At 41.3% G+C, this 144,179-nt stretch overlaps 5 protein-coding genes across 7 annotated transcripts; 3 read left to right on the top strand and 2 right to left on the bottom strand.

Moving 5' to 3' along the window:
• Positions 1–16,911: 16,911 nt before the first annotated feature.
• Positions 16,912–25,431, bottom strand: LOC306962408 (uncharacterized protein; the record flags this gene model as incomplete). Its single annotated transcript, XM_079555529.1, has 10 exons — positions 16,912–17,091; positions 17,717–17,806; positions 19,446–19,607; positions 20,428–20,667; positions 22,022–22,155; positions 22,366–22,705; positions 23,667–23,882; positions 24,627–24,814; positions 24,881–25,070; positions 25,393–25,431. The coding sequence occupies 10 exons, from the start codon at positions 25,429–25,431 to the stop codon at positions 16,912–16,914; spliced, it is 1,779 nt and encodes a 592-aa protein (XP_079411655.1).
• Positions 25,432–27,226: 1,795 nt separating this feature from the next.
• LOC306962026 (uncharacterized protein) lies at positions 27,227–34,618 on the top strand. The gene is made up of 8 exons (XM_079555046.1): positions 27,227–27,314; positions 28,042–28,160; positions 28,390–28,486; positions 28,900–29,056; positions 29,742–29,933; positions 33,498–33,623; positions 33,707–33,837; positions 34,377–34,618. Exons 1-8 carry the CDS (start codon positions 27,309–27,311, stop codon positions 34,599–34,601), a joined length of 1,053 nt encoding a protein of 350 aa, XP_079411172.1. The 5' UTR covers positions 27,227–27,308; the 3' UTR covers positions 34,602–34,618.
• A 741-nt stretch (positions 34,619–35,359) lies between these two features.
• On the bottom strand, positions 35,360–50,627 carry ace2 (angiotensin I converting enzyme 2). The gene is made up of 18 exons (XM_079555027.1): positions 50,384–50,627; positions 48,979–49,137; positions 48,509–48,602; positions 46,975–47,118; positions 44,918–45,033; positions 44,719–44,824; positions 43,406–43,503; positions 43,149–43,321; positions 40,638–40,864; positions 39,437–39,581; positions 38,874–38,972; positions 38,272–38,394; positions 37,922–38,100; positions 37,762–37,820; positions 37,529–37,629; positions 37,332–37,448; positions 36,948–37,142; positions 35,360–35,551 (listed from the first exon to the last, which is right to left on the bottom strand). Exons 1-18 carry the CDS (start codon positions 50,567–50,569, stop codon positions 35,443–35,445), a joined length of 2,430 nt encoding a protein of 809 aa, XP_079411153.1. The 5' UTR covers positions 50,570–50,627; the 3' UTR covers positions 35,360–35,442.
• Positions 50,628–65,915: 15,288 nt separating this feature from the next.
• Positions 65,916–125,633, top strand: nhsb (Nance-Horan syndrome b (congenital cataracts and dental anomalies)). Of its 3 annotated transcripts, XM_079555017.1 has the most exons (12): positions 65,917–66,588; positions 117,572–117,724; positions 117,804–117,937; positions 118,146–118,238; positions 118,331–118,363; positions 118,558–118,620; positions 118,926–119,112; positions 119,318–119,449; positions 119,637–119,792; positions 120,066–123,167; positions 123,298–123,421; positions 123,493–125,633. In XM_079555017.1, exons 1-12 carry the CDS (start codon positions 66,309–66,311, stop codon positions 124,133–124,135), a joined length of 5,100 nt encoding a protein of 1,699 aa, XP_079411143.1. In that variant the 5' UTR covers positions 65,917–66,308; the 3' UTR covers positions 124,136–125,633. The 3 variants fall into 3 exon arrangements, with proteins under 3 accessions (XP_079411145.1, XP_079411143.1, XP_079411144.1); XM_079555019.1 differs by lacking the exon at positions 119,637–119,792 and having other exon boundaries at positions 65,916–66,588; XM_079555018.1 differs by lacking the exon at positions 118,558–118,620.
• Positions 125,634–135,608: 9,975 nt separating this feature from the next.
• Positions 135,609–143,547, top strand: stard5 (StAR related lipid transfer domain containing 5). Its single transcript, XM_079555742.1, has 6 exons — positions 135,609–136,125; positions 137,166–137,215; positions 137,456–137,588; positions 139,015–139,132; positions 142,491–142,584; positions 142,709–143,547. The coding sequence occupies exons 1-6, from the start codon at positions 136,036–136,038 to the stop codon at positions 142,857–142,859; spliced, it is 636 nt and encodes a 211-aa protein (XP_079411868.1). The 5' UTR covers positions 135,609–136,035; the 3' UTR covers positions 142,860–143,547.
• Positions 143,548–144,179: the final 632 nt, after the last annotated feature.

Genomic DNA, 144,179 nt, shown 5'->3' with positions numbered 1-144,179 from the left:
ATAATCATAACAGACATTTTACTTACAGTTTAATAACATCATTTGGAGCTAATGCTAATTCTTTAGTAAAGGTTCTGAAATCTGTTATGCTCACAATTTCTGAAGGGAGCTCTTTCCTTTTTCTTAGTGCCTATGTATGAAAATGCAGACTGAGCAAATTAACTTTTACTACACTGGTAAACTAGGTAGATCCACATCCACAGGTTCTGAGCAAGTGTGCTGGATCGAAAAGCAAGAATAATAAAGAAATTACAAAAGATCAGCACATCTGTTTGCTCACCAGCATTTGTAATATTAGTTCACCACAGTGACGTTTCGGGCAAAAAGCTCTTCTTCAGACGCTAATATCAAAAAAGCTGGTGAGCAAACAGTTGTGAGGATCTTTCATAATTAATTAATCAAATACTGACCCAGAAAATATTGGGTTAATTAACTAGACTAGTAGAAACATCTCAATTTGAGCATAATAATCCAATTTTTTGTTGTTTTGACTAGTTAAGAAGTTCTTTGGCATTTGGCCTAGATTATTTCACTTGTTCTGAGATGTTTCTGACTCATTTCGATACATTTCGTCCTTATTTCAAGTAATTGTCTTTGCCAATGGGGTCAGAAAATTGGTCTTATCTCATTGGCAATTTTACTTTCTTATTTCAAGCGAGATTTACATTAGAACTGGTCTGAAATGTCCTCAAACAAGCAAAGTCAACTTGGTCCGATCAGGAAAAGTCTAAATGAGTGAAAACCGCTCAAAACAAGATACATTTAAGCCAATGCTTGATATTGACTTTTTGCAGTGTGGGTTCATGTATCATGTATTTACTGAAAGTGAACAGCCTTTAAACACTTTTTAGCAACTGATGTAAGAAACAGTGTCCAGTAAAAGTATTATAATGATCAAAGTCTATATAGAAATGGAAATATCGGCTTAATGTCAGTGTTTTCTGGCCAGTTCACACATTTCTGATTTTCAGTTCAAGGTTTTTTCACGCCTTGTTTTTGGGGACTCAAAGCTCAATAAATCAGATTTGAGAAAAAAACAGACTTCAAAATACTATCATAGGCCGTATACCTGATTTTGTTTTATTCACTTTGTTTGCTTTCATTGTAAAATGTGAATTGCTCGCTAGTTTTTGTGATCCATCGTTAAGCACTTTGTGATTTTATCTGTGAGAAGTGCTATATAAATAAAGTTTCTTCTTCTTCTCTCCAAACTCATCCCAATAAGTCACAGGGTAAAGTATAAAACCGCGTCACTTAACTTTTCAGCGTCACTGTCACAGTGATGTCAACAAAAAACAGCCTGCTAGTTTAAAAAGTATTTGTAAATATCTACTTTTACAATGTACCAAAGGAGAACAGAAAACAATAATAAAAAGCAACAACAACAAACAACAACAAAGTTTTTCCCGTCATGTTTGCATTTCCACAAACCTGAGTTTCTACTTTGACACAGTCTCCGTCACGGAACAGCGCTGCATGATGTGGCTCCACAGAAGCTGGGACATAGAAAGAACATAACGTTTAAATCTGCTTAAAAAAAAAATAGAATTAAAAAAACTGGGCACGTGTCATTCATGGAGGATTTTGGTGTGTAATAAAAACTCTTATCAATCAATCAATCAATCAAATTTTATTTATAGAGCCCTTTACAACACTCAAGGCGACCAAAGTGCTTTACAATAAAACCACATAAAATCCATTAAAAACATTCATACAACCAAATAATAAAACAGATCAAATGTACTAAAAGTGTCGCTGTGCTACTTAGTGTTAAAAGCCAGTCTGAATAAATGCGTCTTGAGCCTGGATTTAAAAAGGCCAAAGTCAGTGATGGTGCACATCAGGGGGCAGCTTATTCCAGAGTCTGGGTCCAGCTACTGAAAAGGACCGATCACCCCAGGGCTTGTACTTGGTCCTCAAGAGCTGGTTTGACGCCCTCAAGGATCAGCCCGAGTCACGAACAGTTAAAAGTTCAGACAAGTACAAAGGGGCAAGACCACTGAGGGCTTTAAAAACAAAAAGAATCGTAATAAAATCGGTCGCCACCACACACTATCAAGCAGTTATGATTGTACATTATATTTACATTAAGTACTTATTGGAGTAGGTTTGACTCACAACTGAAACATTGATCACTTTTTCTACTGTAAAAGCTTCATGAGAAATATGAAAAATGAATCAATGTCAGCCGTGTTCAGAGAGTATTCACACTTATATATATAATAAAATGGAGCTACAAGCATTTATTTCCACTGTCATGTATTCCGGAGAACTTGTCGATGTGTGTGAGAATGCTGCAGAAACCGTTGGGACAGGAAGCTGAGGCTGGATATGTGGCTGTGGTGTTTTGACCTGTTTGTGGTTTGTCATTTGATACACGGAACTCTTCTCCAATTGCATTCATTTTCATTTAGTTTCCTTTTAATATTTTTTTTTTTCCATCGTTTCAGTCAAACTCCCTAAATATTTTTTTTGTACACAGTATTTAAAAATACAAATCATCATGTTCATGTTTGTTCAAATCAAACATCTCACATTATACCATGGTCTGGGTGAATACTCGATTCTGATTGGCTGGAAGGTGTCCATTTAAAAGTAATAATGTACACCAGTTAAAAAACAGTTAAAGAGCCAATGGGGGAATAGATACAGGCGGCATCTCTGGAATCGCCCATATATGGTCATTTTTGAAAACAGTTAAGGGGGAAAACAATTTTGAAAAAATGTTAATTTCCTCTAATTATTCAAATCTACTGTAACAAATGCTGAATTATGAATATAGTTTTCTACTAAATAAAGATACAAAGACATGGGGAGGAGCAAAGTGGTTCAACAGCCCATAAATACATGAATAACGGAGAATGCTAACTTGATGCTACATGTTAGCATCGGGCTAATGCTAACGGTTAGCTAGCGCGTGCTACAACTGCCTTTTTTTCACTTCTACTGAACAATCTGTTGCGACAAAATATCCACATGGGCCAGATTTACACTGGACTTCATTTTTATGTGATAAATAAGTTCATATTCCACCAGAAAATGGCAAAAAAGAGTGGAAAATTGTGTTTCTCTAAAGATTCTATTTTCCCCCTCGGCGAAGCCACGCCCCCTTCTATGACGAGATGCCGTCTGTATCTATTGTCTGGAGTGATTGAAAAATGCTTTGTGTTACTTGTGTCATATGAAAACACAGCATATTCAAGTAAAGGACACAACAATCTGAAAAGGCCACGGCAGGTTTCAATTTTTTCTTGAGCTCTGAGAAGTAGACATGTATTTTTTTTTAATAATGAACACTGAGATTTGGCATTTCCGGTTGACCTCTGCAATTACTGCACATACATGACTTATGCACCTATCCCTTACACTTAAAAGATTTTATATAAAAGCATCATTTATGTCAGGCACATGAATTCTGAGAAATAGCTTGTTCAAGAATGTTTACTGGATGAGCTGCTTGGGTTTTTCTTTGCGCGAGTTCAGACTTTATAGCTCGCTCACATGCCTAAACTGTATACGTGGCAGTACGAGCGGTGGTGGTTAAATGGACATTTGGGTTCACAGGAACTTTCATTTGTTCACATTAGCTTCAGGTTTTACGCTACATTTCAACTCAATCACCTTCGGTTGTTCCTTCAGTTTGTTTGTTCAGGTTAGCTTGAGTTGCAACGTCCGTTCGTTTCGGTTACAGCGCGCAATATGAAATATCGGAAACTAGGGATGCACCGATACCACTTTTTCTAAAACCTATACGAGTACGAGTACTTGGATTTAAGTACTCGCCGATACCGAATACCGATACGAGTACAAGGCATTTTCTTCAACATTCTTACTTTTTTCACAGCAGATTGGTTTGTATTTAGTAAATTTACTCATTTACATTTCCTTAAGTAAAGTAGGCGACACATTTAAGAGCAGTTATATTAGAATTGTGCTGATGCCATTTATTTTTAATTTTTATTTTCATTCAATATAATTTATTTTTATTTTTATTGCACTGTCCATCATAGACAGAAAAGCCCATGTCCAAAAGCTCCCAATGCCTGTGCTTTATTCATTGATGTATTTTTATTTAACAATAGTATTGAGATGTTACTTAAATGGTCTCTTTTCGTCTTTACTTCAGCTCTTGTAGATTTTCTCGTGTGTTTGTAGTAACTTAGCGAGAAGCTACAGTGTTTTCATTGTTCTGCTGCAGCTCCTTTTGGCTCAATATAAACATGCTGTATGTCTTTAATTTGGATTTTCTGAGGATTTTTTAGTCGCTGGCTTAGTTTTTCAGATGAATAAACCCCTGGGCTTAAAACGGCGTCAGAATGGCCAAAACTGCGCTAGCCGCGAGTTAGCACCGTTAGCCTGTATGTTGTAAACACTGCAGACGCTGCAGCACTAACAACATTTAGCTCAGGTTAAATCTAGCACAGACTCTGATTTAGAGAGCGCAGTCTGTAATAAAGTCAGCTCTATGTGGATTATTGGATTTGCACTACAGAATTCTCCAGTTTGTTGCTTCTTCTCTCCTCAGCTGAGAGCTGCGCCTCGTAGGTGCGCCTCGTAGCTGCGCTTCGTAGGTGCGCTGGCCGCACGTCAAATGGTATCGGTTTCTGGTATCGGGACCTCATGAATGAGTACGAGTATGAGTACAAGCATGTGGTATCGGCCCGATACCCGATACTGGTATCGGTGCATCCCTATCGGAAACAATTAAGAAGCAAGACAGCAGAGGTTCGTTTGGACGGAGTATCACGTGGGGAGGGATAAACCACGAGGCCAGGTGCACTCCTACCATCACACACCCACATAAGCGCTGCAACGCTCAAATTAAACCTGTGTTAGTGGCTACACCAAAACTTAAGAATGAGTGGATGGACAAGGGATTTCCACCTGGACCCACAATGCACAACAACGACCTGGAACGACAGAGGAAGTGCCAGTGAACCAGGGTGGGCTTTTATACTATGGGGGCTGACGTCATCTGTAAAACCACTCTGACAATTAATAGAATCCCAAATGTTAGTGACAATATAATCAATAATGCCACATTTATAAAAGCTCTAAAATGCCAATAGGTCATGTGTAGCTTTAAATGTCCACTGTTTGTTAAAATAAGCTTTTCATATTTATTTACTTATCTGAATATTACTGTCAAATGCTGAAACAGGCAATTGTCTGGTAATTCTAATTATCAAATGTCTCCCCAGGAAATACAATTTTTATCCAAGTGCCACAATAATAATTACAATAAGCTTAGAAAAGGTGTACCTTGAAAAAAATGAAAAAAGAAATGTGTGTATTCAAATGTATAATTAAAAACAGTGTTTAGCCTCCAGCCTTTGCGATATGTTTTATTATATACTTTCACTCACAAGGACCACAACTTCGAATTAAAGTGAAACAGCTTTATTGAACAAGCAAGACAGCAAGACGAGCTCTCGGGCTTTCATCTCCACTAGCCTAAGAGATAGAAGGAGTGAAAAGTAGTGAAATAAGGGTGGAAGGAATATTGTTTATCAGGCAACCATGCACCATTAATACTGCCATAAACATATTTTCTCAGGGGGGTCCTTCTTCGAAATGATAACATGTGGGCCGCGACATTTAAGACTTTGGGAATGGCTGACCAGATGAATTAGAAGAGTAAAGGTGTTAATAAGGAGACATCCCCACCTCGAATTTAGTTTAATTTTTTCGTAACTGAGATTTGAGTTCATTATAAAATATACCAGTTGCAAAGTTGCCCATGTGTTCAGGCCACATAATACAAAAAACAATTCAGATTGCGGATGCGGAAGTGCTCCATCAAGTTTTAAACTTACCCCATCGAATGTACATGCCCAATCCCATCAGGAGAAAGTCTACACAGCAATGGGCAGCGCTGGTGCCACTGTCAAGGTAGCTGGGCCATGAAGCCTGTGAGAATGAATGGAAACTTATAGACTATGCATGTACGCTCAAGTGGCCGAAGCAGCCTGTCAGCCACAATAAAGAAACGGCCCATCAGCAGGACCACGGGGGGATCCACAAACCCAGTTTACTGTGATGCTACAATGTGGCGCCATGACATGCTGCAGGAAGGGACCCACAACACAATAATCAGGGCCAGGATAAAGGAGGAATTTTAAGTAAATATTGCAATGATATATACCCGTCTACCTGCAGAGAACTCAAGCACCATCACCAGGGTCAACATGATGCAGAAAAAGCATGTGAAGGTTTTATTTTAAAATGCTGAATAAAATGTTGCTGTGTGACAGGAAGTATGGGTCGGTGGTGAAGCAAAGACTGACCGCAGCTACCTCTAATGTTCAGAGGAGGTGGAGAGTATATAAAGAGAACGGCATCTGATGATTGTCATTTTTCCATCAACTCTCCAAAAGTCATTTAAGATGTTTCTGAAAGCGTTCATTTTGCTCATGGGCTTGTCAACAGGTAAGACCTTTATACTGTCTCGGCCTCCATTGCAAAGTCAACTTACCAAACCCGTATTATGTTACACACTAACTTTTCCAAGGCGTTATATTATATCGTTATAGTGACTTTATATTTTTATATGCGACCTGACCTACTGTATTTTTTTCCCCTCAGTATTTGGACTGAAATGCTACACTGGTCGATGTTCACTTAAACCAGAGGACAAATGTGATTTCACAATGGAAGAGTGTGACAAACAGATCTATGCTGAACAATGTGGTACTATCTCGGATAAAGGTGGGCGCACAAGATTTTTTCAGTCTGAAAAGATTGTGTGCAGAATGTGGGGTCCACAATGGTATTTAACGTGATTATAGAACGACGAGGGGGAGAATTATGAGCACAGCCACACTGCACAAGCCTGTCAAACAGCTAAAAGATGAAGCTATGATATAAAACACGATAGGCAGGCTTTCACAGTCTTTTGTCTCCCTGAAAACCAGTCTCTCTTAATAACCTTTACATATTATGTTTTCTATAGGATATATCGAGAAAGGCTGCGTACCTCAGCCTTGTAGATGGCCAGGTGGGTCCTGCTGTTGGGGGGACCTCTGTAACGGCGCCGTCCCGACTGGACCCAAGATTGTCCTGCTGCTGCTCACCACGGCCATCTTTACTCTGTTTGTCTAAAAGTATAAGTCTGGTTTATCTTCTCCAGTCTCAGTTATGAATAAAAACTCACTTTTGTGGTTACAGTCACGTGAAAATCAAACAAAACAAAAATCATCAAGGCTGATAATGCGTTTGTCATGTTTTTGTGCAAATAATTCAAAAGTTTTATTAATAGTAATACAATAAATATGAAAGAAATGTAAACAGTTGAGGAGTTCCTCGAGGTTCCATCTTTGTACCACTTTTCTGTGTTGTTATTGGGAAGTGCTTTGGTCAACTGTAGGTGTTTTAAATGTGCTATACAAACAAACTTAAATAGTGGCATTTTTTTTTTTTTTTTTGTAAATATGGTCAAAAATAAACAAAAGCAAAGAAACATGATGTGAAAGAAGAGAAAATATTGCACTCACTGACTTGAAGTGTCCCAGTTAAAACATAGATGACCGTGGTCCATCCTGAATGAGAAAAATAAATACATTTTATGAACATTTTAAAGAACAAGTTAATTTTGGACAGAGTTTTTTTTAGTCATGAAAATATAGTGATCCGATTGAACTATATTGATCTTTAATCCTGAAAATGACTGTGTCTGTCATATTAAAGTATAATCCAAAGAAAAGTTATATCATTTTTTGTATTTCCTGACTTTTACCTGAGTGGAAATATTCTCCAAGGGCAATATTAGACCTTTCTAATCCAATTGAAGCTCTGAGCTCTTGCAGTAAGAGCTCTGTCAGGTTCTCATCTAAATTGTGGATGCACTGAAGATCTTTTCTTTTTGTCTGATATACTGTTTCCATGTACATATACGTTCAATCGTGTTTTTCGTGTCCTTAATAAAGTCCTGAATGAATGAATGTACTGTCTGAACATGCACAACTCCACTGCTAAAACTAATACAACATAATATGAACTTTGTTTCTCTTGGCCAAGTAAACCTTCATATATGGTTTTCCAACATGTGTGATCAAACAGCGAACCACAGTTGAAAAAGAGCTATTAATGCCGACAGTAATACAATAAGGATTAATTATATTATTATCTTAATCAGTTAGATAAAGTCTGTTAAAGTCTAGCCTAGAAATACCCACAGTATTGATTGATTGGACTTTGTTTTCCTGAATAGTTGAGATTTTTGAACTACTACTAAGCTGAGAGATTTGTTTACTTCTACCACATATTGACTGTGGTATGGAAATAGGAGGGGAAAAAAACATTTGTGGTATTGTGCATCTGCAACAGGGAAATGCCATTTGACGTTAAACACCCCCACGCACTTGTGTCTTGTGTCTCTTGTGGCACAAGAGGGCGTACAGCATACAACATTTTACAAAATTGTGGGAATGAAGTTGGCAGAAGTGATTTGGCTAATCAAACATTTACATCCGGAAATGTCCAGCTGCCTCGATTTATCGGACTTCGTCTATGAAGTAAAATGAGTTCATGTTAATCATCTTATTTTGATTCTGCTGATCGTGTTAGCTGTCTGTCCATACGTGACATTTGTGTTTTTGTTTCCGTGAGAATGTTCAAAGTATACAACTCACTTTCAGGCCAGATCACAGCGAGGCTCACGCCGTCCCACTCAGACCGGGGGATCTGCAACGCCCTCAGCTCCTGGGACGTGGGGGCCGACATCTTGTGTCTTCTGGGGAGGTTCAGCCAAAACTGCAGACCCACCACAGGCTCCTCGGAGACGGGTACTCTGGCGTGGGCAACCCCCCGCCCCGCTGTCACCCACTGGGCACAACACAAAAAGATATAAGATAAGATAAGATAAACCTTTATTGATCTCACAAAGGAGAAATTCACTTGTTACAGTCGGCGTTCAAGACGATCACTCAGAGTTAATAAAGTGCAGCTGATACAGAGATTATTGCACATACAAGGCCAATGTCAGAGAAAACTTTCATTATTTAAGGTTGAGTTATTGTGTGCTCCACTACCTGCATCAACCTGAGCCTTTCATCATAGAAGGGCCTATATAAAGGGCCTATATCCTGGAAAATCAATTATGTACCTTCAACCTTAACCAAGTGACTTTACTCCAGCTCCGCTTTACCCAAATCTAAAAGTTTATAGCCCATAGGTCTTTTTGCCGCTATTTTCAAGATGCTTTTAGATTTGGATAATGCCAACCTGGAGAAAATGCTGTCAGTTTAGGCGAGGGTTAAAGCACTACAAAGTAACTTGTTTACCTTAATAAACCCTCCCCGTAGTCCCTCTGGGGGTAATACAAGGGTTAATGGGATGATTGGGGTCTTTCATCTCCCCCTGGTGTCTCTGGCCAGAAAACCACAACTCCCCTGCCTCCGGACCGGAGAAACCAATACACACTAATTCACCTTATTCCGCCCCGCCCACTTTTGCTTCTCTTTGCCTTGTCTCGGCACTTCCGTTGTCCGGACAGTTCGGTCGAGCGCGAATCGCGTTCATTTAAATGGAGAACGAGGGAAAATGTTCGCCGCTCAAATCTGATGTTTCATAGATTGATTTGTGTCCAATGTTCATTTGCACCAACATGTCAACACTGCACCGCTTCTCTGCGCGGCTTTGTTTTCGTGTAGTGACTGATTTTTTCTGGACTTGTCCAGTCCCATGTTAACTGATAGGAGAAAAGGGGCGGGCACGCAGGAACTTCCGGAATAAGGTGAACAGAATCACAAAGACGAGCTAACAGGCTAACGGGCAAAGCTAACTGTGGGCTAACGCCACTTAAACAGTATTTACAGGCAAGTTTGAGTGAAAAAGAAAAAATCTCCATTGAGTAATTGGATGTACAATATCCCTCTCTCCCTTTGTCTTTTCCATCAGCGTAGTATTTACTCTCACGGACAATTAATAAATTTAAAAAAAATTGCAACTTGCTACAACAACTGCAGTGGCGCCTATGGCCTCTAGGGGCATGAGTTGCTTATTACTGCTTTAAGAGTTTAAATGATATTGATGTTCACAATAACCCTGTTGTGGAGATTTTGTATCTCAGAGAAGTTTATATGAATGTCTAAAGAACACTATAATTTTATGGTTCTTTTTAGTGTTAATTTATATATTACATATTATTACATATTTTAATTTTAATTTAGTTAGTTTAGTCAGTTCTAATTCTAATTTAGTCGACTAAATTCAAGACAAATTTATTCGACTTTGCAATTATAATATTCATTATAATCATATTTAATCCTCTGTGTTCCTCTGCTTCATGGAGCTGCTCCCTCATGAACAAAGCTCAGAGCTGCTCCTTTGGCAGTAATTTAGTTTTAGTCCAATTTTAGTCTGCAAAAATATCACTTTGACTAAAATTAGGACTAAATATTTTAGTCGACGAAATGAACACTGGTCCTTTTGGGTACATACTGTATACATGTCAGGTGACTCCTCCGGCGACTGCCAAAACATGTAGCTATCATCATGTCTATCAAAAAATGTTCAAGAACCATAAAAAGCAATGAAAAGTTACTGCACTTTAAAAGCAGTGGGAACATGAACATGGTTGAGTGTTCTTTTTGTGGTGGGGAACTGAAACTGATGTTGGACTCATTTTTCGTGAGGCCTTGAAACCTTTGTGGTCAGTCAGAATCTAAAATGCACCAAAACCTCACGGGGAAACCTCACCGCGTTTTTCCAGTGTGTTTTAGAGCACACTGCCATCTTCAAACTAAACATGAAGTCAAAATGTTTCACCAATGTGAAACAAAAATATAGTGTGTGCATATAAAAGAAATCAGACCTTTGCCACAGGAAATATAAAGAATATTCTTCTGTGTCCAGGCTATTGGAAGCAGCCTGTTTGTATAGCTTTGGCATTTATTTAGCATGATGTTAAAGAAGACAGTCCAGAGAATGTACAACAAATTCAACACTCACATTAGCTCAAGGGGTTTTGTCCTCCTTCTGTATAATGTAAACTCATACATTTGTGGGAAAAAAACACTGTGTCTAATTATTGCATCAATTTCATGAACTTACAGGCTTGTTTTTCTTGCATTTCTGTGAAAGTGTCTCCGAAAAGTAAACCTTGCGAGTTGTGAATGTGCCTATATACTCGTCTCCTGTGAAAAATTGTGATCCTACAACTACAGGTAAGGAATCTAAATTAGTGGCTTCCTATTTCTCTTCCTCTTTTATGTGATCAAAAAACAGGTATAAGGCCTTTAAGATGGTCATTAACAACTCCTCACTCATTTGCCTGATGAACGAGTTCCATAACATCCTTTATGTCCTAATAAATTAACGGAATCTTTCCGTTAATGTACATTTTAATATGTATGTTAACAGGTGGCTCAGCCATTATTGCTTGAGCATAAACAATATTATTCAAATATCAACCTCTTAACCTCTGAGCATAACAGGAGACAAAAAATGGATTAAAAGTAATGAAACCTTTATTAATAAGCAACAAAAATTTGACGAAAAAGCACCATGTCTCCACCAGTGGTTGTAGCCGAAAGTGTGGTCTGGTCCGTGATATTAAAGACCATGACGGGCCATGACCTCTAGGGGCGCTGTGCACTGGTCTGAGTGGTCCCTGAAATGGTCTTAGGGCTGAATTAATGGTCCCTGTGTATTATGTGTGAGTCCTGAGTTGTCTCGATCAATATTTTTCGTTAATTTTCAGGAAAACCAAAGATTTTTTATATCAAAATCATATTATCATTATGTATGTTTGAGACATTGCTCTATATTCATTCAAACCTACTGAAATACACGAAATAGCAACATTTTTTATTGTACTCATTGGGACTGTCAACAATGTATACTGACATTCTGCCACACTTTAGAGAAGGGTTAATGCTCGATCAATTGCTCCGGAGGGACAGTCTGCGGCGAAAACGATATCATGACACAAATTAAGGTTAGAGCCAGAGGGAAATTTTCCTCCCCCTACATGTTCCAGCAATGTCCTAATGTGCAGAACGAGCCCCGACCTGTTCACCACAACTGCCTCTAAAATCCTGCACTGTCGCTCAAAACGGAGTTACTTCAGGTCCAAATTGCTGTCATGCACGAGCTTAATATAGAAGGTGCAGTTACACGCATGACCTGAGGTGGCAGTAGTGAGTATAAAAAGGCCAACTTGCATCTAGCCCCTTTAAGGTTAGGATTAGGGTTATTTGTATTTTTAGACAAACCAACTCTCGATCCAGCACTAACCTTAGAGAAATTGTGTGCTCGGTTAAGGCGGGGGGTTAAGAGGTAAAGTGGTTTTCTTTAGTGCTTTTTCTGGACACTCAAAGGCGCTTCACATTGCATCATCATTCACTGCTCCCTCGACAAGCTTATAGCCACAACTGCCCTGGGGAAGATTGACGGAAGCAAGGCTGCCAATCATCCCCTCACTCTTACCACCATCCGCTCACGCACATACATTCACACAGGTGAGTCTGCGCCAGTTAAAACTCATGGACGAAAGCAAACACTGCTCAGGTACTTTTTACATGGAGGGGTCAATCGCTCCGAAGAAGTAATTTCAGCAAAAGACAGTCCCGAATGTGCTCATGTGGTCAGTACTTGCACACCTCCAGGCTCCAAACGTCCTGTGTTTCCAAAGCAGTCTTCGTCGTTGGTTACCCACTCCCAGACGTACGGCTTTAACAATAAATACAGCGGTAATCCATTCAAAATAAGAACAGGTTCCTCTCCCCGTGTCTGGATGGGTTTCCTCTGGGTACTCCGGCACTGTTTATTACAGACATTATGAGCTTATATGGCTCCTGCCCCTGATGGTTGAGAGACACAGGCAGCACGGTCAGTGTACTTTTGGGTATTTGGATTTTCTTCATTGGAATGAAAATTAAAAATGGAAAAACAAGTCGTTTTTCAATTTTGGTTTGCAAATCAAAAAATGAAAAAAACAGCCATTCTTCAAGTGAATGAAACGTTTTAAAGAGGGGGTATTATGCTTTTTTCAGCCACATAGCACCAGTCTATAGGACACTACAATGATGACGAAACCTTCTGTTGGTCTGTCAATGCAGTAAATTAGAATAACTGCCTTGTATAAAATTGCTCTTTCAAAATGGCGTTAGCAAATGACTTGAAATAGGCCTCTGTCTCTTTAAGAACCTCTGACCCTTTCCGACACGCCCCCTCCACACGCTGTCTGTGGCATCACAACAACACTCCGCTCGTTGTCTCAAGTATTGAAACTACGATCGGTGCATTTTAATTTTTATTGTTGGAAAGGACCTACTGTTTATCACTTTGTGAACAATGGCCACACAGGATATTATTTGGAGACAAACCTTCCACACCGGACGCTTGGAAGGGGCTCTTGCCTGAAAAATAACTGCTGTTTGGAGGCTCTCTCTTTGTAACTGCCATGCCCTATGGATCTCTAAATATACCCCCATGGACGACACCAGGATCTGCAGGAGCCCATACGATTCAAAAGACGGACATTATCTGTGCAGGTGGACAATGTTTTTTCGAGGTTACCCGTTAGCTTGTTATAATCGACTACAGCTCATTGTTGATGAAAAGTCTGTAATAAACCACAAATGTGTAAAGCCAGGCTCATTGTGTGATCATCGTAAAGGCTGCTTCGAGTAGTTGCTGCTTTATTGACGTTATTTGTGCATAATATGCTGCCTGTTTTCAATGAATGTTGTGAAGGTGAAGGTTGTTAGCTTGTCGCGGCTAATAGTGCCTTAGCTCCGAGAGAAACCACTCGGCTACGACTCACTGTAGATGAAATGTGAGCAATAAACTACACAATCAACAAGCCAGGCTCCGTGTGTGATCATCATAAAGGCTGCTTCAAGCAGTTGCCTGTTTTAGTGACGTTTTCAATGCATAATATGCTTGTATTCAGTGAATTTTCCCGTTAGCTTGTCGCGGCTAGCTTGTTAGCTCCGGGAGAAAACCACTCGGCTATGACCCATTGTAGATGAAATGTGAGCAATAAACTTCCAATTCAACAAGCCAGGCTCCGTGTGTGATCATTGTTAAACGGTTCTTTATGTGTGTGGTGGTTTTATTGACTTTATTTGTGCATATTTCTCGTTTTCACGTGATGACTCGAGGTTTAGCTTAGCATTAGCTTTCTCCGGAGGCTCTGTGCATCATCAATGCCCTATATTCCCAGCGCAGAACCAGACACTGAAATAAGTGTTCTTGTCACCGGTTTTAATCCTGGGTGTTTAGGTAACAGAAACACTGATGTGTGTCTTTGTAAAAGTCTGCTGTGGCTCCGGTTCACAACACATGAAGCTAATCATCCATGATGACTCTGTTTACATCTTAGGGCTAGACACCGCGGGGAGGGGGTTCTGCTGAGGGGCAGTGGTTGGTTACTCGGCTGGTGACGAAAGGTCGGAGGCGTATCCTGGAGGTCGAGGGCGTTTCCTGAAGGAATCAGGCGTTTTATCCCTAAAATGGCCGCCATCAGAGTTTCTACAGATTACTCGAAAATACGTGAATGTGCCAAGGCAACACTTCAGGCATGGTTTTAATGAGGGAATGACTTAATAACATGATGTAAAGCTTGAAAAAGTCGATTTTGCATAATAGGCCCCCTTTAAAAGATAAAGCTGATTTTCATGTTTGCACTGTGTATTTAATAAACAAAATACAAATCGGAAGTTGTCATATTGTCGAGTTAAAGCTGTTGATGTTGACCACACTGGTTTAGTTCATTGACGGTTAGTCAAGAGCCTGATCTACTGAAGGACATTATCGTAGAGAGACAGTAGTCGTGCGTAAAACTGATTAGATCAATCATATTTTTTCGTGTCTCTCCAGCACTTTTCATTAGACCTTTCCTAACTTGAGATGAAAGTGAATGCGTTCCTGCCCTTGATTTGCTAATAGGCCATTGATGACAGAGAAAATCCTGCTCTCTTCGGTTCACACCAGTGCCTCACTGTGCACAAAGGAGACCCCAGACTCCGGCCTCGGGATGGCCTAAATGTGCCGATGCAGCGGCACACTTCGAGCCGCAGGCTGCCCATCACAAGGCAGATGTTTTTGCACAAACTGCACCTTCATATAAGAGGCGTTTATATTTAGCGCTCTTGGCGCACAAATATGACAACTTCCAGTTACATATTTTTTGTTTTCGTCTTAATTTGTTTTTTGTTTATTAAATATACAGTGCAAACATGAAAATCAGCTTCATCTTTAAAAACAACGTTTCATTCACTTGAACAATGGCTGTTTTTTTTTTTTTCATTTTTCGTTTATTGATTTGTAAACCAAAATTGAAAAACAACTTGTTTTTTCATTTTTTTATTTTCATTCCATTTAAGAAAATCCAAATACCCAAAAGTACACTGACCCAGCACGCTCCCGAAGTGCGCACTTCAGGGTAAACACACAGATGTTTGGCTTTTGACATATTGTTTTAAGATTGAGCTGAATTCCTTCAAACTGTAAAATAATGCTAAACATCACAGAATTCAGTAGTAATTTGTGCATCTATAATAAATGATAGGCATCCCCCAGCACTGGCAGATTACTACTTGATGAGCTGAAATAATGAATACTTTTAAACAAATGTATGTTTCCAGAATACGTGTTTCATTAGATCTTTGTTGAAGCATTATATCGGTCTTACTTCCTCTTTTTCTAGTATCCTGAAAACCTCAGATTTGGGAACTGGCACAAAGTCCCCATGACTACTTTAATGTTGATCATTTCAGAGCTGTAAAAGGTTACACGCAGCTGTGCCGGTCTGTGGCGTGTGTCCACAGCTGTGAGGTCATGTGACTCTGAGCAAACACAACTGCAGAGCGGCATGCTGGGAGTCCGTCTCGAGCCCTCGCATCCTCGCCGGGAGATGAGCTGCTTTTGCCAAGTCAAATATATCTCAGTCCGCACAATTGAATGACTTTAGAGGTCGTACATAATGCTGTGGCCTAAACTTTTAGGGGAAATAGGCTTTTGTTGGTGTCTCGGGTTTTAGAATTTAAAGCCACACTGCGTAACATATCGCCCAATGATTTGAGATTTGATTGTTAATTTAGTTCCTCTTATGTGACCTATATTAACCTGAAATGCTCCTCAGTGTGGCTTTGAGACAGTTAAAGTCATTCTACCCAATTTTGAGTGCACACAAAAGGCCATGAGCGGGCATGCACTGGACCGAAGCAGCAAAAAATAGTCTAAAAACAATTACCAGACTTGCTTTCCAGTGAAGGTGATCTGAGCGCCGACAAGTCAGTAGCCCACATTGAATCGAGAAACCGAAAAAAGAGGGAGGGCACATTTTATGACAGCATTTTGAGGTCTGGAGGCAGATACAAGCAGGCGTAGGAGTACTCTGGAATGATGAGTCATGATATGCTTTTGGTCTTGCAAAAGGAGAGACTTGTGGGAATTAAAAAAAAAAAAAAACTTTCCAAGATGGGGCCTGTTCATTCACTGTCAAGCCTGAAGACATGCAGCACGTGATATGAAAGAAAGCACAACTTTGTCCTCAGCGATTGGAGCGTTTTTTGTGAGCAGAATTTTGACAGGATTTGAGCAGCCTCTAGTGGTCAAGATGCATATTACAGTAAAGCAAGTATTTTTTAGATAAAAGAATTGTTTATAACATTTTTCAAATTTTATTTCAACAAGGAAAGGCTACAACAGTGCCCTGTAAAAATACATTAACAACAAAAATAAAATAATAATCAATATGCAGTTCAAACATGAGGTAAGAGCTGTAAAAATAAACGTCTGGTCATTTACTGCCTGCTGATTTACAAAGTACTTTTTTCCAACACCTGAAAGTGTGTTGCCCAAGGATACGATACCGTGATGTTAAGGTAGAAGTGATTGAGCCACTATGCGCATCTTCTTTTTCCGAGCATTGGGCAGTTCCTACAAATAAACCAGGACTGACTAAAGCCACAGCAGGCCGTGCATCTGCTGAATGTATTCCTCCGCTTTAGATCTGTCACTTTTCTCTGGATCAGAGTCACCGGTCGGGGCCTCGTTTTTCTGCAGTTGTCGCCGGATGTGTTTGGCGATTCTGTGACTCGCCGCTTGTCCCCCGGCCAGGTTCACGGCATGAGGCCCGATCTGCACAAACACAAGACAGGCTGGGATGATTGAGAATTTGAAATGTCAAATAGCACTACACACAAAGAATAATAACTTAGTCCCTATTTCCCAAGGTTCCGTTAGCATTAGTATAACGTGAAAAAATTAATGCGTACAACAGTGATCGAAAGACCTGTAAGTGTGTTGGAGTTTGGGCGAACTTAGGAAAACTTGGCCTCTCGTCTTTTGACCTGAAACTTTATAGAGTGACAGAGGTGGAATGTGAAGTCGTAGGTGCATTAGCTTTTCAGTGTCACATATTAAAGGTGTATTAACCTTTTATGCAAAAAAAGGTTGATATTAGTGCGTATTTGACCCAGCAGCTGTATGAGTGGTCAGCATGGCGCCCATACTTTCCATCACATTGGAAGGTTTTGGCTGCTGAAGGACCCTCTCACCAGAAAACCTTGAAAACAATTGATCCTGGAGCGTTAACCCTACAGCCACTGGGTCGCTACTAGGTCAAGTACGCACAAATATCAGTATAGAAATGATCTATCCACACAGTTGTACAGCATGGATCCATTTATTGTCCCATTGATGAAAACTTCCAATGAGTGTGAGGTGTCTGGGTCAGGGACACAAAGACAGAACAAAGACCAACCTGTAGTGCAGTGTACTGTCCCATCAGATAGAGAGGGCAGCCTTCAGCCCACTGCAGACTGTCTGTGATACACGGCCAACCATCCAGAACCTGCAAATGAGAAACATCATGAACTTCCAATGATCACCGATGATCACTGCCTTTGCTCTGCCCGAACCCGTCAGATCTGAGAAGCTAAGCAGGGAGAGGCCTGGCTGGTGCTTGGATGGGAGACCATTTGGGAACACCAAGAAGCCTCTGTGAATGTAGTGAGTGAGTGGTTGGTGGTGGTTGGAGGGCCTGATGGCACAGACTGGTTGCCTCACTTCCGTCAGTCTACCCCCGGGCAGCTGTGGCTACAATAGTTATTTACCACCACGTGTATGGAGTGAATGAATAATGACGGCAGTGTAACGCTTTGAGAATGTTGTTAATACAGGCTTGTAAAGCGCAATACAAGTGTAAGGCATTATTATTATTATTTTTAATAATACGACGGTGGCGCAGTTGGTAGAGCAGGAAGGTTGCGGGTGTGATTCCCTGCTCCTAAAGGTGCCACCTGTCATTATGTCCTTGGACAAGACCCACCTTGCCTTCAGTGTCTGTGTACTCTGGTGTATGAATGGGAGTGTGAATGGGTGACTTATTCTTTACTGTAAAGCGCTTTGGGCCCGACAAAGGTAGAAAAGCACTATATATACACTGCGTTCCAAATTATGACATTTTTCTAAGATTTTCTAAATAAGCATATTTTTTAAGTCCTTAACTGGTAGTGGATCATTTAAATGTGGTGGAAAAAAATTCCTAGTGAGAAAATGAGTATTTCTGAGCCACTGCAGCCGTTTCTGTTCATCAGCTTCAATTAACAGTTTAGGGGAGGCCCGGATAGAAGGTTTATGCACAACTGCAGCCTCTGGAGGGTCCTACACCTTGATGTTCGGGAGACTCCAGAGGCACCAGCAGCTTCAAATACCTGTATGCTGCTTTGTAGCATCTGTTCTCTTAATGTGATGTGTTTGTCTGGCAGAAACCGTCCATATTGTGCATTTATCTGCACAAACCGGAGTGTGTGTCTGAATCATCCACAAATCTCTTATCAGTATGATGATTACGCCTAATATTTCATGAAATATCGAAGGTTTTCATACCTAGACCAAGGCATTCAACTATTTCACGCTTTTCATCAGCAGAGAGACCCTTTTTCTTTCCCATATTGCTTAAAAAATGATGATCTGCATAATAAAGTGGAACATCCTTTTTCAGTAGTTTTTCCCTTAACTGGACTTAACCTGAACACTAATCATCCCAGGTCTCTGAGATTAATGTCTGTGATTCATAGAGCCCCAAGACACGATACCATCCATGAGTTTCATTATTATAAATTTTTTTTTTCACCTTTTTGACACAAAAATATAATTTGCATAATAATTTGGAACGCAGTGTAAGTTGAGTCCATTTACCTTTTTTTTTTTTTCAAGTTGACAATGTCGTCCTATATGACCAGGGTTGGGAGGTGTCGGCAACGAAACCTGCCCAAAACACCCAAAGCTCATGGTCTTTTTTGAAGGAATAAGCGAAATATTGCCTATACTTTACATGGAAAACAGCACAACCAAAACCCATGGGCATCTACGGAAAAGCTTTAAAACCTACTCAATTCCGATTTTTTTTTCTTACGTTTGAATTTGACACACAAAATATGAACAGAACAAATATTACATTAGATTTTGATTTAAATCCCTGTCCTGACCTGAATGGGGAACTCCTTCATGACCTCAGACAGCAGAGGGTCTTGTTTGATGTCCAGCTTGCAGCCGGTGGCGAGCCAGATCTTATCGCCGCTCCACTGCCCCCCGGTGGTGAGAGACAGGGACCACTCCTGACTCCTGTAGCACCACTTGGCCTCACTCACCTGGTGCGACAAATGCAATCATCTTATTAACGTGTACGCCTGTTTGCAAGCTAAACTATCAGCATGCTGGACAGGGGATCATCAGCATGTGGAGGGGACTAGCAGTGCCCCACACAAATGAATCTCAATTTCAAGATTATGCGGGAGTTACAAATAAATAACATACTAGAGAGAGAGGGGGGGGGGGGGGGGGGGGAGAGAGAGAGAGAGGGAGAGAGCAAGAGAGATAGTGCGAGATTGAGAGATAGAGAGCGAGAGAGAGAAAGAGAGATTGAAAGATAGAGAGCGAGGAAGCAAGATAGACAGTGAGAGAGATTGAGAGAGATTAAGAGAGATGAATAGATGAATAGATGAATAGATGATAGATAGAAAGGGGGGGAGAGAGATAGATAATATAAAACAAACATCAAACAGAACAAATAACAATGATAATAATAGCAATGGACTCTGCTACGTTAGTGCACAGATGCATGATGGTGGTCAGACGATTGCTTCTGTCAGACTCCCCTTACCTAAATAAAGCTCTTCTTCTTCACATGTTTTTGAATCGAACCCTATTTTACAATGATATAAACAAATTGCATTTATATATCTTCCTTTGCATCTCATATCTTTGCATGTATTAATGCTTAAATGATGCAACTGTTAGATCCACTGCTGACCAATTTTACATCATGGGATTTCCTAAACACTCTTATTCCACAGAAGGTTCTAATGTACCTGAACCCCATAAACCCCATAAGTATATGGACTTTTGAAACCTATCAAGCCCTGAAGGTGCTTTTATCTTTTAGTTTCCACAGCCTGGGCCCAGTCTTACCTCACAGTACGTCCTGACGTCCACCTGCCCCGCCCGTATGAACGGCTGGAGCAGGGAGTAGGCCTCAGGGGTGACCGCTCCTCCCTTTCTGGCCTGTCGGATCATCGCCAGGCGTCTGTGGAGGCTGCTCTCGCTGTAGAACTGCCGCAGAAAGGCCCGACCATCCATTTTAACGCCATGCTCCACGTGAGAGTACCGTCCCACCAGGCTCTCCACATCGCCCACGTCAAACTGCTTCAGCTGAAACGAAAACGAAAGGGATACAGTACAAAGCAGTGGTTCAGAAAACTTAAAAAAGTTAAACCAGGCCAGAGCTCAACAACAGGACTCAGTTCTGAACCTGGACTAATCTCAAAAAACAATGTGATATCAGTATGAGGCATTTGCCTGCAATGTTTTTGATATAAAAATGATTTCAAACTTACACATTTTTAAGGAAAAATATGTGCATTAAGTCTAATCACTCAGTATCAAGCTATCTATACTTGTGGTAAAAACAAGTATTACATGTATTAAAATCCCTCCTCAAGTAGCAAATTTCAGCAGAGAAAACAAGCGGAACACGGAAAATTGCTCTCCATACGATAAATAAAAGAATAAAAATCATAAAAACAAAGAAAAGACGTTTTGCTCCTCGTATCATTACGCCTCACAATATAGTGCCCCTTTTTATCTGCTTATAAAATCGACATGCTACATTTCTGTGTAAATATACTTCACATGAAAACACTTCACGTAACTTTATTTAAATAGGGAACACGTGGAAGAGCTTGGTAGCTTCTATCATGAGCTTTTTTGGAGCTATATGACATGTGGGAGAGGCTGCGTATGTGCTCCGTTTGCGTGACAGAGCGCAGGGAGAAAGACCAGACGGGGATATATTAACTCGACTAAGGTTAGGTAAGAACATATCTCAGTATGTAAAAACGGTGGCCTATTCCTTTAAGGAAAAATATGTGCATTATGTCTAATCACTCAGTATCAAGCTATCTATACGTGTGGTAAAAACAAGTATTACATGTATTAAAATCCCTCCTCAAGTAGCAGATTTCAGCAGAGAAAACAAGCGGCACACGGAAAATTGCTCTCCGTATGATAAATAAAAGAATAAAAATCATAAAAACAAAGAAAACTTGGCGTACTCAAGAAAGCTTAAAATGTTGATTAAAAAACAGATTGCTAAACTAAATATGTAAGTAACTTTAAGCCAATACATAATAATATAAAGTGGTCCATTATCTTAGCAAAAAAAAAAAGTTAAAAAGTTTTCTAATCAACACAGGTTTTAAGATGAATAAATATTTCATATAGTTTATATGGAAATATTTAATATCACTTTGTTGTTTTTAAGCCAGTTTAGGACAGATTTAATTTCTTTCGGGACTTTAATACATGTGAGAAAAGGCCATTTATAAGGCTACACACATCTGCAAACAAGAACAACTCGGTTAGCTTCTATTACCAACTTCTCCTTTTTCAAACAGTCAGTGAGCGAGTTAAACATAAGTACTTTGCGGCTCCGTGTTTAGCCTTTCATCATCTTGGCCCTGACAGTTCAGTTACTTTGTTTGGGATGCCCACTTCCTCTTCTTACCTGCAGGTACTTCCTCATGACCCAGGTGACGTGACTCGCCCCCTGCTGGAGGGCGATGGAAACGACGTGAGCGCTGGTCAGACCTCCTCCCACTACCATCACCCTCTGTCCCTGTGCGGACACGACGCTCTGGCCTAGGGAGGCGGGGAAGGAACCAAAGAATGGACTCAGAGGAAATTTAACCGACTATGATCGCACATTAAACATTATGATACAGTGGTTAAACATGGTATTTTACGCAACGTGTGAATTAAATAAATAGTATGAAAATAAAACAGAGGACTCCCGTTGGTGGCCCATACTGAACCCACTGAGCCACCCTACTTTACATTTCTAACATTCACCTTGCGTTTGAGAATCATCTGTCTGTTCTTGTCCCGTTTCCCGAAGCCTGTCCCGAGCCTGGGGCAGGCGGTGCATGAGCTGGACCGTGTGCTGCAGCGCCCCCTCTGGGTAGCTCTCCTCTATTGCGGCCACCCAGGACGGGACGTTGGCCATCTGGGCCCGGGTTGGCCCCGTTGCCATGACGACGCGGTGGGCCTTGAGTTCGGACCCGTCCTGGAGCCGGACGCGGAAGTGCTCGACCCTCCTCCGAGCTCCTCTGTCTGTCTGTTCTGGCATCACGGGGAGGATGGACTCGACTGTGCCCTTCAGCAACACAGAGTCCAGGTCGTAACGTTCTACCTGAAAGTCAACAGGAACCACATCAAAGAGCAGATTTGACCATTTTTAATATATTTTTTTAGAATTAAAGAGGATGTATCATGCACAAGAGACTTAAAAACATAATTTTAGGTACCTGACCATGACTGATGTTTTACTTTTCATAATAAAGACAAATCAACTCTGATCAAAAAGGTCAGAAATTCCAAGGCACCGCGGTGAAACGACTTTGGAGGAGGAGAATAGTTTTGACAGTTTTGAGTTTTCTAATGATGCTCTATTACCAAGGAAGTAGAGATGGTGGCTTTAGTTGTAGAAGAAGAAACCAGGGATAAATGAAGTGAATTATTTCAGGTATGTTTTTGACAAAAGGATGACTTTACAACTTAAATCTATAAAAGTTGATTTGGTTGATAAAAATGCTTAACAAAAACTCTCCTCCTGGATCTGGGGCTGCTGCAGTTGGTCAGGTCCAGCTTAAAGTGGCCAAAGATGGTTCTGATTATACAGAATGACCACTCTATATTCTGTCAGTGTTTGTTTTTTACTTCCCTGATCGTACAGACATATTCCAAGATGACTATGTCAGGAGTCGTGGGGCGCAAATTGCACAATAGGGGTTCAGGGAGCATGAGACGCCTTTCTAACACATGGATTCCAAACTTTAACGACATTGGGAATTAATGCAACTCTGGACTTAAATAAATCTTGTGACATTGCAATAGTTTATCGAAACAACAGCAAACCAATGCTTTGTTAGAAAATGTGAATTTTCTCACAAAAAACAAAAGCTTTATGACACCGACAACATGCTTGAGGGTTTTCTTTTTTATTCTAATTTTGAAAAATGTGGCACACAAGTACGTATCATACCTCTGTTAATGTTTTCATCAGTGAGTCGATGCAGATGCAGTTTCACACACCACACTCCCTCTTTGGTTAATTCAGCTCAGTGCAGAGAGACCTCAGACCAGACTTTGACCTGTCGTTTGAAGAAGTCCACGCTGAGTCTGGTCCCGGGCAGACTGAAGCACGCGCTCTTCTTCAGGGTGGTCGAAACGTTCAGGCGCCGCTGCTCCTTCTTCCCCAGGCGCATGTCGTTGAAATAGGCATTTTCGTCCAGGATATAGACCTGATCGGGCAGACTGTGGAGTTCAGAGGAACGACTCGATGCAGCCACAAAGTCCTGGAGGGCTTTCTGTGGAGACACGAAGACAAAGCATTTTAAAGCATTTGGGACAAGACATCAATTTGTGATTTCTTTTCCTTGTTTCTTATGAGGATCCATCCATCCATCCATCCATCCATCCATCCATCCATCCATCCATCCATCCATCCATCTTCTTCCACTTTTCCGTTGCCGGGCAAATCACATTGCACCAGCCCCCTATGGCTCCTTCTGCAGGTGGTGGGTCCACAGAAGGATGCCTCATGGTTCTAACCAAGACCTGTTGGTCTCTCATAAGAGGCTTCTGAACCGCTCTTTGTCTGACCCGTCACCTAGGACCATTCGGGCGCTCAAACCCCACCACCACGTTGAGGTGGCAGTTCAAGGAGGAGCATGAGGATGCAGCCTTATTAAAGTGCAAGGCTTTCACAGTCAACAGTACATCAAAATCAAATCAAGTTAAAGGGACTGCACAGAGTTTAAAATATTAAGTATTTTTCTCCCCCTACATGTTCCAGCCATGTCCTAAGTAGTATGAACCCAGACCTGTTCACCACAACTGCCTCTAAAATCCTGCACTGTCACTCAAAAAGTGGTTACTTCGGGTCGTCATGCACGAGCTTAATATAGAAGGTGCAGTTACAAGTATGACCTAAGGTGGCAGTAGTGAGTATAAAATCGCCAACTTGCATCTAGCCCCTTTAAGTAAGAAGTATGTAAATGTATATAGTTTCAAAACACATGACATATTGTTCCAATCGACCATTGTTTCACCTTGTTGAATGGGTCGGTGTGCACCAGAGTGTGAGAGCGGAGGTGAGGGATGTTCAGAGCCTCAAACTGTCCCTCCCACAGGGCAGCCCAGCGCCCGTACGAGTCCACCACCGAGAGCCTCATCTGGGGACAGAGCGGGGCGTCTGAGGGGTCTGCGGCAGCGGGGCATTGTGCCTCCACCAAACCCACTGTAGATACAAAACAAAGTGAATAACGTAACACTAACCAAATGGCCAACAGCTCCTTGAGTGTACCTGTGGCCGTCCTGCCCTTCCTCCTGCCTCTGCTCTTGTTTGTAGCTGGGACTTTGGGTGTCTCTACTCTCAGGGGTGACTCTGGAGCGCCTTGACCCGTTGGAGTAGCAGAAAATGGGCCAGATAACAGAGTGGACAGGGTCAGAGCATGTGGTCCCGCTCCGATTATCAATACATCTGCAATCATCGTCTGCAACAAGAGATAAAGAAAAATATCAAACACAAAGGGAATCACTCAAAACCAAGCTGGTAATTTAAAAAAAACACACACACACACAAATGACATATATACACAGAGAGAAGTGAAAGAAGAACTCACACACTAGGGGAGTATACAGTACAGTAGTGTGGTCAAAGTGCATGAGAAAAAAGGTGTTTCTGAGCATGAATAAATGTTTTATATTGTTCAGTGTCAGACTTCAACATAATGGTATCGGTATAAATAGGGAGGTATCAATGTTTTCAGAGCCAACTTCTTTTATGATTCCTTTTATCTGAATACAAAGACTTACCTTTGTGTCAGTCTCTTGAAACAGGTTTTCTCTGACCATTCCTCGTAGTGAACAAAAACAGAACTCAACCAGGGCACGGCATGAATTGAACTTAGGCTGTTGGACTCCAGTGAATCAAGACTGAGCCAGATCTCACAGACTGAACCGGGGCTGAATCAGACTGCGACTGTGCTGTACCTCTCTGTAACTCGACCAGGACACATTTGGCCAGACTTAAGTCCACTCCAGAGAGGCTGCAAATAGCCTTTGTACACGTGTGTGCTTTTATATTTAGTAACACCACTCACCCCAGTATCCAAACAGTTACAGACCATTCTTGTGGTCAGGAGAATGCACTGTGAATGACTTCTCTAGTATCATTTCTTCACACTAATGATACATTCCCTTAAAAATTGTGAAAAAATTGTGCCCCAATGTCCCAGATTTGATTCCTTGTGGGGCCTTTTGTGTGATTGCGTGATCTCACTGTGTCTGCTTCCTCCATCCATCCAAAACTTTCCCTACACAAAAGGGTAAATCCCCAGGTTCTTTCAAAGAGCACTTACCCCTGCGTTACCTCATGAGTGATTTCACCCGAGCAGTGAAAAGTGCACTTAAGTTGTCCGTTAAAATGGTGACACATGCCTGATTGTTTATTGTAAGCTGCGGTTTTTGGCCACAGAGGAAGTCATTTGCACTTCCCTATATCTGTTGCTCGGTGTTGAGTTCGATCCATGTGTTTGTTTAGTTTTCATTATTATTATTAAAAGAAACAAACAAATGACATTGAAATAAAACAGCCCAAACAGTGCAATCTGAATGAATATAAGATCACTCCTGATATCTGACACCGTGTCACCGCACAATCTCTTTATACATATTTTGCCAATGATAATGTTGAAATATCTGAAGGAATATCTGAATGTTCAAATAAATGATACTGGATCAGACCTGTGTGACATCAGTTGGAGGGCACCGCAAGGCTCGATACTTGGGCCGATATTGTTCATATTATACATGAACGACATTACAAGTACAAGTATTTTATTTGCTGATGACGCAAACTTATTTTACTCAGGAAAAGATATATAGGAGGGTTAGAACAGAAGTTGTAAATAATGAACTAAAAAAAATAAAACGTTGGTTTGATTTATAGATCAGTTCTTGATGTTTAAAAGCAAACTATAGAATATTCATTGACAAAAGAAAACTGGATAGACGGGATGGGCGTTCAAAGGATTCAAGAAACAAAATTCTTCTTAGGATTCTTCATTGATGGAAGTCAAATATAAATTATACAAGGGGGAAATTAGCTAAATCCACTGCGGTGTTACATCAAGTCAAGTTCTGTCTAAATCAATCTGCTTTACTCATATTGTAAAACACAACATTAACTTACGGTGTGGAAATTTGGGGCTCGACCTGTAAAGCTTCACCACAACCACTGTTCACAAAAAAAGGTATCTGAAAACAATATTAGATATAGAGATCTATCAAATCCACTACACAGCAAATGCAAGATGATGATACACTGAATTTGGATATTCGAACCTACATGACCCTTGTATGGCCATGCAGATTTGTTTTAAAGTGCCACGTGTTGCATGTTCAGTTTCACAGAATCTCTGACCCTGTAAGATCCAAATAGTGACTGCAGTTTGAATTACAGCAGTCATTTATGGGGATTTTTGGGCTACTGTAACAGCTCTTTCTGATCAGAGCATGTGTCGAAAGACGGGCAACATTTTGCAGATTTATGACGGGCAAAGCGTGCGGCGTTGTCCCACTCTCTGAGAACACTGTGTTTCCTATTTCACCCCAGACCGTTCCTCTTCTGTTAAGAGAAAAAGCAGAAGTTTGGGCAGATTCCAAGTTAAAGTGCACCAGCTCTGACTTTTCACCCTCACACTTTGGCTTAAAACACCTAACACAGCATCATGGAGGTAAGACTTAGCACTTTGTGAATGCATATGATTATTTGATCTTGTTTCAAAAGTTGTATTGAGTTGTGTAAAAATTCTGATAAAATACATACACACTTCGCTTAAAACATTTTTTTTTAAAACATTCATTCATGAAAGTTTTGTTGTTTTCAAAGAATGAAAATCATTTTAACAACATACCGACCTATGCTGTGAATATTATTGCTTGTAACTGTAAATATACTGTACATGTACTGTAATTTTACTGTACCTCAACTTATCGCAACTACAGCTATTGGACAATTGCTCATCTGTCTCACAGTTTGATATCCGTCGCTTTGTAGTTTTTAATGTGTGTATTATGCAACTTTTTATGCAAATAAAAAGTTAAATAAGAAGTTAATTATAATAATGTGCAATCGATGTTCAGTGACTAAACAGCTGTATGGGTGGTTTGCTCCATTTACATATCACTACTATGTAGCACTGATTCTTCTTCTACTTTTCACACTTTTTACCCCTATTTGACCTTCCATGTACCAAGCAGAGCCCGAACAGGACTACAATAGGATTAAAAAGGGTTTTAAATAGACCTAAATTAAGTCTAAACTGGGAATAAATCATGTCTAAACAAGAAAAACACCTCATTGAAATGCAATAGCAACAATAGCAAACTTACTTCAAACTTTCCTTCTGAAATGAAAGTTTGTAAGCTGCACTATCCATCTTAATTGAATAATGATTTCAGGATACAGAGGTGGATGGAGGCGTCCTGATTCTCCACCAGCTCAATGAAGGAAAGCATCAGTACGAGGTGAAGAGCGTCTTCAAACCCCAGAAGAAACCGGGAGAGAAATTCTTTGTTCGGTAAAAGTCTGAAGTGACGATGATAATAGCATGGAATCAAATTTGTTTGATAGATTCTGCTATATTGATATTTTATTTTCATGTAATTTATTTGTTCATTGATAACTCCAGTTTTGTGATGGAAAATAACAACTGCGTGAAAGCTGTAGGCGTGCATTATGAGTACGCCAAGCTGCAAGATGTGTTGAGTGGGTAACATCTGCAGGTGTCTATGGTGGTGTACTTTCAGTAGAGGAGACAAACTGAGGCTGGTAAATCAGACCGAGCTGCAGGACGTCCCGCCTGAGGATCTCGCCCAAATACTGTCCAAAGGAAACCCCCTGCTGGTGAGAGTTTGATTGAGTTATGGAATATGACCGCCGCTTCTAATCTGTGACTATGAAAGTGTCATCTCAAAGCGCCATACAATGGGCGCTTTTTTCGGCTTCCTGTTTCCCTTGTAGGGAAAAAGCTTCCTGTTCCACATTTAAACGTAAATATAAAAATAAAATAAGATGAGGAAAACTTAAATAAATGTCATCAAGTGTGTTTCATACAAATTAGTTCTGAAGGCGCTGTTATTTTAGTATTAAATTAATGTTAGCTTCAAGGCTAAAACACGTAACAGTTAGACGATAGAAGTCTCCTCCGGTGAAGTATTAACATCCAGAGTAAAGCTTTAGCATGGTTTAGGTCATTATTACAAGCATTTCTATCATTTGTTTTGTTATGGCAGATATATTTGATTCTTTTTGATTAGACGGTGCATAAGACGATGAGGAAGAAGGAGCCACCTGTGGTCACGGAGCCTCCAGGTGAGGACGTGATGGTCCCGTTTTCCAAAGAGGAGATGACTCTGCGCTTCCGTCCGGGGATGATCAGAAAGGGACAAGACAACCTCGAACCCACAGAGGGCGGTAAGAAAAAGCGCTCATCTTAAACACTTCATACTGTGAGGTTTTGTTGCCATGAGTCACATGCAGAGGTTTTTGTTTAGTAGACAGCATCCACACCACTAAGGTATTAGTGGGTAACTCAACTTTCACTGTCACTGTGGTCCCATTGATAATTACCTTTTCACCATTGGTCAATTCTAGAGGGTTTTTTTTCTTTTTCTTTTTAACTCTGACACAAAGTTTAAGCTCAAAAATGCACCAAACATTTACTGTATGCTCTCCTGTTCCTTTCCGAGAGTCTTTAAAGAGGAGGTATTATGCCTTTTGCAGGTATTTGGTTTTCAATTTTAAGCACATCTTTATCACCTTCTTCACCAACTGCTTGCACTTTGTTGGTTACAAAATGCAATATTTTTCTTAAACAGCTGAAGCTAAATATGCAGTAGTTTCGCTTCTTCATTTTCAAGCCATCTCACTAAGCCCCGCCCCCTCCCCTCCTCTTGCTGCCTTTGCTCGCAGCAGTGTCAATAAAGAGAGAAAGGAAGGTTGAGGTGAGGGAAGCCTTTTTTGAATACTTAGCACCTTAGAAGGTGAATTGTAACATGCCAAAAAACTTTACATAGTCTATTTTACATAATACCCCCTTTAATAGATTATTTTTAGGTATTTGTGTCAGAAATAACCCTTCCGCTTCATCTCCTGCCAGATGAAGATGACGTCTGCACAGAGGAGGAGGGCGAACAGACCGACTTCCTGGTGGTGTCCATGAAGAAGACCAGCATCTCTGTGATCGCGGGCCGGAGCTGTGGCCACCCCACAGGCCCGTGCGACGAGTGCAAGGCCCAGTGCGAGTACAACGAGGTCGTCGTGGTAACCGAGTCCAGTACCGTGACAGTAGGTTCGTCCACGTTTCCCACCAAAATAACCCACATATATTTGAACTTCGCAGGGGAACGTCGTAATGTGACATTTGTGGCATTGTGGTGGTTGAAATCTATTGCAATAAAAGCTGTCTTCTCCACTACATTTTAATAATGACTCCAAAGTATAAAAGTATACAGTTGTCTGTGTGCTTTATATCATTTAAACAGGGGGTATTATGCTTTTTTCAACCACATAGCACCAGTCTATATCACACTACAATGATGACGCAACCTTCTGTTGGTCTGTCAATGCAGTAAATTAAAACAACTTGTATAAAATTGCTCTTTCAAAATGGCAGCACTGAACGTCTTGAAATAGGCCCCTGTTTCTTTAAGACGCCCCCTGACCCTTTCCGACACGCCCCCTCCACACGCTGTCTGTGGCATCACAACACTCCGCTCGTTCTCTCCACAGTATTGAAACTACGATCGGTGCATTTTCATTTTTATTGTTGGAAAGGAGCTACCGTGCATCACTTTGTGAACAATGGCCACACAGGATATTATTTGGAGACGAACCTTCCACACCGGACGCTTGGAAGGGGCTCTTGCCTGAAAAATAACTGCTGTTTGGAGGCTATCTCGTCGCTCTTTGCACTGCCATGCCCTATGGATCTTTAACTATACCCCCATGGACTACACCAGGATCTTCAGGAGCCCATACAACTCAAAAGACGGACATTATCTGTGGTGGACAATGGTTCTGATTTGTTCAGAACCATTGGAAAAAGGTGGTTTCCCCTCTACAGGTCGTTTGGGTAATGACCGAAAGGACAAGATCGCGAATACAAGCGGCCGAAATGAGTTTCCTTCGCAGGGTGGCTGGGCGCACCCTTCGAGTTAGGGTGAGGAGCTCAGTTACCCGGGAGGAGCTCGGAGTAGAGTCGCTGCTCCTTCACGTCGAAAGGAGCCAGCTGAGGTGGCTCGGGCATCTGTTCCGGATGCCTCCTGGTCGCCTCCCGTGGGAGGTGTTCCAGGCATGTCCTAGTGGGACAAGGCCTCGTGGAAGACCCAGGACACGCTGGTAGGACTATGTCTCCGAGCTGGCCTGGTGTCGCCTCGGGGTCCCCCCAGAACAGCTGGAGGAGGTGTGTGTGGATCGGGAAGTTTGGGCATCTCTGCTGAGACTGCTGCCCCCGCGACCCGGCCCCGGATAAAGCGGAAGAAAATGGATGGATGGATGGATGGATGGATGGATTGTTCTAATCGACTACAGCTCATTGTTGATGAAAAGTCTGCAATAAACCACAAATGTGTAAAGCCAGGCTCATTGTGTGATCATCGTAAAGGCTGCTTCAAGTAGTTGGTTTAGTGACGTGATAAGTGCATAATAGGCTGCTTGTTTTCAATGAAACATAGCGGCTAACTGCTAATACTTGTTATCTTCGAGCGAAACCACTCGGCTACGACCCATTGTAGATGAAATGTGAGCAATAAACTTCCAAATCAACACGCCTGGCTCAGTGTGTGATCATTGTTAAACGGTTCTTTATGTGTGTGGTGGTTTTATTGACTTTATTCGTGCATATCTCTCGTTTTTACTTGATGACTCGAAATTTAGCTCAGCATTAGCTTTCTCCGGAGGCTCTGTGCATCATCAAGGCCCTAAGACATTCCCAGCGCAGAACCAGCCACTGAAATAAGTGTTCTTGTCACCAGTTTTAATCCTGGGTGTTCAACACATGAAGCTAAATCTTGATGACCATGATGATTCTGACTGTTTGCATCTTTGGGCTGGACATGCGGGGAGGGGGTTTTGCTGACGAGCAGTGGCTCGGCTGGTGACGAAAGCTCGGAGGCGTCTCCAGGAGGTGGAGGCTTTCAACTGTTGAGACGAGGTTCAGAAGATGACAAGCACAACGGTGATGTTTAGACAAGTGATATTCTGAACAGTCCCCTTCTTCATTTGTCACAGATGCCACCTCAATAGCTTGTATCTCTTCATCGTAGGCTATCTGTACTGTTATTCAAGTAATGCCACGATGCACTTAGTGCACCACTGCCAGCGACCCAAACACACAAACAGGATTAAGCAGCATAAGCATGACCAGGGCTGGACTGGAGTTTTCCCAGTGGGCCATTTACTTTTGGGCTGGTTTGGCCAGTCAGATCGAGATAAGGCCCGTGTCGGTCCACAATTAGCTGGAAAAGCCATTAGAATCTCTATCATTACATTGATGCAATTACACAATTCCTCCATTAGAGGGATGTGACGCTTTTTATACCCCTCTGGTGGCGCTTTCTTGAGTTATGGTTCCCAGATAATCTCGTAAAATGAGCAATGGGCCTCTGGGACATAACATTCATGCCCCTCACATTGCGAATATAAGAGGAAATAGTTTATTGTAACACCCTAGGGGAACCACAGAACCTTAGACCTCTATTTTTTATACATTTTAGACAAATGTTTGCAAAGAAGTGCATGCTGGGAGTTGTCAGGTGACTCTGTCTTGCCTCTCATTGTCAGTACGCGCAGTTTGGAAATCTTCTAGTTTCCATTGAAAGGATTTACAATGTTTGGCCTTTTTGGGACTTCTATTTTCACTCCACACCTCTCTAACTGTGTGGTGAGTTTTACCATTTCATCTTTAATCTACAAAGGGATCATTTGGTTGGTTTTGAGAAGTTTATTTGTGTTGCAGTCGAAAGAGGAACTTCTTGAACGGAACGCACATTTTAAGATTGTTAAGTAATTTTACAAAAGTTCCATCAAGTTGTAAATGACAAGATTAAAGTGTTGAGTGCTCTGAGGGGTTAGCTTGAATTCGGCAGAAACATAATGCAATTATTGTCCTTGATTTGTAGCTTATACTGTTTTAGTTCGAGCCAAGGGCTTATTGTTTTGCTCATCACCTCCACTATTGCATTGAATATGATTTGTTTTTTTAGAGGGCCGGTCTTGACCAAAAAGTCCTGGGCCGATTTTTTCTGCCAGTCCAGCCCTGGGCATGACTAAATGATATGTAAAGGCCTGGGAACGTGCACGTGGCAGCGTCCTGGGAAAAGAAAGTGCACACAGTTTCGAACTTGCTACAAGCTTGAGCTTGAATCACGGGACATCTGATTATCTGAGTGAGCTATTCCCACAACTACTGTATGGGGGAGACTGGGGTAAGATGAGTCACTTTGGCTTTGTGTAAAAACAGTATTTGCATCTTCAAAAATCGTCTGGAATATTTGGTTTTAAAGATGTCAGTCGTCAACAAAAAGTCGTCTTGTGGCTCATTTTACCCCCAGAGTAGGGAAGGTATGGTAAGTTGTACCGGGTCTAGGTTTAAATCGAACCACGAGATTTAATGGTGACAAAATGATGGAAACTTGAGGGCTCAGAGTACAGCCGTAGTTTATGTGTAAATAAAACTCTTCAATTCACCCTCTCTTGGAAGTGGAAAGTGAAGTCCAGTATAGCTGTCTGGACTTTAGATTAACAAAAGCAACACAACTCCAGGCATGATTGTAATGTGGGAACAAAACTGCAATATAGTTAACATCTCTAAAAAGCAATGTGAGCAGAATATCAGGCCTGCACTTTTTTTCAGTTTCCAGAGGAGGCGGCTCTTTGAAGCATCTGAAGTGCAAGGAGGCGCTGGTGGAGCACATGAGCAGCAGTTTGTACATGCGCAGCCTGTGCCAAGAGAAAGCGGTCTATGTCGCTGAGAATCCAGGTCTGTCCCATGGCATTTCCATTTCAAAAATGATTGCATGCATTATTTTACGCTGTTTCTTGCTTCTTGCGTGTTGTTTTCAGAGCGGATCACCATTTACTACTACAAATCAGATGCCAACACTAACGGTCTGCCCGTAGTGCTAAACTTCTCTGGGTCTGACTGTTTCCTCAAGTGCTGCAAGAACGGAGAGACGGTCCAGCTACAGGTTGAGGTAAAGCTTTTTTATGACAAATGACGTATCGCAGCTGATCTCCATGGTAACACAGGACAGGCAGCGCCATACTGGGGAATAACAGACAACTTTCCATGGATTTAATGTCGGCAGAAACTGATCCATATCTGTCTCTAAAAGTTTAAAATTACATACGAAAATTTGAAATCACATCATCCAAAGAACGATTGCTGATTTCAGAAAAGGTTAGATTTGTATGTCCACCGAACACTTAAAGCTGCATTATGCAACATTTTATGTGGAAAAAAACAGTTGATGCTTTTGTGTATTTGACCCAGTGGCTGTATTGTGGTCAGCATGGCACCTTTACTTTCCATCATACTGGTCTCTGCAACGCTCCAGGATCAATTGTTTTGTAGGTTTTCTGGTCAAATATGGACAAAGATCAACTCTTTTTCCACATAAAAAGTTGCACAAGGCACCTTTAATAGCATACACATTAGGTAAAACAAAATGCTTACTGACTTCTTTGTGCCTAACATCACCAAGGAAAAAAACGGACTTCTCAATTGTTACAGAGGTGTGATAAGCAGAACCTGAAGAGCATCTCGAGGAGTGACCAGCACGCCCTGGCCTTTGTGTTTTATATGAAGAGCGAGCACACCAGGAACACCACGTTCGAGTCGGCCCTGCACAGCGGCTGGTTCATCCAGGTCTCCAACTGCGAAGTGGAGATGGTGAAGACAGCCGAACCGCAAGAAGGGAAGTTCTTCTACATTATCATCCAGAAAGTCAAAGGCTAGGGGTTCATGACTGACAGGGGCCAAAAACAATCTTACGATGTATCAATAACGATTGATAGTTAAATGGCAGACTACTGATATGGATTTTTATTTGTTCACTATATTTTCTTGTTCAAATGCATTCTGAAAATTAACTTATGCTTTGAACCCAGTATGTAATCCGTGTATATAACACTCATTTTGCAGTGAAGTTGCATTAAAAGTTCAAAGGAGCGCATAGAGCTGCACTCTTCTGCCCTCTGCTGGTCCCTTAACCTTTTTCCTTTACTCCAACTGTCATTCACACCTGTTCGAATAGTCTTGTATTGCCTGGAACATTGAAAGGCCCGTTCCTTCCATGCCAGAAGCACCAATTAACAATGTATTATAGGCTTGTGTCGATTGTGTTATGTTATATGTACAATTAATTCCATTCATAACCATCATGTGATGCTTTTTTGTAAAACTTGTGACTTTGATGACACAAAAAAAAAAACATGCAGCTTTTAATGTAGGCTCAATAAAATGTATTTCTTTCTCCAGTTTGTTTGAAAAACTATTCTATATAATCTGTATCCTGTGTCGTACAACTAAAATATACACTTTAATAATTAAAATTAAATATTGCTTTCAGTACGACAAAGGTACGCTTTTTGAACTCCATATTTGCATATCTAACACTCACAGAAATACAGCAGTTCACTCTTGTCAACAATCTGGAATGGCACAAGTTATGAATAATTTACATTCAATTGTCTACATTTCTTTAGTATTTGGTTTCACTAAAAAGCACAGACAAAGAGGTCACAGTACGATATATCTTCTCTGTCGGTTTCTTTGATAGTCCACTGCAGTGACGTCTTTAAAATCCCGTTTGTTCGTCGTCACTGTCAAAAGCTTTGTTTGAGTGACCATCGAAGTTGTTGTCGTACGGGTTTTCTACAGCGACCTTGGCCTGCTCCTTAGACTTCCTAGAAAGAGATCAAATAGAGAGTCATTAGCCATTACACAATTGTAGTAATGCAATGCCAAGAAGAAGAAAAAAAGAGTTTGATGAATATGTGAATCTTAATTGTTATTCAATATTCAGTAAGTTGGCTATTTATGAAGATCTGTCTTATATATATATATATGGTTCTGTATGGAAAAGACAATGCCTCTAAAATACAAAGTCCAGGGCTGGTGAGGTGAGGCGTGGAGCTCCCCCCACAGGCAGCAGTGCTAACGACGTCTTAGCAAAACAAACTTTCACTTTGATCAAGCAGCAGCAGTTCAATAACACTTAATATCATAAAAAGTAGGAGTGTGACAATATATCGATTTCCCGATATATCGCGATATTTTGCGGGACGATGCGGTATTTTATTCCGATATCTATACTTTTGATGGTATCATGCATATTAATGAGTGACGTCATGCATATTAATGAGGCAGCCGTGCTCTACTGTTTTCAGTCAAATTTCAGTCAGGACAGCAGGGGGCAGCACTACAGTTTTAAAGCAGTACTAAGTAACGTGTTTACCTTAATAAATCCTTTCCGTAGTCCCTGTGGGGTTAATACAAGTGTTTATGGGATGATTGGAGGGTCTTTCATCTCCCCCTGGTGTCTCTGACCAGAAAACCATGTTTGCAACTTGACTGCCACCGGTCCGGAGAAAGCAATACACACTAATGGAATCGCGAAGAAGAAGCTAACAGGCTAACGGGCAAGGCTAGCTGCGGGCTAACGTCACCTTAAACAGTATTTACAGCAAAGTTTGAGTGAAAAAAAATATTTCCATTGTATAATTGGATGCACAGTAACCCTCTCCCCCTTCGCCTTTACTGTCAGCGTAGTATTTACTCTCCAAGACAATTAATGAGTTAAAAAATCGTAACTTGCTACGACACCTGCAGTTGCGCTTATGGCCTCTAGAGAGAAGAGTTACTTAGTACTGCTTTAAGCACTTGGACCAAACACTGTCACACAAATTAATTACTTTCCGTGATAGTTTTTATTAATTATAAATAAGATTAATTTGGGGTTGATTTATTCATTTTTAAAATAGGTCTGGGGTTTCTTGTTTATTTTTTTTATGTAAATGAAGTCAGTGACAGATCTATAGACCCATTTTTGGTGTGTAAGTCAGGGATCATTTATAAAAGGGGTACAAAGCCCATGAAAAGAAATGTAAATGATGAATAATATGTAGTGTGTTAAGATTAAGGTTATGTTTTGTTTTAAATCGTGATGTAATATATCGATTATTGCAGTATCGGCGTATCGTGAGATAATCGTTATTGTCAGCCACGTATCGCATATCGCATCAAATCGTGAGGTGCCCAGAGGTTCCCACTCCTGCTAAAAAGGTGGACAAAGACACTTACTGCTTGCGCTCCCTGATGCCCGAGATGACCAGGTAGACGCCGGTGAGGACTACGACTCCCATGACCACCCCGAACACGACGAGCCACACCTCCACGGGCTGCTCCGTGGGCGGGGCTAGAGTGGGAGGTACGCCCACAAACTCCAGGGTGCTGTCACTGAGCTTGAACGCATCGTTGATCCTTCCACGGGACAGTCTATGGCGAAAATCAAAAGAAAATGGTTAGTTATAGGAGAAATGACGCAGACAAGAGAAATATTTTAGAAATGGCGAAGGAGTTTGAGCAGTTTTCTTATAACTAGTGCTGTCAATCGAGGCAAACTAGGCCTAAATGAATGATACAACATAACAAAGTGTATGTGTACGATCATCATGAAGCATTTACCTGATGGCTGCCTCTACATCCTCTCTGGGGAAGAACTGGTTTGGTGCGTCTGGGTTTTTCACCACGATGTAGAAGGAGATCCTCGGAGTCTCTTCGTAGACTTGAACGTCGTCTGACCTGCACAAAGCGTCAAAACAAGTTCATGACGATGAATGTGCGGTTTCCAAAAGGGTTGAGACCTGTTAAGAAATACAGACGTGAGAGTGATGTTCATGTCCTTCTTGAGCAGGTAGTACTGTCTCACGGCGTAGGCGATGTTGGCTTGAAACAGGAACAGCTCGTTGTCGTTCCAGGGATACTGCAACACAAATACATCGTTACAACCACAGACATTGATGAATATAGTTGATGAAGTGTTTTCAATGTGCTTCAGCAACACATGTGAAAGGTTCTACACTAAGCATTATGTTAAAATGTAAAATAAACTTACAGCGTTGTCGCCCATTGCAGCTATTAAACTGATCCTCACTTTGATGGCATTGTCTGAAACTGTAAAGAAAGTTTTTTTATCTCCATGGCCTTCTCGGAGTCGTGACCCACATGTTGAAGACCCCTGTGCTAGAGTGAAACACTAAAGTCTACACACTCACAGGGGTAGATGGAGGGATTCCAGCCCACATATGTGCTCTGCTTCCTGTTTTCCTCTTTGAGCCACACGTACAGTTTCGCGAAATAGTCCAACAGCGGCTGAGCGTCCATCCGCGTGTGTCCTGAGATAGTTTCCAGCGCTCTGGTCCACGACTCGGACCGGCCCAACTCCAGCATGTTCCTACGACAAGAGCAAGAGTTATGAAATACTCATAACTTTTATCATATTAGCGGTGGGTAAATGAGACAAGAAAGGGTCATGGTTTATTGGTTTGAAGTAGAAAGAGTGACTATCTGGAACCCTGCAGCGGACGGAGATAATTATAGAAATTGAGTGTGTTTTGCTCTGTACCTGAGTTTGGTCCCGGCTTTAGTGGAGTTGGTGATGTCACAGGTGGACAGATCGCCCACATGCCCCGCCTCGTCACACAGCGCTTTCTGAAACTGGAACTGGTAAATCGTCCTGGTGAAGTATCTGAAACACAAATAACAAAATAGACAAAGCTCACATGAGGAACGTGGATGTCAACAGTAACTACAGCGGCGGTATTCGACATTTAGAAACCCATTTATCCTAATCTGCGTCAAAGTAAATAACTAAGTGTGACAATGAAAGGAACATTAAAGGTGCATCATTACTTTGTACGTGGAAAAAAAGAGTGATCTGTATTTGACCTTGTAGTGACCCAGCGGCTGTATGAGTCAGCGTGGCAATTCTACTTTCAATCACAGTGGTCTCTGGGACGCTATAGGATCAATTGTTTAGAAGGTTTTCACTCCCTCTCACCAGAAAACCTACAACACGATAGATCCTGGAGCGTTGTAGAGGCCAGCGTGATCAAAAGTCAATGTACAGCTGATGGGTCACTACAACATCAGTCCCAATATCAACTTTTTTTTCCGCAGAAAAAGTTGCATAATGCACCTTTAAAGCAACCCATGCTCTAGTGTTACCTGATGAAGGAGTAGTCTCCGGACACGTGGAACAGAGCGGGGGGGTCACAGTAGGTCTCGTCCCGAGGCACAGGCTCCACAACTCCCACCATCTCTCTCCTGCACAACACAAGGCATTGCATTTAGTTTATTAATGATAATAAAGCAATAGTCTAATATATCAATTTTCCAGATGTTGGTTTGTTTCATTGTGGTCTGTCAGAAATAAATAGTTCAGTGCTTTTTTTTTTCTTGCTTTTTTAACAAACCACTGTCTCAAAAGATGAGTATTGCAACACCAAAGTGATGCTTGCTGTTACATGTTTCACCACAAGAGGGAGCACATTGTATTCTAAAGGTTCATAAAACACAGCGCACATCCTCACAAGAGGTTTCTTTCTCTTTCTGGTTGGTCAAAAGCCTTGAAATCATCCCAACCTTTGTCTGCCAGCCAAACACTTAATCCGCTAATGTTTGGAGAAAATGATTTAAAATCCAGCCCATATATTTATTGTAAATTTGAATTTCCTTCACTCCTTCATACTGTATTTCCCTGAGCACAGTTTGCTTTTGAGATGACTTACTTCATGTCCCACCAGGTCTTCATCCACTGATCCTTGGGGATGTTGCCAGCAAACACCTGCCACCTCCACTCCTCCAGCTGGTATGTGAAGGGCAGCGTGGACACAATCGACAGCGCCTGCTTCAGGAGGAAGTTTATCTCCGTCTCTGATTCACAATAAAGGACAGACGAGTCACTTGAGTGGTTTTAGAGCTAGTAAGTATGTTATATAATTTTACCCAGAGATGGACCCACAGCAAAAATATAATGTAGTTTAGAAGCGTGTTCCATAGTAAATACTTCTACTAACACCACAAAAAATAATACAATTGTACAATAATACAAACACTATTGATAGAGTGCTTTCATTTTGGATAAATATACCCCAACCTCGGGGTGCCTGTAATAGGGAGCCCAGAGCTTTGTCTGGTCAGTGGGTCAGATCATGAGAGATATTATCACAAAATCTGTGTCACTGTCGCCACTACAGAGCGAGTGGTCTCATGATAGGAATATTGGGAGTTTGAAGTTTGTCTGTGTGTACACTGGTGTATGAATGAGAGTGTGAACGGGTGACTGGTTCCTTGCTGTAAAGCGCATTGAGTGCTTAATGTATGTGGAAAAACACTATGTAAGTTGAGACCATTTACCATTGACCAAATTAAATGGTAAACAATGCATCACCTGTAACTAAGGAATGAGTACATTCGCAGAAAACACTCAACATGTATTTGTTGAAAAAAAAAAAGCTGATTAGCCACCATTTTGTTGGTTTTATTGCATTTTTGGGGCCATGGTTTTGGACTGAGGGGCCAGTGGGGGTAAAAAAAAAAAAGTTGGGAATCATAACCTATGTCCATTGTCATTTTCTTTATTTTCCACAAGAGGGCGGTATGTAGCACGCTAGGAACTATGAAGTGTATTCAAAGCATTGACCTTATTTGCTGTCTGTATTTTAAAGCATGCTTCTCAGGCATTTTTCATATGTAATCATTATTTACCAACCAAGCCTTTAACAAAGGTTAACGAACCAACTTAGTAACTAACTTCATGATGAAACCCAAAAGTCTTCTTAACACGAGGATTGCAATGAGAAAAAGTTAGATTTTTTAGTTATTTTTTGCTGCAGTCTACACGTCAACATTCACCAAACTTAGTGTTTTGGTGTTTTCATTATCTAAAATAAAAGCAAGCAAAAAATAAAGCAGACGAGCATATGTTACCATTGTCATAAAGGAAATCGTGAGGCAGCAGGCCCAGACTCTGCAGGTGAGATGGAGTGGCCGCGGACAAGGACATGATCTCTCCCACTGCCTCGTGGAAGCCCTCGTTGGCCCCGTCCCGCAGAAGGTAGTTCAGGTTCCTATAGGCCATCTGGTACTGGTTGTGCCCCATCTCATGGTGCACTACCAAGAAGTCGTCCATGGTGATTTTGGTGCACATTTTAATTCTGGAAACATCACGAGAGACAAGTTTAAGAAAGGGTTTGTATTGTTATGTGAGGAAAAAATACATCAAACATGTTCAGTCTATTGTAACAAAAGTTCAGACAATTTGATGTAAGTATTTTATTATAAATGTATGTATGCCTTTTTATCAAGCAACAGTAATAACATCTGACATGAGGTTGTGAATGGCCAGGTAAGATCACACTGAGCAATCGAGGAACATTAAAAGCAGATAAAACACTGACGACATGCTGAGTTTGCAGTTTTTATCACCTGGAAACAGTGACTCATATGTGTCTAAATCATAGCGCACAGATAAGAGGAAGATAAAAATGTTTTTTAAGTCATTACTGTACTCTCTTTTGTGCAATAAATCCACATAATGCTGTACAAATAAACTCTGAAAGCTTCCTCTAGTCTTGTGATCGGTCTTTGAGGATGTCAATACGTTTACATGCAGTCAAAAACCCTTTCATAACCGGAATATTAATAAGCCTTCCGGAAACACACTTATTTTTGTTGCACTTTTATTGTTACTGCAATTACATATCTGTTCAATAAAATGCAACAGCTGAACATAACATTGTATATTATATCTATGGGCAATAGAAACTGATGACTTTATTAGTGTTGTGAAAGACATGAATATTGACGGTAGAAAGCATCAAGAGCACATTTGTGCCATGATGTTAGGGGATATCCCAATTGATGACAAAGATCATGAATACAGGAGTACCTCTGTCTGCTTGCGCATGTAAACAGGTTATTCCAAATGTTTCAGACACCGGAATATTGGCCGTAACCCGAATATTGACGGCATGTAAACGTAGTCAGTGTGGATGATAGCACCAGCCTCTGGCTAACCCTCATCTCTGCATCTAAACGTGAAAATCTCCCCCTTTGGTCTTCATCTGGGGTGACCATTTTCAATGAGTTTCAGGCCTTTGCCAAATATCACTGTTCTGATCATTGTTGGTAGTAGACATCATGATAGAAACTGAATCTTAAAGGAATAGGCCACCATTTTTACATACTGAGATATGCTCTTACCTCACTTTAGCCGAGTTAATATATCCCCGTCTGGTCTTTGTCCGTGCGCTCTGTCACGCAAACGGAGCACATACGCAGCCTCTCCCACATGTCACATAGTTCCAAAAAAGCTCACGATAGAAGCTACCAAGCTCTTCCACGTGTTCCCTATTTAAATAAAGTTACGTGAAGTGTTTTCATGCGAAGTATATTTACACAGAAATGTAACATGTCGATTTTATAAGCAGATAAAAAGGGGGACTATATTGTGAGGCGTAATGATACGAGGAGCAAAACGTCCGCGCAGTAACTCCTAAAGGTTATTGACGGAAGTGAGCGGGGGAAGTCTTTAGGAGTTACTGCGCGGACGTTTTGCTCCTCGTATCATACTTCGCATGAAAACACTTCACGTAACTTTATTTAAATAGGGAACACGTGGAAGAGCTTGGTAGCTTCTATCGTGAGCTTTTTTGGAGCTATATGACATGTGGTAGAGGCTGCATATGTGCTCCGTTTGCCTGGCAGAGCGCACGGACAAAGACCAGACGGGGATATATTAACTCAGCTAAAGTGAGGTAAGAGCATATCTCAGTGTGTAAAAACGGTGGCCTATTCCTTTAAGGCAGAGATTAGTGCATCCAACAAACAAGATTCCCAGTCATAATAGTGTGAAGTAATAGAGTGTACTCCATCCAGTGTAAGGAAGAGTACAGTGAGCAGTGCATAGAGGAAACGAGAAAGAAGGCATTTCACAGGGGGAGCACACACATCTCCATCTTAATGCCACTGACCAAACTTTTGATGGCACTGAGGTTACACCTATAGCTAGAGAGGAAAGATGATCGAGGTATAAAAGAGGCCATTGTCAAACAGCACAACCATTGAACTGGGAGCAGCAGGGCTTTGGTAATACTAATAGGACTTAACAACATTTAGCTTTGGCCGAGCCCATAACAAAGAAGTTAATCAAACTAATAGTGCAGGAGATGAAGTTATGGCTGTGAACTAAATGAGAAGACGTTTCTGAAGTCGAAAACATTTCAAAAATCCTTTCCTCTTAGCGGCAATCACCCTCGCATCCACAGTATCTTGCACTCTCCCTCCTCTCTCTGTACGTGTCCAAATCATCTCAATCTGGACGAGAATGAATGTATCCGTCATCTACCATGAGCTGTCGAGTTCATCCTCACCATAAACAAAGAGAACAAACTATGAACTAACTATGAACGAGCGAATGTGGCATATTGTGTCTGTTACCTGAAGTCCTCTCGGTTGCCCATGTCCCAGGCCGTGGGGTGACACACCACTTGCTTGTCGCCTAGTGGCTTCGTGAACATCGACTCGTTCCAGAAGTTGTCAAACATTTTGTACAAGCCCACAGACATGAAGAACGTCTCTGCCTCTTTGAAAAACTGCTCCGCAACCCATCCCTACACACACAATAACATGACATTTACTCAGCCATTGTCCGCCCCTTGCCATATTTCTTCATGCATACAGCGAAGACTTTGCACCTGCTCGACCATGGTTTCGGTGACGTCGATGTCTTCTTTCTCAGGGTAAGGGGTGCAGTGACGGTAGAGGTTGGTCCAAAATCTGCCCCACATGTCGCCTGTGAAAAGTCATCAAGTGAGCTGGTGTTTTCATATGCAGTAAACATCAACACATACAAATTAATCTTGTATTCACGTCATTTAGCGAGTAAATTAATTATGCATTTTTGTTTATGTCCATTAAAGCGCACAAGATCAGAGACGTAAAGAGCCGCATGTTGCTCTTGAGATGATTGTTGCAACTCCAAACTACTGTATAATGAGCAAATGTATTTGTACAGCTTTACAATTTCAGAGTTTATTGTACTACTTATTTAACTTCAATTTTGTCTCCGTCCAACCCTAAATAATAAACCAGTCATGTATTATTTCATCTCATGCATAAGATGCTTCTAGAGGCCATTTTTTTTTTTTTTTCGTAAACCTATTTATAAGGAACAGGCCACCGTTTTTCCTGAGATTTGTTCTTACCTGAGCTTAGACGAGTTGATGTGTACCTGTCTGGTCTTTGTGCGTGTCCTCAGTCACGCACAAAGACCACAGGTGTTGTTAGCCTTTAGCCTCTCCCTATATATTCCTATAGCTCCAAACGGGGGTGAAGTTAGAAGCGCCCAAGCTCTTCCACGGGCACGCCTACAGACCAGACAGGTACGCATCGACTCATCTAAACTCAGGTCAGAATATATCTCAAAATGGAAAAAACGTGACCTGTTCCTTTAAGTATTTTTGGTTTAAAACAGTGGAAAGTATTACTATAGATGTGTTGGATGTGTCCTGAGGTTGGAGCCAGGTGTGCTTTTAATACAGACAGGTGGGGGCGCTGTGGGTCAGTGGATGCTGCCTAATCTGTACCTTGTGTTACTGTGGAAACCTGTGGATTATTGTGGATTATGTGCAAAGGAAATGATCTCCAACACCCTCAGAAAAACCAAAATTAACCATATTTGTAAGTCTGGACATTCTTTTCACGACTCTTGAAGCACATGGCTTAAGCTAAGGCCCAGGGAGCTAAAGGGGCACTCATTTTGCCATTACAATAAGTCAATAACTGAGGTCATTAAGTTGAAAACTACGGTAGCTATTTAGTCAAAGAAGTTCTGCACATTGTTTGGAAGTGGAATATAATGGACTGCGACTAGGGAAGCATTTGTGGGAATGCTAAACCATTGGACAAAGACCTTTTTGGATAAGTGGACAGAAAATCCTTTTGAAATTGATTGACTCAAATAATGAACAAACAAGTATAGTTAAAATGTCCATTGTTTTTATCTTACCGAGCAGATGGGCGGGCAGGGGTCCCTGTGGGTCGATGTGACCAGGAAAGACCTTCATAAGTTTGGTTCTGACATAAGCGTGGAGCTCCTTGTATAGTGGCATGATCTGAAGAAACAAACCAAAATCATACAGTTGCAAATGGCCTTCATATCTGTATTCGTGCACCACACATTTCATTTAGCAGAGAAACATCTTGACCTGTTTGTTTATTTTGCGGACATCGTGCATCAGCTCTTCTCTGGTGTAGTGGTATGGATCTGTCTCCTCAATGGTCTCATAGTTGTATCTCCAGTACGCGCCATAGTCCTCAAAGCCTGATAGGTTGGGGAAAATATATATATATTTGTATATTCATGCTTTGTTATGAATGTGTATATTCCTCAAATACATACATCTGTGTATGATGTTCTTGTTTGTATTGATGAAGGGAGCATGTCATATTCAACAAATCAACAAAGATTCATTCACTTTACTTACAATATTACCTCTTTTTTTTTTCTTAAATCAGTATTAAGTAACGTGTTTACTTTAATAAATCCTTTCCGTAGTCCCTGTGGGGGTAATACAAGTGTTTATGGGATGATTGGTGGGTCTTTCATCTCCCCCGGTGTCTCTGGCCAGAAAACCATGCTATGCTAAGCTAACAGGCTAACAGGCAAAGCTAACTGCGGGCTAGCGTCACTTTAAACAGTATTTACAGCCAAGTTTGAGTGAAAAAATATATTTCCATTGTGTAATTGGATGTACAATATCTCTCCGTTCGCCTTTTCTGTCAGCGTAGTATTTACTCTCCAAGACAATTAATAAGTTAAAAAATCGCAACTTGCTACGACACCTGCAGTTGCGCCTATGGCCTCTAGGGGCAAGAGTTACTTAGTACTGCTTTAAATTAAGACTACTGTTAGAGACTTAAATGTTATGAATTATTTCAGCAACAATACAACAGTTTAGCAATGTCATTTTTTCCCAAAGCAATTTAGGCATTCAAGGAATTCATTTTGGCACAGTTCATTTAAGCATTTTTGCCATGTGGAGAACCTAAAAGAGACGCATTACATCATGCTTTCCATTTTTGTTTTTAAGTTGAGGGGTAATTCTTATGTGATCGCTTAACACATGTTGCACATGGTTAAGCTCCAGTGCTTGTAGTTAAGTTATTCCTGTTAGGACTCACTATGGGCCTTTGACGGGGGAAAGTGTGCAGGGGAGATTTGACTGACACGGCAACGTAGAGCTGTTTTAGATTCAGCTCAGGCATGTCCTTGGTCAGTGGGTGCAGGAAAAAGAAAACCTCCTACAGTAACCGGTATCAGGGTTATTATGGGTTGCTTACTGTTACTTACTTAAACTATCACTAAAGCACATAACAAGCCCAGGAACAACCACAGAATATAGTTACTCAGCGTGTTCTTATTGGAAACATTTGAACTACTATGGACCTGCAAATAGATCCTTGTGTAGAAAGTGCATGTGATAAAAGTGTTTTTTTTATTGTAGAGCCTCCTTCCTCTGTCTGCGTAAGTGCCACAGGACACACAGTAGCGTCATGCTATAAATGCATAATCTGAGGTCAAAGTTCAAGGGCTGGTTCACTGTTCAGGTCATTGGCGGCTTTACAGCTTTTAAACGGCCTGTAGCTTCTTAGAGATATAATGTAATTTGAGTCCATTTTACTTAAATACGTCTCCTTAGTAAACGCCGTTTGTGTTTCTAGACACTATCAGGACAGGGATTAAGACAGATTAATAAAAACTGTTAGTTCGTGTGAAATATTTGGTTATTCTGAGTTGAAGTGTGAGGATTTCATTAAAGTGATAGTACTGGAAGTCTAAATGTTTTACGAATGTTATAAAATGTGCAAAATCGACCACCTGGTTTTGCATTTTGATGTAAAGTAAGTAATTATTTACAATTTATTTTGTAAAGTCCCTCCTCTCCAGATCTCAGCATCTAATCAGAGTCTAGTATCCTCCCGCGTCGACCAATGATACAAGCGTTTCCTGTGAACTGGCCTGTCAGATCCAATCAGGAGACGAGGGGGAGGAGCTTGATCATTTACTTTTGAGAATTCTGTTCCTGCTCTCCTCATTTTGCAAACTAAGAAGGGCTTTCTGGTTAAAGAAGGGAGGAATTTGGTTGTTTACGTTCAAATTTCACTCTATCCCTTCTCTGCAAACTTACAGACTATCACTTAAAGTTGGGCAACATGGTAAATCGGTGGCTGATAGGCGTTCCGGTGTCCGCTTGTGTCTCACCGTTGAGTTTGGCCGCCTCGTTCTTCAGATCCACGTAGTCCTCATACAGAGGCCTCATCCTTTTGCCCACCTCCTGTCTCCAGCCCTCCCACACGTGCAGTCGCTCGTAATAGTCCTCACTGTTGAACATCACGTCCTCGAGTCCTGGAAGTGGAATTCACAACAAAGAATAGGACAACAGCTTTGTGTGAGTAACTGAAGGTCCACTCCGGGGCAAACTTGAGACAAAAAAACAATTTGAACTGCTTTATGCTTGAACGTGCTTTGTTTTTCCCTTTTCCTGAATTAAAAATAACAAACAAACAAAAAGATTACTTCTCAGCACAGTAATGACAAGAAACAGTCTCACAGGGTTGGGATTAAAACCATAAAATAAAGTTGGTGTGTGTCTTGTTTCTGTGTAATTGCCATGATCACGCTATTACACATGTAGGTGCATAAATATGAGGGGAAAATGCAAGTTTTCTGTTGCTTATAAAAATAAGGCCTTGTTTTTGAAAAAGTACCCCCAAATTTGGGGACAAAATCCCAGGTCCATGTTTAAATTCAAGGGATTTGTTGACATATTAGATACGTTGTCAGAGGGGATTTTAATTATTTATACATATTTATATATATTACAGTAGGCCTTGTATCAATTGTGCATGACAAATCTAAATTTCACGCTTTGCTTTTTTAAAGAAGAAAGCTCAATTAAGTAGAATTAGGAATTTGTTTTAGAAAAACCCTTGTTGAAAAAATAAATAAAAAAATAAATACTGAACTAAACGCGTAAAATCCAGACTGAAAAATTGGCATCTGTATTATTTAAAGGGACTAGATGGAAGTTGACGTTTTTATACTCGCTACTCCACCTCAGGTCTTGAGCGTAACTGCAGTATCTATATTAAGCTAAGCTCGTGCATGACGGCTCTTCGGACCCGAAGTAACACCTTTTTAAGTGACATTGCCGGATTTTAGAGGCAGTTGTTGTGAATGGGTCTGGGCTCATTCTAGACGCTCAGCATAGCGCCTTTACTTTCCACACAGTGGTCTCTATGACGCTTCAGGGTCAATTGTTTGGAAGGTTTTCATTTTTGATGAACCCTGTCACCAGAAAACCTTGGAAAACCTTCCAAACAATTGACCCTGGTAAAGACCACACGCAACTAAGTCACTACAAGGTCAAATACACACATATCAACTTTTTTTCCCACATAAAAAGTTGCATAAAGCACCTTTAAGTGCAGATTCTGTCCACACAATGTGAGAAATATGCAAAACGAGCCTTAAAGTAAAAATCCGTCAAAGTAATTCAGTTTCAATAACACCTTTGGGCTATTATTTGTTTCCAAGTGTTTTCAGCGCAGACTGGCCCAAAATCTGAGAATAGAAAATGATGACTTCTGTGTGCTGTGTGTCCTCCTAAACATGCTAATAACTAAATAAAGCGACACATTCGTGGGCTCTGTCCCTTCTCCGGGCGCAGCAGCAGCAGCGGTTGCATGTTGTGCCCTTGCGCGGCCCTCTCTGAGTGATTATGTTGAGAGCGTACCTGGCTCCAGCGTCTGGCAGTTATCAGGGTCGTCCTGCAGACACACGGTGGCGGTGCTGTAGATCGTGTTCATCTCGCTCATGACCTTCCCGAGCTGAAGAGAAGACACAGGACAGACACAACCGCAATATTAAACACTCGCCCCGGCCGACATGGACCAAAATAGCAACACAAAGCGGTAATAAAGGCAGTCGTAAACATGACCCACACGCATCAGTGGTTCGAAAATCAGACTGAAACTAAAGTTAATGGGGCAAAAAAAAGAGAAACAAAGATCTCACAGCCAAAGACACATGCCTGTGCCTTTGTTCACGTGCTAGAGGCTCCATGAAGCGGAGAATATGATTGAATAGGTTTGAAAACAAGAATATGTAAAAGTTGACTCATTATAGGCTTACATGCACAACAAATGCATAGATTAGTGTGGTAGTTTGACACTTATTGTTGAGTAAATCTAGCAGTCTCCTTACGTGCGCCTGCTTGTCCTCTGAGAGCACCCCGGCGCCTTTGTCCTGCAGAGAGATGAGCTGCAGCTTGATTTTTCTGTCTGTGATTTGGTCGAGCTTGAACGCCTCGGACTCCTTCGACATTTTACCGTAAAAGTCTCCCCAAATGGCACCTTGTTCGGACTGAGAGAAAAGTAAAGAGCATGAATAAACACATTCATATGAAATGGTTGTAGAAAATCATCTACAAAGAATTCGACACCAGTTCTAGGAGTTTTCTATACGTTACACTCGCCTCAGCGATTCACTGCAATCTATCAGCCAACACTTTATTGTGTCGCAGGTTACTGAACACCAGAGCAATCCTTGGATGGATGTTGTAAATGCACAGCTGAAAGGCCAGATCCAGCAATAAATATAAATTCAATGTTATTCTCACTATTTCCACAGTTCAAGAGAATTGTTGTTCTTGGAAAGTGTGATCAAATATTGAAAAGAGTAAAAAAAAAACCACTATAAATGAGCAAATGACAAAAAAATGATCAGCACAAAGCCATGTAAAGCCCAATCCATGAAATAAAAAATGTTTAGCTTTTTTTTGTGTGGAGTTTGCATGTTCTCCCATGTCTATTCCGGTTTCCCTACCACTGCTTGTGGTCGGAGGGAGTCTACCCCAGGGGCAGCTCTTGCTACAATAGCAGCTTACCCAGAAGAATGGAGTGAATGAATAATGACTACAGTGTAGTAAAGCTTTGAGAACTTTTTAACAAAGGCTTGTAAAGCACAAGTGTAAGCCATTATTAAATTATTATAAAAATCAACACATTCCAATAGATAGATTCACAAATAAATGGCGTATATGATTATTTATGACCTGCTGTATCAAATTTGATACATTTTCAGCACGGTTTTGCTCCACACTAAGAACATCCATCCTCAAAACATTCCTTTTGAAGTCTTTTAAAACTTACTCTAGGAGTTACTGCCCCTGGTGGATGGGCCACTGCATTACAAGTATCTGATTGAATACATCAGTTTTCTGAGAAAGAACTGATTATGTACAGGGCTCAGAAATCCCAAATATGATAGAAATGGCAATATAGGGTTTAAAGGTCTTTATTTTTACCAAGCCAACATGTTTTGACAAACGAATGGCCAGACTTTTTGACAAAACATTTAACTAGCATCTTGGACAACTTGTCAGAAACAGTAAATGAAGTGAAGCACTTGGGTATCTGTCTAATCTGTCTTTTACTCAGAAGCTGCACAGCTTTCAGCCAGAGCGCCCACCCAAACATGAGCATGTGTAAACTCCACACAAAAAGTCCCACAGACTTAGATAAATCTGAATTGGTATAGTTGTTTTAATTGTTGTTTTAATTTAATTGTTTTGAAAGAAGAAAAGCAGGGAGTGTGATTTGAGACTTACCACTTTGTCTGAGTTTTCCTGTGTTATGTCGGTGTTGTAGGCCCATGACGCCAGAGAGTAATTGTACATGAGCTGCGTGGCTTGTTCATCGAATCTGTCCAGAAACGCTTGGGCCTTTTGGTCCTCGGTCTGAGCAGAGGCAGAGCAGCACAGAGCTGCCAGCGTTAGAAGCGTTAGAAACAGCATTTCAGCTTTAGCAGGTCCATCCGCACACTGAAGAAAGATACAGTGTACAGTCTGAATGACCTTCGCCGATGACTTGGCCTTTGGACAGTCATAACTATGGGCGTGTCTGAGTTTTCATTTACAGACAGAGATACTGGGAGACGATCATGTCAACAAGTAAGCGCTATACAAAGTGATAAAACATTATTCTAAATGTGGACACTCAATGTAAACTAAATATTTGTTTATTGAACAAAAATCACCATTGTCCAATTTGAAAAAAAAAAAAAAAGGTCATACAAAGGCAAGCATAATTTTACTCAAGTAGAAGTAAAGGGTATATGGTGAAAATAATGCTTGAGTAAATGTTTTCAAAGTAAAAAGTGTGATTTATGTTTTAATGTTGACATAATCCAAGAAATGAGATACAAAATAATGTGAAGATTCCGATATTTCCAAAGAATACACTGAAGTAGATAAAAGGAATGTGTTTTAGGATAAAACACAATAAATGCATTTTGTTTTACCTGCTCCAGATTCTTTTTGTTTTGTACATGTGAGTAACTGTAACTCACTACTGCCTTTGAACAAGTGTATTCTTAGTTTTACAATCATTAATCAGTAACATTTACATTGTGCTTTGTAGGTTTGTTTGAGGTTTAAGTTGTTCATTATACATAAACGCAGCTGCAGTCGCCGTGGTCAGTTCTGCCACTGCTGCCTGGGGCAGATTTACAGAGGCATGTCTGCCAGTCTGGGTCAAAACCTCATTTGACCACAACTCAGTGCCACAAACACGAGATGGGACACATTTTTTACCCATATGCAATGTAAAAGGTATTGTACTATTATCTATTCACATACAAGATTATTATTCATGGATTATTAGCCTAGTAATAGGCCATGAATAATCATTTTACCCTAATCCTAACCTTAAACAGATTATGAATGCTTATTATTACCTTATTAACACCTTATTAATTAAGTTATACTGTATTAATCTCTGAAAAGAAATTAGTTCTCTGCATTTGACCCATCCTCAGTGTCCTCGCATGGGGCGACCTGTAGGAGCAGTGAGCTGCCAGCATGGGCCGGCGCTCAGGCCCCCATCTCCATGATGTGGAGCCAGGCTGGTGGTCAGAAACACCTGGTTGGAGGATTAACCTATAGCACATGTTTTTATAACCTACCACTAACCTACGCAGACATGCAAACTCCACACAGAAAGGCCCCGTTCAGGTGGGAATCGAACCCAGGACCTTCGAGCTGTGAGGCACCAGCGCTAACCGCTGTGCCACCGTGTCCACCATGTTTGTGAAGAAGCCTCTCAGAACAGACAGTCTTCTAAACTCAAACAGCCCAGTCCAGCTGACAACTTTGAAATCGTTCATGATTACTGCGTATTGTATAATATTTTGAGACATAAACATGGTATAGTATAAGAATAAATTCCCCCCATATACAGTATTCGACACTTTGAGATCAGTGATATTAAGTCTGTGACAAAAATAGCCAAAGATAGAAATAATAAAAAAGTACTAATAAATGAACAAGCTCAAAAACATAAATAAACTATAGATCAACTACAGTTTCAACATTTAGAACTGATAAATACATCTGCCGATTTGCCAGTAGCCGCATCAAGTCCTTTGTTGTTTTTTCAGTGATTTCCAAAGCAAACATGACCCATTGACAAGAAACACCTACAGAAACAGGAAGTGTAGCAGTTATCAGTGAACTGCAAGTCACGCATCATAAACGCAGGTGAAGTGATAACCAATCAGAGCCGGGCAAAGTTCACTGGCTTCATTTATTACAAACACACAACTATTTAATTATGTTTCAGAAGCACAACATCAGCAATAGAGAAATATTCATTATTCATAATATTATATATTTAATAGGGACTTTTGAAAAGTGGACACATTCAGCCAATTGTCAGAGCCAAGACTCAGAGGCGGCATCTTCACTGTAAACACGACAACAACGAGTCTCCACAGTTCCTCAGGACTTGTCAAAAAAAGGCCAAAGCTCAAACTTTAAAAATCTACAGAACACAAAACAGCATGGTTAAAAAATACAATGCCCCGCAGTTCTGTCATAGGACGAAACTCAATCTAGACACAACATTATACTTTGGAGACCGGCTTTAAGTTGTTTTCAGCCAGTCCCCATAAGATTCCATATTATCAACTTCTGGAGTCTCCCCGGCCACTAGGGGGTGGTATCACGAGAAATGACAACCTTCGGTCATGACGGCCAAAAAGAAGTAGAAGTGTCAGAAATGTGACAAGGTTTAATCCACCAAAGAGAGCGTTCCACAAATGAGGAATGACAGGACACCGGCTAAAAGTTATATAAGACAACGTTTATTTACAATTAATTAGGTCAGCCTAGATAAAAATGGATAAAATAGAAAATCCTTCTACTCTAAAAGTCCTAAAATGTGAATCGGCCTTTAACTGGAATCTAGGAGTAGGGGAAGCGCTTCTCCCATGCGGCTCCTTGTTGGGTGGGGGATCTGCGGCCGTTCCCCTGACGCTCCTTTGTCCGCGGCACCTCCACGACGATTCCTGCAGCTTGCAGACAGCGCCGTGGATTGAGACGCCTCTGGGCTTCGGTGTCAGTCGGCCTACTGTTGGTGGTGCGCTCCCGCTCGCTTCACCCGCCGGCCTCCCTGGGGTTCCAGGCCTGCGCAGAATTCCGTCCCGCAGTCCGCTCCGCGCCAGCACCGCACCCGATCGGCTGTGTGGTCCTCGGTCACCGTCGCGCTGTAGACGGGGAGAAAACGCTCAGGGTCCAGCACCAAACACAAAAAATCCCCCACGCACACACACACAAGTGCAATCGGGCCGCGTCCCTTTACTCAGCTATAGCGCGCGTTGAATCCCACTCTGGGGGTATGCGTCCCTCCGTCTCCCGCTCCTCTTGGATCACGGTCTGGTTCCTCTCGTGGCGGCCGGACTGCGGGGCTGTGGGGCGAGGAGAGCGCGCTCAGTCACCAGTACCCGCGTATAGATATCACACTACTCCCACAACAAATGGCCCAGCTGTGAACGTCCCTTTACTTAGCTGTAGCGCGCGTTGAATCCCACTCTGGGGGTATGCGTCCCTCCGTCTCCAGCTCCACTTGGATCCCGTCCCCGTTCCTTCCGTGGCAGCCGTGTTAGTAATAGCACGCGTCGTCGGCTCATCCGCGTCCTCGTCCGTGGTCCGTCTTCCCTTCTCCCCGTTTCCTCTTTCCTGTTCTTTTCTTCCTCCCCTAAGCTTCCTTCAGGTGAGTTTATATTCGGTGTCCAATGAGAGGTGGCCAATGGGTAAGTCAGGGGTTTACCTGGGGGCGTGTCTTGGAAGTCTGAGCGTCATTGGTTAAAGATGGCCTACACAGAATTCCTATCAAGTTGCTTAGTCCATGCATATACAAAAATCACAGCACTACAAAATAGCTCCACCACAGGAGCAGTAGGCGCCTATCCCCCAAAAGGACTACTCTGACACTCCCCCCCCCCTTATCATTGGTCGTCCCGGCCAATCACTCAACGAAAACGTGGAGGTGGGATACCGATGTTAGCCCGCTGTGACCGACGGGCAGGAGGCTCAGGTGGAGCAGCCGGCGGCCCTTCTGGTGGTACGAATGGTTCTGGTACTATAAGTTCAGCTGGATGGGAGACTACTAGCCCAGGGAGCCACCAGGTAGGAGGTGGAAGCTGGTTGGTTGGGGGCCTTTGGACCGGTTCCTCTGCTGGGGTTATCTGCAAAATAGTCAAAGGACACAATCGCAAGTTATTCCTGTGAATAGTGCGTGTGGGAGTGTCTTTACCCTCTGGTTTAACAAGGTAGACTGGGTGGTTGTCTTGGAGGCTCTTAATCACCACATATGGTTCTGGGCTCCATCGGGGTCCTAGTTTTCCTTTTGCTCTCCTTCGGAAATTTTTAATCAGCACACGTTCTCCGGGCAAAAGTAGTGGTAGGCGGGCCTTTCGGTTGTAGCGGGAAGCCTCATACTCTTTCCGGTCTTGAGCCTGTCTCTTGGATGCCTCATATGCCATATGAAGGGCTTTTTGATGTTGGTGTACCCAGCCCTCAAGAGAGTAGGTCTCCTTTGGCTGGTTCAAACCGACTACCCAATCCACAGGTAGCCTTGCATGCCTCCCAAACAATAAGTAATGGGGAGTAAATCCGGTCGCACTATGGACCGTGTTGTTATACCCCTGCATTAGGGCTGGCAGTTGGTTTGGCCACTGAGCCTGTTGGGAGTCTGTCAGAGAGTTCAACAGTTGCAGTAGAGTCTGGTTAAAGCGCTCACAGGCTCCATTGCCTTGGGGGTGGTAGGCAGTTGTTCGGCCCTTGGTGCACCCATAAATCTGGCATAGTTGTCTCATCAGCGTGGACTCGAAGGCGCCTCCTCGGTCAGTCAAGATCCTTTCCGGACAGCCAAAGGTCAGTATAAAGTTGTTATATATGGCTCGGGCAGTGGTCTCCGCTGACTGGTCTCTAGTAGGCACAGCTACAGCATATTTGGAGAACAGGTCAGTCAGAACAAGGATATTCGGGTACCTATCCTCTGGTCTTCCCAGGGAGAGGTAATCAATACCAACCACTTCGAACGGGTAGGATGTATTGATGGGCATCAATGGAGCCTTCCCGTCCGGCCCAGCTTTGCTGCACACGCACTGAGGGCACTCCCCAGTCCACTTTTTGATGTCTTGGGTCATACCAGGCCAGAAGCAGCGTTGGCGCATGATAGTAACTGTCCGATCACCACTTGGGTGGCCCATCTCTCCATGATAGGTCCTCCACAGGTCCATGGTCTCCTCTTTTGGGACGAGAACCTGGAATACAGAGGGTTGGGAGTCTGCCCCCCCCCACAGTCTCCCCAGGACACCCTCGCGAGCCACAATCTTCTCCCATTCCTTTAGCAAGCCTTTCATATAAGCAGACATCGAAACGCATACCTCTGGCTGCGGTGCCCCTTGTTTTTTCCACATTTGGATCTGAACCAGATCAGCATCCTTGGCCTGCCGTTGCTCCCATCCATCTCCTTCTGGTACGATCACCTGGTCGACTCGTCCCACGCTGTCAACGGGCCTTCGGTCTGCCAGCCTGGACAAAGCATCTGCGTTTTTATTCTGTAGCCCTGGGCGGTATTTAATGGTGTAGTTAAAATTGGCAAGTTGAGCTACCCATCTCTGTTCAACGGCCCCCAACCGCGCGGTCTCCAGGTGTACCAGTGGGTTATTATCCGTGTACACTGTAAAGTCCACTCCAAAGAGGTAGTCTTTAAACTTTTCTGTGACTGCCCACTTTAGGGCTAAGAGTTCCAACTTAAAGGAACTGTAGTTCTGGTCATTTCTTTCAGTGGGCTGTAAGCTCCTACTGGCGTACGCTATGACCCTCTCCTTGCCATTCTGAACTTGTGCCAAGACTGCGCCCAGACCATCAAAACTAGCATCTGTGTAGAGCTTAAAAGGTTGGGTGAAATCAGCGTATCCCAGCACGGGTGTGTCCAATAATGCCGCCTTGAGCTGTTCAAACGCATGTTGGCAATCAGGCGACCAGCCCACTGGTGTAGATTTCCTATCGTTCGCAGTGTTGTGGGTGAGGTCATTTAAAGGCCTAGCGATCTTTGAGAAGCCCGGGATAAAGCGGCGATAGTAGCCTGCGAACCCAAGGAAGGATTTTACCTGTCTGGCAGTTTGTGGGACAGGCCACTCTCTCACTGCTGCGGTCTTCGACGGGTCCGTAGCAACACCCTGCTCACTTATCACGTGACCCAAGTACTTCACTTGCCTCTGGAAGAGGTTGCACTTCTTGGGTTGAAGTTTCAGTCCATGCCCCTCGAGCCTGCGGAAGACCTCCTCCAAATGCTGTACATGACTGTCGAAGTCTGCGGAAAAAACCACAACATCATCAAGGTAAATTAGCAATGAGTCATTTACCATGTTGCCCAGACAGCGCTGCATCAGCCTTTGGAATGTTGCAGGAGCGTTGCATAGACCAAAAGGCATTCGTTCGAATTCATAGAGTCCAAAGGGGGTTGTAAACGCCGTCTTCTCACGGTCCACTGGGTCTACTTCCACCTGCCAATACCCACTAGCCAGATCTAGAGTAGAGTAGTACTTGGCTGCTTTCAGCCCGGTCAAGGATTCTTCTATTCGTGGCAGGGGGTAGGCGTCTTTGTGGGTCAGGGCGTTCAGTTTTCTGTAATCGACGCAGAACCTCCAGCTCCCGTCTTTCTTCTTCACCAACACAATTGGTGCTTCACTACATTTGTACGGCCAAAGTCCTCCGAGTGCTGTGAAAACACCCCCTTCCATCTAGTTAGCAATGCAGTCATCTTTTGTTGTTGTTCTGGGGTCAAACCATCCCCCTGTAAGGACAACACTGTGTGAAATTCATCATTCGGAAGCTCTGAAACCCCAACGCGCCTCACGGCCACCTCTACAACGTCTGGCTCCACTTGATTGAGGACCAGTTCTTGCTTACCCTGGACATCCTCGGCCCCCACTTCGGTTATCCTGGCTAGTGGTTGGCGCTGTGGGACTTCAACCGGATAAGGGTTTGGGTTACACACCCTGCAGGGGACCTGTCCACCCTTCAAAGTGGCTAAAGTCCGCCCCACGCACCACTCGGTATCGCTGTCGGACAGGGGTTCAACAATTACCGTGCAAGGCGTACCTGGGGGGTTGGTGGATGCTTGGGTCCAGACGACCATCTCAGAGTATGGAGGGATGACTACTGGAGACTGCCGAGGTAGTTTGGAGATCCCTTCAAAAGTAGGACGGGGCCGGCTGGTATAGACTCGCTGGCACTGGGTGAATGCCTGGGTCCAGCTTCTTCCCTCGGCAGAGGGAATAGTGGTCCGAAAAGCCGCCATCCCCGGGTGGCTCCCCTGTGTCAAAGCAGTCCAAACAGGCTCAATAATGTTCATGCCTAATATCCCCTTTCCAGGCCCCAAACATTCATCATCAACAATAATAACCCCCTTTTTAGCTACTTCTATATTGCCTACTACACAATCAACAATGGCGTAACCAATATATGGTATCTTAAGACCATTGGCCGCTCGTAGGTTCAACCAGGGTATTTGTTCAGCACTGGTCACCCCTGTGTCACTCATGTGCTTCCGAAACAGGCTTTGGCTCAACATAGTAACTTGGGAGCCTGTATCCAACACAAAAGGAATAACAGCACCATTGATCTTAACAGTGACATCTGGGCACTCACCCACTAGTGCAGACTTGGATACAGGTCCAGACTGGGATGTGCCCTGAGATGTGGGCTCCTGATCTATAGCAACCGCCCCCACAACTTGGCCCTCAGCTGTAGGGGTTTCTAAAAATCCTGAGGTTGGGGCTGGCGTTGGGGACACCAGCGTCTAATGTGGCCGGCTACACCACAACCCAGACAAATGGGCCGGCCTTGTTCAGTCCATTGGTAGGTCGTGTCCCTCGGTTGTGGTCTGGAGCGAGCATTAGGTGTGGCAGCTGATGGGGAGCTGCCTGGAGAGAGCTGGGCCTTAATCTCACTAATTAACGATGATGATAAAGTCTTTAATTGTTCTTGGATCTCTTTTTTTATTTCGCCCAACAGTTCAGTTTTTAGTTCGACTTGGATTTGGTTCTTAACTAGCTCCAGGTTGGGCTCTATTCGGCTCCATGATGGGTGTGAAGCGACCCGGCGTGTAAACGTAGTCTCATCCTCGTCATTAAGCTCTTGCTCCAATGCCCGTGCCTCCTTACAGGCAGCTCTAAAGGACATTCGTGCATCGCGCCGTATTTGTCTACTCAGCTCCTGTTTAACACGCCCTTTCTGCAGTCCCACCATAAACTGGTCAAACAACAGATCATCCTCGTCCCCTGCACCTTCAGCATCCTGCTCTTGCCATCTGTTGTGCTGCTCCCGCAATCGCAAAACAAAAGCACTCACAGGTTCATCTGGCTGTTGTTTGCAATTAAAAAAACTAGCTCGTAGCTGAGCTTTTGTAGGGGCCTTTGCATATTGCATCTGTAAGAAATCCAGAATTTTCTTTTGAGTGTCAATTTCGTCGGGACTCAAGAGCAGCAACTCCCGTTTTGCCTCTCCCTCTACTGCTGCCAACACAAAGTCTGCTTGCTGCTGCGCTCCCAGGCCTTGGGCTCTCAGCATCATCTCCACCTGAGCCCTCCATTCTATAAATTTGGCAGCGTCACCGCTGAATTTTGGGACCCATGCCGCGCCCATAAACCAGGGCATGACAAAATGTGTGGTCATCGCAGAGTTTGTACTATTCTGTCCACCTGTCATCTCTCAAATGTGGAAACTGGTGGATCCTGCCGACAACGCCAAATATGTCAGAAATGTGACAAGGTTTAATCCACCAAAGAGAGCGTTCCACAAATGAGGAATGACAGGACACCGGCTAAAAGTTATATAAGACAACGTTTATTTACAATTAATTAGGTCAGCCTAGATAAAAATGGATAAAATAGAAAATCCTTCTACTCTAAAAGTCCTAAAATGTGAATCGGCCTTTAACTGGAATCTAGGAGTAGGGGAAGCGCTTCTCCCATGCGGCTCCTTGTTGGGTGGGGGATCTGCGGCCGTTCCCCTGACGCTCCTTTGTCCGCGGCACCTCCACGACGATTCCTGCAGCTTGCAGACAGCGCCGTGGATTGAGACGCCTCTGGGCTTCGGTGTCAGTCGGCCTACTGTTGGTGGTGCGCTCCCGCTCGCTTCACCCGCCGGCCTCCCTGGGGTTCCAGGCCTGCGCAGAATTCCGTCCCGCAGTCCGCTCCGCGCCAGCACCGCACCCGATCGGCTGTGTGGTCCTCGGTCACCGTCGCGCTGTAGACGGGGAGAAAACGCTCAGGGTCCAGCACCAAACACAAAAAATCCCCCACGCACACACACACAAGTGCAATCGGGCCGCGTCCCTTTACTCAGCTATAGCGCGCGTTGAATCCCACTCTGGGGGTATGCGTCCCTCCGTCTCCCGCTCCTCTTGGATCACGGTCTGGTTCCTCTCGTGGCGGCCGGACTGCGGGGCTGTGGGGCGAGGAGAGCGCGCTCAGTCACCAGTACCCGCGTATAGATATCACACTACTCCCACAACAAATGGCCCAGCTGTGAACGTCCCTTTACTTAGCTGTAGCGCGCGTTGAATCCCACTCTGGGGGTATGCGTCCCTCCGTCTCCAGCTCCACTTGGATCCCGTCCCCGTTCCTTCCGTGGCAGCCGTGTTAGTAATAGCACGCGTCGTCGGCTCATCCGCGTCCTCGTCCGTGGTCCGTCTTCCCTTCTCCCCGTTTCCTCTTTCCTGTTCTTTTCTTCCTCCCCTAAGCTTCCTTCAGGTGAGTTTATATTCGGTGTCCAATGAGAGGTGGCCAATGGGTAAGTCAGGGGTTTACCTGGGGGCGTGTCTTGGAAGTCTGAGCGTCATTGGTTAAAGATGGCCTACACAGAATTCCTATCAAGTTGCTTAGTCCATGCATATACAAAAATCACAGCACTACAAAATAGCTCCACCACAGGAGCAGTAGGCGCCTATCCCCCAAAAGGACTACTCTGACAGAAGCGCTTCATTTGTATTCACCTTGGATTGTGCCCGCCCCTTTTCTCCTATCAGTTAACATGGGACTGGAGAAGTCCAGATTAAATCAGTTACTACACGAAAACAAAGCCGTTTTTCGGCCGAGATGAGAAACGTTGTAGTCTTGACATGTTGGTGCAAGTGAACATTGGCCATTTTACACAAATCAATCCACCTTTCCCAGACTGGGGCTCCATACCTTTCATGGGGTCAACTGTTAGATCTCCATGCAGTTAATGAACTAGAGCTTCAGCAGCATTTGTCCAATTCGAGCGTCCTTACCCAGGGGAAGGGGAAGTGACATCACCATCAGCTGTTTTTCTTCTTCTTTAAAGTTATTGGTGGAGTGCAGGCCAAACAGAAGCGCATGTCGCCCCCTACTGGACAGTGTCCAACAACAACATAGTGTCCAAACAAAGACATTTAAGGAGACAAAAGAATCCAAATGATCCAAACATTTCCCTTTAGTGTTATTTTATCTCAACAGCTGTTTCATAAAGCTACAGTATGTAAATTAGCCACGTGGCTTAAGTTTCTACTAAATGAAAGCAAAAGCACATACTTCCTTCATGTAATCCGTTTACTGAGGCGGCTCTTTAACACAATCACATGTGACTGAGCTGTGGTGACGACATGTATTTTGTCACTTTTATAAAGTTTGGCTTGTGCAGAATCTTATTTTTTCATTTACTTTTTTATTAGTAAATGTGCACCTGTCAATCAACAGTGGTTGCGTATGAATCAGTCGAGGGTGGGGGCGAGGGGGGTGGGGGCTTGGCGCAGTGGCTTACGGGATGGTACATAGCTCCTAATCGCCGGTAAGGGACCACCAGAGGTCCCTATGCTAAAGTGGCTATGAGAGTTAGCATCGAGGCTTCTTTCCCTAACTGCTTCCTAACTGACAGACCAATTGGGACTTATAATGGCGGACGCTGACGCACATCCGGTTTGGCGTAAGAGCTCTTACCAATTTACTGGTTACGGACGCAGCCATGGTCATAAAGCGCTTTACATGAGACACTTTTATATTCACTCCATACTCAAAGAGGTGCAATGCTTCCAATCCCATTGGTTCTGCCATATGTGTAACAGCCTGACTATCAGCAATGCATTCATACTATTATTTTAATTTCACACATTTGCATATAATCATACTAGGGCAAAGGAAGACAGGTGATCCTCAGCATGTGACTCATCTTCAGTGTTGCAACCTGTCAGAAGAAGCGGAGACCCATCGTCTAAACTTGTTTGGCCAGGAGTACTGGCCTCCGTATCATGACACAGAGGCCCAATGCAATATGAATTATGATACAATAGCATCAAAATCATGATTTTTGCCATACTCAACAAACTGCAGTATTTTACCCCATTGCTCTGAAATGTATAAATTAAATATAAATCAGTCTGACATTGAGAAAAACATTTTGAAAAGCGCAAATAGCAAAAGCATTTTAAAAGTCTGGGCTCTTTTGTTCAAACCAATCAGCACCAAATCAGGTATTAACAAATCCATCTTTAAGTCAAAAACATTTGTAAATTATTTTATTCTAAAACTGAGTTCATCATTAAAAATATTGTGATACATGGTTTCTGATACGACACACGTATCACAACGGACATAACATATTGTGTTATGTGTATGTCCTCGGTCAACATGGATACACAGGAGACACAATACTTCACACAGAATATTTAGGCCAAAAGTCTTTTGTTTTTTTGCCATGTAACAAACAACGCTTTGTTGCGAATACAAACAAATCTCAACTCCAAATACACTCTGTATAGTAACTTTCTCACCCTTCTGCATCCACACAGTACAACCACAGTGAACCAGCCGGACACAACATGACACAACTGGCTGACGTTTTGTGATTCATCCAAATTCCTTCTGCAGAACCAAAGTTTTTGACAGGCTTCTCACCAGGCTGCAAAGTGAGCGGACGCTTAATCATCCACAATATTCTCACCACATATGTTTCTTCTGTGTATTACTGTACACACTGATAATAATAATGGCTCACACTTGAATTGCCCTTTACAAGCCTGGATTACCAATTTTCTCAAAGCGCTACTGTCATTATTAGCTGGTAACTTTTTATTCCTGCTTCAGTAAAATTACTTGAGCGTAATCTCACTCTTGCAAGTACTTTGGCCCACTGCCTGCTACAGAAAAAACCTAAACTTCTCCAAGACTATTCAAGTGAGACACTGTAGAGTAAACATTCTTCCAGATTCTAACCTTTCATGCGTCTGCCGCCTATATAATTTGTCCAGTTGTTTTTGGCAGCTGTGCGGGCGCCCTGATTGGTCACTGTCAGTCTGTGGAGCTGGAGATTCGCTGCAGCAGCAGATCTTCAGCCCAGCCGGGTCTCTATACAGGTCTGTATAGAGCCAGTGCCTGCGGCTATCGGCTAATCACTGTGAATGAGGCACACACAACAGAGGAGTTAGTCCGGCCAAAGCCCACATTCAGCAGAATCCTGCTCCCCTGACTCGGTACAGGTGGACTTTACATACAGAGAGCGCAGGCTGGGGTTTGTGGGGGATGTAGGACGACTTCAGGGGTGCATTGAAACATTATTTTATTTGACTTTTTTAGACAAGGGGGAAAAGATGTCAATACAGTAGTGATGTTTTACTGACTGGAAGACAATAGAAATATTATAGCCTATCTATATTCAAGTTTTTATGCTGTGGTTTAAGTCACTTTTAAGGCTTATGTAGAAAAATCTGACTTGTTACATTTTACTTATTGTTTTAACCTGTTACCTGCCACCTTAGAGTTAGGGTGCATATCCAAATCTCAAAGCATATTGACTTGAGATCTTGCTGCCTATAGAGTTCAGGAATGTGACGTCATATCGCTAAGCATTATTATAGCAGCCATTGTAAACTAATGGAGATTTTAAAAGTTAAAATACTGGCGTTATTGTTCACATTAAAACACTTGGAGACCACAGTGTGTTAGATGTATTTACCAGCAGTATCTCAGCAGCTAACGGAGCTGTTCCACTGGTTTTTTCTCCACTTTTTATACTGTTTTTAGCTAATGTTAGTCGATGGAAATGTATGCTAACAGCTGCAAAGATGGCGGATCTCCATGGTAACTGTGGACATTCCCGAACTCTATGTGCCAGTGTGATACCTCATTTGAAAGCCAAGACCTTCTAGTGTCTTACGCTAAGTGTAAGTGAAACACAACTTACATCACATTTGCCGTTCCTAACCCTAACCCCCTGAAGACGGCAGGTAACAGGTTAAATAAATCATTTGTTGAACTAGGCCTATAGAGTTAGGGAATGTGACGTCATATCACTAAGCATCATGGGATTAGCAGCAATTGTAAACCAATGGAGATTTTAAAAGTTAAAATACTGGAGTTATTGTTCACATTAAAACACTTGGAGACCACAGTGTGTTAGATGTATTTACCAGCAGTAACTCAGTAGTTAATGGAGTTGTTCCATGGCTTTTTTCTCCATTTTTTATACTGTTTTTAGCTAATGTTAGTCTAAGGAAATGTATGCTAACAGCTGCAAAGATGGCGGATCTCCATGGTAACAGTGGAATTTCCCGAACTCTATCTTATTTAAGTGTTCAAGAGGTCTGGTCAAAGTGATTTTTTACGAAATATTTTCTAATTCCGGTATTTCTCTCTGAAAATATCTTAAAATAAAAGTTACTGATGGGCCTACTGACATGTGAGGAGAAAGCAGCACATTCAGACTTATCTTGACTGGGCTCGTGCAGCCTGCACAGCACAGCGCACCAACAGGTGATTTGAAATGAAAATAAGATCATTATGGAGCTTGGTTTTGAATGTTTTTTTTGTTTTTTGAATCACTCTGTTGCTCATCCTCTCCGCTGCGCGCAGGTTCACGTCTCCAGGTTTTCCTCCGCTCGTCTCATCGCTGTCTGAGCGCGGTTCAGGCCGAGAACCCAAATCCGTCAAGCCACAGAGGACACGCAACAGCAGCACCGGAAATCACTTAAGGAACATTACAAAATAAAAGCATGGGGTGGAAAAACAAAGTCCAATTTGCTTATATTTGGCATATATGCAGGGGCGGACTGGCCATATGTCCATTCTGGAAGAGCACAGAAGGGCCACTGGCTCTAGGGCCACCGGTCCCGCCTCAACCGAGCTTTACCCAAATCTAAAAGCTACAAAGAAAAGCATCAAAATAGTGAGAAAAAGAGGATGAAAAGTCAACAAAAATGTGAGAAAAATACAACAAAAAATGATTTAAAAAAACAACAAAAATATGACAAAAATGCGGCGACGCGACGAAAAGTTTCCGTCACTTTTGTAGGTCTTAGCTTTCAAATGAGGCGTTACATTGTTGCTCTCCAGTCGTGAAGCTTTTAGATTTGGGTAAAGCCCAGTATAAAAAAAAAAACATGAATCTAAAAGGAATTCCGTGGAGTATGGTGCACCACAAGGTTCAATTTTGGGACCATTATTATTTATTATTTATATTAATGATTTTGCCTCTGTTTCTACGACCACCTTTCCCGCTCTTTTTGCTGATGATGCCAATCAAAAAAATAATAATAAAAAGCCGAACTGGGGAAAATGCACTCGTTATTGTTAGGGCGGGGGGTAAAAGGTTAAAATATGTGTTTGTGGAAGTGTCACAATTACGCTTATTTGGGCCAGGCTAGTCAGAGTGCAGGGCTGTTTTTCAGTCCCAGTCCGCCCCTGCATATATGACAAGCCGCATCAAATTGCTATTGTTATTCTTTTTAACTGGTGCACGCACGGACTCCGGACTCGCACTTATGGCACTTTAAAATGTTGGCAATAATCTCAATATTGCAATTAGAATTTTTCAATCATATTGTTAGTTAATTCAGCCTTAGATACAGATCTTGATGAGAGACTACTTGGACACCTTTCTAGTTATGCTTTACTGAGAGGGAAAAAGGGAACAGGAAGTTAAAATGTATTCATTGAGTCATAAATGTGGCTTATTTGACCACCAGAAAAGTAGAAACCAAAGTAAACATGTGACATGATCCCTAAGCCTATTGAATGCCTTTGATTTTCATCGATATTCAGGGGCGGACTGGCCATATGTCCATTCTGGAAGAGCACAGAAGGGCCACTGGCTCTAGGGCCACCGGTCCCGCCTCAACCGAGCTTTACCCAAATCTAAAAGCAAAAAAGAAAAGCATCAAAATAGCGAGAAAAAGGGGATGAAACAAAGCAAAAATATGCCGGAAAAGCAACAAAAAAGTGACAAAAAATGTGATGAAAAGGCAACAAAAACATGAGAAAAACACGGACACACTAGATACAAAAAAAAAAAAAAAAATGACAAAAATGTGACGACGTGACAAAAAGTTACCATCACTTTTGTAGGTCTTAGCTTTCAAATGAGGCATTGCATTGTTGCTCTCCAGTCAAGAAGCTTTTAGATTTGGGTAAAGCCCGGTATAAAAAAATATGAATCTAAAAGGAATGTATGGTGTTCCACAAGGTTCAATTTTGGGACCATTATTATTTATTATTTATATTAATGACCACCTTTCCAGTTCTTTATGCTGATGATACCAATCAAAAAAAAAAAAAGCCGAACTGGGGACAATGCACTCGGTTAAGGCGGTTGGTAAGAGGTTGAAATATGGATTTGTGGAAGTCACAATTACGCTAATTTGGGCCAGGCTTGTCATAGTCCAGGGCTGTTTTTCAGTCCCAGTCCGCCCCTGTCGATATTTGGAAACACTGTGGTTAAATCCTTCGGTGCACTTTGCCTCGACGCTGCTTTACGCCCTTATTGTGACAGGCCTGACCACTGCTTCCGGTCTGCTCTGGCTGCTTTAACGCCGCGCGGAGACGAGCCTGGATCGCAGACTGAACACGCATCCTCACGCCACTGACCTGCGCTTCGCCGCGTCCTGCATGTGTGTGCATGAGTGCGCGTGTGTGTGAGAGGGAGTGTGAATGAAAACCCACAGATAGATCAAAACGAGACCAAACGGAGAGAACCGGGAGCAACAGCGGCGGGTTTGGCGTCACCGGGGATGGAGGATCTCAAGGAGAAGATGGGAACTTTGGATTGACGCCCGTGGACGAGAGCATCAGCGCGTTTTTCTGGTGGATTTACGCATTTGGATGTTGTCTCTTTCGCCCTTTGCAGTTTTCTCAGGCGTTGGGACTTCACACCCGGTTTATCTTTGGACAAAATGCCTTTCGCCAAGCGGATTGTGGAGCCGCAGCTTCTGTGCAGGCACCAGATCCCCGACGACGAAGGCGTGCTTTTCGAGGACCTGTGTGCCATCAGTAACGTGGTGCTATCGCGGACCTTGCGACAGTTGTCCGACTTGGCCCGACACGCCTGCTCTTTATTCCAGGAGCTGGAGAACGACATCGTCAGCACCAACCAAAGGGTCTGGGCGCTCCACAGCAAAATAGGCCAAATACAGCAGTCTGCCAGTGCCCTCGACCCCAAAAAGGAGGCAGTGCGTAAGTAGGACCTTGACTAACACGAGCCCGATGCGTCCCCCGTGCGCCCATGCACCTGTCATGTGATGTCCAGCATCATTCATATTCTACATGTGTTCCTCGTGTGGCGGCGACGCCGTGTCAGAATCCCCTCTGTGCCCCCCCATAGTCAAGCGCGCGCGTACAAATCGGCACCTTTTTTTCTTTTTTTTTTTACCCCACCACCACCTAGCGCAAAACGGCTCTCAATCGGGTCTAGACTCAGATGTTGAGCGTCGAAATGGAGCGATGGGGAGATGAGGGGGGGGGTGGATGGTCGGCTGGGGATGTTGCGTGCTCTGCTCTTGTGTGTACGGGCAGAGCAGGAGCGGTGGAGGGGCGTGTGTTGCCGCTGCATTAGCATCACCAGTCTTTGGTTTTACTGCGGGAGTATAAGCCCTCACCTGGCAACAGCCCATTTCTGAGTCCAAACAAGAGAGAAACCTTTCAATAACATCACATTCAAAAGGGGGATTGTCTTTAACGCTCTCAAAGGGATGCTGGGGGTGGCTGTGGAGGCGCGTTTGGTTTCTTTTCCCTTTTTTTTCTCCCCCCTTCTTTTTTTTTTTTCTTTTTATTGCGCTTGCACTTATTCTCGTGCGCAAAGGAAGAAAAAACCCACCCTTTCCACATGCAGAAGCGCCAACACAGCATTAATAATGAACACAGCTGTCCGTGTTGCAGTCTCCAGCAGGTCCACATCGCTGCGTGCTCGTGATGTGGACTCCCCTTTTTCCGTACGAGGGGGAAATAGGGAACGGCAGACAGAGTGGCAACACCAGCGCCTTCCACGTATTATTTATGTCCTCTGCAGAGGGGCTTTTAACGCGCGCATTTCACCTGATTTGCGTGGCTGCTGCTGCTGCTGCTGCTGTGGGGTGTTCAACGAGGTGCCATTTCTCTGAGCGTGTTAACTCAGGGCCTGGAGCTTATGGATGTAGAAAAATCAAAAATAGGCCTGTGTGTTGTAAAGTTGTCCTATATCCAATAAGAAAACGTTATTGGAATATGCTGGCGATACAAGAGATGAATCCATGTGGGACGAAAACTGGATCATGTGTTTGGAAGTGAAGGTGATTTTTCAGAGGAATCAAAAAAATGAGCCTGTAATTTGAAGTCAGTGTAGATCTAACCGGCTTTACACCAGACAAACCCCGGAGAAACAAAAGGGAAGAGCAGGAGCAACGTCAACATCAAGAGCAAAATCAGTCCAAAAATCGATCAAAATTTAAGCAGCACTATTCGACACAATCACGTTCATTGGAATGTCGAACACAAACCAACAAAATGTCGTTTTTTTTGTGATGTTTGTTTATCTTTTTGGTCTAAGGTATCCAAAGTATTGGATTGGGAAACACTTCAACAAAAGACATCCTACAGAAAGAATAGTCCCCCCTCTTTGTCTTTGCCGAACACAACACACAGACAAGCAAAATATTGTCAACAATGACCAGATAAAATGCGGTGGGAATGATGCGATGAGTCTCAGTAGAATACGACCTGAGTTTTGACAGTGATTCATTTATTATATTGTTGTCTATTGTTTAGATGACACACTATGTTGCCATGTTTAACGCATTTGGGCTGCTGCTGTTTCATTCATCTGGCGGCTCTGCCTAATGACACACGGTTTGTTTCTTTCACATTGCTTTCACTCATTCTTTTCACTTACAAATGCATCGTGTTTATTTGTAACTATGGGAAGTCGGTGGTGAGTCTTGTGGCAAAAGTAATAACTGTGTGAACCCGATTGTAGTGTTTGTGGTTAAAGCCTGTGCTCCAGTCGGTTCGTTCTGTTGTGAGATGTTTTCTGGTTCAAGTTGTTGGCGCAGAACGGCGGCCACACCTCTGTCGGACTCGGAGGAAAGCAGATTCTCATGTCAGAGCGACAGCCTGAGGAGTGATACTCAATCTCGCCCATAAAGTGCAGAAACCAAACGCATTTTCTCCAGTTCGGCTTCACCCAAATCTAAAAGCTTCCCAACTGGAGCTGACAGCCTATAGGCCAGCGTAACGTCTCACTTGGAGGCTAAGAACTACAAAACTGAGCTGAGATTGTTCCTTGCCTTTGCTTTTTTTGGAAACTTTTTCGACGCTTTTGGGTTGCGTTTTCATCCTCGTTCACGTTCCGATTTTCATCGCTATTTGTGATTTTCATCGCTATTTGTGTCTTTCTTTACAAGAAGCCTTTTGATTTGGGTAAAGCCGAACTGGAGGAAATGTGCCCGGTTAAGGCGGGGGTTAAGAGGTTAACCCCTTAACTCCCACCTGAACCCAGCACATTTTCTCCAGTTTGGCTTTACCCCAGTCCAAAACCTTCTGGGAAAAAAGCTGTGGAAATAGCAACAAAACTGAGACAAAAACAATGATGGAAATGTGACAAAAAAGTGAGAAAACATTGACAAAAAAAGTGACGAAGAATTGATGAAAAAGTGGCAAAAATGTCACAAGAAATTGACAAAAAATGGACGAAAAATGACAAAAATGTGACAAAAAATGACAAAAATTTGATAAAAAATTGTCGAAAAAATGACAAAAATGCAACAAAAAACGACAAAAATGTGACAAAAAACGATAAAAAATGTGACAAAATGTTACAAAAAAAAATACAAAAATATGATAAAAATGTGACCAAAAAATTACAAAAATGTCAAGCTCTTTCTCTTATACAGTAGTTTCTCAAATCACAGATCAATTTCCCACTCGGCCAATCAACAGCGAAGTCTTTCAATCCTGCGCTCCTTCTCACACCTCACTAAAACTTTTGCGCCCCGTATTGACAACTCCCCGCGCCCCTTTGTTGATCCGAATGCATTCCACTGTAGGACGTGTAAACTGACCCACATGCGGCCGGTGTGTATGAATGTCTGAATGGCGCACTGTCCCCGTCACTAATGAACTGGAGATTCCTACTTTATCGTCCGGCCGCTATTTTAGAGGCAGACACTGGCCGTATTTAGAAACAGTGAGAGCCCGGGTCTAAAAAGGCCCTGTGGTATTTTAATGGGGCGTACCACAAAGTGATGTGTGCGGGTTAAGCGGTCAGTGCAACAGCAGTGCGATACGGGCTGCGATTTGCTGAGAGTAAACTTTGGGTGTCGCGCTCGATAACAAGTTGATTTTCGAAAAAAGGAAGGGACCAATGGTCAGTGTGTTTGGTGAAAGGATGTTGAGGCGAAGGACAAGCTTTGTGGAGTTTGGTGTGAGAGAAGAGGCTCCTTGTGTTTCTGAATGAACTATTAGCTACACTTGCAAATTATATGTAAGCCTTCAGGAAACCTTTACTTGGTTTTTCTTACTGTGCTCGACATTTAGACATCTTTTATTCAACCTGGATAGACTCAAACAGACAAAAGCAGCGATTAGGAAGATTTATTGACATGCGATCATGGTAGACATCGATGTATGAAAGTCAGTATGGATGAACAGCTTGGAGTTAGGGATGTCTTACCCCGGAGCCTGGACACTGGTGGTGGTATGGAAGACTCGTGAAGAGGCAGCAGGTAAAAGCCGTGGACGGAAGAGGCGGAGATGGGGTGGAGGTGGGTCGCAGCACAGCAGGGAAGCGAACGAACCATGATTGCTGGGGCTTAAAAGCGGGACCGAGGGCGATGATTGGCTGCTACCTTAGGTGCGGCTCTTACGCTGATGGCTGAGGTGGAGGTGTGGCCCTCTCGGAAGCGACCACAGGCTTGCGGTTGGTGATGCTGAAATAGGTCTACCAGGTTGAATTAACGCCTTATTCTTTTCTGTTTTATAACTTCAGGAGTCAACTAAATAACATGCATTCAAGAGTGTGTGTTCGGAGTCTTGATTATTTAGGTGAGATAGGTAGAGTTGACAGATGAAATGAATGACATGATGAGATGAAACGACATCACTGAGCGATATGTCAAAAAGTAATAAAAATACCACTTTACAGAACAAATATGGCTTTTACAAATACGGTTTGTTTGTAAGATTTCAACATAAACCTCAGCTTAACTGAATGCTTTCCCCTCCAGAAGCATCGAACGCCGTATAGTTTCCATTGTGCTCCTCGAAGTCCAAACTCCACTCATAGTAATGACCTGTTTCTGCAACAATCGACCAAACAATGATCAAAACGCACGACTCTGATCTCACTTCTGTAAATGTCCTCCTTCTCTTACCAGGACATTTTGGTTTAACTGTGCTGCAAATTAATTTAGGAGTAAATGATTTTCTTTCTTGCTTGCTTTATCAGTCCTGCAAGTCAGCATTTCCAAACCAGGGGTGCGGGTATTTAAGCACTTAGCGGGGGGTAATTGGAATGATTTCAAATTAAAAGAGGAAGTGAAACTGAGTAGAATTTCAACACTAATTTCAAAGGTTAAACGTTTCAAAGGTTTGTTTTTCAGTAAAAGGTTTGATTTGGAGAGTAATTTCACTTCATGTTGAACTCAACAGACTATTAAATACTAAGTAATCTTAGTTTAGTTGGTCACTTTGTAATAATACTGGCAAAAAGGGTGGACCCGGAGTATAAATGCGAGACTAAAAAGCTGTAAATCACCGCTTTGCTGGTTGCAGTGCCCAAAACTTCCAAGACTATGTTACATTTAGAATTTTCTCAGTGTCAAAAGCTTTAGCCCTCGGAGACCGATCACACGTTCCGACGGTTTTCCCAGACAGACAGGCTAACAGTACGTGGGTGACTTCAACACTCCTCTGCACGCCAGGGCCAGGGCCCTTGGACGCGCACCAAACTTTTGATATATTTTTACTCAGGTTTGCAGACGGCCGTTTGCTCCAGCATGTTGTGGAAGGAGATACCTCGGTGTGTGCAAACACGCAGTGATTTGATTGGCCGGTCGGAGTAGCTCAGTTCCTGGGGGAGTGTTGGGAGACTCTGGCCCGTCAATATGCTGAAGTGTGGGACTGCTCAGATGGCACTGTGAGTCTCTGCATCTGCTGCGCTAGTCCAAAACAAAGTCATGTCTTGGCGAATAGGCTGCGAAATGCTAGCTGCTTGGACAAAACGTAACGTAGTATTCACGCATGTGTTTCTTTTAAAGGTAAAAATCTATCTGGCTTTGAGTTTTACATTAATTGATTATTAGTCTTATATAGCAAAATACAAGATGAAAATGGGCACAAAAACAGCGTCCAATGTCAACAACACCGTATTTTATAAAAGGTTACTGTGTTATCACTGGATTTCTAATGTTGGCCTTGAATTATCCCCACACTAGTCATTACTGTGGTTTTAGTGGTAAAAATAGATGCTAAGTGTTGGCTGTGTGACAGTATAGTTCGTCATAATTAGTAAAATGCAAGGCTGGTATTATTCAGGTAACCTATTATCCTGTGCAACAAATGTACTATCTTGTCTCCATTGGGAAAATGCATGTGTCTGATATCGTAGTATGCCTAAAATGTTAATGGTCATGGACTGAATCTTGCTTCAAAAGATAAATATCAAAACCACTCACCACTGCAATAGGAATTGTTGAAGCCCAGTAAAGAGGAAGCTGCAAAATGTTTTCGTAAAGAGCTTGTTCTGCTCTGTCTTTTGTGGTGGATTTGACTTTGCATGTGGATTTGAATGTTGATCGTGCTCGGCCTGTGGCAGTGGGGTGCTCCGTCTCTTTATAGTCTGCATAGTAACAGCGCGGGGCCACGTGTGCTGCACCTTTTAGCTGAGTCAATCCCTCCGCTCTGTGTGTAATACATGGAGCATGTGACCACACAGAGACCAGGACTGGACCAGGACTCCAGGACTTGGCCGAATCCAGACCAGGGACTTGAAGTGGACAATGGACATACATTACAAGACCGGCCCAGAGCGAGGGATGGGTCAATGCAAAATAAGGGACTGAGATGGTATTAGGGAGGAAAGGAGCACAGAGAGGATGAGGACCAGACAAGGACTAGAGCAGGACTAAAAGGGCATTACAGAATATGACTAAGACTAGAGATCTGCATCCTTTTAGAACTGAAGCTCGAAGTCTTCCGGAAACAAGCAAACAAAAAAGGATTTGCAAAGAGCACCAACTGATTTTAAGTATTAAAGGGCGTATTATACAAACCCGACATTTTTACCATGTTACAATGTTGTTCTCTCATCAAAAACATACCTGGAGCTGTGTTTCAACTCACTCGCACATTTTTCAGTAATCTTTGAATCTTTCCTATATGCTTTCCTCACGTCTCCATCTCTTGCTGAGCTTAATCCTTGCATTTTTGAAACAGCTGCACAGCGAAGGGGGGCAATAGGAGTGGGGTGGGAGGGGCTTACAGTGAGATCATGACAATCAGGAAGTGAAACTCCTGGATATTTTGTTTAGCTCAATATTGCATTTTTGAACAACGTGTGAATTAGGGATTACGATTTTACCCTTACAGGCCACCGTTATTCCATATTGAGATATGTTCTTACCTGAGCTTAGACGAGCTGACACGTACCTGTCTGGTCTGTGTGCGTGTCCGTGGAAGAGCTTGTTCGCTTCTAACTTCACCCCGTTTGGAGCTATAGGGATATACTGGGAGAGGCCAAATGCTAACAACGTCTTTGGTCTTTTTGCGTGACTGAGGGCACACAGTTCTTTATACTGTGATATGTTCTTACCTGAGCTTAGACGAGTTGATTCGTACCTGTCTGGTCTTTGTGCCTGTGGAAGAGCGCGGTAGCTTCCAACTTCACCCCCGTTTGGAGCTATAGGAATACACTGGAAGAGTCCAAAAGCAAACAACATCTTGGGTTGTTTTGCGTGACTGAGGGCACACACAAAGACCAGACAGGTACACATCAACTCGTCTAAAGTCAGGTAAGAGCATATTTCAGCATGTAACAACGGTGGCCTGTTCCTTTAAGTTTACCGTGGATTGAACCATGTAAATAAGGATTTTATCAGACTTAACTACTTTTTTCCAAAAATAGCCAAAGACCTGCAAGAGCGGAGCCAAAATTGCAGATGCCTGTACTAGAAAAAACAAAACCAAGGCCATGTGAAATGAGGGATTAAGGCAAAATTGTGGACTTGGAAGAGGACTAGGGACTATCAAGATCCAGGATCTGGAACTGAGACAAGAGAGGGCATGAAGATATCAGGTCTAGACCAGGACAAGGGCTATGATTTGACCCCAAAAAAGACAAAGCATAATAAAGTAAACCTTCCCTTACAAATCAATGATCTAAAAGCAGGGATTTACATTTTATACAACATATTGAATGATTGCAATTGTGTAAAGCAGCTCACCTGCCACACCCAAATAAGAAAATGAGAAAGAAGATAAGGAATTATGCATCGGCTACTCAGCTGGGTAGGTAGCTTTGACCAAACCTGACTCAAGATCTGGCTGAAATGTGAGATGAGTTAAAGTCAGACGGAGGAGTATGTAAATGCTTTAAATGACCAATATGAAAATGAGCTTTTATGCTATAGTGTGCAGTGCATTGTTATCGTCCGTGCTGTCCGCGATGTCCTGCTCGCTGCCCCCACTGGCCTACTTTCCCTCCGCTGCAGAGGAGACTTATTTAATGTTTAATGCACTTTGATTTCCAGCAGACACTGGAGGAGCGGAGCGCAGAGCGGCGATAACGCAGTCAATGTGTGAGACTGGCCAGATAAGACAATATCAGCACATGTTGAAGATGGAGATAGGGCGAGACGTGGACAGCTATTGAGCGCTCACCAGCACTGGGCAAGAATGTGCAACATCGGACGACAAAAATGTGTAGAACGCTTCTATATGTGCTGGATTTGTGAGGAACACAGGGCGGATTCAGAGGTGCATCAGAAAACGCCACATGGTTGTGTTCACCATAACATCTCACTAGATCTATGACAGAAAAGCTAATGTCTTTTCTGTAAGAGCAAAGGAACCAAGGAGATATATTTTTCTTTTTACTTTAATATCAAAAAGTGGTGGCTTTATTCAATCACAAAGCCACCAGATTAGTACGGTAGGTTTGTGGGCCCAATCCCTGACATAAAATGAAGAGGAAAAAAAAAATCACGATGTATCACATAACTTTGGCATTCCTTTTATACAGACCTCGGCCCAAACAAAACAAATGCTCTCCTTCAGTGTCATTTAACACACGACAATCCTCCATTTTCTTATCCAAACTCCATAACTAGTTGCTGTTTCTGCCAGAGAAACGGTGGTAAACATGACAATTAAAAAGTTGCGTGACAATTATTGAGATTTTGATTAATCTCTTAAAACAGGGGTGTCCAAACTTTTTTTCCTGTGGGGCCGCATACTGAAGCGTACACAGGGTGAAGGGCCATAGATCGGTGGTTGGTGCCGCAAAACCTTTGACTAGCAGAGGTTTAAATTGTGCCCCACACCTTTATTTCTGCTCAAAACCTTCATGCCAGCTCTGTCTCACAGTAAAAGGTTAGTTGTTCAGTTAGAATTGTGTAGATTTATTACATTTCAAATAAAAAGGACATATATCCCGATTCAGCAAATAGGCAGAGGGCCACCAAAAATTGGTCTGAGGGCCGCATTTGGCCCCCGGGCCGCACTTTGGACACACCTGTCTTAGTCAGTTTGAAAAGCTTTGATTAAAACTTGAAAAAACTTGAAAAAGCGTTGAAATTGCCACGAAAGAGTGCCGGAAATGGAACAAGAACACAAGAAAAAAGCGACGCAAAAGGAACCAAAACGCAACAATAAAAACTAACAAAAGAGCGACAAAAACATGCCAGAAGAGCGACAATAACACAATAATAAAGTGGGGAAAAAAACGAAAGAGAGACACTTAAAAAATGTGCCAAAAATGCAGCGACAACACACCAAAAAAGTCACGATTAGTTTTGTAGGTCTTAGCTTTCAAATGAGGCGTTACTCTGGCCTATAGGCTCCAGTCGTGAAGCTTTTAGATTTGGGTATAGCTGAACTGGAGAAAATGCCCAGGCCCACTAAAGCAGCTCCTGTACCACCAACAGTACCCGTGTATGAACTCCTGTTTGGAAGTGTCTGCTGTATGGAGTCTCACCCGGCCATTAGTGCTCGTTCTTCAGATGGAAGCCCCATGCAGCGTCGATTTTGTTTGTAGTTCACAGGAAGCTGACGGCACCGAGACGCCATGTTACTACAGTCAGATCAAAAACAACAGGAGCAGAGAGGATCATGGGAAGTAAGGAGCATTACACAGAAAGTGCTTGGACTTATTTGGTGAAGTACACGGTGGTTTTCTTGATATTGATGATACTTTATTATCATCGATATCGTTATTATGTTATTACAACAAGCAAACAAGCAAAACAAATGACCATTTTATTTATTTATTTTGGCCTCTCACCTCAAGTGGCTTTGTCAGCAACTAAAGTTTCAAAGTTTGTTAGCCCGTTCAATGTCTTTTCCCTATAGCCGTTAGCCTTTCGCCATCAAACATTGCTAATTATGACTTTTCCAGATGTTGTCAACCCAGCATTTAGGTGAGGTCAAAACTTAGCTAGAAACAATGAATCAATGTAAAGATCTTTTTGAAGATTTTGAAGATTTTACTTTAGATTAGCGCATAAAAGTGGCCTCTGAGCTAAATGCCAAATTATATTCCGTTAAGTTTCAGCTTTTTTGTGGGATCGGATACACATCCAATGGACACGAAACATCATGATACGATATGTTAATGATGAAGAAACCACATGAATATGAACGCCACTCGCCACACTTTTACATAGGGCCTGACTTCTCCATTCATTTGTATGGGATTTTAACAGGTAGGAACAGACTCAGATACTGTAGCTCAAGGCCTATCTATGATTCCTATGGGTTTACCAGCACTAATTTCGGGTCTTTTTCCAGGCTTTTGACAGCAATGCACCCTGGGAATCCTCCAGTCTATACAGTATAGCTCATCGGTCTCTGGTAGGCTTTGGTAGGCTGCCCTGATACGATCCATAGTGACGGCTACAGGGCTAATTAGGGCCCTGCTGTCCTCGCCTCTCACCAGCCGCTGCACAATTGGATTAATTCATGTGATCTGTAATGCTCTGCTTCAGACCCGGAATGTGACCAGCAACCACAATCTTCTGTAACATATATATAGGAGTCAACAAATGATACGGATTCTTCTTCTTCCGTTTATAACCGTTGGGTAACAATAAAAAAACTCCTGACAAGATTGAATTCTATACATAGCGATGAGACGGCAAATAAACTTTCATCCACAAAGAATTTGATCCAACACTCGTAGCACGTGCGTATTGTTGAAACCGGACTGATATAATTGGACTGCAGTAGCCCAATTAGCCTGGCTGTAGCTTAGCGCGAGCTAAGGTTCTTACGCGGGCAATCTGTTTCTCAGAGCAGCTCAAGCCTTTAAAAGAGCAACAGAATACCTCTCCATCTGTCGCCGCGTTGCACACAGAGGTTACTGACACTGTGCTATAGCTTGCTTAGGGTCCATAATCCCTATCTGACTTCTTTAATCTCTGCTCTCCATATTCCTTTTGCTCACACGCAGCATTATTGATGACGCCGGCTTCATGTCTTTGTTTTGCCTGTTGAGTTTAAGTGCAGCAGCGTCAAAACCTCAAGAGGTGACTCTGGATAAGTGTTTCTCAATCCGTGGTACCGTGTGACCGAGTTTAGGCCAGGTTTAATCGTGGATAAGGAGCGGTTTTAATCCTGACTTAGTCCTAAATGAGACCTGATTTAGTTCTGGTTGGAGGTTCAAAGATAATACGGCAAAATGCACAGCCTGACAAAGGGAAAAGAGCATCTGCAATGTCAGAAGATACAGTGTCACATTCATTTTTCACTAACATCTCACGTTGATGATGGGAGAGTGTGACCACTGCGTAAACTGTTCTCCAGCACATCCCAAAGATTCTCAGTGGGGTTAAGCTCTGGACTCTTTGGCGGCCAATCCACGTGTAAAAAATGATGTCTCACGCTCACTGGAACACTCCAATGAGAGTCCAGTGAAGGCTGGCATTGTCATCTTGGAATATGCCCGTGCCATCAGGGACGAAGGAGTCCATTGAAAGAATTGTTGCAATAACCCCTGATCAGAACAGTTAGTTCAGTTCAGTTCAGTTCAGTTTATTATGAATATACAGTAAAAAACATTTAAATATTTGTTTAAGGAATAATGCATATTCATAAATGGGACACCCTTGAAGCAACAGTTAGCTTATATATGGGGCCCAAGATAAGACACAATATTAAGAAACACAAACATACATTAATACATTAGTAACCTTGGAAACATTACTTTTGGTACCTACTTCCTACCTAACCTAACTAACCTAACCTACTCTAAACTAAAACTACCGTACCTTACTTTTACTACCTTAGGAATGTATCAATTAAAAAGGGTACACACTATATGCTCACACACATTGGAACATACTACCATCAGACACAAGCTACTTCAGTATTTTTTTAAATTTATTTATTTATAATTAAATCCAGGTGGCGGTTCATCAAGATCCCCAACATCCATAGTGAAGATAAATATGTTTTATCAAGAACCACAGAAGCAGCGTCCATGTGAGGAGAAAACAATAGTAAAGTAAAGAATGTCACTTATGCCACTAATCCGTTTTCATCCACTGAAGAATTCCATGTTTAGCTTTTCCACAATGTTTTGTATTAGTGAAAATAGACTTCACAGTAGTAGTAGTTGTTTTAAATCGACAAACTAGGGGAACATTGTATTTGAATCTACATTACTATGGGACGCATTTAGCTCCCGTCCCAGTAATTATCAGTTCGTTTGTAATAATTACAGTGAACTACTCCAAGTGAACAGGGAAATCCTCTGAACACGTCACTGTTCTCCTGAGACACACTCTCCTCAGATGATTCCAGATTAACATCACTACATGCGGAAGCCACAAGCCACTGTTACAACTTCCACACTGTGTTTTTTAAATTGGCTCACAGTATCCCAGTGAGAAAAAAGACGTTGCTGTTGTTTGCCAGAGACTCCTGCCTCGATGACCTGTGCTAGATGCTGGACATGTGGGCGCGAGTTTTGGATGCAGATCACCCTGAAGGAGGGGAGCTCAGATATTTACTGAATCCTGTTGTTTTCTACATCCTTTTTAGTCGAAAACTAAGGGATAAGCGGTTGAATGAAGCACTGGTTACTGGTTACATTAAACCAATGGTAGTTCAGGATTCAGGTCTTTTCTGTTTAATGATCTACTAGTCTATTGATCCTGTAGCCTTTTATTGATTGGAAGTGTGAACTCACAGATGGCGTTCAAGAACAATTTGGAATTGAAATAATTGAGATTGAAATAATGAAAAAAAAGGCAATTTATTTATAGGTTGCGATCACAACACTGAGGACGGAAGGCAGGGCATGTCCGACTCAATGGGAGTTGTTTTGCAAAAAGATCTTCAAACATAAAATCTATAAAGGTTTCCCCTGATCATTATTTAGAAGTGATTAGAAGGATTCACGAACCTGCCACACTCAAGTCCTTTCATCGGACTAACATCAAGCACTTCGTTTTGAGCATGTCTCCACATCTGGACACCTTTGAGACATTCATTCGACCTCAGTTCATATGTGCTGAAGACGCTGAACTTTGTGACAGGTTTTGTTTCATGTGGAAAGGTCCAGCTGTTACAGAGATGCTAGCCATAAACCAAGTCGAGGATTCAGCATTTTGGCAGTTACCATAGTTACCACAATAGATTTCTTAATTTTTACAATGATGTGAAGCTGCACATAGAAGTTTGAAATGTGTTGTGTTCATGTGACATTCATCCGTATGGTTTATTATCAAGTGCGACACTCCCAGTTGGTCTTTTTATAGCCCTCTGGTGTTTGTCACAGTCAGTCTCTCCTCTCTCTCATTCACACCTCGGTCTGATAAATGTGGACCTGTGGAGCTGGGATGAGCGCCTGGGTTTGCACTGGGACATTTGATTTCCTCATGCGCTCCAGCTCAGTGTCGTTTCGGATTCTGATATAAATATATGCATTATAAATATATTAAACACATACTGTACTCTATGTGCCTATACAGGGTTATTTCTAATGAAGCAGAGCCCCATCCTGCCCCTGCTTCTCTCCCCTCTTCATTTTCCCCTCACTTTCTCTCTCTCTGTCTCTGACAGTGTGTGATCTGTCAGAGGTCTTTGATCCACGGGTCCACGCTGAGTTAGCCGCGGATTACTGAAGTTAGCTCAGTTTGTCTTCATGTTCAAGCTTACTACTCATTAATATGCATGAGCGCAGGGCAGAGCGCTCATTATTTATTGCACAACAACATTTTATACATTAAAAAAGAAAACATATGATGTCATGAATATTAATGAGAATCCTGGCACTATTCAGTACCTTTAAGAAGCATAAATAGTCCTGCATTAGTCCTGCTTGTTGCTTGACTTGGTTTACAAACAGTTTAGGGCGGATTTGGTCTTGGCACACAGACAGACAAATATTGTATTATTTGGTGTGGAAAGTTTGATGCTGGTTATTGTAAAGCTGAGATACTACAGTAAGACCCTGACTGACAGCGCAGCAGATACAGTAGTCATTTTTTTCACTGCAATACTTCAGTTGATGAAACAAGTATGACATTTGGCATATACTGTATTTTCTCCATGAGCCAATTTTTGAAAATGGCGGGTGTTTTTATTTAATTTATTTTTTTATCATAGTTTTGTCTGTCATTTGTTTACACATTTGCTTGTCATGTCTTAAAGAGCATACTATAAACAAAGATGGAGTCCAATATGACCCCCCCCCCAAACCTTAAAAATGCGTTTCGGGATTCTGTTTATTTAATGTAATACTGTCTGAAACTATCAGGATACATATGCCTATGCACAATTTAGGTGTTGGTTTAATACATGCATACTTGTGTTCATGTATATTTATACTCTTTTTAAAGAGTGAATGTCACTGCACAACCAGGGCACACCGGAGTAGGGCTGAAACAACTAATCGATTAATCGACAATTAAACGATTATTGAAATAGTTGTCAGCTATTTTAGTAATCGATTAATCGTTTTCTAGTAAACACAGACTTAAAAAGAGCAAAAATTACATGAACATTTTTTATTTTTGATGGAAACCCACTTTGTTTTTCAAGTTAGGGTCTGTAGAGTTTTGTACATTGAACATTTCATAGATATCTGTCTGTGTCTCATCCAATTAATAAAGCAGAACTGGCACTACAAAAACACTTTACAACACAGTTTAAGTTTACTCCATCAACATGTCCTCAAGAGATGCCACTTTAGCTTTATGTGATTCAAAATAAATGAAAAAATCCAATTTTCATACACCATTCACAGCCAAGCGATTAATCGATTAATCGTAAAAATAATCGGTAGATTAATCGATTACCAAAATAATCGTTAGTTGCAGCCCTACACCGGAGACTTCACTGCTGTGTAACTCAGCACAGGGTTCAGTGACAGCTAACCAGCTAAACTAATGCTGTACCGAGCTTTACTTTCCGTAAAATAGTCGACTAGTACTAATTGTAGTTTAGTGTCGCAAATGCTGTCCAATAGCCCAATATCAATTAGTTGGTAGAAAACAGTTCTAAGATCTAGTTAGACGCCTGAGTTGAGGGAAAGCCGAGCCAAGGGGCTATACTACAGTAAATGACTTGCTCATGTTCTTACCCGGATCACACAGGACTTAAATGGCACTGGGTGAATGATCGGGCGAGGTGGAGGATAACCGAACCTATCGTATACATCACTGTGAACATGGGACTATTATTTTTCATCTTGGAATTTTTTTGTGGACACGCAGATTTTTTGACAGAGAGGGTTTAAGTGACACTTCGACAACATTTCAAGTAACTTTCTCCTTATCTGCGGCACTGTGAGTGGGTAAAGATCCGTTTAAGTGCGGAATAAATGTCTTGACGTTATGGGTCTGCTCTGTTCTTTTGATGTAATGTACTTTTGAAGCAGAGGTAGGATCAACAATAGAACTTATTAATGTCATTTTGAAGGTCCCCGAGTCTTAAAGATGCACTTGGTAAGGTGCAGCAGAGCACACTGTCACAACGTGTGCAAATATTTAAGTACGTTCACCTAAATTGACTGGAAATTAAAATTGTGTTCTTCCAACTGCTACTACTTCTACTACTGATGACCATCACTGCGGATGACTTTTTCCCCCCCCTGGATCACATAGCCCAGAGTATAGCAGTTCGGACCAGTACAAGTTACCGGACTGAATCCATGACGCAAATCCAAACGGGATGAAATAAACACGTAGAAATGTTGGTTTCTTTTAAGACGGTTTGAAACAGATCTTTTGAGATTTTACGTAACAGGAGAATCGCAGCCCGACTATTTATAGACCAAAGCGACGGAACCTAAATACATAATATTAAAGATGACAGTCGTATGCCTCATGCCATAAGAGTACTCATGCAGAGGGACTTGGCAGCCGCTCGGAGTTGAATTCAATCTTAAATTTAGATGAATGAATGCAAGAGAACAGTTTAACCTAGTTGGGTTTTCTACAGTGCGTTACGTAATAATGCTATATATAAAATGGCAGATGGTGAAAGCCCTGAGCTGATTCCTGGCATTGTGTTGTTCGCGCGTCCCATGGAATAATCAGGTGAAAGAGGAAAGACTAATGTAAGAAGAGTTGCATTTAGGGCTGATAATTGATTTCACAGTGTATCAATCAAGGTTTTTTTTTTGTGGTTTTGTAATTGGCATTGGATTTTAGGATTATCCCTCGATTTATTACTGCCTTACTTTCAAAGACAATGCATCAATTTGGCTTACAGTTTGCTATCTTTCTTTTTTATTATTAAAATGGGTTGTATTTCTAGCCTAGTCGAGGGGAAACCTCTGATGAGAATTGATTTTTTTTCACTCTTTTTAACCATTTCTGGCGGATCGTAAACATATTTATCACACACCAATAAAGCCAAGCCAAATTTGAGTCCATAGCGATGGTTTTTCACAGCAAATTGTTCAGTCGAAGCAAAAAACGGCACCCGTTGCTAATGTTACCATGTGTACATTGTGTAGCATGTGTAGCTTCCTGGTTCGCATTGTCCGTTTTCATTGGCCGTTGAACCACTTTGCTCCTCTCCATGTCTCTGTATCTTTATTTAGTAGAAAAACATATTCAGAGTTTTTACACTTCTTTGTTTTCCCTCTCTTGCAGCCATAGGTTTAATATGAAAAGCCGAGGTTCTACTTATATAGTAAAAGCGGGGTATATTGCAAAATCAACTTTTTTTTTAGAGCTTTTTACCATGTTGCAATGTTGATCTCTCAACAAAAACATGGAGTTGTGTTTCGACCCACTCGCGCATCTTTGTGTCATCTTTGAATCATCTTTGAATCATTTTTCAGTCATCTTTGAGTCATCTTTGAATCATCTTTGAATCATCTTTAATCATCTTTGAATCATCTTTGAAAATGAGCTGAGTTTTCGAGAGCAGGTCTCTCTAAACTCTTTCAAATCTAAATTAAAAAATGTGTACAAAGCCGTGATGGTTGCAGTTGTTTCACCTAAGATGTGTTTTATATTTTGTATTATATTTGATGTAAACTGTTTTATGATGTGTTGCTGCCTCTCGGCCAGGTCACTAAAAGAGATTATAAATCTCAATGAGTTTTCACCTGGTTAAATAAATAAAAAAATAAAAAAATCTTTTGTGGGTACTGCTGAGGCGCAGCACCCCCCCAAAAAAATCTCCTCCTGACAACCTTTGTACCAAGGAAATGCTCTCCTCACGTCTTGATCTCTTACTAAGCGCTGTATTCATTTTATTTTATTCTTTCCTTATTGGGGGGGGAGGAGCTTTTAAAGAGATCTCTTGAAGAAACAGGAAGTGAAAGGACTCAATGTTCTGTTCCGGCTGTTTTAGATCAATAAGGCAAAAGTGTCAGATGGTGATAAAGACGTGTTTCAGAAATGATTTCCGAATACCTGCAAAATGTGCAACACCCCCTCTTTAAAATACACCGACTAAGCAATCAATTTTGGTAATCCTAATGAAAACTTCATCGCTCTAATGCTTTTTGTTTTAACTGTTCTGATCCACACCTTTACGAGATGGGTCTGCTCACCGTCCCGCTGCTTCATGGTCGGACACAGTGTGCGTTCCTTTGTCCCGTCAGTGGGCAGCAGACTCAGACAGTATGGGATTAAATGGCTTTGCACAGGTCAGCTGACTCCTGATGTCACTGTCCCACGGCTGATGCAACAAGGTGTACACACTTTTCTTCAATACCTACAACCCCCCCCTCCTCCAGTGTCCTTTTGTCATTAATTTACCTTTCAAGCCTCTTCCGCCGATGCATCGTCTGACTCAAAATAGTCCAATTAAGACAAAACAACATGTAGATTCGCCCAGGTGGAGTTATTTATAATGCAGTGACAATATGGGACTGAATACATTAGCGCCGCAGCCTTTGTTCTGCCTGGCTCCTGGGACGAGGATACAAAAACAATGCGTGTTTGCGGTAAAACATGGGATATTTTGGAGAAAGGAAGAGACGTTCCCTTAAATAGAAAATAGTGCTTAGTAATTTTGAAATGAGATAAGAAAAAAACAACAATTAGAAATTTGATCAAAGCTTTCAAAGGTTACATCATTTCAGATCATTTTTTATTAGTGATAGCAATCTCGCGATCCAAGATTTTTGCATTGTTGTTACTTTTCCATTGTTTTTTTGTCACATTTTTGTTGCTTTTTCATCACGTTTTTTTTGTTTCCTGTTTTTGCTGCTTTTTGTTGTCTGTTTTGTTGCTTTTTCATCACTTTTTTGTCGCTCTTTGTCGCTTTCTTTCTGCGTTTTCATCCTCATTTACGTCTCATTTTTTACGCTTCTTTTCAAGAATATTTAGATTTGGGTTTGAAGAAAATGTGCTCAATTAAAGTGATAGTCTGGAAGTGTTAATGTTTTACAAATTTTATAAAATTTTGCATTTTGATGTAAACTAAGTAATAATATATAGATTATGTTTTGTAAAGTCCCTCTTTCCAGGATCTCAGTAACTAATCAGGGTCTATATCCTCCTACGTTGACCAATGAGACAAGCGTGTCCTGTGAACCAGCCTGTCAGGTCCAATCAGGAGGGAGGGGGAGGAGCTTGATCGTTTACTTTGAAAATTCAGTTCCTGCTCTCCTCATCTTGCAAATTAAGAAGGGCTTTCTGGTTAAAGGGGGATTTGATTGTTTATGTTCAAACAATCAAATATGTTGCAAACTTACATCACTTTAAGGCGGGGGTTAAGAGGTAAAAGAAAATTACACACAAAAAATAAAATAAAAATACAACAACACTAGTACTAAAAATTAATGAATTTTATAGAGTGTTTTCTAGAGACTCAAAGACGTACGTGCTCAAAGGTTATGACACTTGCTGAACCGACTCTCCTCCAAAGTTTTCAATTTCAAGTAAAAGTGAATAAAGAAAAAAAGTGAGGACAAACATGTAGACATTTTCCTTTAGGGCTGGGAAATTAATAGAAAATTGAATCGACATCGCAATCCCGACTTCAATCGACAACTAATCGATAACTAAAAAAGTTGTGAACTATTTCAGTAATCGATTAATCGTTTTCTAGCAAACACAGACTAAAATAGAGCAAAAAAGACATGACAATTATGTATTTCGGATGAAAACCTACTTTGTTTTTAACGTTAGGGTCTGTAGTGTTTTGTACATCATAAATTTCATTAATATCTGTCTTTGTCTCGTCCAATCAGAAAGCAGAATTAGAACAAAGAGCCTCCTACAAACGTTTACTTTTAGTTTACTCCATCAACATGTCCTCAAGCGGCGCCACTTTAGCTTATGTGATAAAAAAAATAAAGAAATACAATTTCCATGCACCTTTCACAGCCTAGCGATAAATCGATTAATCGTAAAAATAATCAGTAGATTAATCGATTACCAAAATAATCGTTAGTTGCAGCCCTAGTCTCTACAATCGTAAGGTTTACTGCCTTTTCTTTGGCAGAGTCAGCTCAGAGTTTTGCAGTTTGGATGAGATTTGTGTGCGTTAAATGATACTAGAGGGAAACATTAATCTCAGTTCATCACTCAGAGATCGAACAAAATGAAAAAAAAAAAAAATGTGATTTTTAGCTGCATTAGATAATGTGCAAACTATTCCATTTGAAATGTGAAAATCTGCAAATCGAAACAAGGACGCAGTTTCGGTAGTGCAATATTCTCTAAAGTCTCATGTAACCGGTTGACCCTGTAATTATAGCATGTCCTGAATTCCCCCCCCTCCAGCAGCACGTTTTTAACAACACTGTGTCTGTTTATTGTTTTTTTTTATTTGCTGTTCAAAACTGTACATCCATTTCCTACAGTGGTGAAATCAATGTTGAGTTCACTGACCTGGTTCAACCACAGAGTGACCTGAGTTGACTCTGAGAGCAGGAATACAATATTAATGTGCAGGCGATGAACTAGCGCAGTCAGATTTTGTTTTTTTTAAATAAAATAAAAAAATGCCCGGCTTGTTCGTATTCAGTAGACATCTATAATTAAAATGAATGATTAGCAATTCAGCATTTTAAATACACAACAGAATGAGTTTGAAAACAAGTCCTTTCTGTTTGAAAAAAGCTTTTGTTTCGTAAAGGTTGTCCCTGGTCCGCTCTCTGCTATTGCGGAAGAAAACATAGTAATGTATTTGGACATTCTGTGGTGTGTGTAATGAACTGTTATAAATTACAGCTCAAATATACTTTCAATATTATAATAATCAACAATGTCACAGTGAACGTGTGACAGAGCTAAACTGCTTTTACAATAAACTGAAGGGCAGGACAATTTTTTTTCCACTACTATTAATTTCTTAACCCCCACCTAAACCGAGCACGTTTTGCCCAGTTTGGCTTTACCCAAATCTAAAAGCTTCTTGAAAAAAAGTGTCAAAATAGCGACAAAAGTGAGATGAAAACAAGGATGACAATGCAACAAAAACACAGATAAATGACGAAACTGGGATGAAAAAGTGAGTGTCAAAAATGCGACAAAAGCACAAAAGAAAAGTGATGAAAAAGTGACAAAAATGCAACAAAGAAAGCCACAAAAGAGCAACAAAAAAGTGCCAAGAATGTATCCATTTAGATGACTTTTGTAGATTTGGGTAAAGCTGAACTGGAGACTTAAAGGAAAAGGAATAGGCCGCCGTTTTTCCATACTGAGATATGTTCTTGCCTTGTCTGGTCTTTGTGCGTGCCCGTGGAAGAGCGTGGTCGCTTCTGACATTACCCCCGTTTGGAGCAATAGGAATATACTGGGAGAGGCCAAAAGCTAACAACATCTTTGGTCTTTTTGCGTGACTAAGGGCACACAGTTCTTCCATACTGAGACATGTTCTTACCTGAGCTTAGACGAGTTGATACATACCTGTCTGGTCTTTGTGCCCGTGGAAGAGTGTGGTAGCTTCTAACTTCACCCCCGTTTGGAGCTATAGGAATGTGCTGGGAGAAGCCAAATGCTAACAACGTCTTTGGTCTATTTGTGTGACTGAGGGCACGCACACAGACCAGACTGGTACGCATCAAGTCGTCTAAGCTCAGGTAAGAACATATCTCATTATGGAAACACGGTGGCCTGTTCCTTTAAGGAGGGGGTTAAGAGGTTGATTAATGAACGTACAGCATCTCTCATATTAAACAAACATCCTTCTAAAGTGCCACACTAAAACAAACCTGTGCTTTTGTTTCCTGTTTGCTGGTTACAAAGCCGGTGACTTCAGCCAAAACCATTCCGGTGAATGCATATCGCAGCTTTGGCGTGTGTTGTTTTGGAAAGGCGGAGCGGTTCGGTCCGCGCAGGTTTGTGAAGCTGTGGTGAATTATTGAGGCTGTGTGTTGAATCGTGATTGTAGCGGGTGAGTGAGAGTGGTCTGGACGAAAATAGGTCAAGCTCTCTCTGAAGAACGGCTGCAATCTCTGAGGAGCCGCTGCCGCTGTTGTGTAATTGTATCGTTAAGCATCATCTATGTACAGAAACAATGTGAGGAAAATGACTGTACATGCAAGTGATTAAGAAGCAAATGGGATAAACAGATGCTCGTACTTTTGCTTTGCAGGGTTCGCTTTGTTCTTTTGTTCTGTGGCCTTCAAGTATTTCCGTTATTTCATGGCTCTCTTCTATTTCTCTTCTTTTATTATTTTGGGCACTGATTGCTTTACGTTACATTTTCAATTGCTTTCTGTAAGTATTGGTGGTAAATGCTTTAGAAAACTGTTTAAGCGCCAATATGTTTAATGTCACAAACACATCTCTGACCACAACCCATCCCTCTCTCACACCCCACATTGGCAACGTTAGGGAAGTGTCTTGCTACTAAGGACACAACAAAAGTGTGCAGTGGTCAGATCGAACTGTCACCCATCGCATTATGAGATAAGCACTGTCCAACCTGAGCCACTTCACCCCAAATACAATCATTTTTTCATCTTTGTCGGACATTCATCTGTGCATACACTGCCTTTGGGTTTTTGGAGTCCGATGCCGATATCAAGGCATGGCCAATAGACAATATACAGGCCGATGTTTTAAGTTTTTTGTTATCTCTCAAATACAGTGGCGAGAAAAAGTGAGTACACCGTTTGGAATTTCTCACATTTCTGCCTAAATTGATCACTAAATGTGGTCTGATCTTCATCAAAACCATAAGAATGAGTAAACAGTGTATGCTTAAGCTAATACCACCCAAACATTTATCATATTTTTATTGGTCATAGCATGTAAACATTCACAGGGCAGGGAGGAATAAGTGAGTACACCGCCTGAATCTCGCTGAACTGCAGCAGTTTTGCAAAGAGAAGAAGAAAAGATTCATCCTAATTGTTGTGAGCATCTAATCTGCAACTACAGAAAAGCATTTATCGCTGCAAAAGAAGGATCAGCCAGATATTGAATACAGGGATCACTTACTTATTCCACGCTGTTGCGAATGTGTCAGGTTTTTCTGGAAAACACATGACGTTGTGTATTTCTCCCAAGCTGTTCAACTTAGGTTTGCGAAAGAGCTCTTGGATGCTCCACAGCACTACTGGAAAAATATTCAGTGGACCGATGGACCCAAAGTTGAACAGTTGGAGAGGATCACACAACGTCATGTGTGAAGGTCAAATGGAACAGCACATCAACATCAAAACCCAATCATCACTGTGAAGTGTGGAGCGGGAGAATCATGGTGTGGGGCTGTTTTGTTGCCTCCGGGCCAGGACAGCCTGATATCATTAATAGAAAAATAAAATTCACAAGTTTATCACGATATTTTGCAGAAAAACTTCACAACAGTGTGGAATCCCCCGTATAAAATAACTGCTTTTCTGTAGTTGCAGATCAGACGCTCACAACGATCAGAATGAATCTTAGACCATTCCTCTTTACAAAACCGCTGCAGTTCAGCGAGATTTCTGGGTGTTCACTTTCTTCATCCACGCTGTATTATGAATGTTTACATGTTATGACCGATAAAAATATGATCAAATGTAAATGTTTGGATGGTATTAGTTTAAGCAGACACTGTTTAATCATTCCTGTGATTTTGATGAAGATCAGACCACATTTGGGCAGAAATGTGAGAATTTCCAAACGGTGTACTTACCTTTTCTCTCCACTGTAGCCTGTAGTTAAACATGTATTATTGTAGTAAAGGTTTCCATCCTAGAAAAATATAGAAATATATCTAATAGAGGTTTTTCTAAGGCCAATGGCGATCTGAGGGGCACTGGACTGATTTATTCAACGGAAAGTCTCGTATCATATCATTTTTGGTTCCAGAAATGTTGCCTCTTTATCAGCCGATATTGGCCAATATTGTCGAAATATATACTTTGTATCTAGCTTGTTCTCTTGTTTCTATCTAGCATTCCTTTGTCTGCACTATAATCTGCATAAAACCACATGCAGTAACGCAAGATGAATGTTTTTCAAAGAGATAAAATGCAATTGAAGTCACACATGTGGTTGATGCCTTTTGGAGCAGAGTATAGAGTGAGGAAGAGCTTTCTGTTTTACTGTTGCATTTTTGTTTTCTTATTTTTTTTCTGACAGTGAAACAAAATAAGAAACAATCATCAGATTTTTCATCATTCAAAAGTTTAGTTCAAAAGCGAGCTTTAGCACAAGGGCAATTACTTTGACATATCAGAACAGTGAAGTCTCTCGTGGAGAAAATCTTTATTTACAATTTCGGTTCACATGAGGCGGTTGGAAGTTGGCTTCATGTATTATGAACAATCTGAATTGTCTGAATAGAAAAATAAAATAAAAACAGTAAAAGTTAAAGATCTCTTGGTATCGTCCAATTCAACAACATGTACGCTTCATCTTTAGCATACACAAAATCCATAAATTGGCAGGGCAAACGTGAAGCTAGCGGACTGCAGTTCTTAATTATTAGCTCAACAGTGGGCATAGGTACAAGAGCAATTATTTTTGCACGTGTCAGAACGCCGCACGCTCTGATGGCAGAAAATCATTACAGTGATTTTGAGAGTACGATAAGGGCAGGTTCAGCTGAGGCCGAGGGGAGCTGTGCTGGAGGAGAGCTACTTTAGACCTGGATCAGAGCTGGTTCGTTACGCTCTTGTTTTGGGCTCTGGTCCTTGGACTTCCCCAGACTCTTCCCCCCAACCGCAAAAAACCCATCTCTCCTCGGACCTCATTAGGCTTCGCGCTGCTCATACATACCCAATATGTTTTTTTCAAACTTTTAAAAGCCAAGTGCAATTCGAAATCACATCGCACTTTATGATTTAGAAAGTTTAGTGAGAAAGTTCGTCCTGTGAACTTTTTTTTTTTTTTACTGTAGCCTCTATAGGTTTACTCTGAAGCAATGGTGTTCACATTAATAAATCGGACTCGGATGAGAACGGCTTTGGACTGAAATTCACTCGAGGCAAAAGTCTGTGGCTAGTTACGTTCAAGTGCTGCAGTTCAAGTCACAGGCAATTTGTCAAAATAGTTGGACTTCATTTGGAAACTTTAGATTATGAGCTCTACCAGTGTCTCTCAATGTGCTGCTGTGGCTGGAAGGAATAACTTTGCATTCGTGTGCTATGGATTAGCTGCTACACGGATTACTCCCACTTCCAACCATTGAAACAAACACGTCACAAGTTCACACACACGCAAAAAAAAAACCATCTTATAAACATGAAATACAATGAAACACAACTCACTACTGTTTATCTGTTATTTATGGAACGCTAAGTGATTGAACTGAGCGAAAGCAGATTTTGGATGCTTTAGAAAGGCTTTAGAATTCAAGTGTAAATAAAAAAAACTAATGGACACAGGCCCCTCTAGGCTTTGCCGACCATTCCTTAATTCGTAAAGAAAGTTTCACATTGATCCTGGATTGATGAATTTCAAAAACTTGTGAAGTCAAGTGGCCAAATAATACGATTCATGCCAGTTTGTTTATTAGATGCTTGACAATATAACTATACTTCCATGTAAATGTATTTTAAATATACTTATAATAATTATTGTAATAATGACTGCACTTATCTCCCCGTTTCATGCCTGTTTCCTGTCTTTCCAATAGAAAACATTTGTTTAATTTAGAGACCGTTTTTTTTCTCTGATGAGCTCTAGTTTGATTTTGGTTCAAAATCACATACAAAGACAGATAAATGTTTTCTTTTGTTAAGTTATGTGAGTCACATCATCCCAGGTCAATATTTTGTTTTTTTGTCTCATTTTTACACTATTTTCAGTGCTTATATTGAAGTATTCCTTTCTTCAGGATCTTCTTTGTCACTCTTTGTCAGTTGTCCCAAAGACTAAAAGGAAACTGAGGACTCAGCGTTATGGAATGCTTTGTTCTGCTGCTTTTGTGACTTAATGTTGTTGTGATAGATGCAGACGGCATTGGTCATACCAGGGGGCGTGGCCTCGCCGAGGAGGAAGGAAGGAAGTTTTGGGAATCACGTTCATATTCATATTTCCCCTCTTTTTAGTCGTTTTCTGGCAAAGTATGGTGATGGCCGATACCACGTTTTTTGGAATCAATACGATACCGATACTTTGGGGGTAATTTGTCAATACCGATATCGATAATGATAATTTCATATGGGTGAATGTATTTCAATGTACAGTATATACATTTTATATAATGAATAGGTAAATTAAAAATGATGTTTCTTTAACTGGTTAATTAAACAACATTAATGTGAAATTAGATACATACTTCAATGAATGATATGGACGGCTCAGTTAAATCCTCTGCTGCTGTGGAGCGTTTTGGAACAGACCAAATAAAAAAATCATCCTTTGTGTTTATAACTGCTGCCCCGCCTTCTTTTTACATGATGAAAATTGATACTATAGATACTTTTAGCGCAGTATCAATACTTAAAACGTAGCTTTTTGGTATAAATATATATCGATACTGTGGTACTGAGCCGCCCATCCCTAGTGGAATATAAACTTATTTACCACACACAAATAAAGTCAAGTTTAAATCAGATCCATATGGATGTTTTTTCACAACAGATAGTTCAGTAGAAGTGAAAAAAAAAAAAAAAAAAACGGCAGTCATAGCTAGCGCTAGCATGTAGCATGATGATAACATGAAGCATAATAAATTTATGGGCTGTTGAGCTACTTTGCTCCTCTCCATGTCTTTGTATCTTTGTTGGGTTGAAAACTAAAATTCCACAGTTACCATGGAGATCCACCATCTTTGCAGCTGTTAGCATACATTTCCATTGACTAACATTTGCTAAACAGTGGAAGTGGAGAAAAAAGCCATAGAACAACTCCGTTAGCTGCTGAGTTACTGCTGGTAAATAATTCTAAATCACTGTGGTGTCCAAGTGTTTTAATGTGAACAATAACTCCAGTATTTCAACTTTTAAAATTTCCATTAGTTTACAATTGCTGCTGATCCCATAATGCTTAGCGATATGACATCACATTCCTGAACTCTATAGGCTATTTATAATTCAGCATTTGTTAAAGTAGTTTTGGAGAAAATAGAAAGTTTAGTTTTTTTCTTTTTATTTTCCAGCTACTTTAAACATCCCTGAGATTAACAATATTTAATGTTTTTAATATAACAATTTTGAATCATTTCACAAGGGTTTTTTGAAACATTTAAATAATTCATTACGCTATTAGTGATTGTGACAGGGCTGCACAATTTGGGGAAAATAATGTAGTAGCGATTTGTCTGACAAGCATCGCGGTCAGATTTGCAAATGTGTCTTCAAAGCAGCAGTAGCATTTGACATGTGAACTGCTAAATTAAACTTTTATTAATCGCGATTGTTTGTAGACTTGTTGTAGTAGTGGCTCTCTCGCTGTAGGAAACTAGATAACGCTTTGAATATTAAACGGGCAAAGATCATTTTCATTTACTGCATTTTCTAGAAACCATTAGAGAAAATGATCAAGGCCACAGCGGCGCCCACACTCACTCTAAGTAAACCCAAAAGAAATCCCCCCTCAAAGCCGCTCAAACTCATCATCAAATCACAGAAAATCCTAGAGCGAACCAGGAGCTTAGACTTGCAAAACTGTGCAGCACTTCATACATTACATCCATTATTCTCTAAATCCTGTCAGACTGTCAAAAGCACATCTATATATATATTACCTCCTCCTATAGCTGCTGCTGCTGCTGCTGCTGCTGGTTGGTAACACTACAATCCCCCTTGTGCTGTATTCAGCATCCAGCCACAGTTCAACCAGAGTTCACGACCAGGGCTGGAAAATTTGGGGGGGAGTTTCAGGCGAGGATTTCAACGTCTGATCAATATTTTATCATCATCCGAAGCAGAGCAGAAAGAGGGATAGAAGACGACGGACGCAATAATGAGCTGCCAGAAGACTTATACCACGTCGCTACTCGGGTATTTATGTTCAGAGGGAGAAGTTAGAGAGATGTTTAATGTGTGTGAGTGAATAACAAGGTTTAGATACAAATGGGGATGTGGTGTATGAAGCAGCAAAAGAAGGAAACATTTGGCCTTGCGGCGCTGAGACAAATCTCCCCTCAGTGACAATGAAACGTATTCTTCTATTCTACGCCACATTGGACTGGATTTTAAGCAATAACTGCACTAACCAGCAGGGGGCAGTAAGTCAGTGTTTGACAGAAACATGGAAATGGACCTTACAACTGTATTAGGAGTGACTTTCCATATTGTGTTAATTCCTTGGTTGAACGAATGTTTGCTATGATGTTAAATCCATGTGAGGAAATGGAATAGGGATGCGTAAGGAAGGTTAGGGATGAGTTTGGATCACAATGAAAAGTGTAAAAAAGTATGCGCAGCCACTTTCATTGGCTGTAAACAAAACAAATCCGCTTGTAGTGAACAAAAAAACAATGGTGGTGAGAGGATAGTTAAAAATCAGTGCGCTAGCCTCTCTATGCTTTCACATGAACAGGGACAATAACCTCTGTTGTGCGTCATACTGATATGCAAGCCAAAACATACACTGTAAACCCAAACAAGTTCAGTAAACTCAAAACCTTTGTGGAAACTCGATTACGACAGAAATTTCGAGTTAATGTTTTAGCATTAGGTTATATCCAGCCTATAAGGTACAAGTTTTGTGGACTCATCCAACACAGTTTTTTTTTTAAAGTTTAGTAGACTTACCACGTATTACTTTTTTTGTTTTGTTTGACAATGTAAAGTTAACATTTTAAAGTTCAACACACTCATTACATTATCTTTTTACTGTCAATTTCAACCTAAAATTTATAGGTTTTGCAGACTCATCATATTAACTTTTTGCCTGTCTATTTCCACTTGTAATTTGTAAGTTTAGCAGACTCCAAATACAACCAATAATCAACTTTAAATACAAAAAAAAACATCCAAGCATTCAAAGCCCTTTCAAAGATGGAATGACATTTATCAAAAATACACTGCCTTGCATTAAATAGCATTTCAAATGCAACAATGCAACTTTAGCATGTATCGCATAGCTATCAAAACTCTGTATAATATTTACATCAATATAGTGCTTGAAACAGTTACGGCCATTGGACAGAGATGGTCAGAAACTACAGCATGACCTAATATGATAAATAGAGATTTCATTTTAGTCTCTAACCAAGGTTTTAAAACAGCACACGTTGGAAGTGTGCAGTTGCAGTTGGTTTGCTGTGGGGCAGCGATGTAAGGTTGTTTTCTAGCTCATAACATCGGGACCACCAAAAGTCTAAAGGAAAAACTGATGCCTTGTAATACTTATCTATTTAGGTTTAACCATGACGTTTTGAACTTGCTGAGCCTTGTGTCCAGGCAGAGCCATAAGAGTTGGTTCAAAGCTGACTGTGTTGGTATTTCAAAGGTCACCGCTGAGCACCACTAACAGGAACTATTTCCTGAACCAAAACTAACATGTCCAAAAGTGGTTCCCCGACTGTGTACACTGTGTAAGAAGAATACAAAGACATCTTCCCACAAAAACAACGAGACAACATATGGAAGGGGAGGGGCTTCTCTGAACAGGAGACAGCGATCATGTTCAAAATGATAAGATGGCTTCACAAGTAAAAGGCATGCATTTTTTTGGCCTTTTCTGGGGTAATTTAATTTCTAGTTTCTCCCTTGATTATTTAGTCCTGGAGGTGGCTTAGCTAAAATGCAAACCGTGTTACTAGAATCACGACTTGGTATTAGTGTTGTTAATCTTCTGCTTCCTTGCTCGTGGTGATTTACATAAGCCCCTTCCTCTGACATTTCCAGGAACTTTTATTACCGGGATTTTATTTACCAGGGTTTAAGTATTTCCTGGTAATCTGCGCTTTCCTCAGCAATTCAAAGTTTAGGAAGCACAAAACCACGCTGTTCAGAAGTGACAGTAAATCTAATAAACTACACAAGATTCTTTTAGTGGGAAAGTCCTGGGTCTGAGTGAGTGAGATATTTTCGGCCACAGCAGACTTTACTGACAGGATAGAATTCTGCCAAAACACACCGGTATGGAGAGACCTTGTGCAAGATCTACATGTGCGAGAATTTTTGCATAGTACATTTGTAGTGTTTTTTGTTTTCTTTAAGAAAGAGAAAAACAAAGCAGCTTGATGTTAGGATTAAATATATTTTCACACATTGTTGTGACCAGTGTTGTGTAATGATACTTTTAAAAGTAACTTAAGTTACGTTTCTCCTCTGGAAAAGTAGCTTGTTACGTTTCTGCGCTTAATTTTGCCGATGTGGAATGCTCCATTCTACAAACTGAGTCGCAAAATAACTAGCTCACCCAAACAGCCCGATACCAGTAAATGTACTTAATAATCGCACAATAAATTACTTTAGTTAAGCTTTATTTTATAAGTGGACAAATGACAGCTAATGGCAACAATAACGAGCATATGTAACGCTATATACGCTATATGTAAACAGGCTCCAAGGAGGGAAGTTGCGCGTCTTCAAATATTCCTAGTGCTAAAGCCCAAAAAATAATACATTTTACAAAAAATGTAAAGGGTAGCACATCAATAATTCGTATATCCAGACAGAAGTACTCACATATTTCTTTATTTGGTTACAACATAGAGTTTCGGCATAAGCCTTCCTCAGAGCGTTTACAATCAGGATGGATGTTCAGACTTATATAGCCTTGGTGTCGACCAGGTGCACATGGGACCCAATTATGGATGAACCAATCGACTCACAGAACTCTACGTAGACAATAAGAGCCTGCATGTTTAACCAAGAAACCATTTCAAACTAAAATCGTCATTCAGTCCGTAAACAGGCTCTGTCGGAAACTGCACCAGTTTTTCAACAAAAAGAACATCTGCAAAGGAACTCTTACGCTTTACAAAGTGCATTGAATTGGTAATAAACACACTACGTACTCAAGTTGTTTTAGATTAATGGTACAGTTTTCCTCAACCACATAACCAGGTACGAGTTTGTCGATTACATTGGAAGGACCGATGCTGCCAAAAGCTGAGCGTTGTTGTCTGGGAGGCGAGGGCTTCATCATGGTTTTCCTCTTTAGCTTCGCCTCCAGTGCTGTAATGTCCTTTTTTCCAGTAAGAAAATAAAGTATTTCCACGAAGTGAACGTGCTCACTGAAATCTCTGCCATGTTGATGACTTGCTGTGAAGTTTTGGAGGACACAGTCTGCGCATGTGCAAGAGCACTGGCATGATGCATTGTCAACCTGAGCTGCGGACAGTACTTTATTACCTGCAGATGCAAAACTAGCTCGTTACTTTACTCGTTACTCTGAAAATGTAATCTGAGTACTCTAGCGCGTTACTAAGTAACGTGTCAACCACAACACTGGCTGTGAATGGTATAAAGGATGTTATGACACATACATCTAAAGTAAAAATTGGAGACACTGCTTTTTCACCGTATGATATACCGTACAGTGAGCGTGGTTGACATTTTGGGTACATCTTTGAGACGTATGCAAAGGAATGATTTTTGCTTGTGTTTGTACTCATGGATATATGGATATATGGTATGGCCCTTACACAGTAGCTCGCTATAAAGCCTCTCTACATTTCTACAAACATGTGATGACACACATTTCTACACGCATTTTTATTTCTTGTACCAAAACTTTTGAACACTATCTGCAAACACTTAACCAGGTAAAGTATAAGGAGAAAACAAACAAACCTTTTTCCTTAATTATTTTTGAAAGATCATCCAGTATCCTCAATTTATCAATGGTTTTGTAAAGCCCAATATCACAACAGGAGTTGCCTCACAGGACAGTACCAACACTAAAGTAATGAAACAGGTTAAAATCCTTCTAATTCGCGCTGTATCTTCGAAGCATAAGTCGATGTTTTTTGTTGCGTAAAAGTAGCTCACACAGTAAAAAGGTTTGGAAACCCAGCAATACACAGTGCTTTGGTCTTCGTTACATACTTTGATTTTTTTTTTTTAATGTTAAATAAATGTTAATTCTCATGATGTGTGTTTCAGTGCTTTAAGTGGCACGTTACACACTTGAACATGCTTACAGAGCACCTGCACTCGCATGCGCATTGATCCTTCTCCAGCACTATCCTTCTTCCACATGTCAGACTCCTGAGCCTTCACAGCATTACTCTCTACTTCTTCCTCTGCCAAGACTTCTCTGCCCATAAACCGCTGCGCATTACGACAGAGGCGCGCGGGCGTCGCTCAAGCCGGCGTCCACGACTTCTCAGAAGCGGAGAGTGGTGTGTGCTATCACTACAGTCGGGGATCACGCTGCTGTGAGGCGGTAACATGGAGAGAGGAAGAGATGAGGAGGCAGTCCGCTCATGCTGGGGTTAGAAGATATTTTATGTATATAGGCCAGGCGATAAGGAGGTCTGCTGATGGCCGGAGAACCAAACTGACAAGCCATGCAGTTTTTTTTATACCAGATTTTATCCCCCAATTGTGCAAGAGACAGTACCAGCACATTTTTTAAAGCACTGGACATTAAGGGGAGACACTACAGGCAAAAATCAATTTTTTCAGTTTTCAGGTTTTGGGCCAAATTGGTCTCTGAACTTATAAGCTTTCACCCGGAAACAGAAAATATACCTAATCTTCACAATAACATGTTTAAATATTGCACTGATTCAATGTTCCCCCATAGACTTATATGGGAGAACACAATTTCAAGGGCCTTTTTCTCAAAACACATTTTTCCGTCATTGTGGCGACACTATGTCCACGTCAGTCGGACCTAAAGACTTCAAATTTTCCAGCCTTGGACTGAACAATATTTGGAAGATTTTTTCAGAGGGATTTTTTATTATCTAATCCCTAAGCCACATTTATTGAGTTTTGAAAGTCAAGAAATAAGGCGAAAATTACATTTTTTACTAATTTTTCCACTGAAAAACAGCTTATTTTAAAACTAAACAAGAAATACAAAATCCCCACTGAAAATGTCTTGGTAACTCATTCATCAATAAAATGAAACTATAAATTTGAATGTAGCTCTATCCATTATTCAGAGTTCGTCGCTGAAAAGATGGGAAATTTGGGGCATTTTTAGGCATAAAACACCTTGTTCTTATATTTATATATTTATATTTATTTTCTTAAATGACAGAAAACTTGCCATGTATTTTTTTCCTCACATTTATGCCAGTGATCTACAGCAAAAGCTTCAAATTGTTAATATAAAATAAATCTGTAAATATACATTTTTTCCTATTCACCTGCAGTGTCTCGCCTTAACTAACTGCTATTACGCTCTTTTATTACACAAGTTGTTTGTAAAATGCGCCAATAAAATAAAGTGGATTGGAAGATAATGCAGGCTAAAAATTTAAAAAAAGGAAGCGCTCTAACCAATTGTAGTCAACGTAGCTACAGGGCTGTGAGTGGCACATGTTTATGCAAAGAGATGACGATACAACGGAGATGCTTTACACTTTTCAGTCTTTTACCTTGAAGCGACAGCGAGGTCAGTGCTTGTTTGTAAATCCACAAACACACTAGTATTTTCAGGGCGTGCGTTTGTAACAATATCCATGTGGCGCGTGCAGGGGGGGGGAATTTTAGTTTGTGTGTGTCGTCTGGAGAGAGTCAGAGAGAGAGAGAGAGAGAGTCAGAGAGGAGAGCGAGGCATGACCTACATTTGGCAAAGCTCATCGTACGAGCGTGAAACTGCCTAACATCACCCAGAGCTCCTCCAGCACCGAGCCACGTGATTGGTCGATCTCCCTGCTCCATCCGTACAACGGCGCTGGCATCACCCACAGGGAGAAGGGGAGAAGGGGGGGGAGGGGGAACATACATTAAACCCCAAATACGAGCAAAATATGCAAAGTAGATGATTGGATCGCGAATGGAACACACTGTTTCAATGTATAGTGGTTGTAATAATGGAGAGGTACTGAGTAATGAGTGGATGCACAGTTTTGGGGGGTAGCGTCAACTTCTAAATAAAGCTACAGGGGAGGAAAGGTGCTATTTTGGGGGATTGCGTGCTAAACATAAATCAAATTAATTCAAAGATGTACAGGGTGACTGAACAATGCAATACAGCTGAAGGATTATTTTACGAGAGAATCAAAACCCCAATTTCAAATCGTTTCAGATAGTAAATCGCAAAGGCTGCAAATATTTACGGTACGTATCTTCGCAAACAAAATGTCCTGTAGGTCAGATCTCTACACACCTGCTCTGAAATGTAAGTGATCCTTGTACTGAGCAGTAGTTCATATTCCTGTTTTTTCAGTATTTTATTTCAGTATTGTTCCGCCCCAATCGAAACAGTTATGACTCAATAATAAAGCCCTGGCCAGCGACTGTATGAAGCCCGGATGGAAGAGGGGTGATTTACGAACGTCCCGCATGTGATGGATTTTGTGGAAATAGTTTTAAATCACAACATGCAAAGGTTTACAGATGCCTATTTTCTTTTCTTTTTTTCCCCGTTAAGAGGTTTATCTTCTCATTATTAAAAGATTATTCACAACAAACGTGTTCGAGACTGAGTGGTGGCCATTGCTTCCTCTCCTATCGGATAAGTGCAGTTCACAGGGTTCAGACCGAGGGGGGTTAAGGTCACACATACAGTAACTGCTCTGACATATAGCTCTCGGTTATAGGTGGTGAACGCGTAAAAGCAATCCATAAAGAAAAAATGAACATTGCTACCTATATAGCAGTTATCATGGTAGCACAGGTGATCATTGTTTAACACAAGAAGAAGCATACATAAAAAATATGAATAGATAAGAGACGGCATCTCTGGATTCGCCCATATATGGACATGTTTGAAAACAGTTCAGGGGGAAAACAATTTGGAGAAAAATCTAAACCTTCTCTAATTATTCAAAAACTACTTTAAAAAATGCTAAATTATGAATATAGTTTCTACTAAATAAAGATACAAAGACACGGGGAGGAGCAAAGTGGTTCAACAGCCCATAAACACAATAGAGAATGCTAACATGATGCTACGACTGCCGTTTTTTTTTTTTTCGCTTCTACTGAACAATCTGCTGTGAATAAACATCCATATGGACCCGATTTAGACTTTGTATGTGATAAATAAATTAATATTTCAGCAGATTCGATTTTCCCGCTCGGGGAAGCCACGCCCCCTTCTATGACGCGATGCCCCCTGTATCTCTACGTTTGTTAAGTGATGACGTCACAGCTCAAATTCCGGGTCCCGAGATGTGCGAGAAACTGCAAAAGACTCTGTAGTACCACAATCAATATTTCTGAAACTCAACGAAGAGTTACTGAACAAACTTATTTATCAGGCCCATTAGCCAAAAAATGCTACACCTACTGCTATAAAAGTAATATTTACCAAATATATATTATATTTACATCCGGGTTAGCGGAGATAAGTGCTAACGGCGCAGCAGCTACGCTAACCCCGGAAGTAGTGACTTTAGTAAGTATTACTTTTTGAGCAGTAGGTGCAGCATTTTTGTAACCTGGCTAACGCCATGCTGCTGTGTGCGATCGAATCATTTCAAACTGCACAACAGGTGGTTCACTTGTACTTAAAAGTAAAAAAAAAAAAGTTTTAATCATTCCATCCCATGTTATTTGTAGCTTGTGATTTTAGTCTGGTGTTAGCCAGGCTAGCATTTTTGGCTAATGGGTCTGAGAAATAAATCGGTTCAGTAACTCTCCATTGAGCTTCAGAAATATTTATGTTTTGTTTTGAAGAGTTTTTAATGCTTTTTTTTTCACACTTAACAAACGTATTGCGATCTCTCCGACAAAATGTTGTTATTCACACACGTCCCGGGGCAACGCCAAGGCCAACGCAACACAAGCTACAAATAACATGGGATGGAATGATTAAAACTTTTTTTTTTTTTACTTTTAAGTACAAGTGAACCACCTGGATGACTGAGAATGTGTACATCTAAAGTAATCTAAAAAAGCTTCATGAAGAACACTGAAATATTAAGTCATTGCGCATTTGTTGCTGGTGACAGAGTTATCACCAAACAGTGGCACCTCTCCTCTTGTTTCTCCCCCACTTTCTCTCTCTCTCTCTCTCTTTGCCGAGATCCCCAGGCACAATGCATTCTGGGAGTCGCTCGGGCCGGGTTTTCACAGCTTTAATCTTTGAGCAGTTGCCATAGAAACAGCGAGACTTAAAGCGAGACGTAAAGAAAAATGGCGGCGTGAGAGAGGACAGCCTGAGTCAGTGAGAACTATCGATCAGTCGGCTCTAAATAATGAGAAGGCGTATTGATAAAACAGGAAGCGAGGAGAAAGGGAAAAAAAACAACTAAACACCGGCTTGTACGAAGAAATGTAGTGACTAATTACGGACAGATATACGTACAGAAGTGAGAGAGCTTCTATCAGGAAGAAACAAAAGGAAACGCGATGTTATGTAACTCCTATCGGGATGCCCTTTGGGATTGTGTCGTCAAAAACCGCACAGATTTCTGGGACATTCCACAATACGCCAATAGAGATTATAAAAAGTGAAATACTGGGGTTATCGTTGTGTAAAAGGGAGACTCCTCTGAAACGGTGCAGCGCCTCCTGGGTTTGTTTGTTTCAGAGCGTGGTGTCACTCACTGATCAACTCCTCCTCCTTCCTCTTCCTCCTGCGCAGCTCCCTCCACTCCACAACAGTCTGTCCCCATCTTCTGGGAACAGTGTAGCATATGAATATAGTCCAGTTTATTCTCCTGTGAAGGAACATTCACCGGAACAATAGTAGGAGGATAGAAGATTTGCGTGGCTTAGCTGTGAGTCTTGCCCGGATACCTCCTCGTTTGTTCCTTTTTTGTTTCCTGTAGCGCCTCTTGTGATGCCTCCACTGTGCTGCAGGTGTGTGTGTGTGTGGGGGGGGGCTCTCCAGTGTTTCAGAAGAAGAAATGTGCAGGTCTCAGGTGTCTGTTTGAAATTATAGTCTGTAAAATGAGGAGGAGAAAGGGGAATTTAAAAGTGAACAATCAAACTGCCTCCCAAACCCCTCCTTGTTCCCTGTGCACGAGATTGACAGGCCGGTTCACAAGGAAGCTCTCATAGTTGTCAAAGTTGTGGCAACAGGGATTGTGATTCATTTGAGATCAACAAAGGGAGGGACTTTAGCAAAAAGATTTACTTCAATGACATCAACATGCAGGCCCATACAGCAAATAATATGCAATCTAAAATCTGTAAGACATTAAAAACTTGCTGACTATCACTTTAAATCAATTGCACCATGATGATGTGTTAGCGCTCGTGATTCACAGCAAGAAGGTCCCGGGTTCGATTCCCACCTGGATGGACCTTTCTGTGTGGAGTTTGCATGCTCTCCCTGTGTCTGTGTAGGTTTCCCCTACCACTAAAAACATGTGGTAACTTGTGGATATTCTTAATCTCAGAAGGGCTTTCCTATCTGAAATTTAAAGGAACAGGCCACTTTTTCTCCATACTGTGGTATGAGCTTAGACGAGTTGATACGTACCTGCCTGGTCTTTGTGCGTACCCGTGGAAGAGTTTGGTTGCTTCTAACTTCCCCTACAGGGAATATACTTGGAGAGGCCAAATGCTAACAACATCTTTGGTCGTTTTGGGTGACTGAGGCCACACACAAAGACCAGACAACTCGTCTAAGCTCAGGTAAGGACATACCTCAATATGTAAAAACGGTGGCCTATTCCTTTAAACTGTTTCGAATAAGTGCACATGTTTTTCAGATTGCTTGTGTCAAAGTGTATCTGATTTCTCCTGTATCCAAGTACTGTGACAGAGGGAGGATTTTGTAGTAGCAACGTCAGCGCTTTAATAATGTGTAATAAAACTGGATTTTGTAATAAACTTTTGTTACATTTTGTACAAAACGTATTAACTTTAGTATTAGTTTGTATGTATGTGTATGTATGTATTGATCATTGCTAGAACATCTTTACTACCATTGTTTATATGCACCCAAACAGATAAAGGTTATGGCAATAGCAATGTGCACCACCCCGTGTGTGGTTCAGGCATATGTCAGTAATCGTTAAGTTGATTGTATAATGAGAAATGAGAAAATTATAACAAAATTCAGTTTTATCACACACAAAAAAGAGAAAATTGAATTACATTTGAAACTGTGGTGATATTACAAAACAGGGCTCGACAAAGCTGAATATAAACAGTGCGCCACGGCCACAACTCGTTTCTAACTTACCAAAAGTCATTCTGCAAATACTTCTTCACGTGGATTAAACAATATGCAAATGTTACAACTTTTGGACTGAGCTGAAGCAGAGTTTACTGTCTCTTTAACATCAACAAAAACAACTCTTGACTCATCAGCACTTTCCTCTGGGTACAAAAACTATTTCATAAGAAGATGAGACACACAAGATGCTCTTTTTTCACAACACACTCTATGGTGATTTTCTTTTATTGTTCTACAGGGCGGCAAAAAAAGTTAGGCCCAGGAGCTTCAAGTAGATAATATAAAGAATCTTTTGAAATCCTTGCATGTTTCTGAAAAATAGACTCAAAGCGACACGGTTTATGTCAGGAATCCTTGCAGTAATTAGAAGATGAGAGATCACTATATTGTCTTCATAATGCAGTGCTGCGGTTGATCCTTTATTCTGTCAATAACTCCACCGCTTCATTGAGGCAGGGGAGGAATCTCTGGGGACAGCGTGAAGTGTTGAAGTGTTATTTGATTGGCACGCGGACCGCTGTCGATGGCATTGACGCTGCGGCTCTCGTGGTGGAAATCTAAGTATTTTTCTTTTTTTTTCGACCTTAATAAAACCATATTCTGATGTGGCTGTGCGGCAGAGGGAGGTTGTGCGAGTTGAGTTGGCTCTGTGATCACTGTGGAGGCGCCGCCTGGTGCATGACAGTCGGGGTTATTCGAGGTAGGCCTTCTGTCTTCTCTCCAGGTACTGCGTTCACCTGAAAAAATAAAAAAACACTCTCTCCCTCCCCCTTCTCCAAGCGTCTATGGGCTGGCTTCACATCATGTGACTTGTCTAAGCTCATTCCGAGCCGGTGGGGTGAGGCCGCCAGTGGAGGGAAAGTAATGTTCATGTCGATTTGTCGGACCTGGAAAGGCACTTATTGATGTGCCAAACTGTGCTCCATACAGAGAGGGGACATACAGTGTGCTAGGGGGAAGTGTTTGCAGAGAATTTATACAATATGGGGATGATAACAGTTTTAAAACAATCCAGAGAACGTTTGACTGAAACTACATCAAGTAAACTACGACAAGAAAATAGCAATGAGAAAGTAAAAACACTTAAAGGAACAGGCCACCGTTTTTCCATACTGAGATATGTTCTTGCCTGAGCTTAGACGAGTTGATACATAACTGTCTGGTCTTTGTACGTGCCCTCAGTCACGCAAAATGACCGAAGATGTTGTTAGCATTTAGCCTCTCCCAGTGTATCCCTATAGCTCCAAACGGTGGTGAAGTTGGAAGCTACCAAGCTCTTCCACGGGGACGCACAAAGACCAAACAGGTGTGTATCAACTCGTCTAAGCTGAGGTTAAATTCCCAGATGATGTCATTCATGTATTACGTATCCACCATCAAACTAAAACATGGATAACAGGCTATATCAAGTCATATCATGCAAAATGTATACGTTAAACCATGTTACAATGTTACAAAACCGTATATGTCGATCCCTCGTTCACGCAGTTTTGAGTTGTACATTTCCTTTTACAGCTGAAGCGCTCGAATCGGTCTGTTTCTGGATTTTCTTGCGTCATAGAGTCAATACAAAAGTGTCCCCCACATTCTTAAAGGAACAGGCCACCGTTTTTCCACACTGAGATATGTTCATACCTGAGCTTTGACAAGTTGATACGTACTTGTCTGGTCTTTGTGCGTGCCTGTGGAAGAACGTGGTTGCGTCTAGCTTCATCCCTGATTGGAGCTATAGGAATACATTGGGAGAGGCCAAATGCTAACAACATCGATGGTCGTTTTGCGTGACTGAGCGCACGCACAAAGACCAGCCAGGTACGCATCAACTCTTCTAATTTCAGGTAAGAATATATCTCAGCATGGAAAAACGGTGGCCTGTTCCTTAAAACCCGTTCTGAGCAGTTCTGTGCTCAAGGTGTGTTCATCATAGTGTCATTAGTTTGTTGTCATTCCCCTGGCTGCCTGCAGAGGGTGTTCCCGGACATTTCAAATTTCTGATCAGCAGGAATGGGCCGGGATCTAGATCAAAATGTTTATGAATATTTAGTTGATAGGTCCCCGCCCATGTTTACATGATATATATTGGTTTGCGCTTTACGAAAGAACGGTCATTTGTTCAGTGTTCTGTCAAAGGAAATATGTCATGTTTATTTGTAAGTAGCCTACAGATTATGTCAAAATCTCGTCTTGTTCTCGTGAACCCAAACTCATGGGTTTTGTATGTCGGCCCACCCCTACTGACCATTCCAGTCTCCAGTCTCTTTATTGTCTTTACTTATGAAATGATTCCAGAAGAATTGAAATAGTAGAAAAATCAATGTTGAGGAACTCAAAATAATGCTGTTGTTTTGTTGCCTCAATTATGCGGCAAGATATGTCCACTAAAGTGCTAGACCCTTGCCTTTTCTCTGGGAAATCTCATCATATTTCAGTGAAGCCACTTTAAAACTGGTAAAAGTAACTCATGAACTGTTGAACCCCCGCACTCCCCACCCCAAATAAAAAAACGACAACAACCTGTGAACACGTAATGGCTTAATTAACAGAAGCGCGCTGCCGTTTCTATTGCCCGCACAAACCCGAGCGTTCCTCCACTCCGCCGTCCTCACAGTGACCAGCGTCAGTCGCTCTCCTCGCGGCTCACAGCGGGAGTCCCCACCATCACCCCACAACCCCCTTTCTCCCGTCTCCATGGAGACACACGGTTAAAAATAACACGGGGCAATGGCGTGTCTCGTGCCATCCCTTCCAACATGGCTGCAGCATCTGTACACGGAAAACACGGCGGGGCTTTGCGTGTGCAGCAGCAAAAAGTAACTAATAATGATTTTTTTTTTTTTTTTCAGGCCAGTTCATAGAGCTTTAACATTTGAGAGATTTCTGAAATACTAGCAGCGAAGAAGGGATCGCTTCATATCATGATAGGGTGAGGAGGTTTCATACATAAATAAGACGCATCGGAGACGAGATGTTGTTGTTTCTTTTCCTCAAAGGACAAAACACTGCCTAAATAATTGCACCCTTTGTTCGTCGCTAATTGCGTTTTTGATTCTCTGCCGATTAATCTTCCAGCCCGATCACAAAGAGTTGTAGGAGAGGGTCGCATGGCGGAGTATGAAGCGTGTTTGACAGACTCCCGCTGAGTGAATGTGAAAACACGCCGTGGCACTGTCATTATCAGCCTGGCAGTGGCAGCTCTTCCCACCCTCCCACTGCTGCCGCCGCCGCGCGCAAGCACGTGTGAGCTCAGGGAAACAAAGAGAGAGGAGGCGAGCCGGGCGACTACTGTACGCCTGTACTGTACGGAGAGGCTCAAGGTGCGCCGAAGATGCACGCAGCCGGCGAGGAGAGGAAAATAGGTCAACAGAGTCATGGCAGTCACGGGAGAGGGCAGGGGGATCGAGCAGTGGGGATGGGCTCCAGAGTGGACGATGATGGGGGGTGTTGTTTAAATAAGCGCAATTTTCCGATTCCCACGTCTGTATTCTTGGATATGCTTGAGAATTAGCATATATGACTCATTCAGGGGGAAAAAACAACAACAAGTACTTTAGATTCCTTGCAGCACATGTGTTATTTGGGTACAATTAACTTCTTAACCCCCGCCTTAACTGAGCACATTCTCTCCAGTTCGACTTTAACCAAATCTAAAAGCATCTCGGCTGGAGCTTGCAACTTCATTTGAAAGCGAAGACCTGCAAAACTCATCAGCCTTAGGATTGTCACGTTTTTGTCCTTTTTGGTTGTGTTTTCATCACGTTTTTGTTGCTTTGTCGACATGTTTTGGTCACTTTTTTTGTGGCTTGATCACACAGTTGCATTAGAGTAAAAAGAAAAAGCTAAAACGCTACAAAAAGTGACAAAAACCATGACAACAATGTGACAAAAATGTGGCAAAAATAAAACATGGCATAAAAGCAATAAAAACGAGACCAAAAAACGAATCCAGATGTGTCAAAAATGGATCAAAAATGCAATGAAAATGTGACAAAAACGTTGAAAGATCAGACTTTAACATCATATTAAGTTTAAAGGGGCTAGATGCAAGTTGGCCATTTTATACTCACTACTGCCACCTCAGGTCATACGTGTAACTGCAGCTTCTATATAAAGCTTGTGCATGACGGCAATTCGAACCCGAAGTAACAACGTTTTGAGTGACAGTGCAGGATTCTAGAGGCAGTTGTGGTGAACAGGTCTGAGCTCATTCTACACATTAGGACATGTAGAGGGAGGAAAACGCATAATTTTAACATTTTTAAACTCTGTATGGTCCCTTTAAGCTTGACAAAGGCTGTTATAGTTTTGTGGCTCTTCTAAATGTGATAATGCTCTGTTTCTATTCTATCTTTATTGTGTACATCACAACAATAACAGCACTGTGGTGAACTTTATTATTGATATTCACAGTTCAGTGGCATTGAATGGTGTTATTGTTCCTCACAATAATGTATGATGCAGTCTTGGATTTTATTGTTCTTTAGTGAAAATTGCCAATGGAAGATTAAAGGTACACTGCGTAACATTTTGGACTATACTGTTGCCGGCATAACAAAACATGCTCCCAGTGACCAGTTCAACACAGAAAATGCTATTACTGCAGTGGGTAATCAAAGAATGGATTTGGATGAGAAACTAACCTGTTTAAATCTCAAATTCTACTGCCTTTCGTCACATCTCCATGGAAATCAGCTGGAGACGTACCCACTCCCGGTGAAATTTACAGTCATATCTTAGGAGAGTTGAGCCTCATGAATGTTTGTTTGTACATTTCTGAGGTATTTTTTTAATTATGAAAATATCTGTTATAAAATAAATGCTTATATTTCAATTTAATTATTGGGTAAAATACTAAGCGGTGTGGCTTTAAAGTGAGTTGTTTTTTAGCTTTCCTTGACACATGATGGAGAGAACTCCTCGTTTTCTGGCGACATGGTGTGTTTTGATCATGTGTGACTTTCTGGTTTGTAGTTTTAATGCGCCTGAGAATTTTTTGTCTTGTGTATTTCAGTATTTTGTCAAATACCAGTTGTGTCAATAATTTGATCAAACACAGATGTGACCTTCTTCACACAGATGTTTGCTCGGAGGTTGCAAATTTAATTTTAAGTATCACAATTTTCCCTCATTCCTCTATTTAATGTAATGTTTGCAAATATACAGTGGCTAGTTTTGTTTGTTTGTGGCATTAAAAATATTGTACTTGGAAACTGGAATGTCATTAAAAGCATTAAACCTGACTTTCTGCTCCCTGTAAACCACGACTTTTACATGCTCATATTCCAGTTTTTTGTTTTTTTTTCAGGTGAATGCATTAAATAGGTGTGACGTTAGCACAGAAGATTGCTTGCTTTCAGATCCATGAGATTAAAACACTGTCAGAGCGGTGGAGCACTTGTTTTGTCTATCTCCTGTTTGTGCAGTGGCCGTTGCATCCACTAGGGGGCATCGCAGCAGTGGTAACAATGGGTAAACAACAGTGGAGAGAGTGAGTGGTGAAATAATCTTGTTTAATCTGCTGCTGTTGATATTTATTGAGTCTGGGCTGCCTCTGTCTGTGACTAAAAATACACCACAGTTCGGGCGGCCTCCCACTCTCTGTGTTTGGGTGATTCGGAGGGCTTTAAACCGGGACAAAGCGAGGGTGTGATGGGGCGGGGTGGGTCAGGCGAAGGACGAGGGACGAGGGGAGGAAGCCGTGGTGCAGGTGTGCCCCGTGAGCAATGAGGCATCCGGATTGGGGACAACATGATTTATACTCATCCAGTTAAAGGCCAAATGCATTAAGTTAAAGATGGAAACTCAGAGTCCACTAAATCGACACAGCCGGACCAATTATGACTTAGACATTTGTTGTTTGAGGATTCTTGACACACACATCTCTGACAGAGCCAAATGAACCATCCCGGGCTTTGAGAACCTCAGGGAAGGCTCTCCTGCTGGTCCCAGTGTAAGGACTGAATCTAAAATCTGGAACGATGTGAGAGACGCATCAACAATGTTCCAAACCAGGCATTTCTACAGCTGCATATGACACGGAAATGATTGTATCTGCACTCTTCTCTTTCAATGTAATTCAATTGGTATTTTGTAAGTTTAAATGTTTTGTTAGATTGTGTGTAACTGGCCGCTTGGGGCTGCGATTTGATGTAACATAGAATTAACGTAGAATTATTAAATAAATATCTGAGTTTACAATATGCTAAAGGAGGGCAAAACTCAATTTGCACCACTACTTCCTGGTTACCGGCTTGTGAGGTCCAATCAGGACGGGAGGGGGTGGGAACTTGATTGCTTCCTTTTGAAAATTCTTTCTCTCTCTCCTCATTTTGCAATCTTGCTGACGATTACTTTAATAAATGATTATATTTAATTGAATTGCCTTGTGCACGCAACGCATGCACTACAATAACAATTGCACTTGCCTTGCCCTCGGGCTCTTGCTTCACATCAGTGCGCATGATCAACCCGAGTTTGAGCAGGTTTCCTCCGGGTGCTCCACCTTATCCCATCGACCTGACTTATTTGAATCATCACCTTTTTGTTGTGTTTTTTTTTCTTTCACATTTTTGGTTGTCATTGCTCTTCTGTCACATTTTCATCGCTTTTTTGCCCCTTTTTTCGTGTTTTTTTTAATGCATTTTCTGCTTTGACGTTGTTTTTCATTAGGGTTAAGCCAAACTCAATGCAATGTGCAAAGTGTGCTAACCAAACATTTCCAGTTTGACCGGAAATTAGTGCCAAAATAGCGACAAAAACGAGATGTAAATAAGGATGAAAACACAGCAAAGAAAGCATCAAAACAGCGACAAAAACGAGACAACACAGGCAACAGAAAAGTGATGAAAAAGCATAAAAAAGTTACAAAAAAAACGACAAAAAAGTTACGACAACGCAGGGAAAATCATCAATCAGCTTTATAGGTCTTAGCTTTCAAATGAGGCGTTACACTGGTCTGTAGGCTGTAAGAAGAAGCTTTAGATTTGGGTAATGCTAAACTGGAGAAACTGTGCTCAGTTGAGGCAGGGGTTAAGAGTTTAATGAGTAAAAGCAAAAGCTATTTACAGGTTTTAACTTTACCTGAATAACTTCTTTTTGAAAACAACGTCTGTTTCAGATGAAAGTCACAGCAAGAGGAAACTTAAAGTGACTTTTCAGGTCACAGTGGGAGAGATGTCTTAAACCTCTGTGCAAGTTCCTATATCAAGACAATGTATAACACAACCATTCATCACAAGCACACAGAATTCCACGATCTACACTTTATATACTGAATAAAGTGGAATTCCTCAAGACGAGTGCTGAGGAAGTGGCGCATCCTTCCCTCAGAAAGCGTAGATTGTCACTGTAACACACTGACCTAGAAACACGGAGCGTTACATAAATGATGAACTTTCATCTTTAAAGCTTCACTTGGCACAAATCAGACACACCCGGTTTAAAAATACTCTCCTCCTGCACATCGTCACTGGGGCACTACGCACTCGAGTACTGGCAAAAAAAAAAAAAAATCAACAGAGAACGAACGGGAACGGGTTTTACCACAGAGGTCTGAACTCAAAGCTCTACATTCGAATTCAGTAAAAACACATACAACACAATCAGCCACTAACCTTTAAGAATAGGTATTTATTCATGTCTTTAGGATTTTTATCAGTTTATCACTGTACCTATTTTACCAGGCATCGTAAACTCAGACATTTGTTGAAAAAAAAAACTAGCATTTCTGTGAAAGTGACCCTGACAAGTGACTCTGCAAGTTGTGAGACGTGCTCATGAATGGTATCGGGCCTTTAACTTTTACACCATACAGAACGTGTTGATTTGGTTGAAACTAGGGCTTTACAAAACGATATTGACAGCAAAACATCCACATCACAGGAAGCCTCATCTTTCATCACACACGAGATTTATCGTTTCTGCAAACAAAGCGCGCAACAAAAATGCATCGCAACATAAAGATTTGTAAAAGTTCCGTTTTTGTTACGATTTTCCCAATTAAGTTGCGTTTTAAACTTGTTTTAACATAATTACATGAAAAAATCAAATTGCTTACAAGTTTTTGGTTGAATCTAATGGTGAAAAAATGGTTCAGTAAAATACAAAATCGTTATTGCAAGGCGGTGATCGATTATTGATACTGTATTTTTACTCATATTGTGCAGCCCTGGTTTAAACATTTTTACTTGCTCATGTTCAACTTGCAGTGAAATAGTTGTGCAGTGTGTCGTTGGAATGGGAGGGACATTTATGTAAACATTTGTGCCCTGTTTAATAGATCATGCTTTGACTATTATGTGAGTGAAAACGCTGCATGAAAGATTTGAGAATACATTTAAGTAAGTGCTTTAGTTAATTTCATTGTTCCACCATATAATGACATTGTCGTCAGGTGTTAGTCCTGAGCCGCTGCGACTATGGACCGGCCTGTTTTCAGAGGTTTTTCAGAGCGTGGTGTCCTGCACTGGCCAGCACCACCTCCTCCTTCTTCTTCCTCCTGCGCAGCTCCCTCCGCCCCACAACAGCCTTTCACCATCTTCTGGGAAGAGCTTAGCAGTTAATCTGTTTTTTTTTCTCCAGTGAACCTTATAGTCACACGTGGCTTCGCTGTGAGTCTTGCCCGGATACCTCGTTCTTTGTCCGTTGCTTGTTTCCTGCAGTTCCTCTTGTGACACCTCCACTGGGCTGCAGGTGTGGGGGGCTCTTGGCGCCTCTTCAGTGTCTCAGAAGAAGAAACTTGAAGGTCTCCAGTGTCTTTAGCTCAAAATCTAGCTATTTGTTTACTTTTAAAAAGCTGCTTTCTTCAGGACCATTATTTGACTCTCTGCAGTAAAAACAATCCACCAAACCCCACAAAAATACGGCAAAGACGCACAAAAGCATCCAGCAGAACAGGGTATAACACAGAAACCACAAGTGCAGTTTGATTCATGTAAGTTATGAAGCTTATCACTGTATTGTCTTTGTCTTCTGCAGGTTTTCACACTCATTTCATTGTCTTTTGAGTCGAAAGAACCAGAAATATCAAAGCGTGCCTTAGATGGCCGTAGTTGTTACCGTGTTTATTCTGATCTCTGCTGACAGCGCGTAAACCCCAGGGCCGCTCAGGTTTCTTCAGCTATGACCCACTGATGTTTCATATTCACTCGATAACCACACTGACAACAATGACGGCCATTAAACCCTCCCCACAGGCCTTTTAACTGAAACACACCTAAATAAATCAAGAACTTTATGAATTTTGTATTTGCTGTGCGTTATGAAATGCTTTTCCCATTGTGGATGCGCCCGACAAAAACGTGAAGCTGTGCCAAAATATTGTGCCGTTAGCAAGATAGCCACAAAATATGGCCGCCTCGCTACTTTGAATATACAATAGAAATATACAAGAATAAATTGTCATATTCCATGAACATGGAGGTATTGTTGAGATGATATTTAAGTAACTCTGCCACTTCAACACTGTACAATCTATTAACATTCTAACAAAAAATGGGGTTAGAAGAATACTACATCAGCACCAAGCTAGATGTAAATAATATTAACATTGTCAAAGTCAGTAGCAAAAATCAAAACAAGATAAAAAATAATATTATTAAAGTTCGGGGCAGTATGAAAAGCATAGAAAAAAATCTGTCAAAATCTAGAAAAAGCTTTCGAGAATTGTTTTCAATTAATTGTAAAGAATTTGCCAAAAGTTTGAGCTCATTCTTCCAGTTCCAGTACCAGCTACAGTGGACTTAGTTTTAAAGAAACAGCGTTTGTGAATAAAATGTTTGCATATAAGTAATAAATTATTCACCTCATAATCAATATTATTATTCTCAACCTCTATCCCAAAATTGATTTCATTTATTATAAAAAAGCTAATTGGATCACCTTGGATTGAAGCCGTCTCTGAAAGTCTTCCCAAAAACATCAGGTCGTCATTCTCTGTATTACAAAAAAAAATAATCTTTTTTTAAATCTATGTTTTATAAATTGGTTCGTTGGGTATATTTTAAAATGGAATTTCTTTCACTTTGAATGGGATTGGGAAAGAGAGATATTTTGTTCTAATTCTATATTCTTTTTAAGAATATAGTTCCTTTTCACAGAATTACAATTTAGTAAATTAGATCTTAAAAATGTGTTATTACATTTAGGTTTACAAAAGTCACTGCTTCAATTCAAAGTTGTCTCAATTTTGGGGAAATATTTGAATAAAACATATCCCGTTTAACCATAGACTGAACCAATATTGGAATAGCTTTTACCATTTGATTATAATTTCTTATAATTTCTTCTCTGTATTTCTTAGTACAATGAATTTGGAATTTCTTGCAAAAACCTTCATATTATAAAATTCCCCCTTCGTCATTTAAGAAATGTGCAACAGCCCACACACCTTGAGAAAGTTAGAGTTATCAAATTATCTCTCCATATTTTCAAGTATTGAGTGTTTTCTTTCCTGTAAAACATCCGCGCAATGGTTAGCACATAGCTGATTGGCCGGCGTCTCATGGAAATCGCAAGTTTTCACACTTCGTAAGCGTTTTCTGGCGGACTAAAAACATATTTATCACACACCAATAAAGTAAGGCCAAAATCGGGTCCGTGTGGATGTTTTTTCACAGCAAAATGTTCAGCAGAGGCTAAAAAAAAACGGCCCTCGTTAGCATCGCTTTGCTAACGATAGCATTCGTAGCATGAGGCTAGCATAGTTTCCTGGTTAGCGGTGTTTGTTTTTGTCTTTATGGGCTGTTGAACCATTTTGCTCCCCTCCATCCTTTGTATCTATATTTAGTAGAAAAATATATAAAAAATATTCATAAATTCCTTTGTTTTCCCCCTCTGGCTGCTTCGAACATGACCATATATAAATATTTGCAAAGACGCTGTACATATCTATAGCGTAGTTTTAAACAACGTCACCATCTGTACACTGAAATGTGAGATGGGAGAATCTAACACACTAATTACGCTTTTACAAATGACACGTTGACCGGTAATACGAACACCTCCCATTAACAGAATTGCGGTGGTGTTTCCTCTAAAAAAAAAAAAAAAAAAAGAAGAAAAGTGGCCAGCCAGCACTTCTCCTTACACATGTCTCCAGCGTGAGGGCTGCGGCTCCGGTCTGACCCAGATACCCAGCGATACATCCTCGGCTAACGACATACACTGTTCACATCTGCACCGGGGAGAGACTGTGGAGAATCGCTGTGCCCTGTAAATGTCATCCATCATCGAGCATAACTGTGACGTCTCTATTGTTTATTAGGACTACTGTTCTCGCGGGGAAGTCCGGGGAGAAGTCTGGCGAAGAGATATGTTTATTTCACTTTCTTGACGGTTTTCTTTGTTGCAGCTAATAGGCAAATTTTGTTCTAGTGTAGCCTATATTTCAGGGGTTTGAGGATAAATTAGGATTTCAGTATATGGAATAAATATTTCATTTTCTGAACATACATTATGAATATCAGAACTGGCTGTTTATTCAGACTCCTTTGCAGTTGTAGTCTTTGCTTTGTTTGTTCTCATTGGGGTTAGTCCCTTGTTTTGTTTCATTTAGACCTGATTCTGGCCAGGTTTTGACTTGGTGTAGTGCAGCGGCAGGACTATACTGGTCATTGAACTCTTTCTTTGGCGATACTTGTGTGAGCAGTTTGGGAACCACTGCTATATACAGTATGTGATGTAAGCTAGAGAATTGTACCAAACGCTGAAATATTTAACGTTCGCTCAGGTCAGTGGTTCCCAACTGTTTTTTTTGTCTCACGGACCGCCTGGACCGTACGGTTATCTGATGATGTCACACTAGCATGTTGGGGCAGGAGCCAGTTGTACTTTCGCAAGTAGTATCTAAAAAGAACATTTATGAATGACAAAAATGATCATTAATATCACTGACTGGTTGGTGATCTCTCTGTACAAAACCAAAAACCTCCTTGAAAACAAAATCGTTTTACCTTCCCCCCACCTGTATAAACACAATAGGCCTATAGAACGCTGTGATGTCACCTGAAACCCAGCAATAAAGAAAGATGTTGTGTCAAAAAAAATGGAAAAAAAAAATTAAGTAGCTAGTGTTCCCTAGAAAGTCTTTCTGAATACTAATTAAATATATTTAGATTTTTAATTAGAAGTAATTCCAAGCACCTCCAGCTAAGGGCTTGTGTACCCTCTGGGGTCCCAGTACTGGGAGACAATGGGTGAGGCTATTTGTTTCTGTGGGTGATATTCCTTTGATCTCTTTTGGCCCAGTTCATTGTGGCACATTTTTGTTAATAATAATATATATGCTTTTACATAACAATCGTCAAAAGTAGCAGCATACTTTGGTGACTCATCAGGTCGTATAAACTCTGGGCTCTGGTGATAGTGTTTGCTTCCATTCACTCAACTCTTTTGTTCCTGAAGATCCACTGTCTGCTTAAAAGAATGCACAAAACATAATTTTTAGTGAGTTGTTGTGAATCTGTTGTGATGTTTTTAATTTTTTTTTGTTCTGACTAAAGCCAAAAGGGTGCCGACATAAAGTGATTAAAACAAAAGTAGTTCCTCATTAACAACTGTGTGACATTCAAGGCAACATCTCTAATTTACTTAAGCGCCGCCTGTCTATCTAGTCTTCTTAAAAAACATGATTGTTTGTGTAGCGTAAATAAAGTGCTCCTGTGCGCATCTCCAGGCCCTGAATTTCAATGGGGCACTGCGTGCTGCTGATTTAATTGTGGACAAAGGAGCCTTGATGAGAGCTGAAAGGTTGCCTGGCTACTGGTATACACCACAGCATCAAGGACTTAACTGTGTTTTGAAACCTGACTTAAAAAAAAAAAGAGGCAAACACGCTTCACAATGAAAGCTCTCGGGGCTTTGAGATCAGATAAAAGACCATCCTAAAACAGCATTGTTCATTATCGGAAGCATTTTGTGATTTCGTTAATTTAACATGAATGTGAAAGAGGTGCTTTGCGACAGATGTTGAGTCTGTCTGGAGGGTTTTCTGCTGCCATCTGCTGGTCTGGTGTGTTAGTGCAATAGATTCAGCATACAATAACAAAGGGTTGTTTACAATTGGTTGTTTGTACAGGTGCTCGTCATATAATTAGAATATCATGAAAAAGTACATTTATTTCTGTAATTCAACTTAAAATGTGAAACTAATATATGATATAGACTCATTACATGCAAAGTGACATAATTTTCATGATTACGGCTTATAGTCCATTTAAAAAATATTCCAATTTTATAAGATTTTTAATTTGGAGTTTTTAAAAGCTGAGCCATAATAATCAAAATTATGACAAATAAAGGCTATACATATCTCACTTTCTGCATCATATATTAGTTTTACAGTATAAGTTGAATAACAGAAATGAATGCACTTTTTCATGATATTCTAATTACATGACGAGCACCTGTATTTGTGTATTCCTACATTACATTCAACATTAATGATACAGAGAGTCTGACCATAATCCCATAGTATGTTGAATAAAATGCAAGGCAGGTTTATTTTTAGAGTACAATTCACAGTTGCATAAAACTACAAGCCATACCCAATCAATTAAACTTCAATATAATGAAAAGTAAGTAAAAGCAAAGAGTGTAGATAAAATATTTTCAGTTGTCAAAGGCACAGGCAAAAAATAACTGTTTTGAGCCTGGATTTGAACTTTGTCAGGCCTGTCTCACATCCGCAGCCTCACCATGTTTAGTCCAGACTCTGGGAACCACCTGCATAACCTTGTCAATATTTTTTTTCTGCCCTTTTTGTAGAGTTTTACATAATGAATATTACTTATATTACTATATTACTGCCCCCCCCCGAGCTCACTCTCTTCGCCTACATGTAAAAGAGATGCCTTCCAGTGTAGTCGAGTACATCCATCATCATCTATCGCCGATTCATTTCCTACCCATCTTGAACATTTCGATATTTACCTTTCGTTTGATTTCTTCTTCGTCTGCAGCGGTGTCTAACCTTGAGAAGGAGAGTAAGCTGTCGCTCCACTACCAGGCGCCATGGCACCAGTTCCACAACGTCTTTCACCCCTGCACTCGGCCGCCGTGTTTGGAGGAGCTGCACCGAAACGCCCAGTTCTGCCTCAGAGCCCTGCAACAAGGTACGACAAGTCCAGGTTTACACTGCTCACAGAAATATAAAGAAATTCTAACATGACACATAACACTTTGACGATGCAGACGAGCAACAGAAGAGGTCCACGAGTCGAGAGAGGAGCCGGGTAACCATCTCGATCTCGGTGGCGCCGCCTATGCCCACCTTCCCTTCACCGCACACCATCCGCAGGCAGCAGAGGAGTCGGCTGGCCAGAGCTGTGAGTGCAAAAAGTCAAGAAAAGCAAACTGTGATCATAGAAGTAAAAATGTATGATGCAACAGGCAAAGCTTCATGGTGGGTCCTGAAGAAGATAAAAAGAGCTAGAGCAAGACCTAGACAATTGATTTGGACTGAGGAATTTGCAGCCCTGCAAATTATTTACCGTCAGTTTGAATAACTTGCGTCTTCCTTGTGTCGTCTTACAGCAAGAGAGAGCGGAGCGAGAGCAAGAACTTGACTATCAACCCAGGAAGGAGATGATTGTTAGGGAAACTGAAATTCAGACTGTACAGAAAAAGGTGAGATGTCCACTTAAAAAAGTAAATAAATTTCAACTCATTTTGCTCTCCAAACCTCTCATGAATCATAAACTGTGTATCTTTCCAAACAGGAGAGATCAGTACGAGAAGAAGTTCAACGAAAGGTAAGGCATAAAATGGTTGTGAGATTATTATTGTTTTTTTTTGTAATGCATATTGATTATAAATTATGTTACTGGATGTAAGACAAAGTTAAAATTAAGGAATTTAGCTCTGCCTTTTAACACATTTAATTGCTCATTTTTCATGATCCCATTTCTGTTGTTGTGTTTTTATTTTTCGTACTCTATCTTTATAGTTTGAGTGTTTTTACTCACTTCATCCAATCGATGGTTGCAACTTCATTCCATGGAATAGAAAGGTATCAGCAACATGCTATTACGTCTTGACACGTTACATTATACATATTTAATTTGACCTTAGACGTCTCGCCTACGACAACATTAGACACAATAAACTGGATTTTACTGTTGAAAAATCCATGCCTATATAGCACAAAAATGTTGGTTCAATGTAACAGCTTCTTTGAGTAAAACCTGCTAAATTTTAAAGACATTATACTCTCATTATCATCATGAATTAAAAGGATACAAAATGATCATCCATCAACATTTCCCCTTCACTACATCCAGTCTATGCTAACAGTCTTTCTTCTGGTGTCCTCAGTCTACCTCGACGGGAGAGAATGAAATCGCTGAGGTCACTGGAGGCCAAAAAGCCAAAGCACCGGCTCCTGCTGCCCCCGTTATGCAGGACAAAAAGGCCGCCCGAACCAGGGAGAGCCACACCTCACCAGACCCAAATTCCGAACCCAGCTCCATTTCTTCCTGCATCATTCCCATCAACGTCACAGGTAAGAAGAGGATAGAATAAGATCAATGCACTATACTAACGTGTGAGCATTTTATCATGTTAAAAAGGTTTGGTTCCTTCTCTTAGAATGTTCTCTCCAGACCATGGGTCTTGTGTTTTAAGTCCATACATTTTTAGGATAATTTCAACACTGAAAGTACCTTCAACGTGCCAGCTGGAAGTCAATGCAGTCTCATGTTTTCCAGGAGTAGGGTTTGACAGAGAAGCCAGTGCCCGCTGCTCCCTTGTCCATTCCCAGTCAGTGCTTCAGAGAAGGAGAAAGCTGCGGCGAAGGAAGACTATCACAGGAATACCTAAAAGAGTGCAACAGGACATGGGTATGTTCAAGTGGACCAGTCGTCTTGAGTTAGATCTGATCCATTAGCTTATGGCTATATGCAGACACCTGACAATGTAAATAAGCATAAAGGTTAAATTACCTCCCTCAAAATGTGCATTCTAATCTAATCTGGTATTCAAAATTACAAGAAGAAAGATTTGAACTGAAGATGTGTCTGTATTTAGATTCAGATGAATCACCAGTGGCAACAAGAGAGCGCACCGTGATTGTTCATGCCAACCCACACCAACTCTCTTTGTATGAAGAAGACCTCTCAATCAGTGGTCGCCTCTCACACACCCGCGACTCTGGCTGCCAGACCGATGACTTCCTTATAGCATGTAAGTTCTTTAATAGATTAGTAAGCATCACATTAACACAGTTTGCAGGAAGGAGATTAGAGTCCCTAGGTATCAAACCAGACAAAGGGAGGTCCAAAATAATAAATTCACACTCTAGGAATAATACAGGAACACTTGTTACTTAAAAATACATTGCAAGAAATGAAAATCTTTGCTTTCCTGTAATTGCGGCTCTTGTTGTAATTACGGGAAAGAATGCCAAGAGGCCAGACCAGGCATGCATCATTTTCACTCTTTTCATTGTCCCTGTAGGTACAGCAGCTCCCTCCCGAAGGCGTATCCGAGCTCAGCGTGGCCATCAAGGTCTCCCTGCCTCACTGTCCCATTCTACGGGCAACATTTCTGCGCTGGGCGACCCATCTGAGACCACTTACACCAGCTCCACCAGCCATAGCCGCTTACGATCTCGCAGCCTCCCACGAGAGGGTGGTCGGCTGCTCGACAGTGACGAAGATGACGATGACGATAATTACGACGACGATGATGATGAGGAGGACGAGGAGCTGTCGCCGTATGAAGCAGAGGACTTTATCCCATCAGGGCCCAGTCCCAGGATGAAGATGATGATGATGAAGGATGAGGAGGAGAGCACCGACGACCAAGCGGCACCCGAGCCTTTACAGCTTGGGACCCTCAAGCGGCTGCAGCGATCGGGGGAAAGAGGCGGAGGTGGGGGTAGTCCGGAGCACAGCTGGATGGAGAGAGGTCGCTCCCGCTTGCCCCGTAAAGCGGACATGGGCAGCTGTGAAATCTCATCAAGTTCGGATACCTTCAGCAGCCCGATTCACTCAGTGTCCACAACGGGAGTGCTAGGTACACACGTGGACCACAAGGAGGACCACCAGTCATCAAGTGGTAACTGGAGTGGGTCTAGCTCAACATGTCCATCGCAGACGTCCGAGACAATCCCGCCTCCCTCGTCGCCGCCACTCACAGGATCGTCCCACTGCGACTCTGAACTGTCGCTCAACACTGTGCCCAATGCCAGTGATGAGGGTTACTCGCTAGATCCCGCTTACCATTCGGATTTAAGACCACAAGGGCAGGGCCACAGGTCTAGTTCTTTCACCTCATCAGCCACCGACCAGCTGGATGATGCAGGAGTAAGTACAGCCAGTGAAGGGGAGTGGGCTTATCCTCCTGACCAAGACCAGATTGACGCTGACCAAGAAAATGACCAGACGCAAAACCAGAGCCATGAATTATCCCAGGAATACAAAGGTCTCCAAGATCAAACATGTTTTACTGACAAGACCTGCAACACTGATAAAGACGGCTACCCAGTCGACACAGACAGTTTTTACTTCTCAAGTGTGAATTCTGGGGAGTGCAACCAAACTTACAGAGGTTACACGTATAACTATGCAGAACAAGGGCCTGAGAGCGTCCAAAACACTGTGGCAGCACCACTACAACATGGGGTTTACAACTATTCATCTGGTACTATGACTTTGGGCAGGACTTGTCGTCCAGTGAAAAAAACAAAAGTCAAACCTCCGCCACCAAAACGGATTTCCTCATTGAGGGAGCCGAGTAGCTGTGTTGATGTTGGAACAGACACACAGACAGAGTATGATCAACCAAAGAGGGTTAATGAACATGAACTTACGTCTTCCATGGATATGAAGCTAGAATTAGAATTAAGTGGTGGTCCAGACCAACTGCAGACATCGTGTCTTGTAGCAGAGCCATTGGGAACCTGGGGGGTGGGTCTACGAGAGACTGTTGACATAGTAGAGCCCATGTCTTTTAGTTCCGCAGACACCCACTCTTTTAAAAACGAAGGCGCTGTACAATCTGACTATGCAGACCTATGGCTTCATAACTCTGAGAAAATTAACAATGGTGAATACACATCGATGTCCAACTCGAGCACAGCCACAGGAACAACTGTTATGGATTGCATCAAATCACCAGAAAGCTCCTCATCCTCTACAGACACCCAAATACAAGCTCCTGCCCAGGCTTCAGAAACTAGGGCAGCTAGCCCCCCACCTCCAGACTTTAAACTGGGATCACCGGAGAAACTGGCAGGCTTAGCCTCACCATCAAGTGGCTATTCGAGTCAATCAGAAACTCCAACATCCACCCTGCCCTCTTCTTCAGCAGCGTTCTTCCCAGGACCATTGTCTCCCTCAACGGGCAAAAGAAAGCCGAAAGTGCCAGAGAGAAAGTCTTCTCTCTCTTCCCTACAGCACTTTCCACGAGACGGAGCTTCCCTTTCCTGTGGCTATAAAAGAGACCCAGACTTTCCACCTCCACCTTCTCAACTTGATCTAAGCATTCTTCACGGTGGTCATGGCAGACACACTCTGTCACACCGAACACATCACATGCACACTTTGCACTACAACAAACACAGAGTTGGAAATGTTTTTAATGCTGGGGCAAAATTACTAAGCCCAGAAACTTCATATAGCAACCCTCCTCCATGTCCAGTCTCTGCTCCGTCAATTTCATTCACTAGTGTGACAACGTCTACTCTACCTGTTCCACGTACAGGGCAGCAGCATACATCCAACCATTCAGCCGATAGTCCAAGTAGTACTGACCAAGACACACCAAGTATAGCAGAGACAGCTACCAGACCAAAATGTCCTCACAGTAGCACCACTCTTGCTCCACCAGTGAACGCCAGACCTCTGCCTCCACGAAGGCCCCCTCCAAGGCCCCCTGGACATGACCACATTTTCTCACCAGAACATTTGCAGCCAACTCCCCCAGGTCGGCACCCAGATGGGCCTCCATCTTATGAAAGCCTGCTATTCAGGCATGATCGATACGGACCGGGAACATTCTGGTCAATGACAGCCTTCAGAACCAGAATAGACCCATTATCAGATACAGATGACGGTTCGCCATTGCATCGACCTGTGCCGCGGGCACCTCATCCTTCCCCTGTTGATCTACACACACATATACAGTCACACACTGAGTTCAGAGGACTCTCTCATTCAAGTAAAGGTCACCCAGAGTTCAGAGTTTTGGGAGAGCGTTCTTTTTCGCAAGATGACGATGAGGAGGATGAAGAAGAAGAAGAGGAGGAACCAGTCAAAGAGCCACTGAGACCTACATGTTCCCGAATAAGCATGCGATCTGATCACCCTCCACCCCCGGCCTACGGGGGATTCCATTCTGACTCAGGGCCCTGGTCTAGTCCACTCAAAGTGCCTGGTACCACAGCAGAGACATCGCACCCTTACCTAATCAGCGATGCAAAAAGAGGCGGACCCGAAGAGCAAGTCGGAGAGGAAGAGGTGACATCAGGTGCTACCAGAAGTGCCCATCAGCAGCAGCTCCAAGAGAGCAAAGATGACTCAACCACTCCTGATACAGAAGACTACTTTAGTAAAGGTAAGAGTCTGATATTCTGGTGCACAATTACTGTAAGCTATGAAAACTATTTTAAAAGTGTGATTTAAAGTGGCATCCTAATTTTAAAAAACACCCACGTCATATATGATGGTGATATTGTTTTCTGCAGATTCTACACCCAGTGATAATTCACTCTCACCTGTGACAGACGACGCCAAAGTGGATGATGACATAATTATAACCTCCCCTAACAAGAGCCGTACTACAGAGGATTTGTTTGCCATGATACACAGGTACTCCGTCTTTTCTGTAAAACTGTGACAATGTTTACACAATTCTTCATCACACAATTTCTGTTTTTCAGATCTAAGAGAAAGGTCCTAGGTCGTAAAGATTCCGGAGACGTGAACACAAAGTCTCGCCATTGCCTTCCAGCAGCAGTGAATAGTGGTAATATCCCTACAATCACCGTCCCACCTGCCCCTCCTGCCCCTCCTGTCCATGTTCCAGTGACGCTGGCATGTGCTGCTGGGGCACAGCGAGTTCCGGTGCCCATCTACCGCAGTGCAAAAAAGTCCAGTACGTCAAATGAGGAATTTAAACTTTTGTTGCTGAAGAAGGGTAGTAGATCTGACACCAGCTACCGCATGTCAGCAATAGAGATTTTAAAGAGCCCCATAACTCCTAAAACACCTGGGGATTCCCTCCAAGAAGGACAATTCAGACAAGCAGAAGAACTATCCTCAACCCTACAAGAAGCCGCTCTGTCAAACCTGGAACCTGTCCATATACCTGGTCTCTTTCCCAGAGCAAACACGGAGAGTTTTACTCCCAAAACCCTGCCTATGTCAGCTGCGTCTCGTCAGGGGCGCTCCCGGATCCCCCCTGTAGCAAACAGCAGTCGGTATAGTACACGCAGCCGGCTCTATACCGCCCCAATGCAAGCCATTTCTGAAGGAGACACAGAAAACTCCGATGGGAGCCCCCATGATGATCGATCGTCCTAATAGCGTGAGACCAGAGATGTCCGACCTCTACTCTGAGACAGGTCCAGCCTTTTGATATGGCCCTGCTACTTTTTAAATCTTGAAAAGGGTGCGTCACCTGGGCCAGTAGTGACTCCACAATGACACTTAAATCTGACTTGCATAATACACACTTGTTTATACCTTTTCTATTCAGTCAGTGTAGCAAGACACTGCTCATTTAATGAATAAAAGTGAAAACGTCTTGCAAAATACTGCATCAGAAGAAAATCTGGAAGAAAACAAAACTGGAAACCTATTTTCAATAAACTGTCTTTTTTAAGAAAAAATTAAAAAGTTCAACATTTTTTAAATAATCAAAATGTGTGTGTGCATGTACGAGCACATACAACATCCACTAATATTTTTAATTATGTTTTAAATGGTGTGGGTGAATGTATAATTTAAAAAGACATTTCTAAAAATATAGATAAAAATACTTTTGGCCCAGAGAAGAGGCCAAACACTATGTCAGCCGTTATTTTGTTAATACTAATGAGACTTCAATAATAAACCAAATTATGTATTAAACTTCATCAATGGACATAGATGAGGTCACTAAGAGCCAATCATGCTATATTTCTTCATACAAATTATATTAAAAAAATAACATGATGCATGTATTTTTGTAGAATTGCGCCTCAGAACATGAAGACAAAGTTCATCATGTTGCATGACCTTATATATAAAATCCCCAGATCCTGGTTTCTGTCAACATTTTTGTGGCTCCATTGTATTGTTGGAATATTTAATCTTTCACTGTGAAAGGTTTCAGTGATATCACATGCCAGTGAGTTATCTTGGACTGAGTGTCTCATGATGGAACAAGGTCTTGTGTGCCTATAGTGGAGCGACTTAAGAAACAGGTGAATTATGGACAATCGCACAAAGGCCTTTTGTACTAGAAGTAGTTATTAGTCTGGGCAGTACTTGCCCACTTGAATCCAATCAAATTCAACTTCCTCTAGTAGATTTTCCAGTTTCGGCAGGCCTGTTGTGCTTCAGGCCTAAAACAGAAAAGTGCATTTCAGAACAGACACTATAAAGTGCAGTTGGTGACGATGCTAGAAGGTACTCAATCGGTTTGGGACTAGATTTGGACAGGTTTCCATGAGCCAATCTTACTTTTGCACTTCTTGAGAGGGAGGTTTTTCTTATAATGAAATAACAATGTATATTTGTACTAAAACTATAGTAATATCTATATAAGACGGGCAGATTTTTTTGTAACAAACCACTGAGTGTAGCAAAGAAGAACAGGTCTTACTAACATGAAAACTAACAGTTCTCTAACCTCTCTTGTTGCCTCTCCATTATTTGCAGTGACCCAGTAGCATTGGGCTGGTGGACATTCAAAACATTCACCGAGGTAGCCACGCCTCTCAAACAAACAAAACCTTTTTTTGGATTACTTACTCTGAGTTAATTGCAGGGGCCTGTAATAAATGTTGAAAATACAAATTAATGCAATGGCATCGGAAACTGTGTAAAATTATGAATTTCCATAAAAATCCAGTTGCTTTTTGAGTGTCCAACTGCCTTTTAGAGCCGATATTACCCAATATTCTATTACATTTCCAGATATTTATGAGACATAGAATAATATTTGTAAAGGGGATCCTAAAAGTGATCGTGAGCTTCAAATTTGTGCTTAATATGGTTAAGAGCTGTTGCAATGCTGCTGAGCCTCAGACAAGCCTCTTAATCACACAGTAATATTTATAAATGGTTATTTACAACAATAAGAAATTTACTTACTGACCTGGGGTTGAGTAATCGTGAGCGTAATCCACACCAGAGTCCAAGAGAGGTGAATTGGTCTTTCAGGACTGTTATTTATGACGGTTATTCTATGCATCATTGATTCTGGAAACTGGGTTGTTCATGCATTCAGAGACTGTACTTCAAACAAAACATTCACTGTATTCTGTGAATACTTCTGCAAAACAAATTATTGTTTATTGTAAATTCATAGATAGATAGATAGATAGATAGATAGATAGATAGATAGATAGATAGATAGATAGATAGATAGATAGATAGGCAGACAGACAGAATCACAACTGATAAAACTCAGCGAACCTGAATTGCAGAACTGACACTGTGCAAGATGGAGAGCGTACAATGCTGTGAATTAACATTATGAATTTTACATTGATCATATTGCTAAAGCGCACTTGTTCCTGTTCATTGTTTGATTTGTTGTGTTTACAATAGCATGCAATAAGTAATGAAAAAAGAACCAAGAAAAGGACACCACCATATCATTATTTTTATCTGAGGGATGTGTCCATACCACAAGAAGATATTTTGTATTTTCTGTTGAATTGTCTAGTTCGATAGTGTGTTATAGGTGTACAAACTGTCTGGCTAATTCTGTTCTGTATAGTCGTGCTCACCAACAAGGGTTAATCCTGTACTGTATATCTACTACTCACTGGACAATCATTCGTCTATGTAAAGAAAATAATAGAGAATCTTTCGTGAGGAAGAATCCACTTTTGGTGCTGGTCCTAGTTTTGCTGGAGCTGTGAAAGTTGGAAAGAGAAGAGAAAGATACAGTATATTAACCAGAACAACAAGCTTCATTCAAAGTGCATATACGGAAAACACGTGGTAAAAGTATGATTGAAAAATATCATCAACTGACTCCAAATTAAGTTTGATTTGATCTAACAAAAGTCATTTTTAATTTTCATGAACAAAACAGGCATTGACTGTAAAAAAGCGTCACATAAAAATGTCAAAAATATCAAGGGTGGAAGTTTGTTTAGTGTTTGGGCAAATGGTGCAATATTGAATTTTTTTGTCCACTGAGCACCTATTTATTATTGGATGCAGCTTAGTCCAAAATTGTTATAACTCAAATATAACTTGACAGAAATACTAAAAATGTGTATTTAAAATAAAATATGGATTAACACTAAACATGCTCACCTTGATACAGTGAAGAAGAAGACCGAAGACACGGTTTAACTGTCGACATAAAATGAGCTCTATGTTTAAAACTAGCTAGGACTTATAAGATTTGAATCACTTTTGTATTTTTGTACAAACCTGTAAATATGTTTTTAAAGAAAAAAATGTTGAAAAAGCTTTCTTTTGTAAAATAAATCAATAAATGACTAAAAACAATACTCGCGCATTGATGCTTCAATGGGGTGAATGAAACGTGGAGCTTTAGTTACAGCACAAAGGTGCTTTAACAGTGTTGAGGGCTCTGATAAATAGTCTCAAGTTTTATAGCGCTTTTCCACCTTCACTAGGCACTCAGATCGCTTTACAGCAAGGAACCACTCACCCATTTACACTCTCATTCACACAGCAGCGCATGCAGACGCTGGAGGCAAGGTGGGAGCCGGGATTCGAACCCCCAACCATCCAATCACGAGACGACCCGCTCTACCATCTGCAACACTGTCGCTCTTGAGTGGAATGAAATGCACGCATACTGTGCATACTCATATGAGTCCAAATGTGCCCATTAGGCATCAGTGTTTTGTTCACTTTGTGGATCTAATGGTTCCCAACCTTAAAGCCCCCTTAGTGTGTGCTGGAATCAGGCCGTGCCCGACAATACAAAAACACAGCTCTCACAAATGCATCCAAACTGAAAAACAATGTTCAATAAATATTCAAATACAGCATATAGATGAAGTAGAAGTAGAAAAAATGTATTGTCCCCGTGGGGAAATTCATTTAGATAGAAATTGGAGAGTTTTTTAACCCATAGGCCTGTATCTCAGTCAAATGCCATGATCATGATCAAATAAATATCTCTTAGGGCCGATGGGCAGGAGCTGATATTGCTGCAGTACCACCCCCTGGTGGCCAGGGGTGACTCCAACAGAACCTCCCCAGCACTGCTTGGAGCCTATAGCTCCAAATTTTCTTTCTAAAAATTGCTATGACACATGTAATAATGTTGGGCTATGTATCACAGTTAACCACGCTGATTTTTGTACACTGAGAAAAATAAAACATTGGCTTAATCTGCAAATTGTTTAGAAATCATTTACATCCGCATTTTACTAGTTGTTCATAATGATATATATTCATTAGTCCAACTATAAATGTTTCATCTGTAACTGTGAACATTTTAAATTGGTTCAACAAAAAAATGTTCCTGACTTGAATGTTCAAAGGTTAATTGAGTCAATTTAAAACTCTTCATTAGCAGATATGAGCCAATTTAAATTTTTTCATTGAACCAATGTACTTTTAATGGCTTAATCAATGCCATTTATTGATTTCATTTAAATTGATTAATTTCATTAAAACACATTTGGATTAATTTACTTTTTTATTGCCAAAGACATTGTATGTACAAATGCAAATTGCAATATTTTGTAATATGAGTAATGTAGGTACACACAAACATTTCATACTTTCTAATTTTTCAATTCTTGGCTCAAGGTTCAAAAGCTGGTTAAACATTTTGAGAAAAAGTGTTAAAACTGTAGTATAATGTATTTAGCCACATTGTTATGCATTTTCAAACACTTTCACAGCAAAACTGGATGAACAAGAATTTTCCAAAAAACAACAACTGTGCAGCCAAGGTACAGCATACTAATCACTGCATCAGTCTCCCTGTGATCCGTGTTCATTTCTTGTTATCCAGTCCCATGAGTACCTTCAGGATGAATTCAACTGTGCGTTCACATTTCTTTGGGTACTTCATGTTGAGGCGTTATGAGTCCGAATTGCAAAGTCTTGAACCATTGAATGCAGATCTGTCACAATCTTCACGATGGGTGTTACGACGACTGCCATCGGCTCGTCCTCCACACGGAAATCTTGCTGAATCTGCAAAACATGAGGGGAATAACACATATTAGAATTTACAAATAATGCAATGATTTTCATGGTCGGGTCTAAACCCGGCTAAAGAAGAAGAAGAAGAAGATCTTTATTTATATAGCGCCTTTCACAGACATATAGTCACAAAGCGCTTTACATGAGACAATTGCACATTCACTCCATACTCAGTGGTGGAAAGCTACGTTTGTAGCTTCAGTTTCCCCTGGGGGAGACTGTCAGAGGCGCTTTCGCGACTACACACGTCTGCGCCAACGGACCCTCTGACACCACCATACATTCACTCACACACACATCATTCATCCTGGCCTATTGCACATGTTTTTAGTGGTAGGGGAAACCGGAGTACCCGGAGGAAACCTACGCAGACACGGGGAGAACATGCAAACTCCAGGTCAAACCAGGTCTTAACCAGGTCAAACAGAGTCTGAATGAGCCACTGGTATCTTAACTTTATAATTACAGTATGAGGGTTTTGTAAATAACATTACTGCAGCTGTAGATAAAACTGAAAATACATGTATTAAAGGGGAGCTCTGAGAAAGTATGTAAGTAAGTATGTCCGCTCTCAAAATACCCAAATCAGTAATAAATGTGCACTTCATGTTAAACACAAACCAGAATCTTACAATATTTGAAATGTCGTTCTTCTTCTCTTTCTATGAAAAAGCCTGATTTCCCCCATTTTGTAAAGTAAAGTTAGAAAATGATACATTCCTATGGTATTTCTTAATTAAAATATAAAGAAGCATATATATACACCAATTTTAGACAAAAGGACTGGCTCCAGTATTTACATGATGTTGATCTTTTGCAAAATTTTAGGTATTGCACAGCACTACAAGAGAACTAATTTTAGTTTTTGGGTAAAATAAAACCATATTTCTCCTGCAACTCTAATATCGTCAGCTTTCAGTTCATTTTCTAATATTTGTACAATACCCTTATTCATTTATATGTTTCTTTGACAGGGACAGTTCAAGAAAACATTGCCAACTCAGTGGCCGATGTTATGTACATAACATCCAAAGGCTTATTTGCAGATTTTTTTCAAATGCATTATAGTACATGATTGGCTCTATATGAGGGACTTCTGACTAGATTCTCCGAGAGTCGCTGCTCTTCCTCTCCCGTTATTTCCTTGTCGGGGATTAGCAGTGTCTCGTCCAAATTAATGAAAAGCTCTAGATTCCATGGACAGTGAATTACCCATGAACAGTTGATGGTACATGTTAAAAACATTATGTTGGATGTAAATACTTGACCGAAGAAAAAAGTTAGCCCTTAGCTTGAGGACAAAAACATCTACCACGATGGAACACGGACATGTCCTTCAGTGAAGCCTTTACATCCAGTATGATGTTTATAACACTGACTGTCAGTAACTTACAGCCTGCCATGTAATCTAGAACTATTCATTTATTTGGATGAGACACTGTTAATCCTCCATAGGGAAATAATGGGAGAGGAAAGCAGTGCCTCCCAGAGAGTCCAGTCTGAAGTCACGTGTCACTTGTGTGAATAGAGCCCATTGTCAGCTCGCACACTTGTCAAAAAAGATCCATTTATTGGCTCTGATCAAATGTAAAACTACAAGATGCACATATGTTATGTAGGCCATTGATCAGGAACCCAGAGAACCAATAAAGAACCGATCAAATAGAGAAATGATTAATAGCATTGATGTTGCTCAAATCTGAACAGTTAAGTTTTGTAAATTATGTAAAATTGGCGGTTGTTAATACCATACCTAATATAATAAGAGATTTTACAGCTAAGAGCACAAGCACTACAAAGACATGATTATTTTCAAGCCCAGTCATACCTGATGTTCTTTAAATGCGCGTCCACTGGAACAGCATCACTAACTTCAGTACACATGGTGTGTACCTGCATCCAGTGTACTGCTCATGGAAGCCTGTAAAACAATTATTTAACTGTAAACAAGTATGTACAGACATTGTAGTAATTTAAATATATAGATATATTCTTGAAAATGTGCTGGTACAATAAGGTTACATAACATTATGCCTTTCAAATAATGCATAGACCTACCTCCTCAAATGGAGATGACCAGCAAACAGGAGTCCTCGTCCTAGTACTGGTGTCGGGGACGGCTCCTGTGCAGATGAGACACAGAAAAATACATTACTTAACTGTAAATGGTCTCATTTTTTCAGCAAATTTAACAGACTAAAATGCATATAGTCTTTTGAATGTAATAAATAAGTTAAGAAAAAAAGTGCAACGCATATTCATGCTAAAATTACAAAAAGTACACAATAAAGAAGAGCTGAACATTAATTACATTTGCTTGGTTCAGCTTTTTGAACAAATTATTTTACAAATGACTTTTTATGACTTTTTTATGACAGTCACTTTTGGAAGTTGGGTCAAACATTTTCTGTCCTTTAATTGTAATTACAGGTCATATAATAGTGTTTCAACGCGATCTCCTCGTTTAGGAGCTCGTCTGCCCCAAACAGTTGTTTATTATTTCATTCATGCTGCTCACTTTGAGCTCCCTGTGGGGCAGCAGCAGCGGTGGAGGTGACCGGGGCGGAGGAGGCAGTGGGCGCGGTGATGTCGCTGCCGTTCGGAGGCGGCCAAGAGCGGAGTGGAGCTGAGCGAACAGGTGGAAGATGTTTCGTGTCGGGGCTTCTGTAGCCGCCTCCTCAATCACCGACCCCGCGCACCTTTTCTCTCCCATGGCCCGGGAGAGCTGGCGCTGGGAACGTTCGGCCGCGCTCACTCGCTGTTTCCCCAGAGCCGCGCGCTTAAACCCTTTCCCCGCAGGCCGCGCTCACGTCCCGCGGTCTGTCCCTGTGCCACTCCTCTCTCCGCCCCACTCCAGCAGTCACGCTTGTTTCGCAAAATAATCAAGCACAACTTAAAGGTCCTATATCATGCAAAATCGACTTTTTGGAGCTTTTAGCCATGTTGTTATGCTATTTCCTTATTAAAAACACCCCCAGAGTGGTTTGTGGCTTCATTCACGCAGCTCTCCGCAATCCTCCTGAATCCTGCTCTCTGAGCAGCTGCGCCTCCCTCTCCTGGTGAACGACTGAGTGTTCAATTGTGTCGTAACAACGGCGGAACGGAAGTGCTCGACGTCTGTAATGTAATGTCTTAATTCTATGCTTACGGCCTGATTATAATTTGTAAAACAGCGTTTTCATTATTTCTGTCATAAGAGAGAAACAAAGAGTAAAAAAATAAATAAATAAAATAAATAAAATAAAAATAAATAAATAAAGGATGTGCCCGAAGTGCTTCCAGGTCAGCTGTGGCCAAAACAAACACATCGCGTCTGAACAGATCAGTCATGTTTGCGCTGCAGCTGTGAAGATGGAGCTCGTTGCCTATTCTGGACACAGCTGTTATTTATTCTTAACTAACGATCATGTCACGGAGAAAAAGAAGCGCGTTTGGCTACGAGGACGAGGAGTTTATATTCAACCCTTTTCAGGAAGAGGCCACTCAGCTGTTTTTTTCTCCGGGATTCAGCGACTATCACCAAAATATTGTTTTTCTGTGACTGTCTCTGATGGATGTTTGGGGAACCTCCGCCAGAATCAAAGTGGATTAACTTTTATAACCAACGCGAGTCCCATAATGTAAACAGCGATGGAGCAGAGCGGTGAGTCAATCCAAACGTGTGTTAGCTTGTGTGTTAGCATATTAGCATGTGTGTTAGCCATTTAAGAAGCTGTGTTGCAGATGTCAACTCCTTATAACTGCATCGTGAAGTATCTTCACTTATTGCTGTTTATTTATATTACGGTAAAGTTGTATGTGCGGAGAGAGGGGGCGGAGTTAACTGAATCGAAGCGTTGTGTCTTCCGGGTTTGAAAAATACCTCCAGAAAACACTTATATTTATCACAAAAATGAGTGCTCCATAATGGTAGAGGTACAATATATCATATAAATGCCTATACTTAACTTTGGAATGGCTAAAATAGCATGATATAGCTCCTTTAAGCGCGAAGAGGAATAATAAAGAAAAAGAGTTCATGTTCTCTACAGGGACTTGGCTCCACTCGGCTCCCGTCGTTCTCAGTGAAGAGACGAACAAAGACTTGATTCGTTCGTGAACGTCACATCACTGGTTTAAGCGCTTGCAAAACACGTTAAGGAATAATATTCATATCAGCTTAAAGCACAGTAAAGGTAGATAGTATTTATTTTATGCGAGTTGCATTTCAAAGTCCAGGCGATGTCACGACACAAAATGGCGGCTGCGCTTAACCCTCCAAAGTTAGTGTAATATCTAAATCATAAGGGTGCAATTGGTCAAAAATAAAACCTTCAACCTAATACTCATAGCCTACAATATTTAAGAGATTTGATGCACAATCAAATTATTCAGTTTTAGTGCCAAAACATGTTCAATTAAAATTCAACTTAAGGAGAATTCTATCTGACGCCTCTGTGCATACATACAGGACACATTCATTAAGTTTACAAGTCTAAATATGCTTTTAACTTACCTTTTCTCGCTGTAAAGTTCCAACAGTGGGTCTGGCTAGATCTTGAGTGAAAAGGTCTTGGCCACATTTGAAATCTGGAACACGTGGTGTGTCATCTTCTTCAGCGTTAATTGGTAGAGTCAAGTGCTGCGGTTGTCAGTGCTGCCCCCTGTGTTCGATGGCTCGACGAACGATTGTTCATTAGATCAAGTAACTTTTATAAATAACTGTCAATTTGCAATAGACCATTGGATGTACATACAAAAATGTATCAAAACACAATGTTCAATCTATATGGTTTTAATTGGACTAACCAATTTGATTTTCTTTATTTAAGCCAATAGCAAAGAACATATTGAATCAACAACAGCAGTGTTTCACTTTTTTCAGTGTACAACATAAATGAAAAGTTGAAGCCTAACTCTACGGTTGACAGGCTCTGGAGCTCTGTGGAGGCTCGAGGCCGGGCCGCCTGCAAGGGCTTTCCACCTTTATTCCCTTTTAAGGAACAGGATTCGTTGGAGGAGATTGATCAGCCATGTTAATTTCACAGGCCACAAAGTAAAGAAAAATTACAAAAGTAAATGTTTTGTAATGAGGTAGTTCAGACAAACAGATACAAAAATAAGCCAAGCAATAAAAGGCCTTACCTAAGATAGCCTTGAGTTCTTGCAGTTTACCATTCTTTGTCCCTTAGACGGAGAACTGGAAAGAAGTGGAAACTACGAAGATGCAAACAAAAACAAAAAAAGAAAAGAAAAAAAAAAGAACATGGATTCAGCACAAATCCCAAATGTAGCAGTGCGAACCTTTAGCTACATTTGTGTAGACATCCTCTTCTTATGAATCTTACCAATTTTCAGATTTTGGTTCAGTTGCTTCGAAGTTCTTTTGGGCTGATTTCATGGCAGTTCATGGGACAGTCTATGGATGGGACAGATGTGCTAAACTGTCCACTTCTCTGATTGGCTGTGAGGCTGGGACTGCCTAAATGTCCTGGCCACTCCTGTGGATGCTACCTGCCAATATTAAAACTGCGGAGGTTAGTACTAGTAAGAAATAATACATATCAAAAAACGAGTCCAAACATTTTAGTAATGTCAAAAGTGCTGTAATCCCTTTCTCAATTTGATCATTCACATATATTGCAAAAGTATCAAGTTACACCATCCTGTTGGACGAAATGCATAACCACTGCCTAATGCAACCCTAGACATGACATGTGGCAAATTTGGCGGCCATCTTGGGATTGTCCAATGCTGTCAAATTATAATTACAAGTAAGGTAAAACATATTTTCAAAAAAGGAGAATGAGGGACAGACATTTCCATTAAACAGTGACAGTCTGTAAGATTGCAAAACGAGGAGAGAGAGAGAAAGAGAGAGTGAAATTTAACAATTAAGCTAATAGGTCGGTTCCATAGGTATACTAATTAGAAATAGGCCAGAGTGGCTGCTCAATCTCCTCCTACGCAGCCTGTTCCTTAAAAGGACAAAAAGGCGGGAGACATCCTCCACTGTCAATGCATTGAAAAGGCTCCCACTATTTCGGATTGATATAAAAAATATTATTATTAATATTATTATTTTATAGGACTAATGTTTCTGCCTTTGGATGTGCTGCCTATTTATTTTTAGCCACATACAATTGCAGACCCATGCAGACAATTATGCAATATATTAAATGTATAAAACATTTCAACCTTGTGATCTTTTTGTTGTCCTAATACACACATATGTCTTTGTCAGGACATCATTTTACTCAAATATGCCCCATTGATGTTAACCACAAAAACACTGCACTTTGCTCTCTTTTACTCAGAAGTACAACATTTAGTTTACACCATATATACACACACACAATTACTTTTAATTACACACTGTCCAAGTGAATGAATCACAGTCAAAAAGCTAAATCAAACAAACAAACAAACACACACACATTGGACCATCACAACATGGCCGCCGGAGCTGGACATTCGTTCCAATGGGTTTCTTTTGGGTCTCACTGGGGCTGTGCCGAACATTCAGGGACTCCTCCGATTGGCTCACGGTCTGTCAGGCAACCGGTGACATGGCGCCTTCCAGTGATCCCATTGGCTACAATCTCCACCGCGCCGCTAATCTCACGAGCTCCAGCCAATGACGGCCCAGTCCCCCGCGCACGGTCACGCCCACCGGTCCCTTTTCATCTTCACCTCGCGTTCACCACGACCGCACTTGGTATTGGATTTTAGTGGCGTTTCCATCATTTTTCTGCAGACATGGATCGCCGCGCGCCTTCAGAATAGCCTGTCCCGGATTGGCGTCCGTATTGGCACAGATAGATCTGCCAGGAGTTTCCTATTTGCGATAACCTTGATGTCTTTTGCGCAGCGATGATGTCCAAATTGCGTCCCATTCACTTTGGCTGACACGACTTACCTGAGGATCACCTATATACCCGCCAGCCTGCCAACGTGGACATGCTTTTGCTTCTCAAACGTGACGCCACATCGATGATCAGACCTTGAGTTAATGCGACGCTGACAGTCCTCCATCCCTCCGCCGGCCCTTTTGTGCAGAGATTGTGCACGTTCGCGTCATAAACATGGAATACGACGATAAAGCCAAGTTTGCGGCTGAGCGCTTATTGAGCTACACGAAAGATCCGTCTGGGTGGAAAGTGTGCAAAAAATCCGTGAGTATTGCAGTGGTGGAGTTTCCTTCCCTTCTATATTTAAAATGGGCGTAGAGCTCTGTTAGATCTAATTTTGTTAGAGGGCCAAATGAAGCCTGTGCGAGTGTGCGTGCATTCCAGTTCACTGAGGTATTTACTATGTTACAGTGCACATCCTTTGGGTGGCAAATGAGAACAGTTACACAGGCTTTCACATGTTTATTCTGCACATGGCTTACTGTGGAGCTACTGTGCTACTGTATAACCACAATGATTGACTGTAAGTGGTTAATTACATAAGGTATAGCTGCAAGTTGCATTATGTAATGTTAAAAACAGTCAATGGTAAATGGCCTCAACTTATATAGCGCTTTTCCACCTACATTAGGCTCTCAAAGCGCTTTACAGCAAGGATCCACTCACCCATTCATACACCAATGTACGCAGACACTGGGGGCAATGTGGGTGAAGTGTCTTGCCCAAGGACACAACGACAATGTGCACTTTCAGGAGGTGGGATTCGAACCCCCGACCTTCCGATCATGAGACGACCCGCTCTACCATCTGTGCCACTGTCATCAGTATATCTGACACTACGTTTTATAACAAAATAAGACTAAGAGGCCTCATATCTCTGAGCTCCCCCATTGTCAACATATAGTTTACATAGTGTTATCTTAGTGACGTTTGGAGCACAGTCTATGAGAGGAACTCAGTGTCTGTCTGAACATGTGATAGAAATGACAATAAAGCAAAGGCTTCACTTTGAAACGGTTGTACACATATTTATACGCTTGATTTCGCACAGAAAATGTAAGTGTCAGTGTTTGGGCTTGCCTTTTGGATGTATAGTTCGCCTCCTAAACAAAAATTCGGCCAAATTGATGTAAGAATACGTCTACATGAACAGTAAGAATAGGTCTACATGAACAGTAAGAATAGGTCTACATGAACAAAAATGAAAAGGCCTGTTTCAATCTCTAAAAACAAACAATAAGAACCCGTTTAGATCAACTTTCGCCTGTGAGAGCTTAATGAGAACACATTTTCTTTTTCCACAGAATGATGTGGTCGTGTCTTGGCGTCCTTCAGTCGAGTATCCGGGAAATGTGTAAGTCGCCTTTTACTACAACGGCTATTTTTGAAAACTAATGGGTGCAAAGCGATTGAGTGAAAAAGGATATTGACGAGTGTAATACTGTGCATACACGATACAGGCAAAGTAACTAAAGCCCGCTCTGCTTCAAAGTGGTAATTGTATACCTGTTATCCACAAACACATCACAATGGAATAATGGCTTTTTTCCCCTTTGTCCATGATTGTCCTGTCCTGCGCTGATGTCCCACACAGATACAAAGGGGAGGCACTGGTGAACGGGGGTCTGCTGAAAGTCTGGGAGTGTCTCAAACCGATCCCGAACGGCCTCAGAGTCAAGTGGGACAGCAACGTCAAGAAGTTTGAGCTTCTGGAGCAGATGACTGAGGTTTGATTAAAATCACGCAGGCTCACGTATTTCATCACGATTGCACAAGAAGTGACATGAGTGAAATATGTTTAATGACACTTTCTAAAACGCAAAACGGAATAAAAAAGGAAGCAGGAGAAGTAAAGGAATAATATGCAATGATATAATATTCAAATTGGATTATATTTAATTGACCACGTTGTAAATCTATATGAATTTATATGAAACCACTTATCTTTATTCATTTTACTTTTTACACGTACACTACAGCTCAAACGTTTGGGGTCACCTAATACTCGTCTGTAGTACTAGCATAATTGCATGAGGGTTTTAACGTCTAACACGATTAGCCAACACTATGTACCATTAGAACACCGGAGCATTCACAACATTAACGAAGTCTAGACTGTATTTCTGACTAATTTAATGTGATCCTCATTAGAAAAATCTGTGATTTTCTTTCCCAAACCTCTGAGTGGCAGTGTACAATAACAGATGTGTTTATGTATTTGTTTATTTGTTTTGTTTTTTGTTGGGACAGTGCATGTGAATGAACATAGATGGGCCTCATGCATGTAGAACGCGCGGGATTGTCGCCATGGGATCATTTCCATTAATGAATATATTATTATTATTATTATTATTACACTGCAAAACGTAATTTACTAGATTAGTTTAGATATCTCAGTTTGAGCAAAATAATCCTAATTGTTGTTGTTTTGACTAATTAAGATTTAGTTGGGCATTTGACCTCGATTATTTCACTTGTTCTGAGAGGTTCCTGACTCGTTTCAATACATTTCACATTTATTACAAGTATAAGTTTCTCTTCCAATGGGGTAAGAAAAATGGTCTTGTCCCATTGGCAGTTTTACTTTCTTATTTTCAGCGAGATTTACCATAGAACTGGTCTGAAATGTCCTCAAACCAGCAAAGTAATCTTGGTCAGATCAGGAAAAAGGTCTAAATGAGTGAAAACCGCTCAAAACAAGATACATTTCCTCAATTCAAGTCATTTAAGCCGACGCTTGATATTTACTTTTTGTAGTGTATTATTATTATTATTATTATTATTATTATTATTATTATTATTATTATTATTATTATTATTATTATTATTATTATTATTATTATTATTATTATATGAATCACATTATTTAGTAGATCCACAAACATATATGTGTGCACTGGTGTGGAACTTTTTGTTTTTGTTTTTTGTGTATTGCATCTTCTGATCTTACAACACTAAAACTGTATATTATTCACTTTTAACTGCCATGTTCCCCATGATTTTAGTAGTTGTTGGTTTTTGTAAGTCTTTTATAGCTGCTGTTGGTCTCTAAATCTCATGATGAGGATGGTATATAAATGTTCCCTGTCCCCGGAGCAGCTATAAAAGGTGTTTTTGCTTTGGTTCTTCAGCCTCTGTCTCGCTCTCATGCAGGACGTGTCGGTCTGTCGCACAGTCACGCCCTCCGCCGCCATGGGCATCATCTCTCCACGAGACTTTGTCGATGTCATTGTAGTTAAAAAATACGAAGACGGCACCATTTCATCCAATGGTGCGTAACCACTCGCTCTCATGCATTATCTTATATCTGTGTTTTTTGGTTCTATGTCCGCCTCATGATTCAATGCAGTGGTTCCCAACCTGCAGGGGGCCCAGAGCCTTGTTTGGTATCTTATTTTTTAAATGTTTTGATACATTTGTGGAGGCCTTGGTTTTTGGGTGGTGCATCTTGACTCCAGGGGGGGCCGTTTGGGAACCACTGATTTAATGCATCCGAAGTTTTAGTTTGAATTCTCACTCTAATTTTATCGACTGGGGTTTATCGTTGTATCCATGTTTTCCCTGATTTTACTTTATTTTTTTTACTTTATTATTTAACTTCCTCATTGAAAATGGGCACAGGATGTGACAGAAAAGAAGATAAACGTTCCATAGATACAGACGGCATCTCTAGAATCGTCCATATATGGTCATTTTTGAAAACAGTTAAAAAAATCTAAACTTTGTCTAATTATTCAAAAACTACTGTAACAAATGCTGAATTATGAATATAGTTTCTATTAAATAAAGATACAAAGACATGGGGAGGAGCAAAGTGGTTCAACAGCCCATAAATACATAAAAAACTGAGAATGCTAACTTCATGCTACATGTTAGCATCGGGCTAATGCTAACGGTTAGCTAGCGCTAGCTACAACTGCCGTTTTTTCACTTCTACTGAACAATCTGCTGTGAGAAAATATCCATATGGGCCCGATTTACACTTGACTTTATTTATGTGTGGTAAATAAGTTCATATTCCACCAGAAAATGGCTAAAAAGAGTGGAAAATTGAGTTTCCCTAAAGATTCTATTTTCCCCCTCGATGAGGCCACGCCCCCTTCTATGACGAGATGCCGTCTGTATCTATAACAGCCGCCATGTTGCTACCGTACATAAGGGCCAGGAGCGAGCTTGACCCTGGAATATGGAGAGCGCCGACTTCCTTTGTCCTATATGTTTTTTACGGTGGTTCTCGTACTTTTTACACCCAATACCACATTATGTAATATCTTGCCTTTTCCCCAGGCCTAGATCAACATCAAATCACGATTATACTAGGTCCAAACGGGTCATGACAAGAAAAAACACCCAACCTAAATGCATAGTGAAAGCATAGAATAAATAATAAAGGAAGTAGCTTGTACCGCACTTTTACAAACTGACAATACATGGCCGAACCCTTACAGCTCCGTTTGAAGAGTCCCAAGGAGCCCGTGAAATGTCATGGCTGATAAAGAAAGAGAGAGAATGATTAACCACTTTTATTTTGTGTTGACTCAGGCTCTATTAAAGTGAATGGAGGTTTTATAATGGCTCGCACTCTCTGTCCGGCTCACGCACATCTCCTCGTCTTTACACATGTCCCAGTGAACTCTGCCCTGTCCCGCTGTGTTTCATGTCCCAGCTGAACTAACAGGGATCTGAAGTGTCACAAAAAATATAGTGTGGTCTTACTGTGATGGATTCTGGGTAGCGTGAGCGTTAGATAGATGTGGCTGCTACAAATACGACGATGAGGATGAGTGAATCGGTTGGATCGCGAAGCTTTATTTTTCTTTGATTGCGATATTACCTCGTGCAGCGCTTCGGGTGACGTCAATCGCGTGAAAGGCGCTGTACAAATAAAGCTAGTTTATTTGTAGAGCACAATTCAAACACAAGGTTATTCAAAATGCTTCACAGTTGCAGTGCTTATAACATCAACATAAAAAATAAGAGTCCTCTCGCTTCACTGTCTACATATAAAACTGTGATGAAGCGTTTGCGGACTCTGCTCCGAATGGAAAATGACACGGTTCAACATATAACGTGGATCTTTTGTTTGGTTTTTATAGCAATTATAAAATCCAATAAAATGTGCGGTGACACTGACTGCACACGAACCTCTTAACTCACACACGAACCGAGAAGATGTTCTCCAGTTTGGCTTTACCCAAATCTAAGAGCTTCTTGAAAAAAAAGTGTCATAATAGCGACGAAAACGGGGACGGAAAAATGCAACCAAAAAGTGCAGGAAAAGTGGCAAAAGAATGACAAAAAGCAACAATAACATAAATGGAAAAGCGACAAAAAATGTGACTGAAGAGTGACGGGAAAAGCACCACAATGCCACAAAAAAAAAGAAAAAAAAGAAACAAAAATTCAACAAAAAAAAATGACATGAATGTGATGAAAACTTATAGCAACAAAAAAGTGACTACGAAAACATGACGAAATGCTTCAAAAACGTGACAAAGCGACAAGTTCAGTTTTCGGGGTCTTAGCTTTCAAATGAGGCTTTGCAGTGGCCTAGGCTGTGAGCTCTGAGAAGCTGGGGGGAGGGGGGTAGAGGGTTTAATGTGTTTGTAAATGCTTATTTGATCATTTCTAAGACATTTACAAAGCTAAACAGTGATCACCTGAATAAGTTTAGATTCAATGTCCCTGACCTCAACCAGACTCACGGATGGTGCAAATTGCCACAAAACTCTCTGTTTAGATGCTTGTACATGTTAACAATGTTTAATAAACTGTGTAAATGTGCTATAAAGGATGAATTAAGTGTTTACCCATGTGTTACTAACTGGTTAGGGTTTAGTGTGTAGTGCTTTATCACGAAATGAGGTGAGAGAGTTAATTACAAAATGCAATTTCATCTTGGAATTAGCGGTGGGACTGGAGAATTAATTAATCGAAATTAATCGTATTGAAGCATCATTTATTTAGGGGTTGCATTTATTTTTTTAGAGGTATGCTGTGTTTTTGATGCTTCTTTGTATTTTCCTACGTTGGAACTTATTTGATGTGGAGATGTGAGATCGTTTCAAACACTTCACAGCAGTTTGATTTATTTTGTCCTGCTCCAAAACGTTGCTGGATGACCTTTTTAACCTCTTAAACCCCACCTGAACCAAGCACATTTACTCCAGTTTTGCTTTACTCTAAGCTGAAAGCCTACCCACAAAAAAAAAAGCATCAAAATAGCAACAAAAATGAGGATGAAAACGCAACAAAAAACGTGATGAAAAAACAAAAAAACATGAAAAAGAGACGAAAAGCTAGGTGGGAGGTAAGAGGTTAAATAAGTTTATGTCGGCGCTTAACTGTGGGAATAAACACGTTTCACAGTAAACTGGAAAAGTGCTAAAGTAAAGTTTGATTCATTTCTATTAATATTTTTAACCCCATGTAATTAATGAATCGTAATGAATCGATAAAAGTCCCAGCCCTTTTTAGAATCTCATTCTTTGGGCACATAGTGTTCTGAACCTGGACCCGATCAGATCAGTTAGTTTACACACAGGAGGACACTTTGTTTTTGGTCAGGCAGTGTATTTAGGACGACTTCTTGTTCCCTGTATATTTACGCTCTTTACTCTCTTTCGCAGCGACCAACGTGCTCCACTCGTCATGCCCTCCTCAGCCGGGCTTTGTCAGGGGCTTTAACCATCCGTGTGGCTGCGTCTGCATCCCGGTGCCAGGGTGAGTCCAGTCATATCTACTAAACAGTTCCTCACGCTCTGTGCACGCTGTAGATCTCAATATCACCCGCCGCTGCTGACCGGAGTTATGTTTGTGCACCAATCTGCTTCATTGTGTTTCTCAGAGAGCCGAACAAGACGCAGGTGTTCACCGTCTTCCAGACAGACCTGGGCGGGCTGCTCCCTCGCTCCGTCGTCGAGTCCTTCTTCCCTTCCAGTATGACCGAGTTTTATTCAAACTTAACCAAAGCTGTGAAGTCGCTGAAAGACTTTTGACAAGAAACGATTTGCCTTTAACCCCGTGTGACTGTTAATGCCATAGTATTACAATTGATTTACTTAGTTTGTCCCTTGAAATCCATATATAGAACACTAGGCAGCAATAGGTTCATGTGATGATGTCAAAATTCACAATTTGAGACAATATCGGGCCAATATTACACTATGGCAGTCATTGTTATGCATATAATTATGTATTTATTTACATACTTTTTACACAACTTTACCTGTATTGTTATTGTTAGGGGTAGTTTTAAGTAAGTCGGGAATTTGAAATGCCATAATTATATGCCTTTGTTCTCAGCACTTACAACCACGTCCAAACAGACTCTTAAACATTACCATTCATTTGGGTATTGTTCAATGGTACCTATGTGGTGTAATAATATTTCAAAGAAAGGAGGTAAGGTACTTCTTGTCGTAAAAAAAAAAAGTTTCTTTTTATACCAAATTTTGATGCCAAGTTCACTGTGCAAGTTACATGGCAGTTCCAGGGCAAAAAAGTGATACAAATTACTGTTTTTCGCTCAACAAATATGAATATTAATATTGCTTTCATGGTTCTACTTAAAGTGATAGTCTGGAAGTCTAAATGTTTTACAAAAGTTATCAAATGTGCAAAATGGGCCACCTGGTCTTACATTTTTGTGTAAACCAAGTAATCATATTTTTTTTTTTTTGTAAAGTCCCTCCTTTCCTGGATCTCAGCAACTAATCTAGTCTAGTATCCTCCCGCGTTGACCAGTGAGACGAGCGTTTTCAGCGAAGTCCGGTCCAATCAGGGACGAGGGGGAGGAGCTTGATTATTTACTTTTGAAAATTCTGTTACTGCTCTCCTCATTTTGCAAACTAAGAAGGGCTTTGTGGTTAAAGAGGGGAGGAATTTGATTGTTTACTTTAAAATGTCACTGCATCTCTCCTCGCTTTGCAAACTTAACAGACTATCACTTTAACGGCTAGGGCTGCAAATGTGCCGAAAAAAAGGGTGGATACCAAAAATAACGTAGTTTTATAGTGTCAATGTGTACCCCAAAGTCAAATACAGTGTTTTCGTAAATGAAAAATATAAAAAAGCTAAAATCCTCAAACAGATAACTGGCAAATAACATAAAAATAAAGTCAGAGATATAATTTCTGAATAATGCCTTTTTGTGAAAGAAATATCCAGCTGTCACGATTCATAATTAGATTTTTAAACGTTCTTTCTTCTTAAATGATCAATATCAAACCTATTAAAGTGGCTGTATAGATATAGATGACAGATGCAATAAATCACATTTTTATTCCAAAAATGAAACACTGAAGCTCTGAAACACT

This window comes from Gobius niger, assembly GCF_951799975.1.
Source record: "Gobius niger genome assembly, chromosome: 4".
Classification (NCBI taxonomy): domain Eukaryota; kingdom Metazoa; phylum Chordata; class Actinopteri; order Gobiiformes; family Gobiidae; genus Gobius; species Gobius niger.
Note: the sequence above shows the minus strand (reverse complement) of the source record. Positions and strands in the feature narration are given on the sequence as shown.

Bases quoted from the DNA above. Each gene is read 5' to 3' on its own strand.
- LOC306962026 (XM_079555046.1), top strand. The intron at 28,161-28,389 runs GTAAAAGTCTGA...GTGTACTTTCAG, and splicing joins GGAGAGAAATTCTTTGTTCG to TAGAGGAGACAAACTGAGGC. The intron at 29,934-33,497 runs GTTCGTCCACGT...ACTTTTTTTCAG, and splicing joins GTCCAGTACCGTGACAGTAG to TTTCCAGAGGAGGCGGCTCT.
- ace2 (XM_079555027.1), bottom strand. From the start codon at position 50,569: ATGCTGTTTCTAACGCTTCTAACGCTGGCAGCTCTGTGCTGCTCTGCC. The intron at 38,973-39,436 runs GTAAGTCATCTC...TGTGTTGTGCAG, and splicing joins AAGACCTGGTGGGACATGAA to GAGAGAGATGGTGGGAGTTG. The intron at 35,552-36,947 runs GTAAGTGTCTTT...ATCTCTTTCTAG, and splicing joins GGCATCAGGGAGCGCAAGCA to GAAGTCTAAGGAGCAGGCCA.
- nhsb (XM_079555017.1), top strand. From the start codon at position 66,309: ATGCCTTTCGCCAAGCGGATTGTGGAGCCGCAGCTTCTGTGCAGGCAC. The intron at 118,239-118,330 runs GTGAGATGTCCA...CTTTCCAAACAG, and splicing joins TTCAGACTGTACAGAAAAAG to GAGAGATCAGTACGAGAAGA. The intron at 119,113-119,317 runs GTAAGAAGAGGA...CATGTTTTCCAG, and splicing joins CATTCCCATCAACGTCACAG to GAGTAGGGTTTGACAGAGAA.
- stard5 (XM_079555742.1), top strand. From the start codon at position 136,036: ATGGAATACGACGATAAAGCCAAGTTTGCGGCTGAGCGCTTATTGAGC. The intron at 139,133-142,490 runs GTGCGTAACCAC...TCTCTTTCGCAG, and splicing joins CGGCACCATTTCATCCAATG to CGACCAACGTGCTCCACTCG. The intron at 142,585-142,708 runs GTGAGTCCAGTC...TGTGTTTCTCAG, and splicing joins GTCTGCATCCCGGTGCCAGG to AGAGCCGAACAAGACGCAGG.